The sequence below is a fragment of the Anthonomus grandis genome, chromosome 9 (genome assembly GCF_022605725.1).
Source record: "Anthonomus grandis grandis chromosome 9, icAntGran1.3, whole genome shotgun sequence".
NCBI lineage: Eukaryota > Metazoa > Arthropoda > Insecta > Coleoptera > Curculionidae > Anthonomus > Anthonomus grandis.
This window is the reverse complement of record NC_065554.1, coordinates 10207634-10351812: the sequence shown is the minus strand read 5'-3', so window position 1 is coordinate 10351812 and position 144179 is coordinate 10207634. Positions and strand designations below refer to the sequence as shown.

At 33.3% G+C, this 144179-nt stretch overlaps 2 protein-coding genes across 12 annotated transcripts in view; both read left to right on the top strand.

Annotated features, from left to right (window-relative positions):
• Positions 1–72463, top strand: part of LOC126740499 (diacylglycerol lipase-alpha) — an 85051-nt gene extending 12588 nt beyond the window's left edge. For 2 of the 5 annotated variants that reach the window (XM_050446533.1, XM_050446534.1), the window contains exons 2-18: positions 39664–39973; positions 42079–42290; positions 42734–42835; positions 48606–48780; positions 48860–49079; positions 49128–49323; positions 49382–49620; positions 54608–54821; positions 55299–55528; positions 55581–55810; positions 56068–56197; positions 62117–62218; positions 63466–63744; positions 63795–63980; positions 64038–64282; positions 64334–64532; positions 71858–72463. In XM_050446533.1, coding sequence (XP_050302490.1) covers positions 39879–39973; positions 42079–42290; positions 42734–42835; positions 48606–48780; positions 48860–49079; positions 49128–49323; positions 49382–49620; positions 54608–54821; positions 55299–55528; positions 55581–55810; positions 56068–56197; positions 62117–62218; positions 63466–63744; positions 63795–63980; positions 64038–64282; positions 64334–64532; positions 71858–72409 — 3606 coding nt within the window. In that variant the 5' untranslated portion in view covers positions 39664–39878 and the 3' untranslated portion in view covers positions 72410–72463. Of the gene's footprint in view, positions 1–39663; positions 39974–42078; positions 42291–42733; positions 42836–48605; positions 48781–48859; positions 49080–49127; positions 49324–49381; positions 49621–54607; positions 54822–55298; positions 55529–55580; positions 55811–56067; positions 56587–62116; positions 62219–63465; positions 63745–63794; positions 63981–64037; positions 64283–64333; positions 64533–71857 lie in introns of those variants that run through there. The other 3 variants (XM_050446535.1, XM_050446537.1, XM_050446538.1) reach the window with 3 other exon arrangements.
• Positions 72464–91973: 19510 nt separating this feature from the next.
• Positions 91974–143588, top strand: LOC126740500 (uncharacterized). 7 transcript variants are annotated; one of them, XM_050446544.1, is made up of 8 exons: positions 91974–92239; positions 92957–93095; positions 117542–117680; positions 117739–117909; positions 117963–118216; positions 136805–137407; positions 137466–137850; positions 137920–143587. In XM_050446544.1, exons 2-8 carry the CDS (start codon positions 93091–93093, stop codon positions 138280–138282), a joined length of 1920 nt encoding a protein of 639 aa, XP_050302501.1. In that variant the 5' UTR covers positions 91974–92239; positions 92957–93090; the 3' UTR covers positions 138283–143587. The 7 variants fall into 7 exon arrangements, with proteins under 7 accessions (XP_050302501.1, XP_050302500.1, XP_050302499.1 ...); XM_050446543.1 differs by having other exon boundaries at positions 91974–92278; XM_050446542.1 differs by having other exon boundaries at positions 91974–92278; positions 92844–93095.
• Positions 143589–144179: the final 591 nt, after the last annotated feature.

The window sequence follows — 144179 nt, the reverse complement described above, 5'->3', positions numbered from 1 at the left end:
CACAGACAGAACGAGAGAGCTACATAAAATTGTTTTTAATCTTTACGATAGAATGTGTCGATTGCTGTATAATAATTTAAGTCGATAAGCTTTTTGGATACAACGAGATACGTGCTGGTCAAATCGTATTTGACTATCAAAAGTAAGACCAAGATTTTTTATATTTTCCTTTATTTCTAACGACACTTAAAAAATAAATTGCTTAGCCAAAAATGGCCAAACACGTCAAATTTAAGATTGAGGGGGACATTTATTAACAGAAATTGCGTTCCTCTAATGTCATCCCCTCACCCTCCAGAGCACCTATGTCAATTTTTTTAACTGGGAATAGGAGTCGAGTAATACCTTGAATTAAAGGTAATTTTATTTTCTATATAGAGCTCTATTTTAATGTTTTTTAAATAAACTAAGTATACTATAATAAACTAAATTATTGTTGATTAGTCAATATACTTTATAAATAATCGCTGAAAAAATGAATGAATTTGTTTGTAAATAAAAGATAAAATATTGTTAACTTCCATGACTCACTAAAATTATTATTTTAAACACTACTATTTATCTACCAGAATGACACACAAATAAATACATAATTTTTTAAATAATTTGATAAGCTTATTCATCCAGACTACAACAATATTACTCGCTACAGTAATTGACGGTTGGTATGGGTGACCTGTTTGTCAGTTAACAATCAACTGATTATCAATAGTCAAACCATAACAGAGCTACACAAAATTTAAACAGCAATTATTTTTGTTCTCTCTAAAACACCCTGTTATTGCTAATTCAATAATTGATTGCCCCAATCTACTCCAAAGAATTAGTATTAATCCACTTAATAACATTTCATTGTACCATTTATGCAATGTATAATCTAGTATTAAAAAAGATATATACCACTACTAAATGAATTAAATGTTGATGTCTTCTATGTGTCTATATTATCAGCTAAAAATGGTGTGTTAACTTCTTAGTACTTATATGTTAGTATATGTTAGTATATAAGTAGCTATATGTTCATTATTTGAAGTTTTTTGATGCTTAGGTATCTGTATAGTATATAAGTTTTAAATGCAATCCACGATGTTTAAACTCATAACTCACTTATCTATATCCATTTTAAAGTTACCTACGATTCCTCAGGGGTTACTTCACTGCTACATGACACCGGCTGCGGCAATCGGTCACACTCTGCCGTTGGTGTCTTTATCACCCTTGGTATCTTTTTTGTGTCGAGCGATCGACAAAGATATCTGTCAACTGTTTAAAAACGTAAACCTAATTTCGAGTGTGAATACCACAATTATTTATTTTGAGAGAGAGTTTATTTTAACTGATTGTAAATTATAGGGAAATGCTTATGTCAAGAAAAAAATAAATAAATATGACGCTTGCACGGTAAGATGATGCTTGAATGTTTTTTTTTTCATAGCAACAGTAGGAAGCGGTGCTTGCGTAAAAAATTGCCATATGTTTAAGCGAACCCGCATGTGATAATGGAGGCACATCCTCTGAAAAATATAGTGACCTGGTGTCACGTCCGCCATAGTTTAGTGACCACAGTTCTATGTAGACCATACTTAAGGAGTTAGGTATTATGAAAAGTCAAGAGCTCGCGTGGGCCGGGTTCGCTATCGTCCCTGAAGTGTATCTGGTTTGTAGAGAAGTAACTCAAACTCAAAAAATGCTTTATTGTCAACATAAACGTAGAAGTTGTAGACAAAGCCAATAGACTGTACATTAAAGGAATAAAAACGAGAAACTAATTTAAAATAAAATAAAATTATATAAAACTTTGAAAAATTCTTAAAAGCTCTTCGTTAAAAAATTCACTTGAACGCTTTACTGGTAAGAAATATTTTCGTCCTTATACGTAGGCTTTTTTCAGTCTTAAGTTGTCTTATTTCTAGTGGAAGTTTATTAAACAGCTTTTTACCTCCATATATGATAGAGCTACGGACAAGTTCAAAATGCGGAATGGGTAGCCTCAACAAATAATTTTGTCGCGTATTATAGTGGCTTCCTAAGTGGAGTTCCTGTTTATATTTTCTAAAAACTAAGCAAACTGTTTCCAAAATAAATATACAACACAGGATTAAAATATTATGACAAAAAGCGGGCGACATGAGTCACGAGGCTTGGCCCCACATAGATATCTAATGGTCCTTTTCTGGAGTACAGACACTGAATTAAAAAGTGAATTTAAACATGAACCCCAAAAGCAAATTCCATATCGAAGGTGCACTCGATAATCGCGAAGTATGCAGATCTGGCGATGGAGAAATTAAGACTGGTGACAATAACCCTTAGGGCGTAGCAGCCTGATGAGACTTTTCTACATACATTCACAATATGGTCTTCAAATTTAAGGAACTTGTCTATGGAAAGACCCAAAAACCTACTGAACGGTGGCATGGTGATGGCATTCATTATTCAAACATATATCATTTGTATTACATTTAAAATTAAGGCTATTTGTTTTAGAAACATTAAATGTCAAAAAATTTGCATCACACCAGTCTTTTATTTTTAACAAATCTGCACGTATATTGGCCTCCATTTAAGAAACATCAGAGTCATGCCAGAGGATGGTGGTATCATCGGCAAACAATGTAAATTTGCCAGTTACCTGCAGTTGTGGCAGATCGTTCACATAAATGAGAGAATGTAGAGAACCAAGTACTGATCCTTGCGGAACACCCACATTTATATTAAGTTCCTTAGATATATCACCATTAATTTTGACAGCCTGGACACGATTTGATAAGTAGGAACGAAACCATTCAAGGGCAGTTCCTCTGAAACCATAGAGCTCCAGTTTCATCAGCAGCACTCTGTGACTCACGCAGTCAAATGCCTTGGACAGGTCACAGAATACCGCTGCTGCAACTTCACCAAGATTCAGTCGGTTGTATAGGTGCTCTAGAAAGCTAAAGATAGCATCATTTGTGCTCACAGACTCACGAAAGCCAAACTGCTGAAGACTCAATAGGCCAAACCTTTTTAAAAATGAAACCATCCTCACCGAGCCGTTCCACTATTTTGGCTAAAGTAGGCAATAACGCTAAAGGTCTAAAGTTAGAGGGACAGTCGCGATCGCCACCGTAAAGAGAAATAATCATTGCTCATTTTAAGCACTTTGGGAAAACTCCAGACATAAATGAAAAGTCAATTGACTCGGCCAAGACTTGCAAAGCAACAAGAGGTAAAGCAGAAAATATTCTAAGAGAAAGCCCATCCCAACCTGATGAATTTTATTATTCTTAATATTAACCATTAACTGTATAAGCTCTTCCACACTTGTGGATGGATTCGGCTACTACCACATTGCTGAGATAGGTCCTGGGATCTATTTTTTGTGAGATATTGGCTGCAAGGTTACTAGCAATATTACAGTTTAAGGAATTGAGGACATTGGAATCTAAGGTACTTGGAATAGCCAAGACATTATTTTTGCCCCTTAGCTCATTTAAAATCTTCCAAGACTCTTTTGCTCTATTGGAGGAACTATTTATCCTACTTTGAAAGTAGGTCTACTTAGCCATTTTGATTGAGTTTCTGTAAATCTTGCGGTATCTATTATAGTAATTTAAAAATGTTGCATTGTTCATAGCGTATTTCCTAATGTAAAAAAGAGAGCGCCTATTTTTCCCAGACACTCCCAAACCCTTAGTATACCAAGGTTTTCAATTTCGTTTTCTAATATTGACAACAGGAAAAGCAGTGTTAAAATTGTCTAATACTATTTGATGAAAGCTATGCAGTGGGTTAACAGTAGTCAATACATTATTCCAACTTGACATATTGCAAAGCAAAGAGAATTTGCGGAAATTAGCTCTAGTATAAAGTCTACCGCGTCTAAACTTATTCTCATTAGCTGCACTATTAAGTTTTACTAATCCCACTGTTGCCTCATGGTTTGACAAACCGGCATTGATTGTTGTACACTGATTTTCGTGTTGGTTAAAATTCGTACAGAAGTAATCTATCAGTGAGGGAGAAAATGCTGAGATCCGGGTTGGCTGACCCACGTGCATCTTAAAATTAAATGAGTTTAACAGATTAAAAAGCATTCGATTTGATCCATTGGATTTGTCTAGAAAATTTACATTAAGATCGCCAGTCAGAATCAATATCGCATTAACCGAAATTTCACTTAAGTAAGTACTTCTCTACGGTTCCGTGAGACGCGAGAACTTCCAAATTTTCATTTGATAAGTTGAGATCACGACATATATCATTTAATGCGATTTACTAGCCCCAATTTCTGACTCGCTGTATTTTGAAAACTGCTGACATTTGAAATCGAAGGTGTGATTTCCAGAGAACTGAGTAACTATGCTTTCAGTGTTGGTGGTTCACGTTTCGGGTATTGGAAAGAATGTGGTGCGGTCTTTGTCACTGATGACACCTCGGGATATACAGCTTTGCTATATTTTCATCCTCGCATGGTAGTCGGGCAAAAATAGCAAACAGTCACATGATCGGTAGGATTCCTCTACTTAAATGGGCTACCAAAAGATAAGTGTGACCTTTTCTAAATTCGTTTAAACGTACTAATCACAAAGCGCAGGCAGAGTTTGTAGTACACCTTTTCTTAAATTTTTTGTTTTAAAAACAAAAATGATGGTCATAACCTGCTAAGATGTGTGGGGTCAGCTTTTTTCGGGTACTTTCTTTGACTATACAGGGTGATTCGCAAACCACTGGTACATACTTATGTGGAATATAAGGCATGAAAATTGTAAAAAAACGAAATTTGTCAAAATCGTTTTTACCTTCTACCGACTTTATTTAAAGAGACATTGGAAAACTAAAAATAGTTTTTCATTGCCAATTTTTATGTCCTACAACATGACGCAAAAAAAAAAAATGAGTCCGAAGTTTCGTTTTTTTTCGATCATCATCAACTTTATTTTTTCTTATGGACGCCATATTAGATTTTCTCATTTTTAAAAAGTATTTTTAATTGCCTTGAAAACGAGGTATCGCACTTGCATGCCCGATTACTTCTTCTAGTACTTCCCATAAGAACTCCATGAGTGCAAGAGAGAAAGATATATCATTGGGATTTCCAAATAAATTGATTTTATATTTTTTAAACGAATGAATGAAATGAATGAATGAATTTTAAATTTTTTTAAACGTCATTTTATTAAGCTCCAACGTTACGCAACTTTGCCTGCATTTAACCGACTTCGTAACTCTGACGGTTTCCGAGATCCCAATGGTCCCCCTCGAATTTGGGACACCCTGTACATACTTATGTGGAATATAAGACATGCCTGGAGTATAACGAAATGGATATTTAAATTGACCAATTCGTCTTTATTACCAACATACGGGTGATTTTGGTATTTCGGTAAAAACTTGTTCAGCCTATAGTTGTAAACGGTTTAAGCGATTTTTTTTTAAATTTTGTCTACAAACATCTTTCAGACATCTACAATTTTTAACGTTTAAAAAGTAGCAAAGTTCCAGGGCCGGATTCAGCCAATTCACAAAAGGGGCTCTTTAATTGTGAGATATCCGGCACATCGCAATTAAGTTTTCTTGACTTTTTCCTCAAAACTACATACATTTCTAAAGAAAAATAAGTTACTAGGTTGAGTGGTACACTATAGTTTATCTACAAGAAAATCTTTAGATAGCCCACGCGTCTTTATAGCGTTGTGCATTAAGGCTATACCTAAGCGGTACTAAAGAAAACATCAAAAAAGCTATATGTATACCTACGGCTGCTAAAGAAAACATCATTAATTTTTAACGCCTTACACTAATCAAGTAAGTCTAGGATTTTTGACAGATGTTTTTAAAATGACAATTATGTACCTATTCGTTTTTTGTTTCACATTGCTTATTAAAAGCATGAAGTATTGTTCTCCCTTTACGAAAAGTTTGTAATTGTAAAAATGACGTTATTACGACAAATGTTAAGTATGCAGATATCGTATTTGTCTACAGATTCTGCAATGGTAATGGAAGTGGCGATGTAGAAGAATACAGAAGACGATTTCCGGATCGAAGAATTTCAAATTACCAAACGTTTGCCGTGATTTTTACTATATTGCGGGGGAAGGGTAAGTTTCCCTTAACGGATGCTCATGTTGAAAGAGTATTAACGTGGTTTAAGAAGAGAATATTCTCAACCTTGTAAGAGAAGATCCCATCACTAGCACTAGGCGAATTTTGCTTAATTAGCGGTACCACTTTCTATTTATAAGAGGTACAAAAACTAGAAGAAGGTGACCACTTGCCTAGACTGGCATTTGCTTGCTAGGTGTATAAAAAATCACCGAAGAAATATTTTCAGAACGCTATTTTCTGAAGAAGCCCAATTCAGAAGGGACGGAGTCTTTAATTCAAGAAACTGTCATGTACGGGCAAATGAAAACTCCTATTTGGTATGATTGGTTAATTCTCAGCGAAAGTTTTCGGTGAATGTTTGGTGCGGCCTAATTAATGATCGTTTAATTAGACCACATTTTTTCCCCGAACGACTAACAGCTCTTGTGTATTTAGGCTTTCTTTAAAATATTTTATCGGGTTTCTTAAAAGAAGTAAATTTAAGAGGCCTATACTTTCAATAGCATGAGGCACCTGCGCATTTTTGAATTGAAGCTCGAAATTAGCTTAATCAACAATTTACTGATCGGTGGATTGGACGCGGAGGTTCACATCCTCGGCCAGCTAGGTCGCCAGATTTTAATCCAGCCGACATTTTTTTATGGGGGCATCTAAAACAAAAAGTGTACAGTGTTCCAATCGAAACTAGGGATCAATTAATAAATCGAATAAATTTTTATTGTGACGAGATTAAAGAAAACCCTTAAATGATTTACCGCTCGATTGTAAACCTACAAAAGAATGCACAAAAACGTAGAGAAATTGGTGGTATGCATTTTGAAAATATTTTATAAATTTTAATGCGTTGAAATCCATCACATTGACATGTCTTTTATGAATTAGCTTCATTTGTAGTTTTGTCCTTATCTAGGCTTTAATGCACACATCGCTAAAAAGATGTGCCACTTAACAAAGTGGTATATTTTTCTTCAAAAATGTATGTAGTTTTTAGGGAAAAAATTAAAAAAACTCAATTCTGATGTACAGGGTTTTCAAGGGTCTCAATTTCACAATTAAAGAGTCCCTTTTGTGAATTTGCTAAATACAGCCCTGGAACTTTGCTACTTTCAAAACGTCACGAGGTGTATATGCCCAACAGATGTATGTATACAAATTTTTAAAAAATCGGCTAAACTGTTTAGAAAATACAGGGTGAACAATTTTTTACAAAAATACAAAAATCACCCTATATGTTGGTAATAAAACCGAATTGACCAATATCAATTTCGTTATACCCCAGGCATGTCTTATACTCCAGATAAGTATGTACATTGGGTCTCGAATCACCCTATATACAAACCACAAATAAAACAGAACTTATCTGGTGCGCGCATGCACATTTCACAAAGATGACAGTTGACAATCAAAGTTCGAACTATGCAAACGTTTCGAACTAAACTAAACAAAAATTCATGCATTTCAAAAAAATGACGCGCACTGTTTTCGATATTGCAGGTAATGACTACATTATAGCACAAAAAACTTTTCGGTCATTTTTGGTTTAAGCCCCCTCAAATTAGTCTTAAAAATCTCTTCTTGTTGTACAGGTACATGTACCTGTACGTAGGTACAGTTTTAAAAGTGCATATTTGTAAACTAGTGTAACTAGAAATTAATTACGGACCAAAAATACTAACACATACAGGGTGTTCCATTTAAAATATTGAAGATAAATAAAGACACTTTTTGGTATAAGCTTTAAATCATCATAGATCACAAGCAATTATAATTAAATTTTCAAAAAAAACTCGCTGTTCCATTTCCCGTAAACGTCTAACCTGTTATCGGCCGGGATGTTTAATATACTATACCTGTAACTCGTGTAGGTTATTGCAAAAATTAAATATCACTCTTTTTCATACATTATATTGAGATCTATTTTAGAAAAAAGTAAGTAGGCAATGCAGCTCTTGAATCTATTTATGAATCCAAAATTAACGTTGTCGTTGATTTACCATATTCTTTATTGTATAATCGAAATTTTGAAATAATGTTTCATCTGCAGAATACATTTATTAGTAAAAGTGAAACTCATACAATTCAATTTATAAACATGTTTCTCGGTGAATTATTGTTTTATACAATATTGCAATTTCCTTGTTTACTCTAAAAACACAAATTTGCTGAATTAGAAAAAAGTTTGAAAGAGTCGTGTTTAATGGTTATAATGAAAAATGAATTTAAGGAAAAATCTAGAAAAAGATATTAATAAGCCTGTAAGCCTCTAAATAATTCGGAACTTAATAAAACTTAACTAGTAAGGAACAACTAGGAAAAAATGTGGATTAGTTTTTGGAAGAGGGTAATTTTTTTGGATAAAAATAGGTTTCATTATGAAGAAGACTTAATAAATAAATGAAAACAATATTCGCTAGAGTAAAACATAGAGGAAGATGCTTGCCGTAAAAGATAAATAGTTTGGAATTCTATATAAGCTAGTGGAGCAGGATGTACAGGCCACTTGCAATTTATATGTTATATAAAATAATTAATAATATGGATAATAAATAAGTTTATTTACCAAAGTTACATAATTTGAAAAAAATAATTAAACACTATACGGTAACCAAACAATAATCATACGGAAATAGTACTGCCTTCAACAATCGTCTTAGTAGAAAATAACTTACAACTAGAATTTTATTTATAATGCTTCCAATCAGACATGTCGCAATCATGAATATCCAAAACAGCGATTCTTTTCCTACATAGGTAATTCTAAATTTTTTAGATTAAAATTTAATTTAGATTTCACACATATATTTCTTTTTATTTGGGCAAATAAATATATACACGAGCAGGGTATACCTTAAATTATTTTCTAAATGATTTAGTAGATGTTATCACAAAAAACATATATATATATATATATATATATATATATATATATATATATATATATATATATATAATATATATCAATAGGTGGATAATTATGCTTAAATGTCAAGGCTATTATAATTTTAATATAATTGTCCTAAATTGCTCGAAACTTAACCTACGCAATATTAAAGATAGATTGCATAAGCTGTACTGTTTTATGTTATGTGAAATAAAAAATAAATCGGAATTTTCTCTGATAATATTAGTCTCATATATTAGTCGCTATTAATTACTTGCTGATTGTTTTCCTTATAGTGTCTAAGTGATGGTAATGCTTGGAGTTTCTCATTTATGTAGTTCATGCAGTCACCCTGTATATGTATTTTTTGAAATGAAACGCGGAAGTTCCCATGATAACAAATAAGGGTACGATTAGAACTAAATTGTGGGTAATTATTTAGTTGAAATAAAATAATCCAATATCGTCTATAATATTTAATTTATGACACTTTGTATTTTTTTATGTCTACGCCAATTCTAAAGAAAGACAAGTCGCAATCTCTCAATTTTTTTTTTGTATTCTGAACCTAATATGAGAGAAAAGCATACTAACACTTTAACTGAAAATAAAGTATTGCTTTTACTTGATAGCCACCAGTCGCACATAAGTACACATTGGTTGGATTTCTGTAAAACGAAGAGCATTGTTATCTTGTCATTTCCTTCGCACTGTTCAACAAGTTACAACCTCTGGATCATTCTATCTACGGTCCCTTCAAAAAGGCTTTCAATTCAAGGCGCGTCTCTTGTATGCGAAATAGTCCAGAAAAAACGATGACAATTTAAGACGTACCCAGCATAGCTTTATTATCCCTACCGGTGACCCTCACGCAATCAAATATTATAGCTGGACTTGCTTGCACAGTTGACTTGACTTGTTAGTTTCAATGGCTTCTGCTACGAGGCAATCAGCCAGCACGATTTGGAGATTCGGGAAAACCGCCGGGTATGTACCCTGTTCCGCGAATCGATATTTTCACACTTTTTATTACTGAAATGCACGGTGACGTTTCCCCCACGATGCATCCGGCCTAGCTACCGTCGTGAATAGGTTCAGCTACCACTGGCAGAGGTCAAGGGCAGGAAAGGGTATAGGAAGGGTTCCAAAGGATGGGAAAGGAAAGAATGACCACGTGTTGACTGGGTGCAGGATGACACGGAAGTGTGCTTGCACAGTTATATATGTCCCTTTAATATGTCATGGATAAACCAGCTCCTAATAACACGACACCAAATGTCACTGAAATTGTCCAAGAAGAACCTAGTGAAGATCCTTTACATAGTACGAGAGCTAATATCTTACTAACATCACTATAAGCTCACACACCGTCAGCGTCACCAAGCGCTCACATTGCTCAAGCATCGCCTAGTCTTACGCATACTATGTCAATGTCATCAAGGGCACTAAAGTGACAAAGGCTGTATTTTCGTGTGTGACGTAAGACCAAGCGCTTCGCAGGCTGAATTTTCACCAGAAACTGTTAGACCGTTGCCCAAAGTACTTCCTAGAAAAACCTCATTCAAGAAGAATATGACGCAACAAAGAAAAAACAAATTAAGAAAAAATTGACCGAGTTAAACGACGAATCAAATTCTACTATTAGAGTCCAAGAAAAATAAACAACGCCAGAACAATTAGCAACAGATAATTGTTATTGTCTGCTTTGCTTGGAAGCATATCGTAGTAGTCGGAGAGAAATGTACCCTGGAGAGAAATGGGTGCAGTGTACCCGCCAAGAAAAACTATACGTATGCCACAATTGCCTTTCAGAATTAAGATTTTATGCATCATTATATAGGTAAATAGAATAATATAAATAGAAACATAATAGGATACGCTTTTTATGAATTTCGTAATTTAGAAATTTTCGATAGATGTGGAGAAAAAAATGAAAATGCAGTAAAGTTTTAATCGCCCTCGGTCTATCCTATATATATATTCTGGGAATTCCTTATATTAGTTAATCGGTTTAGTCCTTGAGGCACATTGACTTATTTTTGTTGAAAACATTAAAGAGTAAAATTTTTTTATTGATGTAAATATGGTCGAATTTCATAAGATATATATCTTGCAACTATATAAAGAATATTCCAAATTAGTAGGTCAATCATATATTTTTCACGTCAAAATATATCACTTTATTTCACTAATTATTTTGACACTTGCATTGTTTAAATGTATGAGTTACGGTTGGCATATAAAGGATAAGCAAAATATATTAGTATTTTTTTAGATTCAATGAAGATCAGCAAGAAATAAGTTAATTTGCTCCTGTTACTATAAAGCAGAGTTTTATTATTAAGAAATAAAACTGTTATCATGGTGTTAAATGTTTGACTTTCAAATATTGTTTTCATATTTGTTATGCAAATCATTTCATTTCATTCTCACGTCAGCACTTATTATGATTTTTAATAACTGAATAACCAAATAAATCAATAACAACTTTAACTTTAATCATACCTAGTAGATATGTAGATAATATTGTTTAGGTATTTGCGAGAAAATAGCAAAAAGGCGAAAGAAGAATTTCTATTATTTTATTAATTTAAACTAAGTTCGTACACTGGCTTTAAGGAAAGAAGTTAGGCAACTAACTAAAGATTGGTTCCAACAAGAGTTTTCTCAATTATAAATTGCTATAGATGTGCTATCCTAGATTCGTTTTTTCGAAGAATCACCTTTAATACGTAGCAATGTTTTATCATGTTCGGTTAAATAAACATGAGTTATATGTATATTTACATAATTTTGTTAATGATACCAAGTAATTACTTAAGCTACTAAGTAGCCAGTTTCATCTTTTCTTAAGACAACATTTATCTGAAATAAAAATTCGGAGATCAGACCAATAGGACTACGTCAAATGTGAAAGCCAGACGAATTTTGTTTTCTTACTTGCCTAAACTATTTACGAAATTTGCCTAATGGAAATTCCCAGAGAAACCATTTTCTCTAAGGATTCTATCGTATATTTACATATTTGATTATCTTTTAGGAAGGTTTTGTAAAAATTAAACCTTTTTTTAAAGTAAAATTTCTATCTGAAATAATTTTTTATTTCTGTTCTAAAATTTCACTTCGTTTGTCCAAACTATTTTTTTTATGACCGTCTTGTATGGGGATAAGAACTATTTCGCAAAATTGTATTCGTTTTCTTGTGACGATTGTCTGGTGGTTTTACATAAAATTATGTTGCGACGTCTGTTGGAATGAATCCTGAAAATGGTTTACAAGAGCAAACGATTTTCATATTATTCGTCCTTATAATCTTAAAAATAAAGCGACAAACAGGGTTTGACTTAGGCATAGAGTATAAAAAACTTTTTTAATATGATTCTTTAAAATATCCATTATTACCGAATATATCTAGTCTTATTTTGTCTAATTTTTTTTAAATTTAAGGTCATAATAGTTATATATAGTACTCAAAAAGTACCATTTTTTTATATATGTAAATTATTCAAAATTTAAAAATCTAGGTCAAGAGAAGACTAGATAGATATATATATATATATATATATATATATATATATATATATATATATATATATATATATATATATATATATATATATATATATATATATATATATATATATATATATATATATATATATATATATATATATACTCGTATATTTTGTTCAATTATTTCGTTTAAAATTCTCGTCTTGTTTATAACTTTATATATATATATATATATATATATATATATATTATATATATATATAGTCTATATATATATATATATATATATATATACGAGTATATATATATACTCGTATATTTTGTTCAATTATTTCGTTTAAAATTCTCGTCTTGTTTATAACTTTACAAGTATTAAGTATTAAAATATAAGTGTTACTAAATCTATGTGCTCTTTAAAATAAATTAATAAAACTATAACAAGTACGCTGGTAGAAATATAAGTAACTGGCAAATTTCGTACGAAATGTTAAAATCCATTTAATACTAAAAAAAGAAATCAAAAGAAACCAAACGTACTTTTGGATAATATTATCAAACCACATTTGATTAAGAGGATTTGATTTTTTTCTCAGTTCTACTGTGGAATATTTTGACATGTATTAAAAAATATTAGGAGTATTGCCCTTAGTTAAAATCAAATGTTCTTCTTTTTGGCCTTGTTGTTCTCAGTTTTCAAAGAGTGATAAAATTATCCTGTTGCTTAACTATTTAAAGCATGGCTCTTATTACAGCACTAGCAAAAGTAAATAAACTGACTGAATATGAAAAACGTATTTCAGGATCTGTAAATTAGAGTTCCTAAAAATACTTTTCGGATTACGAAAACTTTAAGCAAAAACCCAAATAAATCCAACTCAAATCTTGTTCTTTACAATACCGAGAATATTTCTTCCAATAAAAAGTCTATATCTAGAAAAGAATGCTCCAAGGTCTATCAAATGTTTACTCATAAACCATTCTAGCATAAACAAACAAAAATCACAGCAAAATAAAATTGATTTAGTTCAGATAGCAATACTATAAAAGGTAGCAATAAAATCAACGAGTTCTTGAACAGACTGGAGGTTTGGACTGGACTTTTCTGAATATAAAAAATAAGCTATTATATTAGGTAGTGCCAAAGACCATTATCGTTTTACATTCAACAGATATTCGACAAAGTTGTAAAAGATATATTATTAAAATATCTAAATAATCAAAATAATTAGCTTTCAATCAGATATAGTTTTCGCAAGACTGAAAGCAGGATATAAAATACTGAAATTGATGTAATATCCAATCTACAACAGCAGTACAGAGTATATTATATAGAGGTATTACGAAGCATATCAGGCCTAAAAAATAGGCCTGATGATGCTGATAGGAGCGAAACACGTGTAGCATTTAAAAAATTATATGGATTTGATGAGACCGTGACTTATATTTATTAATAAATTTTTGTGACGACATCACTGGTGGTGATTCCTTGTCTCCGTGTCATTTACCTTTTTTTTTTAAATACATTATATACATTCATTTAACGTTGAATATCGACTTCATTAAAGAGTACCTTATCATAGTTTATTTAAAAAAATGTTTGATATTTTATTATTGTTTTGTGTCTGTCAAATGAAGTGACAGATTTTTTAGATATTATAAAGAGTTTTTTTGCAATTTCTACACAAGCATTAGGCGTCATGGTATCAGAGATAGTGCAAGCAAACAAACTGCTTATAGTTCCACGGCAGGCTACTTTTAGCGTTTCAATGTTCCAAGCCTGTAACAAATAAATTAAATTTTTTAGTCTTTCAATCAGTTTTTAATTCATTGTCTGCTTAATTACATTGGCTACCCACTAACAAGTCTAATAGAACTACTTTTAATTTTGTTCAACTTGAAATACTAAGGGCCAAATTACGGACCAGCTGGTAAAGTTCCTGTGTGTTATCAAGCGGATAAATTCTATCCTCCCGGTAAACCTACTACAGGTAGGTTTAAGAGGAATTATGAACCAAATTTTAACCTGTTGTTAAGTAACAGAAGACTTACAGTTTGGCAACATCGTAATTGTTCTGGTCGGTACAATAATCTTAAGAAAAAAAGAAAGATTAGGGCTATGAATCTCCGGTCCTGAGAAAATAAATAAAATAATGGAAGTGTTTGGTTTTTAATTTGTAATAATAGTTACAGGTACTTGTATACTTGTTTTGTGCCAAATCCGATATTCTTTCTGTTAGTACTAGTATTAATAGGTATTTGCATTTTCGCTAATTCTAAATATCCCACCAGACATTCGCCAGTGAATCACAATACACAGCTTTTTAGAAACTGTATACTGTGCAGTGAATTTGGTAGAATTTTAATCAATTTTTTTATATTACTTTTTTTAGAGGATGTCTCAACAACCTGATAAAAAAAGAGGTCGACAAACTTTTCTGAAAAAGAATAATAAATTATTTTGCTCTGTAATTTAGTAAGTCAATATGCAGGTACAATTGAATTAAATAAGACTGATGCAACATCTTGGAACGAAAAAAATCAGGACTGGGAAAATTTGACAGCAGAGTTTAATGTAAAAAAACCCTGTGTCAGGGGTGGTTCGAACCCTAAACAATCTTCAAACAAAGTATGAGGGTATAAAAAAAGATCTAAGAAAAAAAGTAGCCAAGAACAAACAGGAAATATTTAAAACTGCTGGCGGTAGTGCAACCATAACACCTCTTGAGGAAATAATTTATAATTTAATAACACTGAGTCTTTAGGGACTGACTTTAAGATATCATGGTGATAGTAAGTGACAGAATATAGTAGTTCAAATTTGACGTTCACCTATATGGGATCTCTTAGATGTATGTTTTCTTTTCATTTCTCAGACACATAACAGTGGCATAGCCAGTAAAAGGGGCAGGTGACGGAAGGGTGTAACCTTACGTCGGGCATTATCATATTAAATAAAGAGAGATTTAACCAGATAAAAAATCACAAAATACTCATACAGATTAAGAACAAAATTTAGAATATTAAACACAAACTTCTTGCAAAACTATGCAAGCTCCAACTTTTTTAAAAATTTGAGGTTATAAATTTTCTGGTAAACCTGGTAAGCCAAACAAGAAGTTCATAATTCAATTTTTAATGTTACCGGCAGGATAACTTTTCCAGACACTTTACCTGCCGGTCCATAATTTGGCTCTAAGAGACTCAAAAACTTGGTTAACCTTGCACCAAAGTGAAATGGAAAGCATACTGTTCGTTACTTCACGAACAACTGACCACACTTCCCGAATTATTAGAATAGGAGCACGCGTAGCAGCACAAATACTTGTATTAGGATCTTCTTCAGAGGCTTATATATCGTGGTGAGGTAATCTTCGATTAGGATACATCTGCTGATAAATCCTTTAGGCTTTAGGAGCATTTCCTCGAGCGGCACCATATGTCATTATCATATCGGCATACTTTTCGTTAGTAAAAAAAATAAGAGCAAACTACAATAAGAAAAGTCTACAACAACGTAATGGATCAATATAACGAAAAATTATAGTTCCAATAGCAGAAATACTTAAACTGCGAATGCGGCAAGCATAGAATTCGCATTCACGTTTTTTTTAAATATACAGGGTGTTTTTTTAAAATATTGCGGTAAAATTCAGGAGCGTGTTCCTTGGACGAAATCAAGCAAAAAAGTTCCTATGTCCGAAGCGTCTTAGATTTTATACTAGCCTGGGTGGAAAAGTTGAAAAAGAAACTTACTTTTTTCGATAAATTTGATACCCCTGTAGATAATTTTTTTTAAATTGGTACTCAGTTTCTACCCATAGCGTTTTTCTTATACACAATTTAATTTTTTATATTAGCCATTGGCATTCATGCGGGCGTTAAACTGAATATTTTTTTAAAAGAAAAGTGTACCCCTTTGGTTTTTCTTGTAATAAAAATATGTTTTGATTCTTTATTTCTTTTAGAGTATATCTGGACTCTTTATAGTTTTTCACCTGATTCACGGTTTTCGCATAAAAAAATTAAAAACCATTATTCTCTCATTTGAAGGAGAATTGTATTCTTCTATTCTATCTATCTGAATACCTATTTACAGCAAATGAGTCACAATTTTGCTGCTTTTTTTAGAGCTAATTTTGAAGTTGATATTTTTTCAAACAATTACTAATTTTGTGAAATAAAAAACGAAAATTTAAATAAATACTATCAGTTACTTGAATACCATAGAATAGAGAGTAGCATTAAAAAAATGGTAATTTTACAGTCATGTATAAAAACTTACGTTGATTTAAAGGCAAGATTTTTAGGTAGTGTTAGATGAAATAATTATATCTCCCTAACCGTGAATCTTAGGATGGAAAGTTTACAAATGACCCCTAAAAATATTTGAAAAAAATTTGACGTTTCATGTGCCGAATACCCTGTATATTAATTGATTGACACCCTGATATTACCTATTAATTATGTATATAAATTTAGATGATGTTTTACAGCAATTCCTATGAAATGTTTTTTATAAGATCTCCCTGAGAGAAAGAGAGGTTAACAGATCAACAGTTAAAACCCGAAAAAGTTTTGGTCAGTAATAACTAGATTGTTAAATTGCGTAAAGATTTATATACCTACCTAATTATTAAATATTTGTTGATCAAGGTTAGATATTTTAAATTATTTTAAGCAAAAAAAATTTAACATTGAAATTATTATATTTTGAGGCTTTTCTCACTAAAAAGACGAAATTGATTACGGGATTTTGCATTTTATCAACCATCATCAATAAGCAATATATGTGATATAGCTTCGCAGATTCGTAATTCCGTAAGATATATATCTGGGGAAGTTTCCGTATTTCGGGATCCGCATATCAATATTAAATCTAGATGGTTATAAATTTGCAAAACTTGACCTTTAAAATATCCAAACTGGCAAATCCAATAATGCCTCAGAGAAACTTCATTTTTATGATTCCATCTCGCAGATTTTTTTAAATAAAATAAATCTTTTTTTAACCTAACGATCTTTTAAAGTTTTATCATTACACATTTCAAAATTATTCTGTTTTCAAATATCTCTATAATTTTATCAAACTACAATAATTAGATCTCCGATGATGTTATGGGCAAACGCACCATACATTTAATTTTTCAAAGAAAAGTCAGGGATTGGAAAAGTCCTTTATAATAAATTTTACATGCTGAAATAATACGATAATCGATGCAAAAAAACATGTATAGGTATAAACACTGTTTCTCTTAATAGAAATTTTTAGATCACTTTTAATCTTCGTTAGTTTCAAGGTGCCTTGAACACTAAAGCAATTTGATTTATGTTCAAATAGTTGTAAAAATCCTTTCCATGCTTAGTTTGTAATTCCAGGTATACAAAAAGGGTCAGGCTCAGTGGCGCACCGAAAAGCAAAGCCCTTTCTACGTCTGTCCATTTTATTAGAGAAATAATTTGATTATAACAGCGCACTTCCTTCCAATTTTGTATTATTCAAATATCCCCTAATCCTGATGTTATTAAAAAATAGATGCTAAAGATCCTGTTGTTTGAAGCTACTGAAGTCGTCCAGTCGGAATCTTATCTGTAGAAAAGGAAGCAAAGTATGACGACTATCTTTCTTACACGACTAGCCTTAAGTTAAAATGAGTTAGACTTAATTTAAAAGGATAGTTTCAGGTTGGTACCACATGCCCTACATCTAAGCCAGCAATTATCCCCTACTTGCTGAAAAAGCAAGATGAAAAGTAACAAATTTTCGAATTAAGGTGTGAAACGGAAACTATTTAGAGAATATTGTTTTTGGTTCATACATTTTATTTCACTCCAGATAAGTTTGCGATAAATTGGTAATAGAAATATGACAGCTTGTCCCAATAAGTAGACTGATTCTGCCTTTATGACTTCATTATGTCTCCTATTTCGGAATTTTTAAATACAATATGTATGTTCCGGATTGAATATTTATCTAATCATCCTTAGGGTTTTATTCTATTAGTATAGTTTATGTGCAGTTCTCTAATATCCTTACTGCTTTTGACTCGTATCGCTAACGTTATGTAAAACATTTTTTCATCGACTAAAATCTTCGTTCAAGTAATTCTGAAAGATCTAGAAAATTTCGGGAAAAAAAATTAATGACAATTATAACCTAATATCAAATTACATTTTCATATAGATTTGCTCTATAGAGTACCCTTTATACATTTGTAAAGGAACTGCAATAAGATCTTAAATAGCATTGAACTTATATAAAATATTTCCATGGATAATTAAAAAGTTATATGTTAAATTTAATTATATTTTTAATTTAATTTTTTAGTGTTTATAGAAACAGAAATGATGGGTTATTTTTGGTTTCTTTTTTTTATGGTTTACGGATTTTGGGCATTAAGCTTTTTAATTAATTTACCAAAAAATTCTTTGAATAATTTATTAAATTTATTAAACTTATAAATTTACTAAAATCATTAAAGGAAATATGCTTATTAGGTTTTTCATATTGTGTATAAACGATCTTAAATATCTTTAGCCATGCAGAGTATATCTATATTGTATATATAAAAGAGTTTGTTCTGACTGACTGACTCATCATCGCAAAGCCCAAACTACAATAGCTAGAAACTTGAAATTTTGCCTACAGGTTCCTTTTATAATGTAGGCACCGGATAAGAACGGATTTTTCGAAATTCCATCGATAAGGGGTAAAAAATGGGAAAATTGTTACCCGTGACCTCGAGAACTAAGGGGGCGTGGCTTCGGAGTTTGAACAGAGACTGTCTGCACCAACGAGTCGCAGGCATCAACTTAAGAAAAAAAAAATTAACTGCAACAATGTTTTTTTATAATGTAGGCTCCGGATACGAACGAACTTTTTGAAATTCCACCGATAAGGGGTGTTAGCGATATGATAAATATCGCATAGCGGCATAAAACTGATTAATAAATACGATTGAAAAAGTGCCTCTGTATTATTTATATTTTGGTAGACATAACAACAAGACGGGTCCATGCGAGACTGATACCCGAGAGGTGACTCGACTCAGTCTTACCGCTTGCTCTGAACCTAACGAATCATTTTTTAAGATTATTTGTGTCTTGGTTTTATAATAATTATATTATATTAATCACATCCCTTGACCTCAAGAAAAACGGCGTAGCAATTGTGGGTTGCATATACTATCAATGAGGCGAGGCTTCAGATTTTGTTTTTGTATTATGGGTTGCATGTACATACAATCATTGAGCCGTGGCTTCGGATTTTATTTTTGTGTATTGTGGATTGCATTTACTATTATTGGAGGCCTTCTTCGACTTTTCTTTTATTTTCATGCGAGCAACGCCGCGGGCATTCAACTAGTTTCATTATAAAACAAATATAATATAAAATATTTCATGCCTACGATATTATCTACGCATAAACTCTTTCATCAGTCTAAGCATACTTCACTTAAGATAAACTTTTAGGTAAATTATAATTTATTATTACGTTATAAAAATAAATTAATTTATGATAATTTATTTATAAAACTAAATTTCTCTTTGTTGGTGGAAATTGTAGCAGAGTGTTCCTAAAACATTTACGTTTAAAGTTTGAAGCTTACTACAAGGTCCAGTGTTTCCTGAACCCGGGCAGTTCAAGCAGTGAGGTGATACGAACAGCATCAAATTTAGTTAAGGACTTTACGAAAGAAGATTTTTTAATAGTAATGTTAAATGGAATTTGTTCTTCATCTGATGTTTTAAAAAATTTAATTCAAAATCATGTTGATACAAACACTTTAGTGATGACAAGCCCTTATACTTATTTAAACCATAATGTTATCTATAATAGTAATAAGGCCCTTTATCGTGCTTTTCATGAGAATAATGTTAATCTGTGTGGGATTTTGGAGTCTAATCACGCCAGTAACTTTGGTTCAGACTTGGCATCATTATTACATGCACATATTTTCAAATATTTTAAAATTAATTTTTCATTGAATAAATTGTCTTTGAATCATCAAATTAATGAGTCTGAACTAGTTACTGATAGTGAATTGGATTCTTTTTTTTTATAGACATGTCCACGAAAGTTGAATCTCATTCATGTTCATATTCTACTAGTAAAATTGAAATTAGCTCTTCGAAAAACTTAAGTATCTTTATTCTTAATATACAATCCCTAAGAAACAAGATGGATGAGCTTCATCTTTTGCTGGACACATGTAATTTTCCTGATATTGTACTTCTGACTGAGCACTGGTTGAGGCCTAGTGAATGTTTTTTAATATCTGATTATCTTCCTATATCAAATTTTTGTCGTCAACAATCTATACATGGAGGAACCATGATCTTGGCTAGGCAAACAATTGAAACGATTTTTTGTAATATTGATAAGTATGATAATCTTCTGTTAGAGAATATTTTTGAATTCTCTCTTTCTTTTTGTAAGCGTTTTAATTTATATATTCTTGTGTTTATAGGCCACCTACAGGAGATATTGCTATGTTTCTGGACAAACTTGATTCTATTTTATCCCAGTTGTCCCTACACTCTAAGGTTATATTGGCTGGTGACTTTAATATCAACTACACTGATGAAACCTTGCCACGTACTTCTCTTTTAAGTATTTTAAATTCTTACGACTTGAAAATGCACGTTCTTTCTCCCACAAGGAATAACTTCTTCATCTGCAACTACAATTGACTATTTCTGTACAAATTTTGATGACGTTTTATGCACAGTACTCTTATCTGGTATTTCCGACCATGAAGCTATTCTTGCTAAAATGCCATATAATACTGTATCATCTTCATCTCATTATATGGGAAGAATTTTCAGCAGGAGAAATTTCAATGCTTTTTCTGCTGCTACAGCTTCTGTAAATTGGAATGCACTTGAAACGGCTTCTGACCCACTTACTTTATTTTTTCAAGTTCTCTGTGATAAGATCAATCAGTGCTTTCCTAAAATGAGGCTTAAAACTAAGAAACGAAAACCATGGGTTACAAGAGGCCTTAGGATTTCTACTAAAAACCTCCGTTTTTTGACTAAATTGTGCAAATATACCACAAATAAAAATATCCTTGTATATCATCAGAAATACCGTAGTCTGTACAGAAAGACAATTAAAGCAGCAAAATCTAATTATTATAGGGATCGCTTAAATATGTCATCAAATAGGCAAAGATAGTGTTGGTCGATTATTAATGATTTTAGACATTGCCATAGAAAAGTATCGGAACCGGAGTTAAGACCTGACATTTTAAACGACTATTATTATGATATACCTAATATCTTGCTTAAGGGCATTCGTAGTAACATTGATCCCTTACACTATCTTCAACAAGTGTCGGTTGAGCATTCATTATTCTTTCATCCTGTCGAACTTACCGAAGTAAAAAATGAAATCAAACGCCTAAAAAACCATAAATCATCTGGAGCTGATGGGATATCTTCGAGGTTGTTACTCTTTTTGCCTGATTCAGTCTTAAATGCTTTAGTTTCTGCCATAAACAATTCTTTACATAATGGCATTTTTCCTTCATGTTTAAAAGAGGCAGTGGTTATCCCTCTTCATAAGGGTGGAGATTTGGATCAGCCTTGTAATTTCCGTCCCATTTCTATTTTGTCTACCCTCTCTAAGATAGTTAAAAAACTTGCAAAAAGCAGAATTTTGTCCTTTTTACATCATAATGGCATTTTGTCTGCAAATCAGTTTGGATTTCAAGCCGGTAAAGGGACTCATGATGCTGTTTTTAGCTTTTTGGAGAGCGTCTATGTGTCCTTGAATTCTGGAGAGTCGTCGGCGGCAGTGTTTTGTGATCTATCCAAAGCATTTGACTGTGTGGATCATGGAATACTGTTATCTAAGCTCGATAAATATGGTTTTAGAGGCGTAGCATTGCGATGGCTTGAGTCTTATCTATCAAATCGTACTCAGAAGGTTTCAGTGTCTGGGCGTTTGTCTGCTTCTAGATCCCTAAAATGCGGCGTTCCCCAGGGTTCAGTGTTGGGACCACTGTTATTTTTACTGTATGTGGATGACTTGAGTTCATTGAAACTGCAGGGCAAGGTGGTTCAGTTTGCTGATGATACCACCATACTATGGAGCCATAAAAATTCTGAATATATTAAGACTTGTATCCTTAAAGACCTTCAGATTTTATTAGGGTGGTGTGCTTCCAACAGGCTCGTGTTTAATGTAAGAAAGACGTCTATTATGGGGTTTAAGTGCGATGTTCAGGGTCTGATGTTTGAAGAAAATTCCCTCTTGCAGAATAAAGAGTGCTGCAAGTTCCTAGGAATTACCATTGATGGTCGCCTTCGGTTTGAAGATCATATTTTACATTTAGCTGGGAAATTATCTTCTGGATGTTTCGCAGTAAGAATGGCAAAACAAGAGCTGGGAGGGGTGGTTGCACGTTCAGTGTACTTTTCACTTATTGAATCTCATATTCGGTATGGCTTGCCTTTTTGGGGTTTAACCAATAAGGGGCTACTTAACATTATCTTTGTTATTTAAAAAAAAAGCAGTTAGATACCTGTGTTCTGCTAAGTTAAGAGATTCTTGCAAACCCCTCTTCATTTTTTCAACTCTTTTTTCACTCTTTATCTTAGAAACAGCTGCTCTTATTCACAAAATTCCCAAACTACCCTCTGACACTGGCCATTTGACTCGTCGTGTAAATGATGTTCCCCTACCTATTCCTACGTCTTCCCTTACCAAAAACTCATTAATTTACATAAGTAAAAAAATTTACAATCATGTTCCTCTGTGTGTTAGACATATATCGGATGTTAAGAAATTTAAAAGAGAATTAAAGTCGCTTTTATTGGCTAAGGCATATTATAACCTGGATGACTTTTTTAATGATAGGTTTTAACCTTGGACATGTTGGAAAGTTTTCTTTTTTTCCTCTTTTCTTCTCTAGTTTTGTCAACAAGTTTACCTTTATTTAGTAATTGATTGTTTTATTTAGTTATCTTTAATTTAAGTATGTTCAAAAAGTTTTGTCTTCTTGTGTTTAATTTTGTTCATTGTTTTGTCAATTTTTGAAATTGTATTTGTGTTTTGTTTTTTTAGCTTGTAGGATGCTTGTACACAAGATTATTCTTACGTAATATAGCACATTTTCTTTCTTTCTTTCTTTCTATTTAATTTAATTTTTTTAATTTATAATTTACATGTTGTTGCATTAAAAAAAACGAATTTTTAGCATTTTCTTATCAAGCGGTAAAATCATGAATTTTAAGCTACACCCAGAATTTCAAGTTTTTACACATCCAAAAATCCAATGTCCCATTTTTGTAGACGTCTAACTAATAATAATCAACCATATCATTTATAATAATTTCCATATTATTTAACAATTCTTAAATGCGAGAAAAGTTGACAATATTTTGATAAAAAATTAACAACCATGAGTTTTAAATAAGCCAAGTCCTACATCTTATGCAGGCTTATTGTTTATAAAAATCCAAGTTAATATCCGAACGATTAACACCTCAAATCTATGTACAGGGTCTTTCCCCATATATTGACCCTCCCCCTACAGGGGTAATGCGAAAAGTTAAAAAAAAAAATTTAATACAAAACATTTGGGGTTTTACTTTAAATTCTTGAATCCGATGTCAATTTTTTTTTTTTTGTTTAGAAACGTCAAATTTTGACAGATAATCAGTTTTTTCTTATGGAACACCCTGTATATGACTTCATAGTTAAAAAGAGCCGAATTTTCTTTTTTCAAATATATAGTTTAACTATGTTTTATTAAACCGTTTCGGAAATATCGGGCTCCAAACTTTAAAAAAATAATATATTGAAGATCTTGGTAAGCGCTGCATTGTTATTGTTTGGCGTTTTTTTTAAGATAAATGAATTGAGTAGAGACAATAAAAACAGAAGATTTATTATTACTAAGGTGATATTTAGCATCTTTTTGTTGACAAGGATACATTATTTTAACAATTGTTAAACTTTAATTTAGACGTAATTAAAACTATAACTGCTCTATATGACCACCACCATTATCAATACAGTTTATATAATCCTGCTTAATTTTGTGTATTGTATTCCTTATAAATTGTCTATGATTTTGATTGATATCATCTATGGCGGTAATAATTTTTCTGCGGAGCTCTTCGACATTTTCAGTTCTCTGTTCGTAAACTTTATTTTGCAGGTAAAGCCTCAGAAATGAATCAAGAGGTGTCAGGTCTGGACTATGTGGTGGCCAACGAATTGGCCCAGTTCGTCCAATCCACAGGTTATATCTTTCATTTAAAAATCTCAAAAGGAGTAACACATTATGCGGTGGGGCACCATCTTGATGCCAAACTATTTGCTCGTATTGCCTTATGGGTAGATCTTCAAGTTTAGCTTCAATTTGATAAGTAAGCATCTCTAGGTATCTCTCTCCCGTCAAGTTGCCGTTATAAAAAATAGGTCTTATGACCTGGCCATTTAAAATTCCACACCATACATGTAGAGATTGCCGCCCTTGAAACTTAATTTCCCTTGTTATTCGGGGGTTTGTTCTTGACCAAAAGCGAACATTTTTTCGATTGTAAATGCCCGCGGTTGTAAAGGTGCACTCGTCGGTCCACAATTTTTTTTTTTAAGTTATTATCTTCTTCTTTTAGCACTAGCATCTCTTGACAAAATTCCACCCGTTTATTTCTTTGCTCTACACTTAAACTTTGAACAGGTAATATTCGATAAGCAAAATATTTATACTTTTTTAAAGTTGAATAAATTTTTTTGGCCGATCGATCAAAGTAAATTCTGGCATCTTCTATGGAATGATTTGGATGTTCTAAAAAGAAATTCAACATTTTTGATGGGCAATTTGAGGGAGACAAAGGCCCGAACATGATAGCGTAGATCTAAATGTATTCAAAAATTAGTAAAAACTTACCTACCTTCGAAATATAGCAAAATATGTAATTCTTCTTCTGGATCGACAAGAACTGTCTGACGTTTTCTTCGTAGAGTTTTCCTGATGCAAAATGCTCGTTCTATATTTTTAATCGTATTTTTGCCGGAATGGCACGTAAAGGAAAGGTTCGACGATATTCCTCTCTGTCGGCATTTGCGTTATTATTATTTTTATAAATTATACGGACGATGTCACATTTTTCTTCATCACTGTACGGCATTTTTTAACATTTATGGGTCAACAAAGAAGAAATGACAATGTCATCTGAATGACTTGTTTTTTAATAAATGTCAAACAATAACAATGCAGCGCCTACCAAGATTTTCAATATATTATTTTTTTAAAGTTTGGAGCCCGATAACCGAACGGTTTAATAAAACATAGTTAAACTATATATATTTGAAATCAGAAAATTCCGCTCTTTTTAACTATGAAGTCATATACAGGGTGTTCCATAAGAAAAAACTGATCATCTGTCAAAATTTGACGCTTTTTAAACGAAAAAAAAAATGTTGACATCGGATTCAAAAATTTGAAGTAAAACCCCAAAAGTTTTGTATTAAATTTTTTTTTTAACTTTTCTCATTACTCCTGTAGGGGGGGGTCATAATATGGGGAAAGACCCTGTATATATTTAATTATTATTTAACGGGCAGAAAGCCCATTACAAAGAATAAATTCAATTAAAATCATAATTGCATGCCTACCCTCAGATGAAGTAAACTTTATATGCTAATACAACTCAAGTTTACAATACAACTTAACAATTGGGTCGTAAGCTTTTATTAGAAATAAAAGACAAATTATGTAATATTAGAAATTTAAAGTCCATCGAAATTTCCAACCATCTTACCATGATAACATTGTACAGACAAAACTTCAACAACGTACCAATCACAGAGAGGTCGTTACATCACAGGATTTATTGTGATATTGCCTATTGTAAATGCAACACAAATACAACAAAAATAGATACTTTATTTTTATTTGATTTGGTAGTAGTCTTTTGGTAGTGGTCCCTGGCTATTAAGAGATTAGAGTAGTTAGCGAAACACGTGTTGAGAGTAAAATAAAGAGTTTTGGTTAGTGGTAAAACTGTTTTGTAATTTGATTTATTAGTGCTCATAAAAAGTTAGGTATTATTTAGGACACAAGATGAAGACAAAGAACATAATTTAGGATACAAATGCTTAATAATTGCATAATAATTTTCCTGAATCTGGCAGGTACATCAAAGAAGTCAACGTTAGAAGAGTAGTTGCTAGTTCGCCAGTTTTGATGTCCTTGCCAGGAACGCGTTAAAGCCGTAGTTGGTTCTATGTGCAGGACTATGAAAGAAAATAGCTTGACGGGTCCGTCTTGATAGTATATGAATGGCAATATTCGCCAATACTTAGTTGCGGGAATTAATTACAAGAATGGAGAATATCATAACAAATCGATATGTGTCTCAGATTTCTTATGGTTTTAAGAGCTGTTAGATGCAAAACCATCGCTACTTGAAAATAGTTAGGTTGATGGAAATTGGTCCACAGATGTTTTCTGTATCCCACATATCTAAGGGATTGTGTTAAACTGGCTCGATGTTCTGGATATGCATATTAAGGGGACTACTAACATGAACCATATTCCAAGGGAGGACGCACAAAGGAACAATAAAGCAGCGAAATGATGTCAGTGCTTTAAAAATCTCTACACCATCTGATAAAGCCTAACACTTGAAGTGCCTTTAAAGTGATTTTAGGTATATGAGGTATAAGACTTTAACGGGTATTAATTGTGACACAGGTGTCTTATGTGTGAACCAGATTCAAAAATTTAATAACAAAGGTCCTAAGTGTAACTCTTGTCGCACACCAGATAGCACAAGAACCTTTCTAGATTAATAACCTTGTATTCGAATTAATCTGAGTTTCACCAATTGACTACGACTCAATCTAAAGCAGCAAGAATCCATCAACACCCATTCTCTCTATTTTATATAGTAACATTCGGTGATTGACCCTAGAGAAGTCTATGTATAAGTCATGGACTTGAAAATCGTCCTTCAGGAAACTGATCAGAAAGTCAAACGTTAGAAGATCTAACTTAGTAAAATAACCAGCAATAAAGCCAAACTGTTCATCAATAAGCGGTGACTGAAAGATAGTCATAACATCGTAGAAAAAACTGTTAAACATCTTAGGAATGGCATTTGGTATGCCAATAGGTCTGTACTTAGTCACTTAGGGGAATGACCCAATTTTTATGTATTGGTCTTATGTAAATGGTTTTCCAGCGGGAAAGAAACACTCCTGTTTGAAGGGATAAGTCGAGTATGAAGAACAGAGGACGTGCTAATAGAAAGCTTGTCTGCTTCAAGAAACTGGAAGGAAGACCATCTGGGCCCGGCCCTTTGCTTGTATCTAATAGTGACAACTTCGTAAAGCTAACAGAAATTGAAATAGATAATGCCGTAAAATACAATTAATAAAAACTAGGTCATTGGGAACTGGACAAGCACTCTAGCTATTTATTTCAGAAAAGTAATCGGCGAATAGATTAGCTATCTCAGTATCAGATGACGTAGTAGTACTTCTATAATAAATTTCATTCGGAATCTAACCTTATTTCAATTCGATCTCACGAACTTTCAAAAATTCATCAAATTGACCTAAGAATCTCAGTAATCTCAACATATTTCTGATTACCTTACCTACCTCTAACATTACCTCTTTAGTGACTTGCACCGTGTTCCTAAGCTGCGAAAGGAAATATAATCTGTATATAAATCAGAGTTGACATATCGCTTGTGTATAAAACTATGAAACCCTATAAAATATATTTATCATATTGTAAAGGGACTTGTTCTAACATAATTTACTTTAAACAAAACCTGACATAAACATTAAGACTGAAAGTCGCTTTAATAACTGTTACTTACAAGTTTAGTGTTTTTTATATAAAATAGTAATTCCACATACAAAAATAAAAGATGATTTTTTTTTACAAATACAACTTATAGCTCAAATTTCTTGATTTTTTAAGATTAAAAAAAATTTTTTTGGCATCGACTATCATGTTTTTTTAAGTAAAAATTCTATAAAATGACTTTTCTTTAAAAAAAATAATTTTATTTTCGACACTTCTTTCCAGAAACGTTTTCTAGATACGCCTATGAATATTGAATTAAAAATGTGAGGAACGAGCCATTCCCGCTTAGGGGTTGTTTTCAAGGGTGCATGATTACATCAATAAAAGATGGTCTTTTCCTGTAAAACTTGAGGGGTCCAAACCTTTTTCACTTATTATATGTGATGTAAGTGATCAATAAAAAAGCTTATTTATATATAGTCAATTGCCTCGTTGATATAAACCTGGGAAAAATTGAGTTGCAAAATATCAACTTTAGTCTGCTATAATATTATTTATAGCAGATTAAAGTTAAATGAATGCCAATGATAAGTAACGAAAATAAATTCACAAGTGTTGCTTTTAATCCATCTTATGCAAATCTAAGTCACAGAGGTAAAATAATATTGCTTATCAAAAATTATCAATGATAATAAATAAAATATTTGCCATATGAGTAAGAATGTAATTTTAACAAACTGCTTATATAAAAAGGCAAACATTTTATACAGGGTGTTTCAGGAGGGATGGTGGATTTTTTGGTATGTTGTTGTATACATTATTCTGAATACAAAAGCTAGTGTAAGTGCATAATAATCTTTTTTTAATACCTTTCAATACAAATAGATGAAAATTCGCTAATATAATATAGTTTAGCGGAATGTTTCGACAATCCCACCGCCAACTTCAATATACTTCTCTGCTCTAGGAATAACTCCGAGTGTGGACCTAAGAGAAATGTCAGTAATCACAAACTACTTCTGAAAACATTGCATCTCCAGTGACTTATACCGTGCTCCTAAGCTGAAAAAGGAAGTATAATCTGTTTATAAAATAGAGTTGACCTATCGCTAGTATATAATTTTTTTTTCTATAATTAAAGATTCAAGTTCATTGAAGGCCAAATAGGAAACTTCTTTGATTAATACCTTTTTAAGGGCACAAAGTTATATATATTTTATCTCATAAAATATATTTATCATATCGTTTAGGGACTTAATAAAATATAATTGATTCCAAACAAAACCTGACATAAACATTCAGAGTCAGATAGCATTATAGTCAATTGAAAATCTCGGTAATAACCGTTGTCCAAGTGGAATGTTTCGACAATCCCACCGCCAACTTCAATATACTTCTCTGCTCTAGGAATAACTCCGAGTGTAGTTCCTTGGAGGGCATCATGAATATCATCTATTGGCATATTGTATTGTAGAAAATTTAAATAGTCAGCTCTTGTAAGACAGAAACGGGTTCAAGCAACGTTCTGTCAATAATTTCGCACCACACATTTACGGAAAATCGATGTTGGAAATTCGATTCATGTGGATTTTTATCAGACCACCGATGTCAATTATAGGTGTTGTTAATACCGCCGCGATTGAAGGTTTATTATTATCAGTGAATAGCATTGATGAAATAAATTGACGGTGAGCATTTACCTAATGACAAAATTCCAGTCTACTAGCGTGTTCACTGCATCCCAGGTGTTGTACCCATTGTATGTACATGAAATGGATGCAAACCTTGCTCATGTAAGGTTTCCCATACCTTTACGTGAGGAAGCCCGATGCGTAGAGCAATTCTCCGTGTACTCGTACCAGGACTACGTTTTACCGACTCAAGGATCTGTTATAATTCATCCAAGTTTTGTTGATTTGCACGTTCGGATTTAAACCTGCTGGGGACACTACCACTACAAGTGTCAGTTTTGCGAAGACACGAGAGAAAATACTCTTGGGGACTTGGTAATCGTTTATTCGGAAATCGTCGACCATATTCTCTACAAGATGCTTGGGCACTTGGGAACTAACTATTATTATTATTATTTTATTAGATAATAGCCAAGAGTTTACATTCTGTATAGCTCTATGAACTAAGTAGGCATTACAATATATTTCAATAAATTTTCAAATGTCTAATTTAAACACTAAACATGTCCATTTTATCCAGACAAATCTTGAAACAGGTTACAGAAGGAGCATTTATGACATCGCACCAGTCGGGACCTGCATATTCAATAATAGGCCGGACAAACGTGGTATACAACTTCATAAAATTGTGAAATGGAATTTTAACAAAAGCTTTTTGTAGCAGATACAACATAGAATTTGCACTTTTCACAATTGAGGCAATATGCTGGGAACAAGAGAGATCCTTATTTACTATTATTCCAAGATCACAAGAAGATTCGACTTTTTTAAGTTCAATGTTATTTATTTGATAGGGTAGCTGGCGATTATTTTTTCCTACATGTAACACCACACACTTGTCCGCGTTAAGAGGAAGTAACCATTCACTGCACCACTTCCAAATAGTGTCTAGATGGGTTTGCAATTGTTGATAAGAAGTTAGGGGAACTGCATATATTTTTGTGTCGTCAGCAAACATTGATACCCAACATTTTAGTTCTAAAGGTAAATCACACGTGTAAGCCACGAACAGGAGAGGGCCGAGGACGAAGCCCTGAGGGACTCCGCTGGATACTGGATAGAATTTTGACATGGTGCCCCTCACCCTCACACTGAACTTTCTGTTTTTTAAAAAGTCGTCAATCCAATTTAACAATTCTCCTCTAACGCCAAGATGTTCTAACTTATGTAACAAACGCGTTGTGGGAACTCTATCAAATGCCTTAGCAAAGTCGAGGTAGATTACATCTGTTGGTTGGTTTTTGTCTAAGGCTGTTATCCTCTGGTTAAGGCATTGAAGCAGGTTAGTAATCGTAGAGCGACTCCTTACAAATCCGTATTGAATATTGGGTATTACATAATTTTCAGTAAAGAATGTTTGCACTTCATCTCGAACAATGGACTTCATAATTTTGCAAACAATCGATACTAGGCTTATCGGCCTATAGTTGCCTGCTGATAACTTGTCGCCTTTTTTAAAAATTGGCGTGACCGATGCGACTTTCCACTGTTCGGGTACAAAGTTTTTAATCATTGAGTATTTCATTACTTTTGCAAGAGGCGCAGCTATCACTTCACTGCATTTTTTTAGAATAGTTGCCTTTAATTTGTCCAAACCTGCAGACGAATCGTTTTTTAATTTTTGAATTTTTTGTTTTTTTCCTCATTTATATTTATTATTGTTATTGAGTTTAAGATACGAGGACAGTGTGGGGTAGATAATACATCTTGTTCAGGCTCTTTAGTGAATGCCTGTTCGATAGTTCTCGCCAACTCTTCCGCGACTTGCATTTCATTTTCACACATGCTGTTGTTGCCCTTTTTTAGTAACGGTATTGAAACCCTTAATGTAGTTGAGGAGCGAATGTATTTAAATAGTTTTTTGGGGTTTTTGTCGCTAAATTGCTAAATTAATTTCAAAATTTTGGCGGGAATTTTTAATTAAGTTTGTAATCGTTTTCGAAAAACTACGATGATTCGTCAGGTCAATGTTATTTCTTTAACGCTTATATTTTGTCCAGAGATGTTTCTTTCGTTTAACCATGTCAAAAAGATTTTTATTTAACCAAGGTTTCTTAGCTTTCTGTCGCATTGGTTTTTCTTGAGAATTCAAAGTAATAGAGTCTCAAACAATATTATAAAAAACTGACCACATTTCAGATGAGGATTCACAGGATATGAACATTTGGTCCCAGTCTAACTTTCCTAGATCATTACAGACATATTCGAAATTTGTCACCAATTATTTATTTTGACCAGTGCTCTGTTTTTCATTGTGGGATTTTGTAGAAAATTGAAGTTCTGCATTAATTATATTATGATCTGATTTTCCAATAGGGTCCTCGATTTTAATATTGCAAACAAGAGATTCTTCGTTTGTTAGTAATAAGTCGAGGGTCGATGGTTCCTGGTTTTGTCTGTATCTGGTTGGTTCAGTGATGAGTTTCGTTATTTTTAAAATTAAACTAGGAAAATTAAAGTCACCGACTATTACTAAATTTTCACATGTCCTTGACAAGTCTTGCATCTTTTCAAAAAGCTTTTTGTTGTTTTCCAAACTGGTATCATTTGCGGGAGGGCGATAGATACATATAAAAGTAAAAGAAATATCTTTATTGCTATTTTTACTATTGGGATGTCTATATTCTCAGAAGAAAATGGTAACTTTTGTGAACAAAAATCAATTAAAATTTGGTTGCTTATATAGGCGCAAACTCCGCCCCCAGGTTTATTTGTTCTATCTGTTCTAAATTAAGTATACCCGGGTAAGTCAACCAAGGAGTCAGGTATTTTATTTGAAAGCCATGTTTCGGTTATAAAAATAGGATTTGGGTTTGTTAGTTGAATTTTGTAGACAAACTCGCTGTATTTAGCCAATAAACTGCCTAGGTTTGTATATAAGATTTTCCATTGGAGAAAAGATGTATCTAATCATTTTTTTGTGTCAACACACACAATTTTTTAATGCTAAGGTTATCTTCACCACTATTATTTTTACGTTCAAGTTCTTCTCGTAATTGGGTTAAATAGTTAACTTGATTATTGAATTAATGCAACTGTCACCCATGACATTTGTTATTCACCGCTTACTTAATCACGTATGATCAATTTCCTTTTGCTATCCTAGACCAACTTCAAATATCTATATCTTAGCATATATTGAGATTAAGATAGCTGTTTATATGAACTTTTTTATTCAGAATTATGGATACACATCTACCATTCCTCCTGAAACACCCTGTATATAAGACACCTAGTTTTAAATTTAAAATTATAGGTGAACACACTTATTTGCAAGGTTGAAATCGCATTAACTTAATTCTAAGGTAAAATTGAAAAAAAAATTATTCAAACGAGGTAACCTAAAAGACGCGTGTTGAATAGGTTAAGTAAGTAGGGGAGAAGGGGGCACAGGGGACCGCTTAAGGAATTAATAGCTATAAATTTTTCCCAATGGCAGCTAAGATTGAGAAAACCTCACTAATTATACTACATCTATTGCTTTACTGATTTAAATGCATAAACTGATATAAACAGTTACAAAACATATAATTAAAAGGATTATTTAATAATTTGCGCTGGTCCTATGTGCCTCTTGGTACCGGGACACAAAGGACCTTCTCCTGGGGCACATGGGACCATGAGCCTTATCGTTTATAATTTAATAAAGAGACATTTTACGATACCAATAATAGTGTTTTCTTAAGTTTTAACAACAACAAAATTATAAAACAAATATTTACATTAAATCATTTATTTATTAACAAACTTTTACGTTAATTTTTAGGAATTTAGGAAATTAATTTATATTTAGGAACAGTTTAAACAGATAAATTCTAGTTCGTCCTCCGATACGCCTGCGCAAGCATCATGCGTCCAGCCACGGCAGTTCTGGCATTAAATCCATCCCTCTCCTGCTTTTGACTCTCCATATTTGCTTGGACAATAAATGCAAAGTTTGCTAGCGTCTTCTTCATCACTCTCGCTGCTTGAAAGCTCTGCAATTTGTTTTTTATCTTTCCTTGTCTTTTTATTTTTTTCCATACTCGTTGAAGACTTTTTAGTTACATTTTCCTCTTCACCTTATTGGTCTTTTGCTTACTTTCAGCTTCTTTTGCAATCAGCTGGTCTTTAAATGGAGAACTAGTCAATTCTTCTGCATGCTGAGCTCGGCTATTTTTTTCTGAGAATTTTTACGGGCATCTGACTTTGGTCTTGGAGACACTTTTATAATGGCATCCTTAAACGAAGTCCTATAACTGCAGCTTGGCTGTGGATTCTTAACCGGATTTTCAGTTTCAGATTGGTTGTCGTTTGTTAGATTTCCAAGAGGTCGAGAATTTTCACAAGGTAATCATATAATGACACACGAGAACCGGGATTATTAGTATGCCATAAATCGCACTGCTTTGCATACTGGTACTTTAAATACCCAAACACAGTGCCGTCAAGTGGCTGTAGACGATGACTCGTATGGGGTGGAAGGGAGACCATTATAATATTATTTTCTTTTGCCTTATTTATTGCAGCCAATGTCCTGTGGCTATTGTGATTATCAAGGATTAATAATGTTTTTTTGTCTGGACTAGGCTTTACGTAGTTTATCAAATGGTCTAAATAATTGACGAAATGATCAGAATCCATCTATCCAGAACCATTGGCATAACCCACTGCACCTGGTAAACATCCCTTAATAAATAATGGATTCATTCGCTGTCGAGGGTAAAGAAAAAATGGCGGAGTGTAGGTTCCTGCAGCTGAAATTTCACAAACGGCTGTGACATTGAATCCACGTTCAGTACTTACTATACAGCCAACTTGTTTTTTCCCTTTTTCAGCCAAAATTTTCCTGGAAACTGGAACCGAATTGACCCCAGTTTCATCTATATTATAGATCTGGTCTGGTTGAAGATTATGGGTATTCAAAACTGCTCTTATAACATTAAAGAATTTTTTTAACTTGAGGCTTATTAAACCCAGCTGCTCGCGCTATGCTAGTAGGCTCGGGTGCTCTAACGGACAGCTGAGGATTCCTTTTTTTAAATCCGGAGAGCCAGTCGACTCCAGCCAATTTTGCGGTCTTGTTAAACGGATGTTTAAGCTTCATAATCTCCGCTAACTCAAAGGCCAATCTACGAGCATCCAAAGGAGTTACACCATAAAAGCGTTTTTCTAAGTCCAAAATATGCGCAACTAATTCTTTTTCTTGCTGCTGAGTAAAAACTTGTTTAAAGTGGTTGTTCCTTGGTGATTTTGAAATTAATTCGTTTTTTTTGCGACGCAAAATACAAGTCTAAGGTATATTAAACCGTTCAGAGGCCTTTAGTACCGAAATTTCATTTTGGTTGATCAGTTGAAATGCTCTTCTCATATCTTCTTCCGTCCATGAAGGTCCGTGCCCCCTTCTCCCCTGTGCCCCCTTCTCCCGTAGTTTCATTTTAACAATGTCGTGGTCCCTTATCTTTAAGTACTAACTAAATGTAAATGTAAAAAAATAAAATATTTATCACTTTAATGTAATGTAAATCTATAGCACCGGACTAAAAATATAAATAGACTCAAGCAAATATGGCATCTACCTTGATCACGACCAGCGGACCAGCACCTTGGCTTACTGATAACCTTTTAGTTTATGATGAGGCTTAGAAACAAGGTCCTGTCACGCTATAAAAAATTTAAAACTGAAGCTTGTTTGAATGAATACAAGTCGCTACTAAATCTTGTTAATATTGCAGTTAGGGCTGAAAAAAGACCGTTCGAATGAAGATCAATTGACTAAATGCAATATTTCTGCCGATCAAATTAGTGTTTTTTTTAATTAGTTCAGTTCCATAGACTTCAATTTATAAATGACAATTATAACAAGAAAATATTTTATGATAACGATTTACTTAATTTTAGTATTTATCATTTGAAGAGGTGGAAAAAATTGGTTATAGTTTAAAATCGTGTTCTGTTGGATGCAATCGTATTTCTTTAAAAATGTTGATGTTTATAGCACCTTAGTATTCAGATGTCTTAATGTATCACATAACTTTTATTATTAACACTTGTCTTACTATAGGTACATTTCCCGACAATTGGAAAACAGTACATATGGTTCCAAATCCAAAATTGTCTAATCCTTCTAAACTAAATGATTTTCCCCCTATTAGTATACCAGCAGCATTACTACTACTACAGCCTTAATCCAAGTAACCGATGACATATTTAGGGATTGGGATAGTAATCTTTACAGAAGCCTCATACTTCTTAATTTTGTCTTGCTGCTTTGCGTTTTTTTTCAAAATTATTTTCTCAATAGAAAGCAAATTGTCTTTTATAATTCACTAAGGTCGAAAACTAAATCAATGACATAGGATGTCCCATTTACACTTGGGATTTATCAAAATTTTTTAGCTATGTTAACTCACATCAATTTGGTGATGATACTCAAGTATATTATTCCTTAAACCCTACTAATTTTGAAATAGCATGTAGGAATATAAACACTGATTTGCAAAGTATAGATGATATTTCCTAAGTACATATGCTATTTCTTGATAAAAGCAAAAGTCAGTTTATTATATTTGAAAAATCCTGAGATATTAATAAATGTTCCATTAAATCCAAAAGTTACTTGTAAAAATTTAGGGGTGTTCATCGATTTAGACTTAAGATTTTCTAATCATGTATCATCGCTTATTCAAAAAAAGTTTTACACATCTAAGATTATTGTATATGCATAGAGACGCAACGACAAGGGGTATCGAGTAATAGCTTGTTTAAAAGGTCTTTCGAAGTCTTTCATTTTGACGTTTGATTTTTTTTTAAATCAGTCGATTCATTTTCGAAAAAAATAGAAAAATCTTTGTTTATATTAATTTATTCAGATAGAAAACAAAAACATGAAAATATCAGTTTTTATTTCAATATGTGTTCAAAATGTTGCCCGTTTTTGGCCAAACAATGATATAGGCGATGTTCAAATTCAAGTTCAGATATCATGGCAGCTGTCGATGATGCGTTGACGAAGTTCATCCAAATTTTCAAGTTGGGGAGTAAACACAATAGTTTTTAAATGACCCCATAGAAAAAAGTCTAACGGCGTTATATCAGGAGATCTAGCAGGCCATTGTATAGGCCCCCTTTGCCCTATCCATTTATCTGGAAACTCGTCGTCTAGCCATTGTCGAACAAGAAGAACATAGTGAGGAGGAGCGCCGTCTGGATGGAAATATATTTCAGCCTCATCAAGTATAGGGTTTCCATCATCATCGATTTGGTTTTCAATGGATTCAGTGATAAGCGGATTGATGGTATTTTCCAACATATCCAAATAAATGTCTCCATTTGAATTTCCGTTAATAAATAATGGCCCAATCATTTTATTTCCTAAAATGCCTGCCCATACATTAATTTTTTGAGGGTACTGGGTATGCCCTTCTACAAATGCATGAGGATTTTCATTGCTCCAATATCTACAGTTATGCTTATTAACAAATCCATTTATATAAAATGTGCATTCATCGCTGAAGCAGATATTCTTTACATGAATAGTATTATCATTAATCGCTTCAGTAATTTTTTTACAAAACTCAACTCGCCTATCGAAATCGACTTTGTGTATATAGATATTCAACTTTAAGATTTTTTTCCAATAGTTAATTTTATTATTAATGGCTTTTCTTAAAAGTTTTTTCAACTTGATAAAAAAATACACAACATATAAAAAATATAAAATATGTATATTTTTATTTATAAATATAATAACATTTCAACCAGCATTAAATTAAAAAAGTAAATATTTGTAATAAAAAAATTGGTAAAACAAAATAAAACATCCCTACTTCTACTTCTAACTAATACTTCTTTCAAATATTCTAGGAACGTTTAAATCAAACCTTTCCATAATGTACTACTTATGTACTAAACTTCATATAGAATGAGTATCCAAGAAACAGCTACATAAATAAAAGTTTTACAGCACTCTTGCAAGTTTTGTAATCATATAAATTGGAAAAAATGCACCCCTGAAACTGCCCTCTGACATTCAAGCATAACGTTACCAAATCTCCCAAAGGGAAATACTCTATACCAAAAGTGCTTTTAACTACATGCGACTTGTTATATTTTTTACTTGTCTGTATGGGGTAATCTATATTTTCTTCAAAATATTAGATCTAATAGATTTAGTTTCATGTTTTGTGTTTTGGTTCCATTTAAAACAAAATAATTGCTTCTTTAGTTCTATTAAATAAATTTAAAAATATTTTATTGCCAATTGTTACGAAACCCTTCATTCTAAGATAATATTTAAGGCAAATTATAATTTTCACACTCTCTTTTAAACTTTCAAATGATTTATTTAAATTTTCATCCTTCACATAATTCAACCCAATAGCAATTTTAAATTTCAATATCTTTGCTTTTTTATTCTCTACTTACTAATAATTTTTTATTGAATAAAAAAAAATAATTTACTGTTTGAACCTTAAGGTCAAGCAATATTAGCTCCTAGTTGAGCAATAACGATTATAGACTCTAATTCTGGCAAGATTATAACCCAGTAACATAACCCATACATTTTCTTTTTACTTCGTAATTTCCTTCTATGTGGACGGCAGAAGGGTTTTTATGCAGACCAAAGCATAAAAGTGGTAAACAACTTACATTTTTGTCAAAATTGAGTTTTTTACATCAATGGATTCATTATGGAATTATGTCACTATTCTTTTCCTTACATATACTATTCTTTTCCATACATTTTTAAATTTCTCTTTATTAATTATTTTCTGACAACAAAGTTTTTTTATATTATTCTCAGAAATCTTATTTATAATCCCTCTTAAAATTTCTTGGTTTTACGATCAAAGAAAAACATAGTAAAACTGACAATCTGATTCTTATTACATAAAAGCGACAAAGCGTTAAAAGAGTTTTTGCTTGTTCTGGCAGACGTTTCTGCTATTTTTAAACATTTAGTGCTTTCGCTGTTCGTTATTTTTAAAAATCGTGTAATCAAGTTTGTTATTGTAGGCGACTTTCCTGCATTTTTGAAACAAAAAAAGATAACAACTAAACGATGACTAAAGTGTCATTTCTTGTAGTGAATATTACTCAATATTCGATGATTTTAAAGTAGCAATATTATTATTTCAAAAAATATACGTATAACATATAAATATATATCCAGGGTGTTACAGAATAAGATGCTGATCCTTAGGGGTGTTAATTCTTAGGTGATTTTAAGAAGAAAAGTTTAAATAAAGTTATGACCTAAGTCTCTTAACGTTTGAGTTACAGGGTGTTAAAATCTTAAGAAAAATTTGTTTCTCCATTATAACTTTATTAGCTTTCGTTAAAATAAAACCTATTTTTATAATCCCCATTCATTCTAGGGCAAATTTGATTTCTTGACTTTTTAGTCCGCCGTGCGATTACCACGGAAAAAATAATTATATTCATGGTCAGTTTATTAGTAAGAAAAATATTTATTACCATAAACATATGTACATTATTTTACCATTACAGTATAATAACTCTAGTTCTAAAAGTCTAGGGGTACTTTAATATTAAATTCTTTAATATTAATTAAAGTCTCCTAAATTTGGTTTTAAGGGAGACAACTTTCAACACTCTGCAAGGATTAACAACAGCCTTTAGGATCAGCTGTAGTACACTGTATATTGATTGTAATATTTTCTATTTCACTTAATGATAAATATAATTCGGTTAATTTTTTTTTCAGTTTCCCTTGTTGTGCAGTCATAAGAAGAACCCATCGCTTAACCCCAGAAGATGAATGGCTCATTTTAAGTTGTAATTTGTAAATTGCATTTGTTAAAAAACTGGCAATATCTCAAAGAAAATCGTTCAAATTAAAAGTTATTATGTATAATAAGAAACATTATTTCTTCGAGAAAGGCTGACAGAGCCAGCACAAATTGCTGATTGTTTGACAAAATGCCTGGCTTAGTTGTATTTAGGAGACGTTGGAGCGTTGGTTCCGATGACTTAGTGGTTCCTGGAGCGTTTTTGTTTACTACACATATTACATGGTAAGTATTATTATATATACAGTGTGCGTCAGCCAAATGGAATAAATTAGCTAATAAATAGACGGAAGCGTGTTGGAAAAAATGCTCGAACACGTCGATTGGTTTTTATAGTTGCGCATTTTTTTTCATAAAAACTTTTTATACAGGGAGTATCAGATAACGGTGGCCAATACCAACTTGCTTAGTTCAAACATAACACCCTGTATGTTAATAAATTTTTAAATTCCTCAGATCATTTTAGACATATTTTGTATACAATATCCTATACCTATCTTTGACTGTTTCGGAAATATTAAGTAAAATTCAAAAAATAACATTTAGAAAATAAAATTATTTATTTACCGAAAATTGTTACAACATATTCAAAAACTTATACATAATACAAATCTAAACAATAATGTCAATGTAGGAGATGTTCAAAATGCTCGCCACGAACGTCTTGGCAACACCCTACCCGTAAATAGAAATTTCTTCTAACGTTACTCAACATCTCAGGTGTGATCGATCTAATTGCCAGGGTTATTCGTCTTCGTAAGTCAGCTAAGTCAGTGGGTTTAGTTTTGTATACAATAGTTTTCACATATCCCCATAAGAAAAAGTCTAATGGCGTCAGATCGGGAGGCCGTGCTGGCCATTCCATCAGAAAAGTTGTTACTTTTATATTGTGATTATGATTTTTCCCAGATAGACTTTTGTACTCCAAATGATAATCCAATTACGCTATTGGCTAATGCTATCATTGATGAGTTGGATAACAATTTAAATGAAATGTCTATAAAGCCTTCAGCTAGTAGCAGAAGAGAAGAAGACCAAAAAGAGATTTAAGGCTCCCTTCTTATTTAAATGACCATGAGCTAGATGTAGATGTAGATGACAACAGTAGTAAGGTATACACATATTAACCACGTTTTGAAGCTGCTTAATTCCATCCAGAAAAGGTCGTCTTATACGTCTTATAGGAGCTCCAGAGTTAACTATAAGCTTGAATAGTTTGGCACATAGAAGGAAGGTGTCACAGTAAACGCTCTTCCGAACTGACCCATATCATTCCACCTAGAGCTATACACGCAAGATCTACTCGACAGGCAGGTGCGACTCATAAATATCGAGTGCATTTGCAGTCGCCTAGAACGCCGCTATATCGGGACTCCTTTTTATGGAGAAGTGCAAGTCTGTGGAATTAACTACCAAAGCACGTGTTTCCCGAACATTATAACTGGCAGAACTTTATGAGGAATATCCACAGACCCCTTCGTAACACTGGTGCTAATCGTGATACTCGGGTACCATAGGGTTTGTCCTTTTGTGCCAGTGTATTCCGTAAAAAAAAAGTTAATCAGGAAATGGTCTTTGGTTTTTTTATTTAATAAATTGGTAGTTTTATATGCGTATATAGGCTTTTAGCTATTTAGGTGCATTAAATTATGTTTTAAAAATGTTAATTTTATTATATATATAATGATCGATAATTTCAGATGAAAATTTGTAACCAATATATAATATAATTGAATTTAATTTAATTAATAATTCAATCTATGTTAGACGGATTATCTTAGAGTAAATCGAAATAAAATGATGATTGCCGTATGTAGAAGGCAAGATTATGTAAAAAAATATATAAGATTATGTATCTATTTAGGAAAACTATTTAAATAAAGCACATTTCAAAATGCTTATAGTGATTATTGAAAAACAATGCAGTAAAATCCATCTCTAATTTAAAAATGATTCTTGATATCCGAAGTGGCATAACTACTTAAGGCAAATCGTAGTTCAAGCTGATTTAAGCAACGAATAAATGAAATATGGCTGAAATACAAACCCAAAATTGAAAAAATAACTATTATTACCCAGTTATTTTATCTGTATTTTAGCATAATTTCTCTAGAGAGTCTCAACTTAACCAAACAAAGTTCACACCGTCTAGTGTGTCTAACATATAAATTAAAGATCCATCTTGTTCAATTCATTCAATTTTTAATGCTTAAGCGAACTTATTATTCTTTATCCCTGGCATAAAAATGGTGAATTTAATATTTGTTATCTGATTGCTACAACAATAACTATTTTTTATTTGGTTCATATTTATAATAATATTTTTTTAGGACAATAATTTTAGCAGTTATCCTGTTCATCCTAAAGTTTGATAAGAGTGTTCACTGCATCCTACTAATATGGAGCCTAGTGGTTGGTTATTTAGCAATTCTGCTAGTTTCTATAGTGATAGAGGTGGCTGTATGCGTGGTTGCATTACGAGGCAGTATTTTGGATACCACACCCAGGAGTTCTATGCAGTATATTTTATATATAAGACTTGGTACGTAACTTAGTTCTAGGGATTACTTATCTATAGTATTCTTACATCAGCAACAAACTCAGTTTTAAAGAAATTTATATTACAGTATCTATGTTACTTGTGTTTTCTTCTGACTTATTCATAGAGTATCAATTTTTATAACTAATGATTCTGCCGTTCAAAGCATAAAAGTGGTTAACTGATATTTTTGTCAAAATTGAGTTTTTATTTTAATTTTCATTTATCAATGGATTCGTTATGGAATTCTATATGTCACTTTACAAAAACAAGTATTGTTTGTTGATAAAATCAATGCAAAGGTTACTATGCATGAGGAAATCAATACAAAATGAAATAGTGGAACTTGCATTTAACTTAAATGCATTTATCCACTTTTATGCTTTGTATGGCATAATTGCTCTATCGTGAAAGATAATAAAATTAAAATATTTTGTATATTTTAGCTGTAATGATAGTTGAAGCTGGTTGGCTAACAGCAGGAGTTCTTTGGATTGTATATTATTATACAGAATGCCCAATCGATAATGCAAAAGAAGTTGTTTTAGGTAAGAATACAAATATTTAAAGTTAGATAGCAGTATATTTTTTTACACTGTAATAAAATGCTGATAATGGTTCACTTAATATTAAAATTTAGAACAAAAACTTTAAAACTTTTTTTTGCAGCGTTTAATGCCATAAATGTAATAATTTATCCAGCTAATAATATGATCCACATAACGTTAAACGTGGAAAATACTCTTGCGAGGAAATATTAAATGAGTTTATACATTTAATCCAATCACTTATCTGGTGTGCTTTAGGAAAGAGGATAAAGAACTCGAAAAGAGAGAGAATAGATAAAGTGTTTTAGTGGTTTACTTATATCGCTATAAGGATTTGCATACATAATGCATGCTATGTTTAAATTTAGACCTACGGGTATGCTATGCATACATTTGCATGAAATAAAATGCTTATGTTGTATGTTCTTTTACGAAATTAAATGGATACAGTTAGTATATGAAGATTGTGATGCAGAAAAATACACTTGAAATAACTAAAAAATAGCTCCATATTTCTTAGATTTTTTTCTAAATTTTTTGTTTTTTTTCTTAGAATTTATCAATGATTTAATATTTTTAGTTTTTTGACGTAACATTACGATAATTAGTAAAATAACCCTATTTTAAATTGATAGTAGCTCTCGAGGTTCATGACCCATTACGATGTGAATTTCGAGGTAGATCCAGGTGGATGGAATGGGCGAGGTATGGTGGTGGAACGGGAGCAGGTGTAGGTACAAAAGGATATAGCTGGCAGAGTAATATTTGAGCTTGCCTGTTTGAATTCAATTTTGGAATTGGTTTAGGTGAGATCTGTCAAAGATGTTACCGAGGTATTTAACTCGGGTACACCAAAGTAGGTTGATGTACTATCTCAGAATGACAAGGAGTGTGAGGTTCTTTTTGTATCTTCTTTATGTTTTTTTGTTGTACTGTAAACTGGACTCTACGACGTGTGAAGACTGTCTACCTCCATGTGTCCATTCAGTCCTGGAATTAATTGAGGTATTCTTGGAGACGTGAGTTGATCTGGTCTTCCATTGCTTTATAGAGAAACTTATAGTGAGTGCTTCCGTTCGAGCGATAACCAGGTTCTACATATAATATAATATATTCAGCAGATAATACATTCATCCGTTATAACATTACAAAATAACAACTGCTTAACCGCTAAGAATACCCAATGCACAATGGTATTTTAAAAATACTGTGCGTGCATTTTCTGTCTATCCAAGTTAATTAATTAAAATAAAAACAATTTTTAAGAAAATAATATATAAACAAAAGTGATTCAAAAAATAAAATAGAATTAAATTAAATTAGGGGAAAAAATAGGAAAAAAATAAACAGTACTATGTATATCATACTAACCAAGTGACGTTATCATTTAATATCTAGTCGTGGATTCTACTTTTAATTTTGTTACAGGGTTTATTTCTGAGTTCTACGGGAAGTTGATTATGGATTTTTGCTGAGGTATATGTTAAGTTTTTTTACATTTAGTTTTTCTGGTTTTTGGGATAGTTATATTCTTATTGAAAGCCTGTCTAGTGTTCTGATTGTGAGATATGAAATGCAAGTAGTGTAGATTCTTACACAGAAGCCTAACCGCTGCTTTCAAGTAAATTTAATTTACTTGCAACAATCTAGCTTCTCTAACTAAAATATCCGAGGAATACAATTTTGGTTTGTTAAACATTACCTTCAGAACATATTTTTGGGTAATCATAAGATGTTTCAGGATGGTCTTACTGGTTCCGCCCCATGCTGTTATGCAATAGTTTATAATTGATTCAACCAGAGCTTAATAAATGGTCGTAAGGGTCTTTTTTTGCATAAATTGTCTTAATTGGCGAAATTTATAAATAAGTTTCCGAACTCGAGTGGAAATATACTCAACATGGTGGTGACACTTTAGATGTTCATCCAAAATAACACCTAAATATTTAACCTTGGTCTGCCTTTTTATTTGCTAGGTGCAAGAACATTCAGTTATGCATGCCACCGTCGTTTTCGTATAATATGATCTCTTTTAATGTGCTAGAAGTTCTTGAATCTACAGAAAAGCATAAAAAGCTTGACTTTTTTGAGTTTAGTGTTAAATAATTTAAACCAAGCCAAGTTTTGGTTTTTTTATTATGGAAAACTCCGCAGTCTTTACATCTTTCCAAGACTTTTCCTTAATCATTATTGCGGCATCATCTGCAAAACACACCATGCCGACATAAGGTTGATAAGGCTCGCGATACGTATTAGAGTGAAATTATTAATGGATTTTAATGAAATTTTTAATGAAAATAGAAAATGATGTTTTAATGAGAATTGAGTTTAGTTTGGAGGTGTCCGTGCTATAGAGGAGGTGTAAGGAGGTTCGAAAGTGTTTTCCTTCTATTGGGGTCCGTAATTATGGTGGAATAATGAATTTTTGGATAGTGTGCAACTTTTGATAAAATTTTGGGGAGTCAGGGAGGATAGTTATAGGTGTTTAAAAATTAAAAATTGACTTTTATGGGTGAAGGAGTACGTTTAGGGGCTTAAAATGGTGGATCCACTACGTTGTAGTAGCCCCTCTACAAATAGGGGTCATTTAGCTAGAGTGAAAAAAAATATTGAAAACTTATCATTTATAACCTTATTATTGAATTAACAACTGCAACAACTCATTAACATATATAGGGAACAATACCGGTCCAAGGACAATTTCCTGTGACACACCATATTCTAACCAACCTATTCGTGACCGTATGTGGCAAACTGTCACATCCATTTATTTTGGTGCTTTATGTTCTTTGGTTAATGTAACTTTCAAACGGGTTGTAAGGGATGCCTCGAATCCCAATATTTTCCAGTTTTTTTAGCAGAATATCATGTGTCACAGTATCGAACGCTTTGCTGAGGTCCAGAAATATTGCCATGCACCTCTCATCACAGTCGAAACACTTTCCTATCTGTTCTGTAATACAATTCACCGCATCTTCTGTACTTTTATTTTGTTTAAATCCAAATTGAAATTGTGACAAAAAATATTTTTTTTCTAAAAACTCGTTATGTCTAAAATTCATGCATTTCTCTATGATTTTTGAAAGATTACTGCTTAAACCTAAGGGTTTATAATTACTAATAATTGTTTTATCTCCCAATTACAGGGCATGTTATGACTCCGGGTTACAGTGGCATGTTTGAAAATTGAGGGAAAAATACCAGTCTCAAATACTAAATTTACAAAATGTAGAATTGGTTTAATAAGGTGTTTATGGTACTTTTTTAAAAATAGTGCAGGTATTTCGTCAGCCCCAGTTGCTCCATTAGTCTTAAGAGTGCTTATTAATTAAATTTTTTAATTTTGCGTTATAGGTTTAAGATACATAGAGTTTCCACTTGGATTATTTTTCGGGTTTAAGCTGGCCTGTCTTGGATTTTTAATTTTACCCGCCATCATTTTTCCAATTGTGCTAAAATAGGAATTAAAAGCATCTGCAATATTATCATCTCCTGCAATTTCACCACCGCAGCTGTTGTCAATTACAGCTGCATATTCGCAGACCGATCTTGTTCTCTCGTTTGCTGCTTCTTTGACCACCTTCCAGACCTGTTTTATATTATGTTTATTTTCCGCGAGTTTGTTAGAGAAATAATAATTTTTTGTAATGTTAATTAATCTTGACAGGTTATTACGATAGTCTTTAAAGGTTTTATTTGTTTCATTAGTCTTAAGTATAGCACTTTTCTTTTTTAATTTGTCTCTCGTTCTAATAGATTTAATTATACCGAGAGTAATCCAGGGTTTTAATTTACGATCTTTATTTTTAATATATGAGTTGCCGCTGGTGTTTTCGAAAATTATTTTAATTGATGTTACAAAATTAGTAGTACATTTTTGTACATTTTTTCTCACGTTTCATTCTCCAAAGCCCTTTCTACTTGATCATAGTCGATATTTTTACTACATATAGATGCTCTTTGTAATCTTATACTAAGTAAAATTGGGTAATGATCTGATAAACCGCTATATATAACTTTGGAGCTCATGTTGGTCCACTCAGCGTTCTTGACAAAGAAATGGTTCAACCAGAAGATATTTGTCCATTTCTTTCCCTCGTCGGTTTATCAATCATGGAGTTAAAACCATTCTGATGCATAATATTTAATTAATTCACCACATTTGTATCATGCAAATTCACAATATTGAAGTTTATGTCTTCTAGAAAAATTTCTAGTTTTTGACTCGTGATTTTTTCAGAATAGAGTGAGTTTACGTCCTGCAAAAAGTCGTGTTTATCTGTTGAGGGTAGTCTATAAATACCAGTTATAACCTACTTATAACCTATAGTCGCTTTTGATTTGCTAATTAGTATTCTTAGAAATTTATTACTACCGACATTAATGATGCTATATTCTTGCAGTAAATCGTTTTGACGTATAGAATAAACCCATCGCTCTGATTTATTTGACTCTCATTGTAAATTATATTGTAACCATTAATGTTAAAGTTTTCTAAAGATTTTATTTTATTTGTTTCTGATATTGTAATTACATCAAAGATCATGTTTCCCGTAGATAAAAATGTTATAGTGCATTTTTTTATCTCGGGTCATAGGGTTTTACGTGTAATATTTTTAACCCCATGTCACAACCTGTTCTATTTAATCAATAGGATTGAAACTTGAAACAAGTGAAGTTTAAGTTAACAGACTTTAAAAAATCCCATTATTTTGCAAAAAAATTTGCGAGAAACCTATTTAAAATACGTTTTTCTGATGAAAAAGTTTGCTTTTTCTGCACCTCGTAACCTTCATTACCTTTACACTTCAAAGCAGGTAGACAAATATCTGGCAGTGACACAAAATAATTTCCTCAAAATAATCTCAAAAATATATTTTCAAAAATCAACAATAAACAAATAAAACCTTTCAAATAAATTGTTCAAAGTGCCGCAACCAAGCGGTGTTGCCATTATTTTGGGTAATACGTAGCTCACGATAACACGATCTGTATATTTATAGTTTAAACTCTTAAGTTCTCTTGCCTTAGTAAATAGAATTCTGACATCCTTTGGTAAATCTTCGTTTATATAAATGCTTCTTATAGGGCCTTCTAGTCCGATGGTTGAAGAGTTTACATCTCTTAACATTCTCCTCTTTTTAATAGCTAGCTCTCCCAGTTTTCAAGATTTAAATGTGACAAGGGTTGTTTTGTTGGTTGATTGACTTGGAATGGTTTTTACCTCCTCGTAGTCGTTTTTTGTGGCATCAACGCCTATTGCAGTTAGCATTTTTTTTACCATTGAGCCTCACTATCATTATATTATTTTCTCTTAGTTTTACATCTTCATGCTTCCTTAACTTCATTTCATTCTCCAATATTGTCACCTTGTTCTTTAACTCTTCATGTTCCTTCCTTATTCTTTTGCTTTGTTTGATTTCTTCTTTGAGAGTATCCTTTAGTCCTTCAATCAATTTATTTCGAAACTCCATAGAGTCCTCTATTGAATTAAGTCTCTTAGTTAATGCATCCAAATTTCCAATTTCGAGGTCGAAAGAGATTGTCAGAATTTTGTAACCTCTATGAAGAAAAAAATGAAGATTATAATTAAAAGTTTGAGGCTATGATGTTTAATTTTTTTTCAGGTGCAAATTAAAAACAGCTTTGTCTTCTTTATTTACTTGACCTTACTTTAAACACAAATATATTGTAAAAACTTTATACAAAAAACAAACTAAACGTTTTTTTTTAAATCGTTTTATTAAAATACATTATTATTTTATTTTAGCAATGGTGGTTTTCAACAGCTGTATTCTATTGTCTGTAGTAATTACTGTATGGTGCTGTTACGATACAGCGGGAAGATCATGGGTGAAAATGAAACAATACCAGCGATCCATGAGGGAATCAGAGTTAAAATTTCAGTATAAAAGGTCAGGAAGTACTAGAAACTGGAGACAAAGGTAAAAAATACAGGAAATATTGAACAAAAAATATGTTTTTTTTTTTAGATCAATACAACTCATGCATAATTTTTTACAGGAAAGTCCTTCGTGCTTACCAAGACAGTTGGCAAAACCGATGTCAGTTTATTTTCTGTTGTTCAGCTCCTTCCGATAGAAACCGCAACTCTTTCGCCGATATCGCCCGGCTTTTATCAGATTTTTTTAGAGATTTAGATGTAGTGCCTTCGGATGTAGTGGTTGGTCTTGTGTTACTGAGAAAATTTCAAAAGATTGAAAGAAAGGCGATCATTGAAGAGGTAATACCAATTTATTAATTTATTACGTCAATAACATCATACTTTCAGCGTAAAAATGACACATATGAGTTCCTTTCTGGGGTCCCGATAACGCCAAGAACCCAATTTCTCTCATTACAAGAAAACGGGCCCGATGCGGAAATGTTCCAAACTGTTATCCATTTCGCTAATTTTGCTGTGAAGGCCTATGGCTGGCCAGTATATGTTATGATGAATAAAATGGGAATTTGTCAAGTTTGTACAGGTCACTAAGAAAACTCCAATAGATATATTAATTTATTCAATATAATTTTCTTTTGTAGGATTAAGTTGTTATTGCTGCCTCCCTTGCCGACGTACTAACAGTGAAAATGTTCAAATTGTAGATGACAACTGTTGCAGATGCAACTATGCTGCATTAGAAAAGCTAACGAAAATTGGAGATATTGAAATAATTTATGCAACATATCATGTGGATGTAGGCGAGACTCCATTTTTCGTTGCGTTAGATTATGATAGGAAGAAAATTGTAATTAGTATTAGAGGGACGTTATCAATGAAGGTATGTTACGAAAGTGATTTAAGCAACAATTTAAAAAATTGCGATACTTTACAAAATATTATTAATTAAATTTTTTTATAAATTTTGTTTATTATTAAAACAAAAAAAAAATAAAATTCAGCATGTTTAATGCAATGGAGAAATGCAAAATATTATTTCAAATAATAAGTACTCTCAAAATCTAATAAAAAAATACATGAAAAAATTGAAACTATGTGGATAACCAGAGGACCCACTTATTGATAATGTGTTGACATTGTCTAGCGTACTTCAAATAAAATGATGGCCCAGATCTGCGCAATAAGATTAAAGTCAGGTGATGTAGTGGTAGATCAGGTGATAAAGATTTACGTCATTTTTTCAAACGTAATTGTAAGATGGTGCATTAACTTGTTGCATAATGAATCAGGAGCCATTCCGCGTAGATATACAATTAAAAGATATGATTGAAGTAGAATTGTCTTACAAATAATTAATTACACTAGGAGATGTACCAAAAATGCTAGCAACCTTCGTCTAATTTACCCCACCTCGAAGTATTCCAATTGCCGTTAAATGTCGCTCTTCTTTCTCAAATGTAATTAAAAATTAACAAAAAATGAACAGTATCAAAAAACACTGTGTTAAGATCTAGGTTTCTTAAAAAATCTATTTTATTTTACTTTGCTTTAGTGTAAACTGTTTGCTTTAATGTAAAAGTCAAGTTTATAGCGTTTAAAAGTTTATACATATTATCTTGCAGAATGTTTTTGTTAGATTTGAACTTTAGATTGTCATTTTCCATTTGATGGTTCATTTGAATTCACCGGCTTTATTTTGCAGTCATATGACCAAGGGTCTCATATAGATCCGTGGTATGGTGGTGATCAACGCCCAAAAACTGGCTAGGCTGCAAAGATTGGGTTGTTTGGGAATTGTGCATCTCTGGCACCTCTAAACAATCTTCTTGGGCTACGGAAACTCCCAGTTTCGATTGAAAGGGAGAACATGGCGGCGCATAAGAGGATGAAGGATAGCGAAGAATGGCGCAAAGTTCACTTAGAAAAATGCTATATGATGGTCGACCTCAGAATATGTAGGAACATTCCAATTCTGACATCCAAATGTACTACAGAGCATGGCAAACTAAGGTTAAAGAAAGACTTTTGAGTGAAAATCCCGATAAGGGAAGAATGGTCAACGAACCAAGTATAAGAGCTAAACGGTTTCCAGATGGGCCATGGATGGAAAGTACCTGGAGCCGGAATGTACGGATGGAAACGAACAGGGGAATCCTTTCCGATAGGGAAACACACCACAGTTTTCCAAGCGGAGGTGTTTGCTATACTTCAAGTAGCAAACAAACGGGAAGCATTGCAAGGTAACGAGGGAATTTGTATCTTAAAAGAACTAGCAGCAAAAAACGAAGTGAGACTAAGGTCGGTCCCAGGACATCAGGATGTTGATCAATGAATGTCTCTTCGTAGCGATGTCTCGATCTCAGTAAAAAACAAATTACCTAGGAAATTAATTGGACCTAGGAAAAAACAAGGAAAAATTGGAAAAGGACAGAAGAATGTAGACAGGCCAAGGAGATGATACCAGATCATGATGCTTTAAAGTAAGGCCACTGCTAATAAAGAGCCCATAGGGGATCAAAGACTTTGTGGGAGTCCTAACTGGACTTAACTGCCTAAACAGGTATCTATACCTTCTTGCTCTAAGAGAAATTTCACTCTTATCTAAATTGCGGTACAGTGGAGGCAACTTCGTACCACATATTAGAAATTTGCGTTAGGTAGAGTCGCCTAAAAAGGAAAATTTTTGAAGCAACGTGACTCTAACGGGAAGATCTTAAAGATCGGGACTGGCATAACGTTCAAGTCTTTATTAAGAGAACGGGCTTGCATTGGGAGTAGAGGCGTAAGGGTGGGTAATTCTGGATTTGGCGAAAAAGGACTTTTTAGGCCTACTTGCCGAGCTTTAGCTCCCTCACCCTTTCTACTACTACTATTACTTTATTTGATTAATTTTTATCCACATGAGTTTTGTCATCTTCAGTAATGTAGCTTCACCCTTCTCCAATCAACATGTGTTCTTAAGTGAATCATGTTTCATTGGGTGTTTCTTAATAAGTAATATGTAAAGAGTATTTTATTCTCTAGTTTTGTCTTAATTTTTCCAGAACTCATCCTTTTCATTATTTTCTCCATATTTTTCATTTGTATTTTTTTAATTAGTACCACAATCATTGTGATATCATTGGACTATCCTGGTAATATCCAAGCAATTCGATTGCTTACATTTTGGTGTCGATCCTATAACGATATCTAAGTAATAAAACGCAGAAGGGTAATATTCTTCGATATTTTATCATTTTATATTTATATATATTTGCGCTTCTAGCGCTTCCAGAACAATAAACTTGATGGTTTACAATTGTGTACTGTTTTGTGTCTAGCAAGTTCATTTTTTACTAAACCCTTTTTGTGTCAACTTAAATATTGGTTACCTGGGTTTTGAGGTTCCATGACTTGGAACAATAAGGGGGGTATCTTGAATTACTGATTTGGAGAACTTGCTTCATTCCTGCATGGTCTTAGTTTTCTTAAGATAAATGCGGAGGTTATTGAGAATTCAACTGCATGCATTTTTTTAAAAATGAAGTTGCTGAAGGTGGTCAAGATATTGTTAATTTATTCGCTAAACATTTTGCATCAACAAAAAATCTAATAGGGAAATTCCAAACTATCATTTTAATTACAGTATAGATTCAAACTATATTAGTTCGTCACTAACAGAGATTTGAGAAGATCTCAAGCTTAAAAACAAAACTTCATCCGGTTCGCATCTTAGAACATTAAAAGGTTAGAATTAGTAAACAACAACTTTTTTTGAGTTTAACATGTGCACAGGGGCAAGGCAGGTATTTTGTTTACAAATCATTTTCTAAGATTAGGATATTATACAATCCGTTTTCTTGAAGAATTATGTGTGCACTTTGAGCAAACCCTTGCATCATCTCTTTAATCCCTCGTTATCATCAGGTTCATTCCAGACTTCTGGAAAGTAAAGCATCAACATCAATCTACAAAAATTATGATAAAGCTAATGCGTGTATAGAGGTTTTAATATACAATCTGCTATACCTAAGCTTTTCGACAAACTTTTTTGCTCTTAGTTTTCTTGGCATTGTAAAACAGTTCTTTCTGACAACCAACATGGGTTTGCTCAAGGCAGATTGACGGTGACTAACTTGTTAACTTATTAATACCAACTGCTACAAGCCTTTGAGGAATCTACACAGGTAGACAGTGTCTATGCGGACTTCTCGAAGGCCTTTGATGAAGTCTGTCAATGTCATTTGGTCAAAAAATTTGAAGCGATGGCATTTAGTTTGTTGTTTGGACGTACACAGTGCGTAAGAATCAATGATTATATCTTTAATAGCATTAAACTTTACTCAGGTGTGCCTCAGGCTTTACATGTTTTGTCATATCAGAGTTCAAGATTTGAGTGATGTCATTGTTTATTCAAAATATTTAGTATTCGCTGAGGACTTTAAATTTTACAGAACTATGGAATCTATACTTGATACAGAATTACCCCAGAAAGATTTAGACAGTGTGAGTTTGTGGTGTAGTCAAAACAGCCTTAATCTTAATGTTGAAAAATGTCAAACAATACATTTTGTCGCTGAATAAAGTTATTCATAAGGAATCAATAATATTCCAGTCACATCAGTCGAAACTCTAAGAGTTCGACAATAATCATTTGTGCCACACATTGAAAACATTGTTAATAAGGGAATGCGTAGCTCGGGCTTTATAACTAGAAATAGTGTATCTGTCACCATACTGCTTTAAATTACTTTATAAATTTCTTTTCCGCTTTTCTCTTTGCTTGAGTATGCATCGGTGATCTATTACTTGTGCTGTGTTGACAGCATTGAGTCTGTGCAGAAAACATTTCTAAGATCTCTAGCGTACAGAGCAAATATTGACATATACAACTATAAGATACCAAGAGAGAATACAATTTAATCAGACAAGAGTTTAATATTGGCACGGTTAAAACTAGGCGACAGATTTTTGAAGTAATAATTTTGTTTAAAATATTGAATAGTTCGTTATATTGTCCCAACTATTTTGCAAAAAAATATCTTTAATACATATCAAAGAAGAGCTAATTCTCCGATGTTTCGGATTTCGTTCCATCATGATAACTATGACTTTTATTCTCCTTTTACAAAAACACTTGGGTATCTGACTAATAATAATATTGATCCATTTTCAAGTAACACAATAAGTCCCTTTAAAATTAAAAAAAAATGCAGACTGATGTTGTTAGTGTATTTTTTTACACCATTTATTTGTAACTGTATTGTTATATTCTTTTTTTTAATGCTTATTATGCCTATCTTACTTTATATATAATTATTTATTTTGTGGTATTTTCTCTTTGTAAAATGACTCTGCCGTATAGATTTAAAAAAATCAAAACTACATTTTTTCAATTTAAGAATTTTTAACAACGTAAAATCCAAGAGTATTCTCAATAGGTCTAAGCTCAAACCTAAGTATTGATGATCCTATCTATAGTTTTCTTTACGAAAAATAAAGGTGTTTCTGCTGGATTCTTTTTTGACTTAACCAAGGAGTTTAACTAGGTCAAGCAGATGCTGATTCTGACTTGGGACTAATTCTCTTTATAATATATAGACATTTCATATGTCAGATTGAACACCAAAAAGAGTAATAATTAGAACCAATTATGAAAATTCTCAAAATATTAATTTTGAGCTCCACCGGCTATTTTCAAAAAAAATGTTGAAAAACAATTTTTACTCCTCATACCGTATATTCTTAGTAGCTCAATCACATGTACTTGTATCAAAAGATCTCAATGGCATCAAAATATTTCCTAATGGTTGTATCACAAATGCTAGTTTTGATTTGAGTGTTAATGCTCCGGATTTTTTTTTCAATGACTTAACATTCTCTTCCAGGATATCTTAACTGACTTAAACGCTGAAAGTGAAACTATTCCTTTACATCCTCCAAGAGAAGACTGGACTGGACATAAGGGTATGGTCCAGGCGGCTCAATATATCTATGAAAAAATCGAAGAGGAACAGCTGTTACAGAAAGCCAGGGCAAGAAATCCGGAAAAGGGGACCAAAGATTTTGATATCACTATTGTTGGACACTCTCTTGGGGCAGGTAAAAGAATAAGCTTATTACATCTTATTATTAGAGGATTTCAACACTTTATATGTTTATGACATTGCTCCTATAAGAGACCAGTATCTCGAATACTTTTTCTGTTTTTTTTTGTACTGTTTACTGTTTTTAATTTCAACTAGCTTGGGCGTTAAAAGAATGATACTATAAGAATTTAAAATTAGACGCCATATATATATATTAAATTTCAAACAGAGATTTGTAGAGTGAATGGTAGCGACCTCTCAGATCATGTGATGCAATTTTCTTAAAACGTTATGTTATATTCTGATTATCGGAACATCGTGCCATCTATTTTCTTTAATATAAAGTTAACCATAATTACGATTTTCAGACAATGATCTGATATAGAGACAATGTTATAATCTTTCATAGGTAATTGATACCATACGTTAAAGTTCTACATAATCAAAATAATTAGCTTACTGACGATGGTTTGTTTTATCGATTTAAAAGGTACTGCGAGCATACTGGGAATACTCCTTCGACAAAACCACTCATCTCTAGAATGCTTTTGCTACTCACCGCCAGGAGGATTACTGTCAGCTCCCGCAGTAGAATATACCAAAGAATTTACAATTTCTGTAGTTGTAGGCAAAGATGTAGTTCCTAGAATAGGTCTTCACCAAATGGAAACACTTAGAACTGACTTAATTAATGCTATTAAAAGAAGCGTGGATCCAAAGGTTAGCTATTTTTAGATACTATTAATTTTTATCTTAAAATATTTGCTTTTAGTGGAAAACAATTACCTGTAGTATAATTTGTTGCGGGTGTTCCGAGCCAACATCGGCTGTAGAAATGTCTAGTCAAAAAACTGAGGTGAGCGAGTATATGCGCACTAAGAAAGATGCCAGATGTACGGGATTGCATCCATCGGATAGTACAATAGCTTTGACCAGTCATCAACCCTTGTATCCTCCAGGTCGAATTATTCATGTAGTTAGGGACCATCCCAAAAAAGGACAGTAAGTAACTATTGGATAATCATGACGATGAAAGCAAACTAAGTTTTTCTAATGTGATAGTAATTTTAGATTAGTGTACTGGTAAAATTATAGGGTGTTCTACTATGAATGGCATATTAGAAGCTTATATAGAAGGGTAATAGTGATGTTTACTATCAGGAATTAAAACTTAATTTGACTTATCTCTTGATTTACTGCCGTAGTGGGAAATCCTAAATAATACTTGCTCCTTATTTATTAAGCTATGTCTTTTTCAGACAATCTTTTTCAAAAAAACCTGTCTACCAAGCCTTATGGGCAAACAATACTGACTTCGATGAGGTCCTAATTTCACCAGTTATGATCCAAGACCATATGCCAGATAAAGTGTTGGAGGCTCTCAACAAGGTACGACCTCGAAATGCACATGACTTGTTACCCGAATGCAGTCAATCCCGTTTTTAATGTGCTTTAATCACCTTATGTTCCCTCCAAAGTTTTTGTACTTAGCTTAGTCAATTAGTTTCTGCACATTTTAATTTATAGTTTTTTATATTTTTTTATTTTATGTGATTGTTATGTTCGTATATATGTAAGAATATTTGCATGACACTGTGACATGATATTTGTGTTTTTGTTTAAGAATTATATAATCTTTGGCTCATCTTTTATTAAAATATAGTGTGCTTCAGTATAAGCTTTAGAAAAATGTTTAAAAATGCATTTTTGGCTATCATTGCGTAAAGTTGACTACAATAAGGATAAATTAATAATAAATAAAATATATAATTTAAAAAGATGTTGTTTTACTCAAACATTTAATATTAAAAATATAAATATTTATATAAAGGGCACGTAGATTATACAAAGAAGTAATTAACAATGATAGAAAAATAAAATGATATGTCAAGAAACAAAAAAATAAAGACAAAAAGAAGAAAGATCGGTTATGTCTATTATGCTTAATGATATGCTACAGATCCATATGAATTGATGAGGTTTTGAAAATGAAATAGATAAAATAAAAGTAGCCTTTAAAGCAAATTTTCTTCACTTTAAAAGGTTTTAGGTCTATTGGATTTAGACTACTCTAAATGACTTAAAAGATTAATCTGTATTATACTTGAACTTAAAAACGATTTATGAGTAAAAGTGCACATGTCACGTCGCCCATCACGTCAAATTTCAACATGTGAATAAAATAGTAAAAGTGGATTCAAATCTCAATAGAAACATAATTAGTATCTCATAGTAATTAATCAGTATTTTCTATATACATAATTATTTACAGCTAGTTTAACTTTTACTTTTTATGATGGTTTCCATGTATTCAAATATGAAAAATCATTGATTTATATACAATCCTATTGCTTTGATAAAGGCTAGCAATTGTGACGGCTTCAGTAATAATATACAGAATACTTTCTTCTAAGACTTCGTAGCTACCAAGATTTAGGGCGCGATTTTCGGCAACCGATACTAGCTGTTCTGGAGTCTCTTCTCTACAGAATCTGCATTCACGTGTCTGTTCTAATTTTAATTTCCTGCGGTATTTTCGAAGGTGACAAACCCTCGTTAAAAAACCTGTGAGAATACGTAGTTTACTTTGAGTTAAACTTACTAGAGCTTTAAATCTTTTTGGGTCGATGGTTCCAAGGTACATTTTGGATTGCATCAACCCCCCGATGATAAGCCCAGAGGCGTTCTAGTTGTTTCTCTATTTTTAAAAACTGAGATCCGAAATACCCTTTCCTACCAAAATATATTCTTTGTTACCCTGCACGCCTGTGTGCCCAGGTATGTCCAGGTAACCCAAAATGTAACTATATTTTTCTTTTCTTATTAAGTTTCCCTAAACAGTCTCTTACCATTTTAGCACGCTATGGCCGCTTGACTGACGGTGAACATTGCGATCTCCTCCTTGAGATAGTGTCTGTCCAGGGTTAATTGAGCGTATCTTATTATAGAGTGTATTTCTGCTTAATGCTGACATGTTTAACCAGTGTTTAATCACTAGCTTCTGTTCTCTTTTTGGTTTTAAAACCATCTGTTGATTTTTTTCGATTTAAGTAACTGGGTGACTTTTCCATTTCTCCAGTCACTCTTGTTATCAATTTTTATAGTGAAATTCCTCACAAAGTGATATTCCCTAGTTATATTATCCTTAGTTAAGATCAAGCAGAGAAATGGATCTTATTTGAGATGTTCAGACTCTCTGATCGATATTCTTGCTGTTCTATCTATGCCTGGCTAATCTAAACATGGCCGTTTTAGCAGCGCTCTGTGCAACCAGATGAAGAGGTTGTAGGTCAACTATAACCTCCAGTGCTGCTGTGGGGCATGTTTTCATAGCTTCTGTGATGCATACGCATGTATGTATGTGATTCTTTTTACTTTGTCATGTACACCACTGCCCACATACTACACCACTGGGGGTAGGTGAGTATGGATTTTACCATTATGGTGTACATCCATCGCAGTATTTTTCCCGCTAGGTTTCTACACATCATACTGACTTTAATAGCTTTATTTACTGAAATTTCTAGTTTGCAATTCAGTGTTATATTCTTCATTCTTCAAATAAATGTACAAGTTGTCCTTCCAGGTAGATATCCCTGGTGGGTTGCATTTTCCTTTTACGAGTGAATGGAACAATAATAGTTTTTGCCCAATTAATGCTCAGCAGTACTAATACTATACCCTTCTTCCGTAATGCTTAGGCTTCCTTGTCTGAGGTCATACAAAGACCTTCGTACTTACTTTTGACTATAATGACGATGTCATTATTTGAAGTAGTTCATCGTCTACTAGACTCCATAGGAATGGTGAAGTTACCCCTCCTTGGGGCATGCCACGAGTAGTTCTGTTGCTTGTTGTCTGTTAACCCATAGTTATCTCAGCAGTACGTATGGCAAGCATTTGACAAATCCCTCGAATTATAGTTTTGTTCAAATGTCTCTTTTTAATGGCATTTTTGACCGCTACAGTTATCAAATGCTCCAGATATATCTAGAAAAGCGCAAATAGTAGTTTCGTTCTCATTCAGGCTTTTTTGATGATTTGTGTTAGTTAATATAGTGCCGTTTCTATAGATCTGCTTGCTTTATAAGTATGTTGACACGAATGTAGAGGTGCTCTCTCCAGAATGTTATTTTTGATGTGGTTGTCTACAATCTTTTCCATTGTTTTTAAAATGACTAATAGGTCTAAAAGATTTAGGGTCAGTCCCATCCTTTTTTCCTATTTTCGGTATGATGGTGACCCTTGCCCTTCGCTAGTTGCATGCGATGTATCTCGATGCCAGACTTGTTCTTGCTATTCTACCTAGATGAGGAAGAATTTTTTTTCTTGTCCGTTTTGTAGGAGAATGGGAAAAATTCCACCCACTCCCGGTGACTTATACGGTTAAAAGGTGTTTATTGCCCATCACTTTATCCTTTTTGCTGTAAAGACCGTTGCATGCAATTTCCGAGTCCTCTTTTTGGGATTATAGGTTTGCACGCACCGTGGAAAGTGTGTTTGAAGTAATAGGATGGCTTGCTTCTCTTCTCCCTTCGTGTAGGTACCATCTGCTTTTTTGAGGTGCCTCCCTGCCCATTCCTGTGTGCAGTCTAGCAGCAGTTAGAGTGTCAGCAATAGAGTAAGCACTTATCGGTGTACACCTGCCTTGCAGTCTCTTTTCGCTATATTGAAAACTTAGCAAGCTTTTGATGAATGAAATTTTGGCAGAAATGTATTTCACAATAGTGCGTCTTTGACGGGTTTTTCACTAGTCATTGGGAAGCTTAAGTCAAAGACCTCATTTATTGCACGTGTAATAGCTTGTGAGTCCTGTTCTAAGTTTTGATGGTATCGTTCCCCATTTTAGCTTAGATGGTTTAAATTATTTTCCATTGGTGTTGTATAGTTCCCTCTCTGTTTTTGTATTTAATGCTATCTAGCTTAAATGAATAAGCCTGTGGTCTGACAAGGATGCTCAGCTGATGCTCTTGATGTGGTCTCTAACACTGGAGCTAACTAAAGTAATATTATACTTCTGGCTTTGATTTAGTTACAAATGTATAATTCCAACATTTAGAACCTCAAGGTCGGTTGTCGTTAGACATTTATGCAGACACTCATATCTAAAGTTTATATTTGTGCTTCCCCATGTGATATGGTGAGCATTTTCGTCGCACTATAGAAGAAGTTGTAGACGTAATCGGCTACAGTATTAAGTCAGTTATTGCACTTCTGCTAGCGGTGTCATTGGCTCATCTCCAGTAAAATATGCTGACGCAATTACTATGGTTTTGTTGGTTTCCTTAATATTGATACTTACGACAATGGGTATTGTCATAAGAGTGCGACAAGTCCCGTCTCATGAATTCTAAAATACACATACACAATTATTTTTTATAAGAATGCAGGCTCTGTCATATGATTATAAATTACTTTCGGTATCATATATTACTTTTGATACTTTACTTGACAAACCCTTGATTTGCCCTCGATTAATCTAAGGTTCTTGAATCAATACTAGTCCTAGATCTTGCTTTGCAAAGATCTGTACAATCACATCGGAGGATGTCCGTTTGTGTTGCAGGTTGATTTGTGCTAGTTTGCCGAATCGGAAGTCTGGCTTTTGGTCTGGCAGGGTTAAGTTCTTCTAGGGTTTTTATGGGCCATCAGGTCCATTCTCTTGCTGGTCTCCACTAGGTCTATTCTTCGAGCAGTTCATTCTGTTACGTTCTGACGACTTTTCGTCAGCGGAAATGGACGGGTTGGGATTGAGATCTAGGTCCATGCTTTCGGTCTCTTGTACTTTAGTCGTCATAGATGTAACCTTATATAAGTGACTGATACGGAGGAGGAAGAGGCTGAACTAGATGGATGGAACAAGCTCCATTCTCTTTTCTTTTACATCCTCTTGTTTTCTGAACGCAGATACGAGGACTTGCGGATGTTGTATACCTTGTCGTGATGCAGGCTTAGTTTCAATCTCAATAGTAAGCATCTAGCCAGGACCTTTTTGTATGGAACTTAATACTTTTTAGGTTTTCATAGATGATTCTGGACTCTGAACCTCTATTAGTTTTAAGAGAGCTATGGTGTCTTGCCCTTTGCTCCTAAGAAAAAGTATGCTGATGTCATCTCCTCTTTTTGGTACCAACGATGGCGCTTTCCATTCCTTCAACTTGGGTGCTATCTGAACCACAATCATTTCCGTATGAAAGTGGAGTGGATATCTGAGACCTTAGTTGAGCTATTGATCATTTGATATAGTTGCTTCCTCCACATAAGTTAGTTTTTCGGAGCATAGAGTTGCCTCAGGGTAGTCCTTAGTCCAGTACTATAATTCTGATGAGCTTTGCCAGATTCATATAGCTGGTGGCTTGACCTGTTATTTTTGCCGAGTTGCTCATTTTCGTTTTCCGGAGATCTTCGCCGGTTCTTGGTTTCTTTTCCCTTTTACCTTGAGGGTTTTTCTTAGGCAACGCGTTAGAAGTTTAAGGAGGGTTTTTTTCCTTTTCGCCAAGGACTTTTTTCTCGCTTCTTTGGGAGATATGCTATCGCGAAGAAAGAGAATGCATTCTCTGAGTCCTCGCCTTAGTGGATCAAATCTTTCGCCAGGTTCACCTAGTTCTGGAGGAGGAAAGGAAATTTTTCTTTTAGATTTTGAAGTGGTTTCAGTTGCCACTTGGCTTAAGGTGGAGAGAGTTGCTTCTAATTTGCTATTTTTAGAGGATTGTCTCCGATCTGTAATTTTTTTTGTTCGCTTCGTGCTCATGTTCATAATGTTCCCACGAGTAGCAAGGCAATAAAAGAATAAGTCCATCTTTGCAGAGCCCCACATACTCAGGTATAAGAGGCTTATACAATGGCCAACTATGTGCTTCCGCAGGTTTCTGCTTCTCATACGATCATTAGCCAAAGGCCTTAATTTGGTACTTCATATTTAATATCGGATCACCGTCGTAAAAAAATTAAACTTTTAAGTAATCCTAAGAAAACTCGTATTTTTGGATAAACCTAACCCATTTAGTACATATAAACTTGTACTTATAAGCAACAAAAAAACAGTCATTCTGTATTATTCCTATAGCCAATGACTGTAAAACTTCTCTAATATTATGTTTACTGGTACTGTCGAATTCTTCAAACTAAAGTCGAAATAATATGAATCTGTATCTGAAGCTCCTTTAGTCTGTATAAGTTTTTCGTAAAAACCTTCCAAAAGTTCATAAGTACTCCCTTTCCCAGCCTAATTATGCTCGTATTGTTGCTTTTTCTATTTTGTTCTTAAATTGCACCATCGTATATTGACAAATGGTGTCTGATTGGCAGTGTATGACAGGTGGAGAGGACTTCGCGGCCTCGACGTCTACTGGATTTACGAAGGCGCGGACATTCGGCTTACGAACTAAGACCTGCGCCGCACGACATAAGGTAAAGTATCCTATATTAACGTGAAAAATCAATGTCTACCTTAAGAAGACTGAAGAAGAGTAGGTGCCATTCCTAATAGCATTTAAACATTTGCCTATTGAATTGGGCACCAGTAAAAGAAGGTATCATGAGTACAGTGGCAGAATGTTTTTTATTCCGTCCTTAACCTTAGTACTTCTTTCTTATCGATCATAGTTTTTAAAAGGATTAATTTAACTTACCTAATTTAACTTAAGTAGACCAATAAAAACATAGTGAATTTCCCTGGGTAGCAGATTCAATGACATTATACTTAAATAACTTCCGATAGTTGAAATATAGTACTGGTATTAAAAATCTGTAAACACAAAATGCTTTTAAGAAGCTCTCTCAATTCTCTTCTAAATTTATAGATATCTTATAATTCTTATCTCGGGAGTATTGGTGGGAAAGCGTTATTGGCATTAGCCGATTTTAAGGATAATTCCACCATCTATATTACTTCCTGTAACTTGTTATAAAAAATGTGCATGTGTTGTTGATTAATAATTACGGCAGTTTGATGTTTAAGTACTGCTTTTGGGATGATCTTCCAACTTTTTTTATCTCTGGTCAATTGATCCAGTGAAATACAAAAAGAGTAAAACAATAGACATTGATTTTCCATATTTGTTAGATAATTTATGGCTTCTGTTGTGTATGCATTTAGTTAGGATATGTAGGTAGGTTATATGAAATGAATATAAAATAAACTGTAGGAAAACATTTAGAGAAACGAGTGTTTACAGAATGGCTGAGTAATGTCGAACATACATTATGTAAGAAGACAGTTGCAGCCAGTTAAAAATATTGAACAATTAAATTTTTTATGAGGAGATATAAGTTATTAATTTTTAATTAGTATTAATTTTTTCCATATATGACAAAAAATGGCATTTGTTCTGAAATAAAATCAGTTTTATTTGAAGACCTAAACCTGCGACTTTTTTTCTCCATGCCTATATAATAAAAAACCTTTTTAAAATTATATTTATTATACCATAGTATTAGTGGGCATATTTATTATACTATTATTTTAAAGACGTTTTCCCTAAGAATATAAAATAAAATGAAAATAATTATGCACATTAGTATTTTAGGACTTAAGAATAATTAAAAAAATTAAGTATACAGAAATACGCAAATATCAGCTGTGACACGTTACGCAAACCCATACTACCAATAGATAACCATGTAAAGAGTGGGTAAGAAGTTAGTTTTTTTTTTAGGTTGTAACGCTGCTAGACGCGAGAAAACGTCAACAATTACGCTTATCAAATCCACCTCTTTCTAATATTTCTAACCAAATCACCCTGCAGGAAACTAGTTTTCCCCCAACCACATACTTCAATGACTCTAATGGTTCTAGTGCCTCCGATTATCGATTTTGCACTACAAAAAGACATGAATCCCCTACAATATTTCAACCAATACCCAGCTTAAGTCGACGCATATCATTTGGTAGTTCGAAATCTCAATTTTCTGAACAACAAATGATCGTAAATAAGGTGACTAAGTGATTACTTGCAATTAGCAAATTTGAAATATATTCTTTTAGCTTGAAGAACCCCGTTCTATATCGAGAAGCATTCTTCTAAACATAATGCCAAAGCTAGAGTTAAACCATGATGAATGGTCTGAGCTGGCTCCGTTAGCCAGTCCAGAAAGTATGTCGGAGATATCCAGTATTAGTTCCAGAACTAGCGTGACAAGCCTTACAGCAGAAATGCTCAAAACTCCAAAGGTGGGTAACTCTTTCTAGCGATTACATATATATAATATAATAATATCCACTTTTAAGGTTATGAGACGTACTCCAAAAATCATAGGAAGTCTTAGCACTTGTGCCGATGACATTAGAAACATAAGAAATTTTGCAACTGCTAAGAAAATTCCTGTACTAAATGTAGCAATTATAACAGACACATCAGCTGAGAATTCATCAAATAGCAATACCAGCTTTGAATCTGCTTTAAGCAAAAACAAAGATTCTATTGAAGAGGTTAAGGCGGAGAATATAGTAGATCGTGACTTTTTTGGATTTTCGTAAGGCATGGATACTTAGTTAGAATCCACAAAAAATTACAAATTTTTTAGGTATTCAGACGGTCGAATATCCAGCGGTAGTGATTTCCATTCAGCAGAAGATATCCTCGATATTGTCCTTTCAGATGCTGGATGTAAAGAGTTCTTTAATTCTGACCCAAATATATTAGAGATGCATAACGAGCTAATGCGAGAGTTTAGCTCGATTACAGATTATAGCGATTCACCTTCAAGAACGATATCAACACAGGTAAGCAATACATATAATTTAAATGGTCAAGGTTAGTTAATTCGATTAATAAATACAGGATGAGAAAGTGTTTCACTTCATAATTTTTGATCATATTTTTGCTATTTATTGTAAAATAAATAGCCAGGACTGGACCCTATCGATCTTATCTTAAACGTAATACAAGCGTGGGATCCATCTAGCACTGATATATACCATATAATGCGATGTTAATTTTGGGATATTAAACTTTTCGCGATGTACTTTTAAGTAACAAAGACTCACGAATTTCCGTAACTGCGATGTAAAAAGTTATATTAATGGCATGAAACAGTAATTCATTATTAGACCGATATGTTGAAGGCATATTGCAACAGTATATTGTGAATATGCAACAATGTAACTCCAACTGGCTTAACCTATTGATAGACTATCTGCGTATCCATTCAATACTCATATTCATTTATTAATCTAAAATATAAAAATTGTTTACATATATCAGGCAATATCAAATATATAGCTGGACAAACTTACAAACCAGATTCATAAAATAATAGTAAAAAAATTTATATATTTGTTAAACACATAATAAAATCTAAATTGAATGAACTTGTCTAATAAATAAAAACAGTCACTTATTAAAATAGATTTTACTTTTGCATAAATTTATTTACAAGTAACCGCTTTATTTCTGCTTGTACATTAAAGAGCTTAATAGCCCAGTATCCAGGTCCATCCCGGCACCTTCTCAGACCCCAGTAGAGTGGAACAACGTTTGTTTTGTTTCTAGTATCATGCTCATGCACATCGTTATGTACTAAATAAATGTTGCTTTTTACTAAAAATGACAAGTTTTCAAAAATATTAGAAGTTGCCATTTTACAAAAGTCTCCCTACAATCATTTCACTAATCCAGACGTCATGCCAAGGATAAGCTTAGTGCATATGCCTGGATGAGGGTAAAATAGACATTGCGTAGAACCTCATGCAATAACATTCTTTGATAGGTCTCTAAAAACATTGGACAATTTCGCACTAACATTTGTTGTCTGAGGTTCCCATTGTAATTTGGTATCTAAGGTTTCCCCAAGAAACCCTGCCTCAGTTCAGTCCCTCTATTAAATCAATGAACGAATTTTCATTTAATACCCGGCTATTTGTACAGAGCCCTCGCCTGTGCAAGTGTGCATCCTTAGGTTCTGAAACTGCCAGTTCCAGTATATTCTCGGATTATGCTATAATTGTATCTTCAGCAAAGAGAGTAAATCAAACGCTATTAGTGCCACAAGGCTCTCACGTTCGTCCAGTTCTCTTCTTGTTGTTTTTCAATTCTGTAGTAATTAGTGTTAAAAGTTTGTAAATGTCTTTTATATGCCGATGATTTAAAACTTTTTTTGCGTTAACAGCATTGATGACTATGTACTTATCCAGGAGGATCTTTTAGGATTAATTACATGGTGTAAAGAAAATTGTTTGTCCTTAAATGTATCAAGTGTAAGATAATGAGATTTTATAGACGTAGGCTTATTAGAGTCAGTCACATGCCTCAATGATTTAGGTGTATTGTTCGATCCTGAGCTGAATTTTAACTTACACATTGACAATATTGTGCTGAAGGGTTGTAAAATGTTGGGGTTTCTACGCAGGACATGTGAACTTATTTACGATACTCAAGCCATCCAGTATCTTTACAACTCTTTAGTCAGACCCTTCATGGAGTACAAGAGTCAACGGCAGTATCAACGGCATAGGATCGAGAGTGCGCAGAATAGGTTTGCTAACTTTTTATTACAACACCAATTTCCATATGGAGACATTCTCTATGTAACAAGAATACAATTAGTTAACCACTTTGAAAAGGCGAAGAAAAGGCAATGCAATGGCAATTTTCCTTTTTAAATTACTAAACAACATCATCGACTCTTCCGAGCTGCTTGCAGAAATCCACATCAGGATACCACCAAGGTCAACCCGAACTCGTAGCCTTTTTTATGAGCGGCCACATCAAACAAATTATGGTTTCAATTGCTTTTTGGATCGGCTTGCTAGAAATTACAAGAAAAATTACACAAACGTCGATTTATTTTTCTCATCAATTGAAACGTTTAAAAGACTTATAAATTCATAGTTATGTCTAGCTTTAAGCTTATTGTTTTTTTTTTTAAGGCTTAGGATACCTATTTGTACCAATTGGAGTGCGTAACTCTATAAAGCATGTTAATGATAAATAAATAAATCAAGTAGAATCTATGGTGTCAACATTCATTTTTTTAAATAGAGCACCCTGTATATTATGACGTTTTACATATATACGCGCAAGTTGGAACAAATTCATTTAAAATTCAGAGGAGAGTTCGAAAAAAAAACACTAAGATACGTTAATTTTTATTTTTTGTCCGATGTTTTGGCGATTTTTTTGATAATGAATTCATGTATACAGGGTGGACCAAATATGAGGTACGACTATCAACTTAATTTATTTTTAATAAAAACACCCATTTTTAATTTTATTTTTTAATTTTGTATAAAATTTTAGGTATATTTTGTATACTATGTCGTATACCTAACCTCAATTTTTATTAAGAAATTTGCGATTAAATTTTTTATAAATAACCATGAATAGTTTATAAGAACAGTTTATAAAAAAAAAACAAAACAAAAAAATTAAAATAAATGTTCAAATTATTGACCATTAACTTCCTGACTGATTTGTTGTATTTCGGCTATAATTCTATTTTTTAATTCTTCTAAACTTTTAGGTTTATCAAAATAAATTTTGGATTTTAGATAACCCCATAAATAAAAATCTAATAGGGTTAAATCTGTCGACCTTGGTGGCTATTCAGTAAAACCAGTTTTTGGAAAAATAGTAATGATAATAAATAATTGGTAAGGTAATCTCGTACTGTTCGCGAATAGTGTGGCGGGGCGCCATCCTGTTGATATCGAATCTGCCGGTATAAATGGGTTTTCACCATTTGGATAAAGTGCAATTAAACTAGGTACTATCTGATTTTGAAGCAACTCTAAATATTTTTCAGAGGTAAGTGCGCCCTCAATAAAATAGGGACCCACAATTGACGTGCCCACAATTCCTGTCGATACGTTTAACTTCTTGGGAAATTGTGTGTGACTTTCCATACTCCAGTGTGGATTTTCTGGTGCTGGAAAATTTTGCCTATTTACAGAACCATTAAAAAAAAACTTGCCCCGTCGGAAAAAACAATCTTAGTTAAGAATTGTGGATTTGCATAACATTTATTCATCATTATTTCGCAAAACTCGGATGTGATCATTTTCAATAAGCTCCTGAATTAAATGAATTTTATATAGCTGCCTTTTATTCCTATGCAAATATTTTAAATCACATGATTTACTAACCGACTGATCTGCAGCAACTTGTCGAGTTGATTTATGTGGATTTTCTTGTAAATCGAGCAAAATATCTAATTGTCTGTTTTCTGGAAGCGTGGGACGGTCCAGGTCATATTTGTCTTTAACATGACCAAAATCTCTAAACTTTTTTTCAATTTTGCTTACTACCGAACGTGTAATAGGCCTTTCCGGGTACTTATTGTTACACAGATCGCAAACTTCGCCCTGTGTTCGAGTCTAGTCGCCAAATCCTACCATCATCAAAATTTCAATTCTTTGTTTTTCAGTTAAACGCGCCATACTTTTAAGATGCACTTGATATTTACGTAGAGTAACACATACTGTTTCCATGCGATTAAATGGTGACAAGGTGTCAAAAATGAAATATACCTGTTAAAAAAATATCAAAAAACATGTTTGAATATGCTCAAATGACCCAAACAGTTGCAAATTTGTTAATAACGTTAGTATTAGGTGTAAGACCTGGTATACAAAATATACTTAAAATTCTATGCAGAATTCAAAAATGGAATAAAAAATAGGCGTTTCTATTTAAAAAATCGAAGTTGATGGTCGTTGCTGATTTTTGGTTCACCCTGTATACATGAAAAACATTAAATTCACTAAACATAAAAATAAATAGATCAAACTATTGAACTTCCCTGGTAAACATACATAATTAACCCTCCATCCAAGCCTTAACCTGCAGTCGCGTCCGCATGCAGCAAGATTTACCGGAGTAAAATAATGACTGGACCAATACCAATATATATTCTTTATCTATGGACTGGACGTTGGTGGTAGCTAAACTTTCCACAGGGTCTCAAATCGAATTTAACACGATGTGACGTCACGCGAAGCACGTCGGCAAATAGATCGGCGAGTAGATCTGTGGTTTTCATGACAACGGGCAGCATCATGCATCACCCGCGGTCTCAAAGTGTTTGCAACCTTTCAGGGTTTAGCAGTGTCTAAGTAGTTTATTTTCATTGGAGACCTCGTGTCATCGTTTCGGTTGGACTTATTATTTTGTGTTAAATGTAGATAATATTATACAGTGCTTTTCTTTGAAGTCCCCCCCCCCCATTTATTTTTTGAACGGGTCAAAAAAAATTTTTGAAACTTGGCATAAGTAAATTGGTCTATAGATACTATTTTTCACTGTAAACTAGGTAGTTGTAAATTCCAAGATGGCGGCTGGGCGACATTTTGAGAAAAAATTTTAAATAGAAAGGGGGGTTGTGTGGTACCTCATTTTAAAGGTCTCAATGAGTACTTTATAACCCTGAAATATTAGACCCACATCTTAACTCGTTTCAAAATGGCGGCCTAATAAAAAAGTTTTTTTTTTTATTTTAACGTTTTACATTTTTATGATTTTTGAATTTATTTTATGAAAATACCGGTAATTTACCGGTTAAGGAAAAATATCTTAAAATTTTTGTTCGAGTTTTTTTAATAGCTATTTGGTTTTTGGAATGTCTAAATAATGTTCAATAACCTTTAACGTGAAATGTGACATACGAGGGCGGTACAGTAAGTCTTTAGAAACCAAAAAGTTAATCTTTAAATCCAAAATTCAAAAATTATAAATTATTTGTATATTTTATATTAAAAACGTTAATAAAATCGCAACAGTGTATTTTTTTGGCTGCTACTTTTAGACAGGTCAAAACGGAGTCCACCGAGTCCATGTAATAAATAATAAAAGTACTCAATAAAACCTTTTAAATGAGGTAACACAAGATTTCTATTTAATGCATTTATTCAAGATGGCGCTTATGTGTTATTTTGACATTTAGAACTGTCGTTTTTATGTCAAAATAAAATAGTGACGCATTTATTTTCGTACACTGATTTTTACCTATTCAAAAATCATAAAAATGTAAAACGTTAAAATAAAAAAAAATACTTTTTTATTAGGCCGCCATTTTGAAACGAGTTAAGATATGAGTCTAATATTTCAGGGTTATAAAGTACTCATTGAGACCTTTAAAATGAGGTACCACACGACCCCCCTTTCTATTTAAAATTTTTTCTCAAGATGTCGCCCAGCCGCCATCTTGGAATTTACAACTACCTAGTTTACAGTGAAAAATAGTATCTATAGACCAATTTACTTATGCCAAGTTTCAAAATTTTTTTTTGACCCGTTCAAAAAATAAATGGGGAGGGGGGACTTTAAAGAAAAGCACTGTATATATGATATTATGAATACTATTAAATATATTTTAAGACGTAAGCCACCGTTCTTTAAAAAAAAAGTTAAAATTAAAAAGGTAAGCCGTCCTACGCCCGATTTATAAATAAAATCAACGGTAGTACCTATATTGAATGTTTGGAAAAAATATACAAGAGAGTAAAGATGGTAAAATAATATCATCTTCAAATAAACTTAGACGTAATTTAAATTTAGCTGATCTTAATTTCCTTTTAGAAGCCCTTCATCATAAAACTCCACAATTCGAAATATTTCTTAATTCTGATTTTTTACTTTTTGTTCTTTAAATACTTTTTTTTTCTACATTTTCGATTTTACCCGGATTGAGGGTTCAAACAGATGAATTATACACGCTGCAAAGCCATATTTTTAAGAGGATACGAATGCTTCAAAAATGTTTTTTTTATGACTTTTGGTCAGGAATTTGGGCGCCGAATCTTCAGCTTTTTTAGCCTCCAGCAGATCATCTACGCCACTTCTTTTTTATCCTTCATCAAGCAAGTAAGTAATATGATTACCTACTTGCACCCCCCAAATTAAAAATCCACGAACCGTGGCTTGGTTGCCACCAAGGTCACGGGATATAACTCCATGAGATTTTTTCTGATACGACTATTTGAAGTCCCAAGTTTATGTAAATAGACCAAGTAATGTTGATGATTTAAAGTAAAGAATTCGACAAGAGATTAAACTAATCGATCCGCAAGTGACTGAAAATTTGCAATTGGAAGTTATTTATCTACTTCAAAAATCCATTGAAGTAAATGGACTACAAATCGAACACCAGTTGCAATAAATATTGTATACATTTTTTAATGTCGTATGTTTCATTAGTCTATTACGTCAAATGTTACAAACCTCTGACCTTAAGCATATGGTATGCTATACATAAAGTATTCAGAATATGTCGTACAGAGTGTTGCATTTAAAAAAATAAGGTTGACGCTATAGTTTCTACTTGAATTACCGTGAATAGAAATTTTTTTTTGCCAAAAACGCGCAAGTGACAATGCTAATCGACGTGTCTGAAACATAAAAGAAGAAAAAATGCCTACATTTTAAATAAATTTGTTCCTTTATATTTTGAATTTGTTATTACATTGAATTTGTTCTTTGTATATTCTTGTGGTCCATATATTTTTATGCAAGATCATCAAAAGTTCGTGATTCTCAAAAAATATATTCTTACCAATTTTTCCGTATAACAGTAATTTATATATTGAAAATAATACATCTCAAGTTTTATCGGGATCACTTAGTCTTCTGATGTACTACGTCTAAAATAAGAGCCACTGCTCTAACTGCGTCGCAGTGGCAGAGTCTCACCACTTTTATAGATGATTGGAGGAAGTAGGTTAAGTTAAGGAGGAAAACTTTTAGGCTTTTCTTTATACCTGAGATTTAATGTTACTATAAGAGGAAGAAATATCCTGACTTAGGAAGGCCTTTTCAGTGATTTGTAAAAGGGAGCTTTTAGGTCTACACACGCCACTCCGCACGCCAGTCTTCTCGTCATTACTACTACTAATCTTCAAAAAGTTTTAAGTTTAAATAAAACGACTTACCAGTATTTATTATAACATAATCTCGATGCAACTTAAGGTCTCTTTGTATTTAATTTTTAATAAAGTCGCAGTTAATACAGACTATATTGAAATAATAGATGTCAGTATGATAGAGTTTTTCTTGTTTTTCTATATTATTAAACTATTTATTATTTATCATAAAGTAATAATTTATTTTTTTCTAGTATTCTTTGCCTGGTCCATCCCAAGACATGGATCCGGACCTAGTAACTAACTTAGCTATCGATTTGGCAGCCAATATTGAACCCGTCCCAATTCAAATGAATCGAAGTAAAGTCACGACCTTAGACCAAGAATGTGCCTACAGAACCCCAGATACCCCTAAAAATGTAACTTTTAATCCTGAAGTAGTCACAGTAGATACCGATAATGAAGTTTATTACAAGCGACCATTTAGGTGGAGATTTTTTAAAGCAGAAAAACATAAAAAGCCAGACCTTTCGATATCGCCAGTTCCTAGCACTAGTTCAGACATTTCCAAGGTGGTTGTTCCGGTGAAAACTATTTTATCCAAAGGGAAGAAACCGTTGGATGTGCGAAATGATGAACCTTGTACCAGTGAGTCTATTTCGCGAAAAGCCCTTCCGATTTTAAATATTTTAAATAGTAGTGCGGGAGAAAGAACTTCGTCGCCAAGTTTTGTGAGGAGAAAGAAATACGTTTATCCGTCAAATGTTGTGGTGATAAGTAAACCCTTGCAGGAGAGTGCCGTCTAGTTCAATTATTAAGAGTTTTAAGAAAATTTTAATTATATGTATAGATATATTAAATTTTGTTGTTTTTTTTTTTAAACCTATACATTCCTAAACTAAATTTTATATTCAATTAGTCAAGGAGGATCAAGAAATACGTTTATTCGTCAATTTTTGTGGTGACAAGAAAATCCCTGTGGGAGAGCGCTATCCAGTATAATTATTTTAAGAAAATTATATGTATAGATGTATTAAATTTGGTTATCTTTTTTTTAAACCTAAATTATAATAAGCAATTAGTTATGGTGCATTTTAGATATTCTCTTTTTAGAGTACTTCATCCTTTTCCAAGAATTTGTTCATCATAGCCCATTTAACTCTATTTTAAATAGTTCTATCGTTATTTTTCTATTCCACTCTCTAAGATCTTTGAATCAAGATGTGCATCGTTGTTTGGATCTCTCTTTTTGTCATTTCTCTTATAGTTATTTTTTTTATAACCACCCGCATCAGCTTCTACTTTTGTTTCGTAGAATGTATCCAGTAGTAGTACCTAGCTAATTTTCATTTTATTTGCAGTGTAAATGAGTTCTGTTTCTGTTTCATTTCGTTTTAGTGTTCACGTATTTATAATATGTTTTGGAACACCATATCTCAAAGCTATTTATTATTATTCGTATATTTATTACTTTTTCTATAGTTTCTATAATTAATTATTCATGCCCCCACAAATTAAACTAAGATCGAGCTCGGATCGAGAAGCGACTTGTCTTACTCCTTGTCTAATTAGTATTCCTTTCCATTTTTAGTAGTCTACTCAACTCCTATTACGTTTTCTGGTGTTAGTGTTAATTGGCAATAATTCTCACATATTAATCTATTTTTGTGTTTTGCTACAAGGCAAGAAGGATTTTAGGAAGACCTTCTAATAGGTATAATAATATGTTTCGAACATTGAAAGACTAGAATTAGTAAACAACAACTTTATCTGAGTTCCAATTGTAGTCAGGGGCAAGAGGGGTGTTTTGTTTACAAACATATTCCCCGATTCTCCGTTGTCAAGTTTACGCATATTTTCAAAAGAGGAAATTTTCCGCTATACAGATCGTGTTTTCGTTCGTTACTTATATTCCTACCGCATAGAGGCGAAATTTTGCAACGTCGCGCGTGTACGATTGCCTGCGATAGAGCACCGCCCCGGCCGGCCCGAGGACGGAGGACGGGATTAGTAAACATCTGACTTTGAATATTACTGACTTTTAATTTTATTTCGCAACTCCTCTAAATTTGTTGGCCTACTAAATTCATGCTTGTAAATGGTCTGCTTAAGGTAACCCCACAGATAAAAGTCATTTGGAGACAAATCTGGAGATCTAGGAGGCCATTTAATATCGCCAGTCCCACTAATAAGGCGGTTAGGAAAAGTATTTGTTAAAAATTCTTTTACCCTAGCCGCGTTATGAGCAGGACAGCCATCTTGCTGAAAATAAACCGATCCCAGGTCTACATCAGGTAGGATTTGAATGGCAGGAAGAACTCGGTTTTGCAGCAACTCAAGGTACTTTTGGGCGTTTTAAGTGCCATCAATAAAAAAAGGCCCTATGACATTGTCGCCCAAAATACCTGCCCAAACATTCAATTTCTGAGGATACTGGGTACAAAACTGAAAACATCTGTGCTCGTTTTCCTGAGACCAATAACGAACAATGGAAGGATTGTGTTTGCCATGTAATGGAAAAGAAGATTCATCAGAAAACAAAATATTTTTTGAAAAATATTCGTTTTCATTTGCCTTTTCTATCAGGATTTCACAAAATTCCATTCTTCGCCACTGGTCTTTAGGAAATATTTCCTGAGTTTTTGAATACTTGAAACATTTGTACCCATATTTTTTCCAGATACGAGCAACAGTTTTATTGCTCATTCCCAGTTCCTCTCCAACACTTCTAGTGGACTGTGAACGAAAGTGGACTGTGACGAATCAAGTTCTAGGGTACTGCAAACCATTTCTTCCCGCCGTTCTATATCCTGGATCACTTCAACACAAATGCCGAATGTAAGCACAAAGCCGTTTGACAAGATGATGTTCTTGACGTTTTGTGTGGTATTTTTTACAATCTTGAAGACAAAAAGATGTCTCAAAATTTGTAACCACATTAAAAACCGTTTTTGCACAAGGAATGGGTCTATTCTCAAATGTCACTGAAAACAAATCTCTACATTGTACTGCCGAGTTGCCTCCATAAAACCATTTAATTAGTTGAACTCTTTCGGAAGGGGTATAAACAGCCATAGTGAAAAAAACACGAAAATAACGCAACGTGCAGTAACACAGCAAAGTGAGGTCTGCTGACTCCCGGTTCAAAAAATAAAAACGAAAAATTCCGTCGCCTGCAAGCCGCAACCAAGCGGTGTTGCCATTATTTTGGGTAATACGTAGCTCACGATAACACGATCTGTATATTAACACATGCAGTAATGTTAATTTAATTTATTCATGTTAGATTTTGGATTAAAAATCAAAAGTATAAATAGATATATCTTATTCTTAGCGCAAAAATAACATCTTTAAAGCAAAAAAAATATTAACATACTTATTCCCAAAACCGCTTCTAAAAAATGTAGAATGGCAATACCGCAAGCCAAAGGTGATCATCTTGTCAAACGGCTTTGTGCTTACATTCGGCATTTGTGAAGTTCTGAAGTTCTAAACCAGAACCTGAAGGAAAAACACTTTCCTTCAGGTTCTGGTTGAAAAAGGAAAAAGGTCTCATTTGAGTGTTCTGTGAATTGTTACGATGGTAAAAATCTGTGCCCCACCATAGGAAAAAGGCAATTCAAGCCGATCTTTTCACAAGTCGACGATTTCCATACTGAAGAATTCCGAACAAAAATGTATTTATCAGAGTTTTTAACAAGACCGAAATTCTGCCCAGTACTAACTTGACATCTCGTGAGCCACTCGACAAGTTTTAAAAGAAGTAGAAAATAGTCGTGTTACACCCTGGAACAAGCTTTTGAGAACAACATTTTATTGGTGGTTAAAGATTTTCTTATCCATATAAACAAATGACTTTTTTATTTGCTCGCCGTGTGGTATAAGCAATCTGAAACTATAAGTGAGCAAAAAAAAAGGATTGTCTCTGATAATTTTGTTTTTATGATTTTTATTATAAAACTTGAAATCTGTAAAATATATAAGAAACAAAGTGTTAAAATTTTATGTTTTACAAAAAGTGGACGGCATGACTCACCATATCCTATTCTAAATAGAAAACAAATTGCTCTTTTTTGAAGTATAAACAGTGAGTCAAACATATATTCAGCAGGTGGCCCCCAAAAACATAGCTCAAGTCAGACACCTAAAGAGCACGCTAAGCACATTTAGCTATGTCAGAGTCTAGAAACGACTTATTTTTGACGAATTAAAACAAAGATTGTTTGCATCACACCTTAATTGTTACCACACAGTAATTTCGAGATCTGTCAAATTCCTCTCATGCCATAAAATGCCGGTGTCACGAACCAAAAAGTTGCCTTTTATCATGTGAAGTGGCAAGTCATTAATATATAACGGGAAGAGTAGTGGTTCCAAGACAGATCCCTGGGAAACTCTTTCCTTTCACTTCCTCTTATGAACAATTATCAAAGTTGACCTTTTGAACACGACCTGATGAATATTCTTGAATATTCTGATGAATGGTTCTGAATCATTCCAAGGATGAGCCTCGAAAGCTATATCTCTTAAGTTTCAACAGCAGTATTTTTATTTACACAATAAAATACTTCGGATATAACACAAAACACCACTGCAGCCACAAAAGAAAATCACCCGAATTAAGACTGGTGTAGATTAGGTCGAGAACACTAAACATAGCATCTCCCATACATTTTCCTTCCAGAAACTCAAACTGGTTAGTACCTAACACATTAAACCTACTCAAAAATTAAACTATTCTTTTCATCACCAATCTCTCGACAATTTTGGACAAGACAGGCAGAAGAGTTGTGTGCCTAAAATAAGATGAATTATTGTGGTCACCACCTTTGGTAAAATAACTATTTATAACATCTGCGAGAGTCTATAACAACGAAAAGCTTAACATATAACATCCTGGAAGATCCAAAAATATCGTTAGACAGCTGATCCCATACTGGGAAGTTTTTTTTAAGGTGTCCCTGACCTCCAAATAATTTGTTGTACTAAAGAAAAATGTATTTTTAACATTTACTTTGTTTATAAATTCTTCAGGATCATACTTGCTTAAAATAGCTCGGGTTAGCTTAGTTACAATATTACAGTATGACTTAAAGCTTCTGCGCTTAATTGAAATTCGGTTGGAAGGGCATTATACTTTCCTCTGAGCTTATCAACAATATGCCAGGATTTCTTAGATCTAATAATACGGGCACTCAAATACAGGGTGTTTCAGAACTATGAGATCAAACTTCTGAAGGTTGTTCAGTGCAACAGAAGAATCCATTTGAGTATAGGAATTCATGTCCGGAAATGCGTCACTACGCCACTACGGCCCTAAGATGCGTTCAAATTTATAAAAAACATTAATTACCTAAATAGGATCTGCTGCATTTATTTTTACCTTTTGTACATGATACCATAACAACATTTGTTTAAAATCAACGCTTATCAATATCAATTCTCAATGTCATGTTTAAAAATTTTATAGCTTACAATTTTTAAACATTTATTGCTAATGAAAAACTTTACCAATCAAGAATTGGCGGATATGCATTTGGCATACGGAGCAACAAACTGCAATGCACGAGCAGCATCGCGGTTCTATCATGAACGTTATCCCGAACGACAGCACCCTGGATACAAAAAGTTTATTGCGGTTCATCGGCGGCTCTCTGAGACAGGCATGTTTAAGACCAAGATGCATGATACTGATGTTGCTGGAACCGTAAGAACGGTCGAATTTGAAGAAGAGGTGCTTCTGGGAGTTGCCGATGAATCATCAAATAGCACACGTGACGTCGCTAAGAATATGAATGCGAGTAACGCTTCTGTCTGGCGGGTACTACACGAGCAACAACTCCATCCTTACCACTTCCAGAAAGTTAAAGGTATGACTGCAGCCGATTATCATCCTAGAGTTCAATTTTGTCGATGGCTTGTGGATCACATCATTGCACAACCAAATTTTTTACGATATGTTTTGTGAAGCCTCTTTCACAAGAGACGGTATTTTTAATAGTAGGAATAGCCATGTTCGGGACGAAGAAAATCCTTATGCAATTTTTCCAAGAAAACATCAGAATTGTTGGTCTGTCAACGTATGGGCAGGCATTGTTGATGATTATTTAATTGGGCCATACCTTCTACCGGAACGGTTAACATGACCTATTTATCTGCGTTTCTTGGAGGAAGTTCTCTCAGAACTCCTTAAAAATGTTCCACTAAACGTTAGACAGCAAATGTGGTTTCAGCATGATGGAGCGCCGGCTCATTTTGCTGTACAAGTACGCGAGTATTTGGCTCAGCGGTTTGGGCACCGTTGGATTATACACGTCTTAGGGCCGTAGTGGCGTAGTGATACATTTCCGAACATGGATTCCTATACTTAAATGGATTCTACTGTTGCACTGAACAACCCCTAGAAGTTTGATCCCATAGTTCTGAAACACCCTGTATAAACTTTTAGATAGTAAAATGGTGTTTCTATAGATTTTTTTATAATTATTAAAATAACTTAGAAATCTTTATTGTTCAATAAAAATTTCCTAATATAATGCAAGCACCTCATATTTTCCCTGATATTTTTTACCACTTTGTATTCTTTTTTTACCTTTTATATTGACTATTGGAAATGAATTATTAAAAATATTTAATATTTTTTTGTGAAATGTTGCTTATATTTTCAGTCTATGATGTTTTGCCAATTAACCCTATCACAATGATGTCCAACCTACCAAATTTTTTCTTGTGTAAGTCTACCAGGTTTATTTTTGAAGGTTTTTGTGATTGCTGACTGGTGAATACTGATGATTTAGTGACTACGGACAAATATGCTAAAATAGCTTCATGGTCAGATAAACCTGCACCTGTACACTGGCAAGTTACGCTTTCACTAGCTAAGCTTGTACATACATAATGAATTAAGGTTGATGAGTGGTCAGTTAAGTGGGTAAGTTGATTGACATGCATGCTCAAATCAAAAGACTGCAACAGAATTAAGATCACCCATGACTATATTACATTACTATTGATAGAAATATTTGACAAAATGGTGTCTCTAAACAAAGAACTACATTTTCAGAACGAGATCTGTAAATTCCCAAAACAAATAAGTCATATTGTTTGCAACAAACTCTTGAAAATTCAAAAAGTTTCTCTTTAAGAAGGAAATCAGACTTGTTAACAGACAAAAAACTGTATTTAGTAAGAAAGTCATCATATAATAATACAACAGTTCCTCCATGCCAAAACTTATTTCGACAAAATTTTGAGACGATCGGGTAATCAGTGAAATAAATAGGCTCATTTGGATTGAACCAATGTGCACATACTCAATAAATAGTTCATCGATTTTATTTTTAACTGACTGTATGCTTAATAATATTATACTAATACCACCTCCTCCTGATCCACATCCAAAAAGTTTTTAGTATTGCAATTGTTAATAGAATTGGAACACCCACTATAAAAATCAATTATATTGAAGAAGCTAATGATATCAGTTTCCAATTTCTGCCTTTCTTTTTCTGATTTACATCAAAATTTATAGGCAGGACTATTGTTTGTGGAGCTAGTTTAAAAATGAGGTATACAACGTGAAAGTCGACACTCGGGAGGCCCTAATTCGATTTATTAGAATTACAGTATTTGTTAATGAAAGACATGAATCACTTAGAAAAGCAACAAGAGCCCTTCGCAGACAAAGTAGAATGGTTTAGAGGTTAATGGTGGTAATTTTGAACAATTAGTGCTATAATTACAATTAGTGCTATATTATAAAGTAGTGCTATAATTAAAACCATGTTAATGTAGGAAATTTTTTTTGTTTGTAATTAGGTTATATTTTGAAAACAAGTGAGAATCACGTAAGAACATATAATAATAATAATAATAATAATAATAATAATAATAATAATAATAATAATAATAATAATAACGTTTATTAATTCCCAATACAGTTACATTGCCGTAAAAGAAATAATAATAATATAATTGTGCGGTATTAAATGGCCTAATTTTCAGCATCCTAACAATTACGTAGGGGCTGTTGAGGCCACGAAGTAAAGTGTTTATTTATTTATTTATTTTATATATATATATATATATATATATATATATATAAGAATATATTTACATAATAAAGAGGAAGAAAGAAAGATAGAACAGTAAGAGAAATCGTAAGAAAAGAAGGCGAAAAGAAGAGATGACACTATAAATGCAGCGCTACGTCACATACTGTATAATTAAATAGGTTACATATTAAACAAACATTTTTTTACAAATTAAATTTCTAAATGAGCGGACTGACAATGTTAAATCACTAATTTTATACTTATTTATTTATCAGCTTGGCAGGATTATAGGAAAAAGATGATTTAATAATTTCCTTATGATGTCTTGGAATGTCAACAAGATATCTTTGTCTTAGGTTTACATGATGTGCTGAAGTTCTTAGTTTAATTTTATTAAAGAGGTAGTGAGGGCTGCGATTTTTTAAAATTGTATAATAAAAAAAAACTGAATGTAGCTCTCTACGTGTTGCCATATCTAACCTTTTTACATCTTTAAGCTTATAAGTAATGCTGTTGCGTCTTCGTATACCAAAAATAAATCTTAGACAGGAGTTTTGAACAACATGAATTCGACGTTTTGTTTCATTATCCAGGCATAGGCCATAAATTGAGTCACAAAAGTTGAAGTGAGATAAGACTAAGGATTCGCATAATGTTTTTTTTGTTGTTTGATTTAAATAATGTCTGTGTGGATAAAGCATTTTTAGGGTTGAATAGGCTATTTAAAGTGATGTGTTCTTCAAATCGTAATTTATGATTTACAATTAGACCCAAGTTTTTTGCACTATCTTTAATTGTTATCTTTTCATTTCCTATTTTTAAGGTCATTAACTATATTCGTTAGGTGAATGTCACTGGCAAACACAATTGCTACGGCTTTGTCTGGATTAAGTTTAAGCTGTATATTTGTCCATTTTTCATATACATACTAAAGATCACTATTTATTTTTAAATTGGCTTCCTCAGTAATTGGGTATCATCAGCATACATATATAATATCTAAAATTATTTTCACGTGTACAATACTCACTTGGAGTTGGGTGCGTTCCTCCTGACTCATCCTGTATTTTAGTACTTTCAGAATCAAAAGAAATATTTAACTAAATTCTTTAATTCAAGCTTTTTCTATTTTTTTCTGTTGTTTTTATTATTATTTTCTTCTATTCTTTCGTTCGATTCTACGTTTTCTGATCATTTGCGTTTTATTTTAACTTAAACCATTCTTTTCAATATAAATGTAGATGTAATTTTCATTTTCTCTAATACCTTTTTGTTTTGACCTTTAACCCATTTTAAATTTTTTCAAGTTGTATTGTTTATATTCCGGCACTCATGTATCATCGTACTCATGAATTTCCACTATTTCTCTATTTTTTTATTTTTATATTGTTAATCTATTTTACATTTTTCTCATGTTTTCATTCTAATTGTTTTAAGGTAAGCTAAAGGTAAAAACTAACTAAATAATTAAGACTGATTAAAATGTCACCAAACGCATCCCTTTTAAAGACTTATGGAGCAATTTAGTGATATTCAAAATTTTCTTCATTGTTTTTGCCGAAAGAGACCAATAATTTCAAGAGAATACTACGATTAAAAGAAGTAAGTATATAAATTCTAGAAAATTTAAAATACAGGGATTTACAATAATATACTTAACCTAAATTGGGGCCAAAATAGGGCCCTCAAACAAGATAAGTTATTTAAAAACTAGACCATATAAAGAACATATTAAGCTAAACGTAAGTAGAGCCCTAAATAGCCCCAACTAATCAACTTTAAGTACAAAATACGAATAAAATAGTACAAAAAATAGAATAATAATTAACGTCAATATTAAACTTTTTTAATTTTTTCCAATTACTTGTAAAAATAAATATTTAATTGTGCTACTGACACTCTGTATTAAAACAATACAAATACCTCGCTCATTACATTTTTTACCGATACCCAAATTAACTAAAATGTAATCCAGTGAACGGAAATCCGGTAAGCTAATTTGCGTGTTTATAGTAGATAGACTTGTGTTTTCGCTATAACGTTTTTTATAAAATCCTGTAAAAAGCATTTTGCCGTGTAATCAAATCGAAGGTTAAATCGTTTAAAGGCGAGGTTTCCAAACATTTTAATAGATAAACGAAAAGGTTTGAATAAATAAAAGAAGTTAAGCCACGCGATGACGCTACAGTTTTACATTGAATTGTTTCACGTGTATTAAGGGATTAAGAAGTTTTTTTTTAATTGTATTCTTATTACTTATAGAAAAAAACTGGTTCAATGGAGACTGCTATAGTTTAAATTATTGGGCGAAGACTAAAGTGTGATAGAAAACCTCATTCTTGTTCGTTTTCAGAATAGTATGGTTAGTGAATAAATATTTTTCAAATAAATATTCCTTATGTGATGATCCTGGGTTCTACGTAGAAAGTTACTTCAGAAATTATACTTTTTTCTCCCTCTAATAAAACAATAATCCCATTATTTCTGACCTGCGATAGTCACTAAAGGGGCACATTCACGTTCAGTTAACCGGCCCGAATACAATTTTTGCCGCACAATTCTATTGAGGTCGATATATGTTTGTTAATAATCAAATATATCGTTTTGTTAAAAATCAAATATATTGCAAGAAGTTTATGGTAAATATCTGTAAATTATTTGACGATCGTCACAAATTGTTAAACATTTTCTGCTCTAAATTGCTAAATACTAAAGTCAATGTATTGCTGAATACCAAGTTGTTAAGCAATATTCGCTAATAAAAAACTGTTATCAATCTGTTTGCCAAATTATTGGCAAACATGGCACAAACGTTTGCTAATATCAATTACAACCGACGTTCCGTTACCAACGTTTGATAAATGATTAGCAAATATATAAACCGATTCCAAGCGGTCTATCGGTGATTACCGTTCCTAAATGGTATTAATCAAACACGTCCAAGCGATTATAGTTATAACCGTGTTGAGATACGTGACGTCACCAATTAGCCCTTTATACGTCATCAATTTGGAACAGTAATTACCCACGTCCGGAGCTGTTTTCTAAAGTCAAATGTCAAAGATATTGAAATAAGTGCGGGAAAAAACAGAAACAAACAAATTATTTCCTTTTTAAAGATGACACAAAATTTATGATAGCTAATAAGTTTTCTTTTTTGATATTTATGTTTAAGAACTAATCACATATAACATTTTTGGTCACGGGCCATACAGAAATGTCCTTTCCTTCTGATGGGCAGTGACTGCATGGCTCCAGTGACTGTGGACTGCAAGGGATTCGTGACGCACATTGCAGGCAGAGAGAAGTGGCAGCATTCCAACAAACCTGCATTGCTAAATAGGGGGACCATCTGGTACACAGATGGCTCCAGAATGAATAACAGAGCTGGATCAGGGCTTTGTGGTGGGATCCCACATACCAGTAGGGCATACTCGCTGGGGGAGCACGCCACTGTCTTCCAGGCCGAAGTATTCGCTGTATTAAAATGCGGACAGAAAATCCTAAGCTGCGGACACCGCAATACAGTCGTATCAATATGCTCGGACAGCAGAGCTGCCATTAAGGCTATCACGGCCGCAAAGGTAAGCTCCAAGCTTGTACTAGAGTGCATAAAAGTCCTGAAGAAATTGGAACAGGTTGGATGCAGGGTCCAGCTCGTCTGGATACCTGGCCACGCAGGCCATGCAGGTAATGAGGAAGCGGACTCTCTTGCCAGACTGGGATACGCGAATGTGCCGATACGGCCGGAACCCATAGTTGGTATCGCCAAATGCGTTGCGGTCGCGTCAATGAAGGGTCTGCTGGACAAGTGGACCCATCGAAGATGGGCTGTGTCCCCTGGTATGAGACAGGCCACAGCGCACATAGGTGGGCCCTCTGTCTGTCTCAGCAAAAATCTACTACGCCTAAAAAGACGCGAAATTCGGCTAGTGACAGGTCTTTTAACCGGTCACTGGCACTTAAGAAGCCATCTCCATACTATCGGTATTGCAACCAACCCGGAATGCCGATGGTGCTGTGAGGACGACGAAACCGTTGACTATGTAGTCGGGGAGTGCCCAGCACTCACGCGCGCCAGGTTCAAATACTTGGGTAACACTTTCAGTGTACCGAGTGACTTTAAGTCCTTCAGACCAGACAGCCTTATCGGTTTCTCTAAGGCCGTTGGGCTCTGGTAAACCCCGGTGGGGCATAACGGGTCCATTAGGAGACCTATATGCACAACTGCCTTGGCAGCCCACTGTTCGACAATTCAATACAATTCAATACATATAACATTACTGGCATCTGGGGTATTATTTACAAACAAACAAAACGATGATAGCGACAGCTGACAAATTACGAAGTTACTTCAACCAAACAAGTCCAAGCGGACACGATTGGTTATGTTATAAAGGGACTGTTCAAGGTCAACAAAGGGCTTAACCGCGGTGAAAACCGATAGATCGCTTGGAATCGGTTATAATATTCGCCAAACTTATCATATACTACGTTTCAGTTACAAGCAAACGTTGGTAAAATATCGCTTTTATAGTCAACGTTTACAACGTTTACGTAAATTGTAAGCGATGTTTTCTTAAGGTAACTGCTGCTAATTTGTTAGTGACGTTTGTTAATAGGAAGTACTCGTCAAATTTATTATAAACGATTTTCGGTTTGACAAACTATTGGCTAGCACGATTCATTGATAATCGACATTAGATTAGGCACCAAAATAATAATATAGGTATCGTTTGTTAAGTTAATGGCAAGCGATGTTCGCTAATAAGCCATATTTGACAAATTAGTCCTAAACCACGTTACGTTATATGCAAAAGTTTGCTAACACATTTATAAGCGGCATCTATTGGTAGCCAATAAAATAACAGTACCTTATTTTGCAAATTTTCTTTTTACGGAAATAATAAACTAATAGCAATAATATAATAAGAAGTTAATATAGCAATAATAATAGCAAGTAAAAGTTAATGTACATTTTCAGTTTGTTTACAGACTGGTAATACAAATAAACTTTAATATTACATTTTGTCTAATGTTCTGGAGCTAATTCAAATAAGGCTTCTATCCATGATTGTATTCGTTGGTCATTTTTAATTTTCTATATCCATCAACTGAATAACTAGATCATCCATTGCTAGTTTCTGCGAGCCTTTATAAGGGTGCACGCTTAGAGCAAGTCACTTAATAAATTTCACTTTTTAAATTTCTTGGTATTACTCTGAAAACTGCAAGCATTTTTTTCATATATTGTTGTATCATTATTATTGTAATTTATGTATCATTGTATCATTATTATTGTAATTTGAGATGGCTTGTGTAAGCTTCATACAGCCAGTTTAATAATTCAGTCTCAGTACGATTTTTCATTGTACCTAAACTTAAGCAAAACTCAGAACATCATACAATTATTCTGTTTGTCTGTCATCCAAGATTGGGACATCATGATATAGATAAATATGGCTGTTTTGTCTACAGATCAAATTTGATGGACGTATATTAAAGTGATGAGTGCAATTACAGAGCGTGCAATAGTCGAAATCCTAACAGTTTTGAGAATCGATTCATACATTCTTAATCCATCATTGATCAAAAAAATTGTAATTTCCTTTATGATACAAAATTGGCTTCCATTAGGTCAAGGTTTTTATCTATAAGGTGAACTGCTAATTCTAATGTGTCAGATTTTGCATTTCCCTAATTTATAATGATGTTTCTTGTGTTAGGTTTCTGGTGAAACATTGATATACTCGAGTTTGCCAAAGAACTATCAAAATAAGAAATAAATATATATAAAACAGATATGGATTTCCAGAATAAAATAATATAGTTTTGAGAAAACAGAACGTCAAGTTTTAAAAAGGTGTCTCAATCAATCAAAGCTATCGATACTAATCCGTTGTCTTTACAAGTTTGTGCATGCCAGGAAGGTAGGATTTCTTCTTCTTTAACTTATAGGTTAGATCTTTATTAAACGCACCAACTCTTTTCAGGTTTTCATTAATGGATATATGTTATGTAACGAGTTATATATGCGAGCAACTTTCTAGAGTTTCTCTTTTATCAGTAAATTTCGTATTCATATTTTCTTTACCAAATAGTATGATTTCTGCAATAAATTATTTAGTTATTTTCATATTGACTTGCAAGTAGGGATTCGATGACCGCAGATTCTTGCTTATTTCCAAGATTCTGATTACAAAGTGCTTCGACCGACTGACTGATAACGAGATTGAGGCTTATAAATCGGCTCCTAAGTTGATTAGAATTGTCTATTCTTTTATACAAGTTGTGCTGTTTCCCTAATTCAGTGACAATTAAAGTTAATTATTGTTATAATAATAATTGTTTTATATACCCAAAAAAATACTGCAATATAAAGCAACATTTAAAATTCCAATTTATCTAATAGAACTTTGATAAAACTAATAGTGTTAAATTTTTTACAAGAAGATTTGACAATGTTGACGAGCGTGCAGATAAGTTATCTTAAATCACAGGTTCGGGTAGCAAGTAGGGTTAATGGGTATACAGGATGCTCCTACTCTTCTCGTCTTATTTCCTCGAATTTTATTTATTGGATTATTTGTAACTTTTAAAGAACGGATGCTCTACTGATGTGAAATTATATAATCATAGTAGTTTCAGAAAATTGACCATATTAATACAAAAATTTCACATTTTAAAAAATCTATATAAATCAGACGTGTAAACAGTAAATTTAGGTTTCCTATAGTGCTTCTTCGGGAGAGTTGAGACAGGATAAAAGGCTAAAAACAATCAAAGTTCTGTCATTTATAATCTGGGACTTATGCAAAAGCCAGTAATATTAGAAACCTGTCATCTTGTCCGTCGCTATGTGTTGCACGAAGATTAACCTTGACTTTGGCCCGATTATTCTTTGAACCCATCCCCTGTAAAGCGAAATAAAAAAATATATAATAATAATAATTAGCCATAAGCTGTTTACTTAACAAAAGCTGGCCAAACTTAATTACAAGTGAGAAAAGACTAAAAAAGTCAACAACATTAGAGGGTAAATACCGATTTTTCATTACTATATCAGGTCCCAAACCTTAGCAAAAACTTTGAAAGAAAACTAAAGCGTATGGTTTTAAAGGTAAAGATGAAGCGCCATGAACGTTCGTTTCGCCCACGACTTCATGAAACAAACATTCAACAAACAAACACACCGAAACAAATTCAAACAAAAAATCTTAAGCAATAGAATAAGCCGATACAGAATCAGATCTAAAAGATGCCAGTAAAACTCTCTCTTGTCTTACAACCAAAAAAAACTTTAACAGAAATATCGCAAGCGAAGTCACAGATATTAATAAAGTTGACGAAATGACTTATCTTTGACGAAATTACTGGTCTAGTATTTGGTCAAAGAGATGATGACAAATGATGGCAATTCATACTGGCTATCAAATATAAAGAATGAGCAGAAGGAAAAACTTCAAATGGAACCTACAAGCATTAACACAATGGATATTTCTAACATCGGCCACTAATACCCTTATAAAAACAAATACCCTTGAAAACTGGGTACCCCTGAAGTTTACAATTTTTGGTGGAAATCATTCACGGTATTTACTGGATCTTCGAGTAGCATTTTCAAGGTGTACTCTTGGTTAGATACTTCAGTTAAGATACCAAAGGTATTTATGCTGGAAATTACATACATGCTACCAAAAACGGGAAATTTATCAGAAGCCAATACTTATAGGTCCATTACAAACTTACGTTCAATACATAGCAAGTGGTAAACTAAGGTTAAAGAAAGGCTTTCGAGTGGAAATCACGATCCTTGTCGGAAGAATGGTCAACGAACCAAATTAAGGAGCTAAGAGATTTTCCGGCCTCGTACACAAATGGGTCATGGTTAGAAAGCCGGGGCCGGAGTTTACAGGATGGCAACGAATATAGGAGAATCCTTTCCGCTAGGGAAATACATCACAGTTTTCCAAGCTGAGGTGTTTGCTATACTTGAAGTAGCAAACAACCGGGAAGCATTGGAAGGTAACGAGGAACTTTGTATATACATCAATAGTCAAGCTGCCTCTAAGGCCATCCAAAAACCCAGGGCTAGCTCAGCGCTAATCCAGAAGTGCAGAGACGCATTGGAAAGACTGGCAGCAGTCAAGGAAGTGAGACTAAGGTGGGTCCCAGGACACCAGGGTGTCGAGTCGAACAAATGAGACAAGGTTCCGCTAGTGTCGCGCTGAGTGTCTCCACCTCAGTAAAAAATTCCCAGGAAATTAATAATTGGGCCTGGGAAAAAACAAGGAAGAATTGGAGAAGGAGGTATTTGTAAGTAATTGGGAAGAATGTAAACAGGCCAAGAAGATGATACCAGATTATGACGGCACCAAAGTAAGGCGACTCCTAACAAAGAGCCGATAAGGGATCAACGACTTACTAGGAATCCTAACTGGGCTAACTGCCTAAACAAGTATCTACACATTCTTGGTATTGCGATAGGTGGAGTCGGCTTTCTAACGATCTCGACTGGGGCAGCGCACAACCCGTTATTAAAAAAACGGGCTTACTCAGTGTAGACCGTGCATTGAGAGTAGAGGGCGAACGCGTGGGTGATTCTGGGGTTGGCGAAAAGGGACTTTTACACCTACTTACCGAGCTCTAGCTCCTTTACTTTTACTACTACTACTACTACCTTCAATTTATAAAATTTTACATCAATTATCCACTCAAATATCAACGACCACTTAAAGACAAACAACATTTTTGCATGGTAGCAGAATGGCTGTAAGCAGCAAGCAAAAAAATGTAAAGAAATGTTACAAAATCGATATAAAAATCATCAACCTGCTCGAACACATCATGCTTGACTGGAGAACCACAACAAAGATGCAAAAATTCGCCACCAAAAAAATTCCAATTAAAAAAATGCATTTTAAGCCCTCCTTAGTTCTGTTTGCTATTAAACCCACTTAGTGAGATGATCAGAGTGAAACTAGTTACTTGATTAATGGAAATGCTAAGCTGACGCATCTGTTTTACGTTGACGACCTAAAATTGTATGCGAGAAATCATCAGCAACTTCAGGGCCTGTTTAAACTTGTCAAAACATTCAGCAAGGCAATGAAAATGTATATAGGCCTAGATAAATGTGCCTAGATGTGATGGTGGGCGTGGCGTACTTAGTTTAGAGGATCTGCAGGAAAAAGACTTGCAAAATATAAGCAAATATTTTAAGTCAAAAAACTTACCGTTCTTTCAAAGCGGCATCGAAAATGATGTAGGAATATTTACGTTGAACTTGTCCCTCGATGAACCTAAATAAGAAAAATATGGATGTATATAAATCTGAAAATGGCAATATAAACCGTTACACGGCCGTTTTTATAACAGTCTACACGGTGAGCATGACGATAAAGCGGCTAGCAATAGTATAATAACCTTTTCCCTGATACTGAGTAAGTAGAAGCTACAACGTGTCGGTTATGTAAGAAAGAGGAAGAATCTATCTAACAGCTACTCTCGGCGTGCTTCAACGTCATACTTGTTAGGATATAACAACATGGGTAAAGCACTTACAGCTGCTCAAAACGTAGGCCTCTTAACCAATGATATAACTTCATACAAGCATGAACCCCAACCCATTCTTGGAAACACCCACATGAAAATTTACGGGGATACCAAAATCATTATAGACCGAACAACAATGCTACAGACCTGATATGATAAAAATGAAGAACCTGCCACGTCATTGATCTCTCAGTACCTTTGTATGATAATATTAACAGGGCATACATAGAAAAGCTCACTAAATATCAGGATCTGTATTACCGTATAGAGGATCAGTGGCGTTTTAAAACCTATAAAATCAGTTAAAAATAACCGTGATTTAAATGTAAATCACAGTATTTTGAGGTCGATGCAAAAGGTGGAAATACTAGAAACCGCGAATATTGTTTGACGCATGATTTTCCCACCTTGACTACTTCAGAACCTTGAGGATATATCCGGTTCCTGAAGTGAATACCAAATTAAACAAACAAACCAAATTGAAAAGACTTAAAATTACCTACATACAATGATGAAAGTTACTAAAAATAAAACAAAAGAATTAGCCTAAAATAATACATGACATATCACGTCACAATCCAAAAAAAAGAAAAATAAACTGTCACAAGGAAGAGGAAAGAGAAGGAGAGAATGGGAATACAACTGCTAATTATTTGTAGGAATAGGCAAAATTGTAATAAAATGTTTTTTAATTTTCGGAATTGAGGTGTAAAAGATGTCAAATGCATCTTTATTAGTATTATATGTTCGGCATATTACATAATTTGGCGAGGCACATCATTTATTTGTTCTTGCTCTTGGTAAAGCAAAGGTGTAATTATGATGAGAGGATAAGCGGGGAACTAGGAAATGTATATTATTCAGAAGAGTAGGGCAGTCAACATAGCCGTTTAGTAGCTTAAACAAGAAGACTTGCGAAAAATAGCTTTGCCCGGTTGAGAGTGATTGCAGACCAAAAACATTCAGCAAATCATCTTCTGTAAATCCCTGGGGTAAGTAAACATCATGAGTTTTGAAATACAAGAGCTTTACAAATCTTCTTCGGACTCTTTCAATTTGTTGAATGTGTGTATTATATTCCGAAGACCAGACAACCGAGGCATACTCTAATTTTGATCTACAAATGAAAAGAATAATGTTTTATTAAGTGTCTCTATTTTTTGAAACTCGCAACTAAGTCTCGTAATGAGACCAAGGGTTTTAATTGTTTCAACAATTATTGTTTCATAGTGCTTCTTAAATGCTTAGTAAGGTTGGAATCAAAGAATACCAAGTCACGGAAAGAGTCGGATCTAGTTAGCGCTGTGTAATTGATTGAGTAGTTAAAGAGAATTGGATTAATTTTTAATGTAAAAGAAAGTACTTGACATTTGTCGATGTTCGTTTTCAGATTGTTTGTATTGCACCACGTAATTAGAGTATCTAGATCTTCTTGAAGGGTAAGACAGTCGTCAGAAAAGTCAATACAGAGGAGAAGCTTGAGGTCATTAGCATATAATAGCTATTTTAGGATTTTTTATAATTTTTTACTTTATTAAACATTTTTTACATTTTTTTTTTAACGTAGAGAGATTTTTTAATGATCTTTTTTTTTGACATTGTATACATTAAATTGTATATTTTATAATAATATTTTTGACTACTTACAATTTTTAAATTGTATTAATCTGTATATATTGTAGATAATCTATTCTATTTATTTATTTATTTATTTTTTAAATTTTGTTTTGTTTTTCTTTTTTTTAATTGTGTTTTGTTTGTATTTTTGTGTCTTTTTTGTTTTGTTTTACAGCTTTGTCTACAAATTGTAACAATTTCTTGACAATAAAGCATTGATTGATTGATTGATAATAATACCATTGAATTAAGTTTTCCACACACATCATCAATAAAGATGTCGAATAATAGAGGACCAAGAACCGACCCCAGAGGAACGCCGAACGTTAAAAGAGTCGCTTAACAAAACGTCATTTACACATTCCAACTGAAATCATCCTAAAAGTCATGATTCCAAAAGCGTAAGAAGATTATTAGGAAAGACTCGAGTTTAGCCAACAAAATGTCATGATCAAATTTATCAAAGGCATTAGATAGGTCAGTATACATTACGTCTAGTTGAGAAGAGGAATCTAAAGTTTCCGCGATCAGTTGAGATGTAATTACGAGATTCGTTGTTGTTAAACTTCCTTTGAGAAAGCCATGTTGATGCGGGGAAATTTTATTTTTTACTTGATGAATGATTCTATTATGAACAAGAATTTCCAAGCATTTAGCGAAGTTGTTAATAATTATTATCGGTCTATAATTGGTGACATCATTGCTTTCAGATTTTTTGTACATAAGACTTACTTTTGAGTGCTTCCAGATCTTAGGAATAGATTGCGTTAACAAAAAAAAATTGAAAAGAAAAAGTAAGTAGCTTGGTTGTTAAAATTGTTACAAATAGGCCTCGGATTCAGCCTTCCAGGAGCATTGAGCAAAAGACTGTCTGCCGAATTCTGTAAGGGCCCTTAAACTTACTCTACTAATTAACCTGTGGTACTCTTAGCAACTTAACTGAAATAATTAAGTAATTTCGATATTTAAAAACCTAATAAATAAATGAGATGCAAAATGTGTAACTGACCATCCTATGGCGCTCGAAATGTGACCTTTAAACCAAACCTAAAATAATTGTTCTATAGACACATAAAAAACGCGATAGATTAAATAGCAATATATAAACAACATAATTCAATTCAGTACAGAAATTGCCATTATTTCGTTCGGTTTCTCCGTTTAATGTAAAATTACAAATAAATTTCTATAAAATATACATTCTTACTTATCTTTATGATACACTACAATGCAAATATTTTCAACAAATTAAATGTGTGCGTTTATTGTGTCATAGTTTGGGAACAATATGCCGGGTCTGATAGCACTCGTTATTGTGGGAGTCACATTATAGTTTATGTTTTTAAGAAAAAAACGTATATTTTATAGTGCTTTAAAGTGCCGTGAATAATCCTAATCTCGGTGTTTGGTGTGAAGTGAAAATTTGTGCTATATTTAGCTAATTAAAATGTTATTAAAAGATTAAATTTTAATTAAGTAATTCTGGTGCCACTTGAAAATAGGTTAAAGATATGCCACATTGATAAATAAATTTGTTATTTATGTTTAAAATAACTTAACATTGTAAAAATTGCATTTTTTGTTGTAATGTAATGGTGCCTGAGCACTTTAATTGGGCTTGAGGTGACCCATATTCGTAGCTATTGCTTTACGAATTTTATATTTACATTTAATGAAAAAATAACCTATTTTAGGAGATGCATTACTCTTTATAAAAAACACCACAAAAGACCCCCACTTACCTAAAAAGGGAAAATGAACAAAATAAAATGTCTGGAAGACCTTTAAGTAACAGCCTTTAACGTCCTCATATAGCCCTAACAATGCAACAACTCCATTGTTTTAATGTATCAACCCTTATAGACTTAAGGTTATTTATGTATTGTCTTGTGTAATAACAAAGACCATTGTTAAATTAAAAAATAATTATACAAATTTTTATCGATCAAAATATTATATTTAATTGGAAAAAATCAGTGGCAGTCTTTCATCAAAACTGTTACGTGACTTTTAGGGGCATCATTAAAATTAAATAATTTGTTCTACAATATTACAAATTAAAAACAAATCCAAAAATAGATAATTAAATAATTAATATTCCATTGGGGTTTGTGATTTTTAAAATAGAATTAGCGGTTCACGACTTTATTAGTGAAATGTGTAACAGGAAATAATTGTTATTGATAGTGCACCAGTGAGCAAGTGAATTGCGGAGGACGAGGCCAATTATTGATATTTGACCCTTGATTTGAAGTTGGAAAATGAGGTAGGTATTTACTTGTAGTTAAATTAGGGTGTTTTTTTATTGGTATTCAGAGTTCAAACAATCCTATGATTGGTAATTCGAAAATAATTATGCAGGCGAATTTAGGCTTACCCAATGTCTTTTTTTTTGAAAAACGTAAGAAGCTTTTTCAAATTTATAAAGCGCGAACAATTTAAACAATTTTAAGTAAGACTAAACTAAATTATAAAGTTTAACGATAATTCCCACTAAAGAAATGGCTATTGTTTTAGTCTGTGTGAGTACAAAAGAAATGAAGTCTAGATTTACTAGCATAAACATTTTTCTTTCTTAATACTCCATCGCAGGAATTATTTCTGTTTCTCCAAATTCAGCAACCCTCGGCCCTTACCAGTACCCTTATACATTTTAAGCCTATCGTGTAGACAATCATCATTCATTCCGTATCGGATTCTCTAATTAAATTTTTGTTCGTTATAACATTATCTCAGTAAAAGATTATATATTCATATAACAAATTGTGTCTCTTAAGATCTTATCTATTTAGTGCAGCAGATTCAGCCAATACTTCCTTGAGTAGAATCGTTTCTCAACATTTTTTGCTAAAAGTTCAAGACAATTTTTTTTCTTTACTTCCTAACCTAAAAATGCAATGCCTGAAATGTAAAGTGGATAAAGCTAATTCAAAACTTCTTACAAACTGCGACAGCTGTATGAGGGCAATCTATAAGAATGTCTACTCTGGCTACACTTTATCTGAAATTAAGGTAGTGGAACTCAAAGGCCAGCGTACTCTGAAATTTCTTTGTGAGGACTGTCAATCTAATTTATTACAAATACTTTCAATTTTAAAAGCTATTAATCAACTAAATGAGGAAGTGAGTAGTTAAAGGAGGAACTCAAAAGGAAACCACCTACACGTGTCTTGAACAAAGTTGACAGGTGATCTAAACATTAATATGCTTAAGATTATTAATCCTTTTAACATCCATGAGCCAGAAACTAAATTGGTACAGAGGGTAATTCAGTTTTACAGGAGGATTTGTTAGCATTCCAGCAGGAGGGTGCTCCAGCTCATTCTTTTCTTCTTGTCCCACATTGGTTGAATGAGATATTCTCGGATAAATGGTTGGCAGACCAATCCAATGGCCTTCAAAACCGCCGGATTTAATACTCTTAGACTTTTTTCCTTGGGGACATATTTAATCCATTATTTATAAAACCCACCTGCTGATATTGCTGATATTAAAATACGAATTACAGCAGAATCTCAATCAATTCCCAGTAAAGTTTTCCGAAATCTTACGCAGGAGTTACTTTTTTACTAGTTTACGAAACTAGGCTTTATTATTATTTAATAGGAAAATGGACACATTTTCAGTAATTCATAGTCCGTAAGTAAACCCCATGTGGTTTATTAAAAAAAATTCTCTTTCGCAGATAAAAAAAATATTTTTGTCAAAGCAAAATAATTAATAAATAGAAAATCAATTATTTAAACTAGATTATTTAAGGCATAACCTTATCTTCTAATCTTTTAAATTACAAGAACACCCAATGCAATAGTTTTTGCATAAATACTATACTGAAAATCAAAATCTCAATGCAGGCATGTTTAATACACAGTACGTACCCCAAAAGACTTATTACGTACTATGGACGTATACATATAAGACGTCCACTTTACGCAGGATTCTATGTCATATGTACGTACTTTTAGGATATTTTACGTTGTGTATTGGACATAACATGACGTATCTAGGATGTTTGCATGACTTCTTTTTTGTGGGGTAAAATGTATTTGGGAGAAAAAATAACTTATTTATAAAAACTTCAGATATATTGATTATAAAAAAATATATAAGAATATAAAAAAAAATTTATATGTCTAAAAAACGAAACAGAAAATTAACGTTTAAGAAAATACAAAAAAAAACATTTGTTCTTCTCAACTATTGTGAAATATAGTCTTCAATTTTCTTTGTGCTTCCGTCCCTACTTGTAGTGCTGCACCTTAAAATTATATTTTAAAATAAGCAAATTATCAAACAAGTAATTCATTACTACTAAAATAAATAAATATGCTCTTACTTATCATGAATTGGGCTAGATTGTAGTAGATCCTTCCTATCACTGAGTGAACAGTACAACTAAATTTAAATATAGTAAGGAAATGTTTATAATAAGCCGAATTTTGAAAAATCCTAAATTCACAGGGGTGTACACTTTTTATCACAAAAGGAGAAATCACGCCATCACGCCAATATTGCCAAGACAACTGACAGCAGGGCATTCGTTCTCGCATCTGTCATTTATCTTAAACATTGCCAACAGTGTCAACTCCCTCATGTTGCCAATTACTTATTTGATAGTCAGTGGGGGCAACAAAAACACTGGGTTGCTTTTGCGACCGATCTTGATAATTTTGATATATTATTATGACAAATATTCTATTATCTATAGGGGAGGCCGGGGTTAGTTAAAACAATTTTCAGATATATTTTTTGTCTAAAAAAACTGAAAAGGCAGAAAAAATAATCAAAATGCATAAAATTGTAAAACCCTCTTTTATTAGAACACGCCTCTCGTTTATAAAAATCATTTTTTTTTCTACAAAATAACGAAAAACTAAACTTAGGCACGCTGTTACAACTTGCCCTAAGTCGGGGTCAGTTGAAACTAGACTGGGGTTATTTGCAACAGTAGGTTTTATTAACCTATATTATTTTCTATAGATATTAAAAACTAAAAAAGGAACTGATAGGAATATAATACTTAAAAACATACAAAAGGACAAGACTAAATACGTTCTGCAGTTAGTCTGCAATCTACATATCATCATCGGAGTCGCAATTCTGACATACGAAAAATGGCGTTTTGTTAGTACACTCCTCATGGGCCCAATAATGGCACTGAGTGCACTGCACCCATTTTTCTTTTGGGCGAGAGTTATTAAAAGACTCGCCACAAATTAGGCAAAATGTTTCAGCTTCCTCCTCCTCTGAGCTGCAGGGTGCCTTCGATTTTCGAGAAGGGTGGAATTCTGTAGTAGTCTCTGATTTCGATATGTTCCTCTTTACCTTTTTTTTTTATTCTTTTATTTTGAATCTTTTGCTCATATATAAGTTCAAGCTCTTGCTTATTTGGTGTGTCGGTCCAAATGGCGGATTTGCCGCGCTTTCTGCCTTTTCTTGTACCAGTGCGTTCTGCAGCCTGTTGAGTGGGTCGTAAATCTTCTGGCGTAAACCGATGCTTCTGAATACTAGTGGATGGACCAGGTTGTTCTATAACTTGCGGTTGTACAACTTCTAACTCATCGTTGTTTGGAGTCTTCTCAGGAGTCTTTTCAAGGGTAACAAGAAGTGGAGGCAAGTGAGTCTGTGCTTCCCCATTTTCTTTTACCTCATGGGCAATTACCACTGGTAATTGCCCATGAGGGTTCTAACTGGTTTGTTGGTCACTAACTGCAGAAGGCAGAAACTCATCCTCACTAAAGATATGCCGATTAAAAGGGTATATTCCCGATACTTTAAATCCAGCTTGGATGTTGCTCGGTGTTGACGCTAATGGTAATGCTTCTTTTGCAATCGCAGGAATGTTATATATCGTTATTGTTTTGCCTGGATTATCTCGCATCCAGGCATCACTGGCAGCATTGACATATTCTTTTAAAGACCTGTAGACAGAGCGGTCTAGTGGCTGTAATTTGTGGGAACAATGCGGGGGCAAACTAACCACTATTATCGCATTTTCTTTACAAAAATTAATACCGTTTAAGGATAAATGGGATTCATGATTATCCAATAGCAGCAAGACAGGTTTTTCCTTTGTGGCTCTAGTGTGTTTTCCAAAATGTTTTAATAAAATAACAAACTCAGTTTCTGTTATTCAGCCGGAAGAAATGGCTGCTCCAATACATCCAGGCGGTCCATTATTACAAAATACTTCCTGTAGTTTTTTCTAGGGAACAAAAACATTGGAGGAATTGAGTTTCCATTTGCGTTAACTGCAAAGCAAAATGTGACCAGAGTCCCTCTTTCGGCTGGCGTCATAATTCCTCCTTGTTTCGTCCCACGTTTCGCAATTACCCTGTCCGGCTTTTGTACGGTCGTCATGCCCATTTCATCCACATTATATAGTATATCTTGGGGCTTAAATGTATAGCGGTCCAAAACTTCCTGCAAAAGGTCAAAAAACTTTGCGACATTGTGTTTATTAAAGCTCGTTGCACGACTAAGGCTTGTTGCTTCAGGACACCTTAGAGATAATGTGGGATGACGTTTAAGGAAAGCCGACAGTCAATCTGTTGACGCCATATGATTATCTTTCCAATATGTTCTTACTTCTATATTATTGTGAACGGCATATTCATAGGCCAACCTGCGAATTTCGCGGGTTGATAGGCCAAAGTATAATTTCGACTGTTCGATTAAATAAGATGCCAACTCTTCCATGTCGTCAGGCAAAACCTGACGGGGTCGTTTGTATCCAACATGAAGCGGTATATCTAAACCTAAAAAAAATCAGCCGTGAAGACAAGACCAAAGAAAATAATCACTGGACAACACAACAAAACATTAAATTAAATATTCTTATTCTATAGGTAATGATTTACCTTCTTCATCCGCCTGCTGTTTTCTTTTGCAAAAACGTCGTAAGGTTGACTAATTAATGTTAAAATCAGCAGCCGCTGTTCTGAAAGATTTTCTGTTGTTTATAACCTCATGGGCAGCCTGTTCAAAAACATCCACAGGCGTCTTCCCCCTTTCAGTTTTTCGCTTGTAAGTTCGCATTTTATACCTTAAGAAAACACATAAATTATTGTGGGGAACATGCCAAAAACAGAGCTTCGGACAGTGTTAGTCTGCGACCCAATAGAGCTACAAATTTATACGCGCGCTATAAATATCGATAATATCTCTCATGTGTATTATTCGTTCTCTCTATGTTTTATATATATAACGAACATAACGAACAAAATCGTTTGGGGGTAAGTTGAAACAAGTGTCAACTTACCCCCACAGGACTATTTCAACTAGCCCCACAATACGGCATTTTATTATATTTTTCTAAAACTAAACCGGAAAAATCATGCATTTGAGAGTAGAATATCATAAAACGTACCTTCGTTCACTATTTATCGAAAAATATGATTAATGCTTAAGGTTTTTACACTGTTACTCGACTAGCTTAAAAACATAAAATTTGTGCTTGCTCTCACAGTTGGTAGCCGTTGTTTTCTGTGACTGATCTACGGATACACTCGAAGGTAGAGGGTCACAAGGCGAGCTAAATCGATATTTTTCGATACTCCCGCCATCTACCGTTTTCGCGTGAAAGCGGATGTTTCAACTTGCCCCTGTGTCAACTAACCCCGGTCTCCCCTACCTTTTAGATGTTTTTAAAATCCTATACCTAATTACTTTTCGACCTGATCAACATGTAAATTAACAACATTTATAGGGTGTTTTAGTCCTTTGGAAAGAGTGAATCTCGATTTGACAGTTGTATAATTTATACCAAATTTGTTGACTTTCTCTGTCAAAGTAAAAAAACATGCAATTAGTTTTTTTTCTGTTTACCTAAGTGAAATTAAAAATATTGAAAATAAAACTTAGAAGCATTAAAAAATACGTATATTTGAAAAAAAATCTTTCCTGGCTTTTAGTATTGTGTGTTAACCAAAATGAATATGTTTTTTTTAGTCCTGTATAATTCATAGGAGCTAAGACATTTTGTAACTATTTATATGTACACGTATGCACGTTCGCGAGACGTAACTAATGTATGTACAAACTACGTATCTAAAAGTACGTTATTTCTATAACAATGGACGTATGGACATAAATATGACATATAAATTACGTACCCAGTATATACGATGTTATTTGGGAAAGTAGGATACAACTAAAAAGACAAGAACGCTTTTTAAAACAATATGAGACTTGACCCTTCAGTCAGGCTAAATCTACCCCTCCTAAAGGGCTGAAACAAGAAGGCTAGAAATATTAAATTTAAGTGTCGGCCTTACAAGGAAAATCGACGTGTCCTTTTCATATTTTAAACTGAAAGAAAGGTATTAAGTGTGGGAAGTTTTTAAAATTGCACCCTGTATATAGTAAGTCTTCTTATTATACATTAAATCTTCAATATCTTATCTACAAATTTATGCCAAACAGAAATACTACCTAAAGTACTCCCTCTACCCGCAGGTCGGAAGTTTTGACTACTTTACAAATTCGCTTATCGTTGACGCTTAACCTGAATTGACTTATATTCACGAAGACATATTTTAGGTGATGCAGTATGCTGATCTATATATTTATATATATCTGATGAAAAGTTATTTTGACGCAGTAACTAGTTGGTTCCAAAACTTATCTATATAAGTTTTTGTTAAATAATGCGCCTTTAAATGTTATTGTTAATCTTGGTCATTCTTGAATCTAGCTTTTCTTTTATTTTGCCCATTACCTTCATATCCGAGAGCGGTGGATTAGTAATAGCTTGCTCTAGTTGAAATTCAGGACGAAATGGCATTTTTTATCAGTTCTAAAGCTGACGAAATTTTACATTTCAAATCTGAGTAAGCACCTATTATACATTTATAGTCAAATCTATACGCTCGGCCTAAATAATGTATTATCGTGTTGAATCTTATTTCTCTAAAATTAGGAGATCATTCTGAAACCCGTTTGTGTTGCCACAGCAAATCTTCTTGCAGCGTAAAAAAGTTTGAATTAGAAAATCTCTTTGCTCTGGATCATAATTCTGAAATTCGTATTTGCCTCGTCAGTATTCACTAGTATAGAGTTTAGCTTTATTGACTTAAAATAATCTTTGGTTTTTGATTATAGTAAATAAATAAATAAATAATGTCTTTATTATACCAAAATGTACAAAGGCCGAGTCTAGCCTAGGGCTAATCAACTTAACCTCTAATTACATGAACAAAAATATATACCAAATTACATAGACAGTAGTTATCGAAAGAAGATATTAGAAAACCCGTGAAATCCATGAAATCTATCTTAAGTTGAAAAATAAGCAATGACATAAAACTAAAAAAGAAGAAAAAAAATTACACATTTTCTCTTTAAATTATAAGAAGATCATCTGTAACGTGATAAAATGCGACCTTGATTTTACTTTAAAACCAGCTATAGTACTACATTTTAAACTGTTTATTAAATAATTAAAAAAAATATTTATAATATTCAAACTTTTCAAGATTTATGCTTATTGGCCTCATTGAGTCGATGCAATAATTTGTGCTCTCAGTTCTAATAACTAAATTGCAGACAAATCTTAAATCAAAAAATGGAAAACTGGAGATCAGAAATTAATAAAGTTAAAAAAAAACTTTTGTAAATAATCCATTTCCAAGCTATAAGAAACCCCAAAACTGGCACATGCGTACCTTTCCAAAACAAGTTCCCCACTTATCATCCATCCCCCAGCTGAAATATGCGGATATCTAATACTAAATTTCCCCTACAAAACTGCAGTGAAATTGCCATCTTAAGCATCGATGGGGCGAAATAGACGTCTGATCAATATTAAAACAAAGTCGAGCAAATTATGTCCCTGTCGGCGTCAAGTACACCAAGGTAATGGTTTTTTGTTATTTATTGTTGTTTTAGGTTATGTAAAAGTCAGATAAGAGTTGTTTTGCTGGGTGTTTAAACGAGGGGGTATATTATGTTATGCAAATTTAATTGGGCCATTACTTGTCGGAATGCACTTTGGGGTAAATTATTTATTACCACGGGGATTACATAATATTTCAGGATTCCACGTAACTGTAGGTTAAGGGGTGAAGGTTAGTTTTTCATTTCCCTTTAAAAAGCGGTTTTATATAAGAGTGGTGTATTAGATCTTAAGAAGTGAAGTTAAAAAAGTTAATATGAGGTAACTTTTATATGTATGGTTAATTTTAATTATAATACAACTGCGTACAATGCTTTTATCACTTTATTTATTATTTTTTATCCCTATTTGTAAAATTATTTTTTTTAAGTACCTCTCTAATGATTCCATGCCAGAATAGTCGCTTTTTTACCATTTGTTATTACTCAGTTGGTTAGATTTTAACAACAAGATAATTTCAAAAATTTGACAACATATCATTGAAAAATATTAAAATTTTTACGTATATTAAATTTAGATTTAAGGTAAAAAATAAATACCTACAATTAGGTAATTAATAAACAGCTTTTAAACGATGCAATATTTTCATTTTTGTAGTACCTGTTATATTTTTTTGAGTTTTTTATAACATTCTTGCAAAGGGTGTTTCAATAAGACCGCAAGAGTTAATTCAGTGTTGAATAAAATAAGGTTTTCTGTAGCAAAGTATTGAAATATTTATTGATTTAGAAAATATACATTAAGGAATTATACTATAATCCTACGTAAACTCGAGTTTTACGTAGGATCTAACTATTGTAATAAAACTAATTTTGGATTTTATTACTTTATTGGAATATGTCTAATTATAAATATAATTTTTTGTATGATATAATATAATACCATTTCACCCTTAATTTAATTTCCACACGAAACACAATAACAAAAAATATAAAACACTTTATCGAATCGAATATTTTCTTTCTACCACTTTAAAACACGTCTAATTTATCTTCCGTTTTCTTGTGTGAATATCAAGAACTGATTAGCGAACGCCTGCCGTTGTTTTAATTTATACTCCGTGAACTCTACGTGTTCGAACGGGAAAAATCAACCAAAATATGCAAGTCTGGACCAATTATTACAGCTCGACAAGTTTTCACGTTTATAGACTTGGCAAATTACGAATACTGCATATTATTCGAATTTGGTTTAAAAAAAATGCAATTCTTTAATTAATTTTTTTTTTAAATATCAACAAAAAATTAAAATAAGCGTTTAAATGTTAATAAATGATTTTATTTATTATCGCTCGATCTGTATAGTTGTTTATTGTTTTTAATCTTGCAATAGTTTTTTGAACAATTTCTACTCAACCGATTCGTACAAAACTTTCCGCACATATTTTAGCAAGTTTCCGTGAAAATATTATATTATCATATTTTATGTTTAACCCTTGGTTTAACCTCACAGTATCAACCCCTGAGCGAGGGTGCGAGCTGCCTTCAATTTTTTAAATTAGAAGGAGATCAAGTGATACCTCGTTTTAAAGGTCTTTCTATCCTGAATTTAATGTTGTCGTCGTAGAGTAGAGGTAATTCTAGTTAAGTGAAAAACTAACAACCAAAAAATAGAAAATATAGGTAAAAATATTTTTGAGATATACCTCTGAAACATTTAACAATTAAAAATAAAAATGTGGGGGGCAAAATTAAATGAATTGTTAATTTTTAAAGAGGTTAGAATCCTTAGAAAGTCTCATAATGTGTCCTAATAATTATTTTTACGTTTTTAGTGCACTAGATTTTATTTAAAGTAGTAGTTTAACTTCACCCTGTGCATTATTATTGTTAGATAATGAGTGAATCGAACTATATTATATGAATATTAATTTAAAAACCCAAGATTTTAGAAGTGAAGCGTACTATAGCGCACCGCCAAAGAAAATCCGAGAAAGCGGCCGGTTTGAAGGTTTCTGAAAAACTTCCTTTAAGGAGAAGAGATTTTTTATTTTTATGTTTTTATTTTAAGGTTTTAAGTAGTAGAGTTTTCTGCGTCGAAAAGAGTACGTGGTTTTCAACGGGTTAACATCCCTGCGAACTGTGATGATACAAATTTACAAATTTACCTTTACATACGCGTAATTTACATATTAACGGCCAGTTCTTTTCGAATGCTTCTAGCAATCTATAATTTGTCTTTGTTTGAACCAGAATTAAATTTATTACAGTTCATTTAAAATGTGTTTGTAGTAGTGTTTTATTTGGGTATTTTTAATAAATGTATGAAAATACAAACTGTGTTATTTGCCCGAGGTTTATTATAACGCTGCTGCAGACTGGTCCTTCAAAGGAAAAAACACAATTTGGAACAATTATATTTTTTTTTGGATTTTAATTTTTTTTACGCCCCTTTCGGGTGTTTTCACGCCCGTTTACGGGGGTCCTGCTTTTGCGTAATAAAATTTATGTTATTTTGTGTTATTACATGTAGGAATCTAAAAACAATACTTTTGAGTTGTCGCTCCCTTTTTCTGCATTCACGATATAATAACTTGTTACCTGCAGAATATACTATAAAACACGTCAAATTTGTATTTTAGACATATTGACATTTCTATGTTATTCATTATATCTCTTATTTAAGCCTGATGTTTTCAGGAAGAAGGTTGTTCGTTTTAAATTAAACAGCTTAGGACCAAAATAGATGAGATGGCGTTGCGGTGTTTTAGTCTGAAGAGGAACTCCTACAGTTCCTACTGACCTGTTTCATATTTAATGAGCTTATGCAAGAAATTATTTCAATTCAGTCAGCTTATAAATTATGCATTATGCATGTTATAAATTAAAGACAAATTGGAGATTTTTAATGTTCTGCTTAATGTTTATCAAATTTAAAGTTGTTAACGTATCTTCAATTGATATTTGTATACTTATTGAAATAATAAACGCATAATCTTGTTTTGTTATATTTGAAATTTATACGTCTTTCGTTGTTACAAAAAATTAATAATCAATTTCAATATATAAAGGAACACCAAATAATAGTTTTATAGTATTACGAAAACTATTTACAAAACACAAAATTCATGATTTAGAATATTTTAAGTTTCTTGATAATTTTTTTCAGATATAAATATGATTGTATCGTCTGCAAATAAATTTACAAATCCTACCTTTAATGTTATATTTAAATTACACAGGGTGGCCATTTGAAAACGAAACAGAGCCTATTTTGGGTCCCTCAGAACATTTGCGAAAAAATCCTCAGACCCGTCAATTTTTGATTCAAGGGGGAACCATTTTTTTGCTAGTTTCGCCCCCCTGAGGGCAAAGCCCTAGCGGGGGTGACAAGGGCCCCCAAAATTTTAAATGGAACGGGGGGTCGAGTGATACCTTATTTTGAAGGTATTTTTATGTGGATTATAATCCTAAAGTTTTAAATCGTTACTATTTGCCTAGTCGATACAGGGGCTAATAAAAGTTACAAAAACGTGTCAAAATTTTTTATGAAAAAAAATGCTTGTAAATTTAGCAGTTAAATAAATACAAAAAATTTTGTTCTCCTACATTGTGAACCGTACTTTCTGTTGTTTTTTTTTTTAATACCCGTAGGTATCTATGCCAATGCTGCAAGGGAACTCTTGGTTATTGTTGAGACTGTTATTATAGCAACATTTTGAAGTTTAATAGTGGTTGTCAATTACTGCTGTCAGATCATAGTGTGTCAAACAAATAGGTCTTTAAAGTTAGTTAGTTACAACATTGAGTGTGATGATGGTTTATTCACTTGCTGAAAGAGTTGAAATAATTTCTCCTTTCTTTGCGAACAATGAAAATGCTAATAGAACTGCCCAGCTCTTTAACACACTACAACACCCTAATCGACAGGTCCATCGCAAGTACATTTTGGAATTGGTTCAAAAATTTAGGGAAACTGGGTCTGTGGCTAATAAAAAGCGCGAAATGGATAATCCGGTGGTGAATGAAGCTTCAGAAGTAGCTATTTTAGGCTATATTGTGTAAGATCCTACACTAAGCACAAGGAAGTTATCAACCGTGTCTGGTATTAAGAGAAGCAGCATTCAGAAGATATTAAAAAAACGAGTTTCATCCGTACAAGATGCATCTCGTATAAGAACTAAACGAAGACAATTTTGATAGGCGAGTACAATTTTGTGAAACTATATCTGAACAAGCCGCCAATGATCCACACTTTCTATTTAATGTATGTTTTTTTGACGAATGCTCCTTTTTCCTAAACGGTACTGTGAATCTGTCGCTATTGGGCTGATTCAAATCCCAGAATATTTCGTGAGGTGCATACACAACATCCTGTAAAATTAAATGTTTGGGCTGGCATTTTTGGAAAACATATCGTAGGCCCCTTTTTTTACCTGGCAATTTAACAGGAGAGATGTACCTGGAGTTATTAGAAAATACAATTCATCCAGCATTAGTGGAGATACTAGAAAATAACAACGAGTACTTGGAAAATCGTCTAGTATTTCAGCAAGATGGGGCGCCCCCCCTATGCTGCAAGGGTTCGTCAATATTTGGATCAAACGTTTCCAGGACAATGGATTGGAAGAAGAGGAGCTATTGAATGGCCTCCTGGTTCCCCGGACTTAAGCCCATTAGATTTTTTTTATGGGGCCATTTAAAAACTAAAATTTATGCTAGTCAGCCAACATCGCTAGACCATTTGCGACAAAGAATAATTGATGAATGTCAAATCACCCCAGAAATTTTGCAAAATGTACGGGAAAGATTTGAACAAAACCTGTATTATTGTATGGAAGTCGAAGGCCAACATTTTGAACATTTACTTGATTGATTTTATCTTTAAGCCATTTATTTAAAATTATACTTTTTAAAATTTTTTTGTAACTTTTATTAGCCCCTGTATCGACTAGGCAAATAGTAACGATTTAAAACTTTAGGGTTATAATCCACATAAAAATACCTTCAAAATAAGGTCGATACCTTCAAAATAAGGAGATAATCCCTCGATCCCCCGTTCCATTTAAAATTTTGGGGGGCCTTGTCACCCCCGGTAGGGCTTTGCCCTCAGAGGGGCGAAACTAGCAAAAAAATGTTTCCCCCTTGAATCAAAAATTGACGGGTCCGAGGATTTTTTCGCAAATGTTCTGAGGGATCCAAAATAGGCTCTGTTTCGTTTTCAAATGGCCACCCTGTATATGCAAACAATAGTAAAAGCCTCATAACACTTAAATACGCTATGATCTATTTCTGTTCTTTGAAATTCACAATTAATTTCTTTCAAAAGAAATTGTAACATAATTATATCTGGAATAAAAAAAATATTTATTTATGAAACTGTCAATTCATTCACTCTTAAAGGATTAACTTTTATACTAGACATTTTTTAAAACTTATATGCTATAGTTGATGTTTTATAAATTAACATTTATTTAATGGTTTAAATTTTCTAAAAAAATTAATATTAAATTTAACAAACTAAAAAATAAAACATTGATGAGTTTTCTAAATAATGGTCACCAGAGGCTCAATATGTATTTTTCCAATTTACTTATTACTTCATAAACAAAAAAAGCCAAAACATAATTTCAGTTTTCCTCAAATAAAAATTTTTAAATAATAGTTGCCAGTTATCTTATTTTTTATTAGACTTTAAATTGAAGCAAACAAGCTGTGCATAATATTATTTTTAAATTTTAATAAAAATGAATCTTTATTAAAAACAATTAAATTTATTATAAACAGAATGTACTACCACTATTGTTCTAATATTATCTCATTGGTAGTATTTTCTTATCAAAAAATTGCGTAATATATAAGGTCAAATACGAAACTAAAAAAAAAATAAAAATAGACATGACCAAACGGCGGCATTCCAAAGGCCAACTAACTTCACTTAATTTAAACACGGATTATACAACAATTAGCAAAATAAAAGAGATTAAGATAATCGGTGATACACAAATAATTTGAGTTATTACCCAAAAGGATTATTAAAACTAGATAAGAGCGTAAAAATAAATGAATCACGAGTTGGGACATATCTGCTAAAGGCAACTACACCTTTTAGTATAATCTTAGACAACTATCGAATAAGATCAATAATTTTCCAATAGAAAAATTAGCTCTCAGTGTATCGCATTCTCACTTCTAAGGCACCATGAATGACGAACTCAATGAACATGACGAAGAGTAAGTAGTAACGCCTGTTATTTGGTAGGTTGGTTACACATGGTCGCTAGCATGGAACACAGAATGGAAAGGCGAAAACGCTTTTCGCACTTTCGTAGTACTGAAACTTTGTTGTAAAAGTGAACAGTTTTCATTCGTTTTCTGTATGCGTGTGAAAATTTATGTGAAAAGTGGTGAAAATGCGCTCTGAGTTTATAGTTGTCACGTAGGTATTTTAAATAATTTTACGGCTCTCGTTATACTATAAACTCGGAAGTCAAGCCAATTTAAAAGCATATAATTGCAAATTAGTTTTTTTTTACTAGAAAAATACATTTAATGATTGTGTGACCTTACTGTGTTACCACCAGTGAAAAATTGTTTTAACAAAAATATTGTGAAACGAGAAATTATTAATATGTAGATTCTAAAAATATAAAAAATGTATGAAATATGTAGGGTGTATTTAAAAGTCGCATCAATTTTAAAAGAATCATCTCGTATACTAAATAATAATTAAATCACGTCAAGGTTAAAAAAGTATCATACATGTTTGTTCATTAAAACATTTAGACACACACATCAACGGTGAGTTTCTAAAAAAGTTTTCTACAGAGTGTTAAAAGTTATAGTTCAAACTCCAGAAGGTGGTACAGGAAACCATTTCTGATAAATAGGTTCGTTTCGCATGAGGTCTGAACTTCTCACCGTTCTCGAGATAATTTTTTTAATATATTCAGAAAATCTGACAGGTTAATTCCTTTCTTCAAAAACTGGCCATAATTTAGACTTAGAAGGACTGTATCTTAAGATTACAATACAAAAATTGACTCTTTTTATCAAAACATCTAAATGTGATGCTAGTTAAAATCAGATTTTTTTTTTGTGAAACATCCTATTTCTTCTGTTTTTAACGCAATTTTTATTTCTAACATAAAATATACGGATAGGGTTTAATAAAAAAAATACTGGTTCAATAAAAATAACATGCTTTTTATAAGACAAAAAATTAAAATAAAATTAAAGAAAAATATTTACAATAAATGCAGCATCGAAAAAACATTATTTACAGATTTTTCAATCCCGCCAGATTATTTCTTATTTTCTTACAACACATTATACATTTATTTTCGCAATTTCCGACAAATTTTTTCATTTAGAAAAAAATTAAGAGGGTTTAGATCTGGAGACCTCAGTGGCCAAGTACTTGGCAAGTAAAATGTGGTGAAACAGCAACGTGAAATATATTATCTGAACTGTTTATGTAAGCCGTAACTGATTGTTCTGGCTCAACTTTTGATTTAGGTGTTTTATTATGCTACTCTTGCTTTGAGGAGCCGAGGGTGTGGGATGGGTTTTTTTTTTGAATTAAGATGTTACCTTCTTTCAGCTTTGTGTATTAAGTGAACAAATTTTTGTAGGTCCCTTTGCCCTTCGTCTTGTTAGAAATCTTTTTATTTTTACATATTTTAGGTCTTTTAATTTAGTTTCAAATTTAGAATGTTCTTTTTTGATAAATTGTAGAACTGTGTCTATTTCTAGATCTTTGTGTATGTCTATGTTCCTCATGAACCATGGGGCGTTTACAATTAATCTTAGTGCTTTGTTTTAGAATACTTGTAATTTTTTATTGTTGTTTTATTTGTTTCATAATAGGTGGTTGACCCATATAATAATTTTGGTCTAATAACCAGTTTGTAGATGAGCAGTTTGTTTTTTAATGAAAGCTTGCTCTTCTTCCCAATGTAGGGATATATATGGGATAGCGATGCTATAATCCGGTTACATTGTTTAACTTGTTGCCTGGCATGAAATGAGAAGTTATTTTTTTTGTCGAAGTAAATGCCTAGATATTTAACTTCTGATTTCCAGGGGATTATGTCGTTGTTAATGACTAAGTTTTGAAGATTTTGCTATCTCTATTTCTTTTTTTGGTGACTATTATGGCCTCGGTTTTTTCGCTGTTTATTTTATTTTCCGTTTTTAAGTCTATAATAGCAACCTGTCAAGGTAAGTTTGCAGGTTTACGATCAATTGCTCGCTATGTTTTGACGTCGCGTAGATGCAGGTGTCATCGGCGAAGAGCGCTAGTTTTGAGTAGTGTGCATTTTTTGGGATATCTGCGTGATACACGTTGTATAAAACTGGGGAGAGAAGGGGTCCTTGAGGTACCCCTGCTCTTGAATTTTTTTATATTTTTGTATTTCGTTATTTATTTTAACCGTGAATTTCCTGTTTTTTAAGAAGCTTTGTATTATTTTGGTGTATCTGGCAGATAAGCCCAATTTGTGCATTTTGTGGTCATGCCATTCTTTATCGAAAGCTTTTTCGATGTCACGCTTGTTTATTGTTAAAAGCATCAATTAGCATTTGTTGGATTGTTGCTAATTGATGTTCTGTCGAGAGACGTTTTCTGAACCCGCATTGTTCGCCTGGTATGACCTCTTTTTGATCTGATTCTTCGTATAACCTTGTTAGTACTATTTGTTCGAACACTTTTCGGATTGTTGGGAGTAGACTAACTGGTCTTCAATTTTGTGCTCTCTGTAGATTGTTGCCTTTTTCCATGTATCTAGGAAGTAGCACAGAGATATACAGCTATTATATATTATTGATAGATCTAATAATATATTGTCCGGAATGGTTTTAAGCATTTTGTTTGTTATGCTTTCATGACCTGGTGCTTTTTTGTTTTTTTGGTATTTCATTGTGTCTTTTATTTCATTTATTCTGATTTTTTTAAGGCTTGGCGTTGTGTTTAGTAGTGTATTTTTAATTTGATTTAATGAGTTTCTTATTTAATTTATTGTATTTATGTCATCCGGAAATTGATTTAGGTTGAATTGTTCCTCTACTGAGTTGTTGAATATTTCTACTTTTTCTTTATCTGAATATACTAGAGAATTTTCCTTGTAGATAGGTGGGAATAACGTTTTTGTTTTTACTCTCAATACCTTTGAGACGTGCCAAAATTTCTTATTATTATACTTATCTTCATCTTCGATTTCGTGTAAGAAATTTTCCCATTGTTCATTTCTGTATTTAAATGTTTCGTCTTGAATTCTTTTATTTAAATTGTTTGCTATAATTTTTATGCCTGGGTCCGTAGTATTTTTAGCTTGCTTTTTAATCTATTTCTTGTTCTTATAAGATTTTTGATTCGCCTTGGGAAGACTAGGTATTGGGATTTGGGAATAGGAATTTGTGTGGTGGATTTATTAAAGGCTTTTAGGATGTCGTTGGATATTTTTTCGATCGCTGTTTCGATTTCGTAACTGCTGTTCCCAGTTTGTTACTTTTTTAGTGCAGACTGTGTTTTCCAAAAAATATCTGAGACTGTAATTATGATAGGTGAGAGGTGGAGTAACCAAGGGAATCTATATTTTCAACTGGTATGTTGTTATATCTAACATGTCTGAGATAGCATAGTGTAAATGAGTAGGTTCTTCAGGTGCTATTACTTCTATTGGGTGTTCTGTTGCGTATTTTTCAAGAGTAGTTCCTGCCCAATTATCATTTTTACATCCCCAGGATCTGCTTTTTGCATTCCAGTATCCTATAGCAATTACTGAAATGTCGTATTGAAATATTTGGTCTATATGTTCTGATTTTAGAATTTGTTTTAGTGGTTTGTATATTGAGAGGATTATTATTTCTTTGCTGCTAGTGAAGACTTTTATAGCTGTGTTTTCTATTATTGGGTCGGTGTTAAGTGATTGGATGAGTTGGTGTTGTATATTTTTTTAAATAATTATTGCTGTGCCTCCACCTATTCTATCTGGTCTATCTTGACTAGAGCAATGTCTATGTTTTGATCGTTTATAAACTCTGTAAACTCATTCCTCTTGGGAATATAGAGAATTTGCGTTCGAAGAAATGATTTTTAGGGATTCCTCTGGATCATCAGCCATTTAACCAAGCAACAATTTAAGCGCTTTATTATTTAACTTTTCTGAGATTTTGGCAGCTAGAGCATCGATTCTTTTGTCGATCTCGTCGGGGCTCATCAACAGCAGTCGCAGTGCTGCTGGAGTGTTATTGTTATTATTTTTTAAGTTTTTGTTTGTAGTTATTTCTGGACTGTTTTTTTGAGGGACAGCACTACTGCTGCTAGTTGGTTTGCCCCGACTTTGGCCCCAATTCTGGTCACCCAGAATTGATGCAAAAGATTTCTTTTATGTTGCTTGTTGCTTTTGCTGTATTAGGAAATTTAGATTTTTAGGGCACTTGCTGAAAGTTGCCAAATGGCTCCGTGATGTGAAATATGTGGCTTAATTAAGTAAAATCACATATTTCTGATCGATTAGCAAAATATTTAAATTATATTTATTAGCCAAATAAACTACGTTTGTATAAACAGAATAAATGAAAACTAGAGATAGCTTCGACATTTCCTGCGAAATAAGAAAAATAATCCGCAGCCTAATGTATTTTTTTGGCAATTCTTGCCCAATTTTTTAAGTCTTCTTATGTGACTAACTTAAAAAGATGTTTGTCGAAATCAGGAGTATATTCTTTGAAGTCTTAAATTTATATAGATTTCTTAGATCCTTACTTTTATAGGTCCTTCTTTATGAAAAAAATATTGAAGAAAAGAACCAATCAACAACCCTGCAACTTATATTTAAATACTTGTAACAAAAACATGTTTTATTTTTTGAAAATGTAATAAATTTTTCTATCACGAATTAATTCTAAGGATTATTTCCTTATTTTTGGGATGCAATGCATAAACTCGTATTAAAAAAATTATAAAATATACATGTTATTCCGTCATCCTTTCCCCATCCCAGCACGGACATGTCCACAACAAAACATGTCTGGTGCATCAGAGTGTTACCATGATGATATGGCCCAGTAACGGCTATATCAGACAAAATCATAAAACGGTTTAATTTTATTTACATTCCATTGAAACAGAAAACAAAAAAGTAAATAAAAAAAGTACAATCGAACAAGACTCAAATAGAATTTCTATTACTAGTAAATACAAAAAAAAATAAGGCATATCATTTTAAACAAACTTAAAATACATATCTGCAATATACCATTAGAAATAAATAACGATTTTTCTGCCTACCTTGACTGACAACAGGCCGGTAGAGTGTCGCATTATAAGTTTTGTTCCCTGAAACGTGTGAAAAAAAACAAAATATATAACGTTTTTTGAACTAACAAAAACAGAACCAAAGAAAGTGTGTAAGATACATAATGATTTCTAAAGTTTCTTTTGTTGTTTCTGATCCTATTACTTTTTGGAAAACTGAATATTTATTACTTTTTGGAAAACTGAATATTTTATTACCATGTTTCAAATGATTTTATTGGATCCTGTATGCATTTTTCAATTATAGCTCCCAATGCACGAGTTTCTTCCTGTGTATTTCTTTTACCTACATGCCGGGTGGTGCGTCGCCGAGCGGAACATAGGAAAACCCATGTAAATTTTAAGGGGGTCGATTATTGGCTTTCCTCTACATTTTATACAAAAATTTAGTCAACTTTTTGAAGAGACCAATCAGGCAAACCCTCGTGCAAAGTTTCAAAACAGACAGTCGATATTTGAAAACAAGTATGAATTATTCAATCGACGAAAAAATAACCATAATTAAGTGGCATTATGCGGGAAACAAATATTATTCGTATAAATTCGAAAAACATCAAGAGCTGCAGGAAGGAGATGAAGAGCGAAGATTGGCATTTTGTTTTGAAATTATGGAAAGAGCAAATAATGATAGGAATTTTTAAGAAATATTTGTTTTACCGATTAATCTATATTTACCCTTAACAATGAACCAAATGTTCAGAATTGCCGGTATTGGAGCCAAGAAAATGAACATCGCTTTGTTCATACTCGGACACAATATCCCTAAAAAACAAATGTATTTGTGGGAATTATCGGACACCATATCATTGGACCCTTTTTTATGGACTATAACCTAACAGCTAAAAGCTATTTAGACTTATTTCAAAATCAAATTGGACCCGCCTTGGAAGAAGTTGTTCAGGAAGATCAAATGATCTGGTACCAAATGGATGGTTGCCCGGCCCATAATGCCTATATGGTTAGAGAGTGCTTGGAAAATGCTTTTAACGGCAATATTATTGGTCTACGGTACCGGATACTTTGGCCAGCCAGGTCACCTGATCTTTCACCGAATGACTTCGTTTTGTGGGGTCATTTATAAAAGAGTAAAAGTTGAGAATCTAAACCAGTTACAAAAGGTTTAATGGTTGAAATAGGATAGATAGGCTTGATGGGAAAATAAATTGAAAATATTTCAGATACAATTATTTTTTTAATAATCCAGATTTTTTTTTGCTTTGTTTGCTTTTTGTTTGCCAGATTGGTCTCTCCAAAAAGTTATCTTAATTTTTTTCTGTAAAATGTACAGGGAAGCCAATAATTGACCCCCTTAAAATTTACATAGGATTTCCTATGTTCCGCTCGGCGACGCACCACCCGGTATATCATAGAACGCATTCCAGTCTCGCAGTAACAAAAAAAAACAGTTTGATTCCAAATCGATGTATTTTGTTTTGCTACGTATCTCTCAATAACCGTTGACACAGTCTGTCCAAAAACAGGAGTACCTACTGTATCAGACATTTTGTGTTCAATATTCCTTAATATTCAGTTTCTACGCACGTTACAACTAGTGAAAAATAAGTAAAGTTCTGGAGCTTAAACGTTTTTTTCTCTAGTTTTCACCACTTTAAGGTGCAACTTTCTGAACCGCATATCGATTTGTCTCGATGACAATGACTTTCTTAATATTTTTAGGTAAAAGTTCAAAAAACATTTTTAACTTCAGACATTCATCTTCTGGAGAATCGCCTGTGGAGTTGGGAACAAGCTCGCTTCATCTATCAATTATCCTTGACCTCATCCTCATTTTCATCGTAGCTTATAATGTATTATACTGATTATTGTATTTCAATTGATGATTATTATGTTATTTTCTTCTCATCCGCAATCAGCCTACAATAACTCAGACATCATGATCTATTTATGATTCTGCATCTATTTTGACATAGAATCTACCCCGTACTAAAAAATCAATAGGTCAAAGATGTTACACCTATATATAGGAAGAAAAACCTACTTTACTTACCACCATCTGATCTTAAAAATAAGATAAATCAAGGAAACATTAGTAAGCTAATATCTAACTGGCTAATTACAAATAACATAATTATAGTACCATAGTAAAGTAAATTATATTTTTTTTTATTTATTGAATTTGTCCAAGATGTCTTTTTAATGTCTTATGTTTTTATTTTTACTTAAAAATCTTTGTACTTGTTCGTAATCTTTAACTTTGTTTTTTTGTAATTTTAGTATTAATACCACCATTTTAAGTGTCTAATTTAATGTTAATTAAATTTTTAACAGGAAGAGAGATTACAGTTTTGAAAGTAGGAGACTTAAGGCTGATAAGCGAAAAGTAGTTTTTCCAGTCAAGCCTAGGCAAATTTCATACTGCTTGTTTAAAAAAAAAAGAATATTAGAATTGTTCCAATATTTAGTAAAAAAACATAGATTTTAGCTTGAATGAAACAACTTTTATTTAGCCCAATAATAATTTTAATTGTTACTTTGGACGAGAATGTCGACATTTGTATACCCATTATGATTAAAATTGACTACACTCTTTTTAGTAGTAATTGAAAATTACTACGAAATTTAAGTTTACTAGCTGATATATATCATTTAGGAGTGCCTTAATCAGCGTCAATTATCGAAATCACAATCTTTAGATGACAAAATATTTATTAAGTGATTCATTAAATGGCAATTCCATTTAATTTCGTAATATGCTGCGTAATAAAACCATGCATCACCTAACTAAACAGTATATGAAAAAAAAAATGCAAATCTGTTTGTGAAGTGATAAACAACTAATTTTTTGTTAAAAATTCGCATTTTTTCTCAACAATATCAGTAATGTGTTGCGTCTCCATTTGAGACGAGGTGAACCAGATCATAAAACGTGTAAAGCATCACGAATTACCTTAGAAAAAGTAGAGTTCTGTTGACTACACTGATCCGACTCAATCCCTACTCCATTGGTAAGAGCTATTCCTTAATCAATAGTAACATCCAGAGATCGTCCTTCAACTCTACTTCGACGACATTACATCGACCTCAGACAAAAACAAGATTTATCTGAAAACACGTTCCCATTTCATTTTCTATTCTAGCTTGTCGATTAAATTTTTTATACGTTGGTATCTTTTCCCTTGTTTTTATGTGGTTTGGGATTATATTATATAACTTTGGTATTAAAGAAGTTAATATTTTAGTTGTGATTAGAACGTTATTTGTGATGCTACTTGCAATTCTTGACTCACTTGAGTTAACTGTGATAAAATGAATTTTACTGGAATTACAGGTAAGGGTGTCGACCTGCTGTTTGATTTGACAAAATCTGTCTATCTTTCATATCCTCCTATTCTCTGCCTCATTCTATAAATTACGTTCAATAGACAGTACATATATTATACAGCGTTTATCAGCAAAATAGAATAAATTCCATAATAAATAGATAGCGACATTTTCTTCAGAGTATTTAAGACACATTTCATGTACAAAGTCCTATAACAATTTTCAACTGTTTCCGAGATATTAAGTGTTTGCCGATTTATTGCAAGAAATAACAATAAAATACTGTTTATCTCTTAAATTAAAAAAAAAAACACATTAATTTATAGGAGATATTCAATATGCTCGCCACGAACATCCTGGCAACATCCTAATCTTAAATAGAAATCTCTTCTAACCTTACTCAACATCACAGAGGTGACGAAACTAATTGTAACCGTTATTCGTCTTTTTTAGTCAGCTAAGTCGAAAAGCTTAGTTTTGTAGATAATATTTTTAACGTATCCCCATAAAAAGAAGTCTAATGATGTCAGATCAGGGGATCGTGCTAACCATTCTATCGTTCCTCGTCTCCCTATCCACCGATTAGGAAATATTCGGCTAAGGTAAGGTGAACATTGATTTGGTAATGGCTGAAACCCTATGATAGAACTTGTGAGTTTGTTGGATCAGCCTATAACTTTGTCAAAGTTGGCACGATATTATTTTAGAGCAGTGGTTAATAATTAGCACCATCAAATTGTCATCGATGAACAAATGACCTATGATATGATCTCAAATTCCTCTCTCTCAGTTCCTGCCCAAATATTGACCTTTTCAGGGCATTGGGTATGTTCCCTCATCCAATGAGAGAGATTTTCTTTAGATCAATAGCGGCAATTTTGTCGATTTAGCATGACCATGAAGTGTAAAGGTGCACTCATCAGAAAACAAAACATGCTCTGATTGGGTCTCTTTGTTATCTACCTTTGCCATGATTGTTTCACAAAAATCCATTCCTATCAAAATTACTGACTTGGTATAAATTAATAGGAATGCTTTTTTCTTTTAATGTTCAAATAATCGATGAATGGCTAACATCGATCATTGGCTATTCGACCATAAGTATGACGTGAATTTTGCTCAAACTCAAGCATAATATCCTCTTTGGTATCATTGCTTATTGCACTCGCAGCTGCGTTTTTAATGTACCTTACATGTTCTCGCCAAACTGTTTTTCTATTTCACTAATCGTCCCGTGGGCTATAGAACAAAAATTGGGAAACTTTCCATGGAATAGACGAGCAACTTGAATTTGTATCCGTGTATTATCTCCATAGCCAGTCATCTGGAGAATTATTATTTTATACTTTTCTGTTAAATGGACCATTCTTCTGATAAGCAATTGACGAAATTCAAACGACTCAGTATCATTGAAAACTATTGCTGACAGACAGTAATTTCCAAGACCAAGCATCTTAAACTAAAGTGAAGAACATATATATTTTTTTAATCTCATATCAGTAAGAAGGTATGTTGAAGTAATTTATGTTTACTTTCGCATTATCAAAACTCAAATGACTAATAAGTATTGAGTGTGTTGTAACCAATTTTTGCAATAAATCGGAAAACACTTAATATCTCCGAAACAGTTGAAAATTGGAATGGGACATCGTACATGAGATATATCGAAAATATTCTAAGAATTCAGAAATTGAGTAATATCCAGGGTGTCACGTTTAAAATAAGAAAGTTGATAATGACCACTGCTACGTAACACATGCTGTATAATTTTTTTTGTCGAAAAAAATAGGCAAGTAAAAATACCTAGCGTTTTTTCGAGCATAACCATATTTATTTATTATGAAATTTATTCCATTTGGCTGATACATACTGTATATATGATAGTAGAGGTACTTGAAATTTCGCAGTTTTTAATTGCTACCTTTTCACTTATTTCTACTACTTGTGTTTATCTGAAAAATAATTTTTCATTAATTAATACTAAAATCCTATCATTTCAGATTCGCGTTTTTAACAGTTACAAATGTGACAAACTGTATAAAATGCTTCCGCAAAATCAGTAAAAATGTAAATGAACTTCAAATGACGCTTTTTAATTAATGACATCAGATTTTGTAATAATTTTAATGGTTTAAAAAAAAATTAAAGATTTCTGGGAAATATCCTTTTTTATGCATTTATTGATTAAAAAATGTATTGAAATCTGGAGAGAGTACTTTTGTTTAATTTTTTTATTTAATTAAATCACACCTAATATATATACATATTTCTTTTAGGCGAAAGCCAACTTTTCCAGACTCCTTAACTGATCTTCACCGATTCAGAAAAACCGCCCATGGTCACGATGGATCTAGTCGAATCATTATGGTTCGGAAAACTGATCAGCGGACGTTTGCCTCCTTGAACGATGGCGAAGTGAGTTCGTTAACACTAGATTATACATTTTATTTTATTATAATATATATATTTTAAGGAACCTACTTTAAATACCGTAACCAGAGAGACAGTAGAAACATTCCGAGGGCAGAGATCCGAATGCAAGGTAACAACCGAGAAGAAGGATTTTGGAGAAAAATGTCCGCCAGAGATTGTGGAAGCTTTAGCAGAAAAAGCCAGTCAAACGCCAAAGAAAACTCCCGTTAGAGTACGTTTTGCACATTATCTTTTAAATTATTTCTTATTTTTATGGCATTGCAGAAATCTTCAAATCCAAAAAGCGATTTTCAACTCGAATGCCTACGAGCCCACAATGCATATCGAAAATCTCATGGGGTTCCGCCTTTGAAACTCGACAAGGAAATTTGTAAATTTAGTCAGCAATGGGCTGATCATTTAGTAAGACGAGGTGCCTTAGTACATAGCAATAATCGAGACTACGGAGAAAATATTTTTATGATGCAGTCATCAAATCCCAACTTTACTGTGTCTGGGAATGAAGCTGTTGACAGTTGGTAAGTAGAAGCAGTAGTAGGTCAAAAACAGGCAACATTTATTTATTCGAAAAGGCATTTATGGCATAATTTACCATATAAACTTGTATTTTGGAAAATCATTTATTATGTGATACTAGCCTCTTAAGGGAATGCCACGGGTGTAATGATGGCTCACATTTTCGTTATATATATATATTTCGTTATATATATAGACCAGAAAATTTTTGCCGTTGGCCCAATTGTTCTTTTGAAAGTTTTAAAGTTCATGCGGTACATCCAAATTTAAGTTTTTCCTCTTTTTTTTGTATATGGAACTTCAAAAAATCGACTGCCTTGATAAGAATTTAATCCTAAAAATCGAACTGAAATACGAAGGATTTCCAATAGGGTAGGCGCGCCTAATAGTATGCACTTAATATTCTTTTCTACATAAAACTACAATAAAGAAAAATAAATAAAAAAAATAGTGAGCAACCAAACATATATTCTATTAGCCAACAAAAAAACAGAGTTTAAAGAAAATTATTTCTACATTAAAAATAACACAACCCTTTTTTAAAAAAAATACAAATTCGTACTTTTAGCGCCACATATGCCAAAGAGTACGCAAAGGTTGGGCTAAGAGTACGCAACATCACAATGTTTAAGAAATGTTTAATTGCATAGGTCGCAATGGAATTGCTTTTGTCCCGTGTAGCTTGTGCAAATTTCATACCACCATGTATGTTGCGCACCTGACCCAATCGCCTTCACCGTAAGAATTGCTATAGTTCTCTTCACATCCAGGACAGACAGCATCTTCTTGATTGCTGTTGATGCTGATGCTCAAAGCTTTCGAAGGCATTTTCTTCTTCTTCTGCTTAGTGCTGTCAGTAAGTTTCCTTTTAATGCTGCTCGTCTTGTTTTGGGAGGTGGATTCTTGCAGTGAGTCTTTATAAGGTGTAGATGATAATATTTCCGACCTAAAAAATGTGAAAATATCTTTATTACATACTAAAAGTAGGAGAGCTTTTATTATTATTGTTGTTGCTGTTATAATAACCTTTTGGAGCGAACACTTCTAATTTGCTCGTGTTTTGCCTTTGGTCAAGGTATGATCCATTTTGGAGTGACTCCAGATGTCCCAGGTACGGCAAGATCACATTTTTTAGGGAAAGAAAACAGTTTAGACTTTACATTTTCGATATCTTCGCTGCCTTGAATAGATTCTGAATTTGGCATCGGGTTATTTAAACAACTGCTATCAGTATTCTTGGTTGGTGTTTTGAGACTAGCATCGTGTATTTCTGTCGAAGTAGCAGGCTCTTTACGTATCCTATCTATCAAAACTGAAATAGGCAAATTGTCATCATCGTCGGAGTCGGAGTCGTGGTTGTTTAACACTTGAACATTATCTTCATTTTCATGTCGCCTATCGTTTGTTGGTTCAATGTGTAAGGCTCGATCAGTTTACTCTGAAGATGCAAAATCCTCCTCTGTAAACACATCTGGGTTATAAGGATACAATCCTGTTGCACTAAATGCCTTTTCACAAATCTGAATTGTTGCAACCTTGGAATAAGCTGCATGAAATAGTCTAGACATTTGTTTCAGAGTCACTGGTCTACTAGGGTTTTGAATCATCCATTTGTCGCTTTCATTCGAGAATGCAGTTTTCAATGGACCAAAAAAGCATTTATCGAGGGGCTGCATTTTGTGGCTCCGATGGGGCGACAACGATAAAAGATCTATACAGTTATTTCGACAAAAATTAACTGCTTCAAGGGTACAATGTGATATGTGGTTGTCAAGAATCAAAACAACAGGATCATCCTCTGATGATTTTACGTAGTCTTGAAAATGTCTAAGGCACCTTATAAAAAGCTCCGAATTCATATAACCACTTTCTGTCACTAATTGTAAAGTTCCAGGTGGACATCCATAAAAAAGTTCATCACATATATATATCATATAAAAAAGTATATCACATTACATATATCCATATATATCGATCACATATATCCATAAAAAAGTATATCACATTATACGTTTGCGTGGGAAGATAAGAGCAGGGGGTACCCAAACTCCTAAAGCTCCCATACAACACACAGCTGTTACTAACTGTCCTCATTCTGCTGCAACCACTTTTGAAACTGTTTTCTTGCCCCTGGGGGCAAAAACTTTGGGCATTCTGTTAGAGACCGTCAACATCCCGGTTTCATCCATATTAAAAATGCGGTGAGCTGGTGCTTTTGTTTTTTCATAGCATTGTCTTAAATTTTCAAAAAATCTGTTGCACTCAATCTTATTAAAGCCAATCGCTCTAGCCAAACTTCCTTTTTCGGGAGCTCTACGAGACAGCAAGTTTCGTTTAGCAAAATCTTTAACCCAGTGATTACCCGCCATTTTTTTCTCTGGATTGAATCTGTGCCTTATTTAGCTTAGCTTGGCGTACTGGAATGCAAGCGACTTCAAGTCTTTCATGCGCAACGCATAGAATCGGTTATCCAGATCTTTAATATGATTTGCTAATTCTTTTTCCTGATCGAGAGTAAAAACTGAGTTAAAACGCCTCAAAGATTGTGGAATAGTCCCTAATCTCAATCGCTTCCGTAAAGAGCACTCAAGGCAGCAAGGCAGCAGCAACTTGAACGCTTGTTTTTTCCCCGGTCTATTCTAAGTCGCGCCTCGTCTAGCAATTCTTGTGTAAATTTCAGCGTACGATTTGTTTTCCTCTTATATTTTCCCATTATCACCTTGTTATCCTGAAATTTATATCCAGAAATTAATTAAAGGTGCCTATCGTTACTAAGCAATTAAAATAAATAACTGTGGCAAAGAGTACGCGCTTAAATTTTGCGTACTCTTAGCTCCCCTTTCTAGCATTCGGAAATATTGTAAAAAATGTGTTATGCAACCGACAAAACAAGGATGTTTTTAGATGAGTCTATAGGCTAATGAACGTTGAATTTAACTGCTAATATGCATTTCCTAACAAATGTTTCCACACGATATGATTCCTTAAGTATATTCACTTAAATATTACATCAAAATAGCATATTCTATATTACTTACGACTATTCGTTTATCAATAATCCCACTAAAACTTAAATTCACTGGACAACACCTTGACATAAACAACCACAAATGGCCATATTGGATTCGACCCGCGGTGTTGCCATATGGCTCATCCGAGGTCTGCGTACTCTTAGGGAATGCGTACTTTTAGGCGCGCCTACCCTACTGTTGGTAAAGGCATCCTATCCAAATTCGTGATTAAGGTGACTCACTTAAATATGATTTTCCAATCAAGATGTTCAAATTCCTAAACTGTTTTCAGCTCTTAAGCCAGCAATCAATACTTCCTCAAAATAGTCGTAATAATATACAGTGCTTTCATTTCAAAACGAACCACCCTTAACAACTTCTAAATAAAAAAAAATTGAAATACATGTCAATTTAGATATATCAAAGTGAGGTTAGCTGCAGGTGAGGAGGTGATGACAGAACTTTGTCAAATATAATATTTTAACGTCCCCCTGTATATTAAAATTGATGTTTTTTTTTAAATTCTTTAACAAGTTATTAAGGGTGGTTTGCTTTGAAATAAGAGTACTGTATAAATTGTTATCTTGGAGAAGATTAAGTTGCGAATACACTTTCTCTACTCAACATGCTCTTACAGCAGCAAGATTCTTTCGACTCACTCACATTTCTTCCTTCGTCACTGCAAAGTGTTTTAATTATACAGAGTAATTTCCTTTTACTGCAAACTTATTAGAAGATTTATGTTTATCAAACTTATCAGATAACAAGAGCCGGATTTGGACAAAAGTCTGGTTAATTTTAATAACCTTCGATTCTGTTTTAACCTTAAGATCACTCAAGTTTAGTTCCTGGTTGAGCAACAACGTCTATTTTCTAAATCCCTGAGGATGAAAATTGTTATTTTGACATCCAGGGCATAACAACACAGTAATTATATTTGTTAGTTGAAGGAGACTGGGTGCGTTTAATTTTCCTCAGTTATTTTATTAATTTTCCTTTAATCGCCAACAAGATTTTTATGAGTTTTGAGTCGGTAATGACGACAAATCGATTTTTTTAAGGGTTAAATTTATGAAAATTATACTCGTTTATACCTAGATAGAAATTATTTAAGAATTTCAATGAAAAACAACATAATTGAACTGAGAATAAAATTAAAACTTTCTAGTGCACTAATATTACATAGCTCTCCTTTACAAATCGAACAGTCCGTCATATTTTTCGAGTTTTCGAAATCTTCTAATAGTTCTTCACATTTTTTTATCATAGTGCAGCCTCTCCACTCTGTCGTTTTCCAGCAAAAATCTTTGCACTTGCTATAAAACAACTATAAGGGCTGTTTGAATCTGTCGGACGTGGTGTGCCAGGCTTTGGCCATTTTGGAGGACACCATCCAATACAAAATGAAAAAACTGACTTGGAGTTTTTAGAATTGTTATGTGAAGCTAGTTTTTTTGAAGTAGTTGAGCATTTTTCTTTTTCCATTGGATCTGAACATTTGTTTACGCACTGATAGCAATTATCGGCAGAGTTTACTCGAACTAAATAATTTATCAGTAAAAGAAGAATGGTAAAATTCATTGAGATAAATATTGACATAAAATATGTATTCGAAAACAACCTTGTTTTTATGACAGCTTTTAAATGAGTGACAATGATTTTCAAAAGCTTTCATTTAATTTATTACATTCTAATTTTATATGCTAAGTTAATTTGATGTGTGAAATTAAGCTCAGTTTTTATATTTTAATATTGCTGACGTTTCGCTCTCTGGCTCTGAGGCGTGAGGAGATGACGTCAGAGAAAGGCAATTTCTATCAATACATCTCTCTCTCAATATTAAATTTGATGTGTTCGGCTATTTTGGCTGAACAATTTAATTTTCAAGATTTTCAGGGTGGACTGTTTTGTCTCGGATGCCCTGTATATCATATATTTATATGTATAACTTTTTAACGGGAATTTTGAAGTTCTTGTGAACTGATAATTCCAAAAGTGCTGGGTGCGTGCACTTTACATTTTCTGTATGTACTTTTTGGCTTATATGTATTAGAGCCAGACATTTTTGAATTTTGAAAATCACTATACTTTTTATAAAATCATTTTCTTCATAAGAGCATCTTATATCTACAATTTTTGAACTAACTAAAAAACATAGCGCGGTAGCGCTGATACATGTATATCGCTATAAGCCTTTCACAACTTTTCTTGTAATTTTATTGTAAGGATATTGGTGCTAAAGATACGCCAATAATCAAGTACAAAAGAGTATTTTTGGTTTGTCAGCGGAATTTCACCCAATCACATGTAAAATTAATATTTTATATACAGGGTGTTTCAGAACTATGGGATCAAACTTCTAGGGGTTGTTCAGTGCAACAGTAGAATCCATTTGAGTATAGGAACCCATGTCCGGAAATGTGTCACTACGCCACTACGGCTCTAAGACGCGTTTAAATTTAGAAAAAATATTAATTACCTAAATAGGATCTGATGCATTTATTTTTACCTTTTGTATATGATACCATCACAACAATTGTTCAAAATGTCTTCCTCCAACCTCAATACACCGATTTAAACGCCGCACACGATTTCGGCGGACTACACTAAAAATTTGATCCTTGTTTTGAATGATTTCAAATGCTGCTATTCGTCCAATTAAGTCTAGCTCTGATTCTACTGGAGTTTCGTAGACTAAAGACTTTACATGTCCCCACAAGAAAAAATCGAGCGACGTTAAATCGGGTGACCTAGGAGGCCAAGAAACTGCTCCGTCTCTGGCAATCCAACGGTGCCCAAACTGCTGAGCCAAATACTCGCGTACTTGTACAGCAAAGTGAGCCGGCGCTCCATCATGCTGAAACCACATTTGCTGTCTAACGTTTAGTGGAACATTTTCAAGGAGTTCTGGGAGAACTTCCTCAAAGAAATGCAGATAAATAGGTCCTGTTAACCGTTCCGGTAGAAGGTATGGCCCAATTAAATAATCATCAACAATGCCTGCCCATACGTTGATAGACCAACGATTCTGATGTTCTCTTGGAAAAATTGCATAAGGATTTTCTTCGTCCCAAACATGGCTAGTCCTACTATTAAAATTACCGTCTCTTGTGAAAGAGGCTTCATCGATCCACAAAACATATCGTAAAAAATTTGGTTGTGCAATGATGTGATCCAGAAGCTATCGACAAAATTGAACTCTAGGATGATAATCGGCTGCAGTCATACCATGAACTTTCTGGAAGTGGTAAGGATGGAATTGTTGCTCGTGTAGTACCCGCCAGATAGAAGCGTTACTCGTATTCATATTCTTAGCGACGCCACATGTGCTATTTGATGGTTAATCGACAACTCGCTGAAGCACCTCTTCTTCAAATTCGACCGTTCTTACGATTCGAGCAACACCAGTATCATGCATCTTGGTCTTAAACATGCCTGTCTCAGCGAGCCGCCGATGAACCGCAATAAACTTTTTGTATCAAGGATGCTGTCGTTCGGGATAACGTTCATGATACAACCGCGATGCTGTTCGTGCATTGCAGTTTGTTGCTCCGTATGCCAAATGCATATCCGCCAATTCTTGATTGGTAAAGTTTTCCATTAGCAATAAATGTTTAAAAATTGTATCATGTACAAAAGATAAAAATAAATGCAGCAGATCCTATTTAGGTAATTAATGTTTTTTATAAATTCTAACGCGTCTTAGGGCCGTAGTGGCGTAGTGACGCATTTACAGACATGGGTTTCTATACTCAAATGGATTCTTCTGTTGCACTGAATAACCCCCAGAAGTTTGATCCCATAGTTCTGAAACACCCTGTATAAGCTAGGGTAACCAGCCTAGAGAATACTCGTCACAATATTCATGAAAAATACGGAGATGAACCTGAAAACTATAGTAAACTTAATTTATCTGGCTGGTTATCTTTTATCTAGCTTTTCTTATAAACACTAATCTCTTCTCTCTCTCATATTGCCAACAAAAGACAGAAATCTATGCCAACTTTTGTTTATTCTACTATATTCTAGTTTTTCCTATATTATACTCTAATACTATATTTCCCATTGTTTTTTTGCAGTCTGAGTTTAAAGTCAAGCATTAAGAGGAGTTCTGTGGATTTGAAGAAACCATAGTAATATTACTATGGTTTCTTCCGGGAAAGATCTTGGACAACAATTTTATATCGTTTTTAAATTTGTTTGAGAAAATATTAACGGGAAGGGTGTCGGAATAGATAGTGTCGCGGCTTTTTTTTAAGGCATTTGATAAATAAAGTTCTTCCTACACTCTTTACTAAGTTAAAGAATTTTTGTATATACGTAAGTATGATTTATTAAATGTATTTGAATTTATTGAATGAAATTACTGCGATGATATTTAACGGAACGAACTCAGATAGTCTGTCAAACATCGTCGTTAAATTAAACTAACGTTACGTTCGGAATACAACTTAAAGATCATGAATTACTCTAACTCAGATGGAAAAGTTTCAAATCGATATGTATCTCAAATCTCCATAGAATCCCCACTACTGTTACGTACCGGAGCATCTCCTATTTTAATACGGGTTGTTAATGTTAAGTACAAGAATAATGATTATTTCATTTAACTTCGCATGAAATGCCTGCTTATATTTCGACTTATCCGTATCCTATTAACTATTTTAATCGTTATTTAATTTAGGTTGATTGCTTTAAAATAAAGTCTTAACCTCTAATAAATGTATTTCGTCTATTATTTGCATACTTTTAGCTTACAATTTGTCAAATGAATTTTGCCACATATTAGCATATCTCTACAAACAACAATTACAGCGCCTATATTTAGAATAAAAGTACGATATTGTTAACATAAACACAACGGAAACATTGTACCTACTTGCTTATTTACAATAACTTAAAGATTACATCCGTTTTATGTGTAATAGTATCATAAAATTAAAAATTATTTCACGTCTTTATGTCAGACCTAATTATCCGAGTGTTTTGTTTGTTGGGGATTAATACTAACTTTGTTATTTTAAAAAAGATACCTTAATATTATACGAGTCTTGCATTTTACGCTTTGATTAAAATATTTCCTATTTACACATTTTTAATCCCTTTTACGATATTTTGATTTTCTATTTGCTGAAATCGCTCTTGTATTTGACATTATGTGGTACTTAAGCGAAGTAGCTTTAGTAACTTATAATAATGATATTCTTTATACTCAGAGATCTGTCAAGAATCTTAAGAAAACTTATAGCCCTGTCAGTGGTTCCAAATGATGGAATCCATACATCATCAGTCGTTTTTCGCCAGTGAACCCTCAGTTTCCTAGATTGCCTTTCAGGATCTTATCCATGTCCACGAGTATGAGCTCCAGTTAGAATTTCCTTTGAGAAATTCGGATTCGGTTCTGCAAGTAAACTCTTCATTCAATTCAGATAAGAATGAGAAAAGCTCAAGCTCTTTAGAACTACTCCAAGAGTAAAACCAAGATGATCCATTAGCATTTCCAAGTTTTTTGACCTCTAATAATTCTTGGCCAGATATCCACTAGGATCCTTACGTAAACTTCTAGTTCATGTCAGTACCACCAATAGACACAATTAATTTTGACAATTAAATCGAGAGTGAACACTGCGTTTTCCTAAATTATTTTTTTTTTATATCACATCCATGCCAATGAATATCAGCCTTTAAGAAGTTTAAATGTTCTGTAAGAAAATTCTTGATTTGAATCAGAGAAGGATAAGATGAGCTCAAACTATTTAAACTTATTCCATGATGTAAAACTAAGATATCTTATTGCCATTTCATAGATCTTTGGCCTGTGATAACTCTGGGTGAGGCTCCAGAAATTTATTCAAATCCTTATGTAAACTTCTGGTTCATGTTAGTACCTCCGAATTTATTTACGCTTTACAGCTCTCACGGACATAAGATCCGTGAGACAAGAACACTTTATTGGTTTTTTCTTAACTCCCTATGACCTCTGGGAGCCTTTAGTAAAATTCAAATGATCCATCATGAGTGACATAGAAAATGGCATAAAACCTGTAGCAGATGGTTTTAATTTTTTTACTAGAAAACTTTGCATCGTACAAAAAAAGGCAGGAAATCAACTTTGCTTCAAATTGAATGAGGATTTGAAAAATAATTTTTGTTTTTAGAAAAAACAGTGACGTATCGTTTTTACTCAAGAATATTCAATTAAAAATCACATACTGACACTCCTAATAATAAAATTAAAAAATCTCTTAGGTCAAAAAGTGTCTTTTGTTACTCCAACGGCGTGCACTAAATTTCATAATTATATTAATAAAAGTAATTATATGCAGGGTATACAGGGTGTTTCAGAACTATGGGATCAAACTTCTGGGAGTTGTTCAGTGCAACATAAGAATCCATTTGAGTATAGGAACCCATGTCCGGAAATGCGTCACTACGCCACTACGGCCCTAAGACGCGTTAAAATGTATAAAAAACATTAATTACCTAAATAGGATCTGCTGCATTTATTTTTACCTTTTGTACATGATACCATAACAACAATTGTTTAAAATCAACGCTTATCAATGGCAATTCTTAATGACATGTTTAAACATTTTATAGCTTACAATTTTTAAACATTTATTGCTAATGGAAAACTTTACCAATCAAGAATTGGCGGATATGCATTTGGCATACGGAGCAACAAACTGCAATGCACGAGCAGCATCGCGGATGTATCATGAACGTTATCCCGTACGACAGCATCCTGGATACAAAAAGTTTATTACGGTTCATCGGCGGCTCGCTGAGACAGGCATGTTTAAGACGGTCGAATTTGAAGAAGAGGTGCTTCAGCGAGTTGCCGATGAACCATCAAATAGCACACGTGACGTCGCTAAGAATATGAATACGAGTAACGCTTCTGTCTGGCGGGTACTACACGAGCAACAACTCCATCCTTACCACTTCCAGAAAGTTCAAGGTATGACTGCAGCCGATTATCATCCTAGAGTTCAATTTTGTCGATGGCTTCTAAATCACATCCAAATTTTGCACAACCAAATTTTTTGTGATATGTTTTGTGGACCGATGAAGCGTCGTTCACAAGAGACGGTATTTTTAATAGTAGGAATAGCCATGTTTGGGATGAGGAAAATCCTTATGCAATTTTTCCAACAAAACATTAGAATCGTTGGTCTGTCAACGTATGGGCAGGCATTGTTGATGATTATTTAATTGGGCCATACCGTCGACCGGAACGGTTAACAGGACCTATTTATCTGCGTTTCTTGGAGGAAGTTCTCCCAGAACTCCTTAAAAATGTTCCACTAAACGTTAGACAGCAAATGTGGTTTCAGCATGATGGAGCGCCGGCTCACTTTGCTGTACAAGTACGCGAGTATTTGGCTCAGCGGTTTGGGCACCGTTGGATTGCCAGAGGTGGAGCAGTTTCTTGGCCTCCTAGGTCACCCGATTTAACGTCGCTCGATTTTTTCTTGTGGGGACATGTAAAGCCTTTAGTCTACGAGACTCCAGTAGGATCAGAGCTAGACTTAATTGGACGAATAACAGCAGCATTTGAAATCAAATTTTTAGTGTAGTCCGCCGAAATTATGTGCAGCGTTTAAATCGGTGTATTGAGGTTGGAGGAAGACATTTTGAACAATTGTTGTGATGGTATCATATACAAAAGGTAAAAATAAATGCATCAGATCCTATTAGGTAATTAATATTTTTTTAAAATTTAAACGCGTCTTAGGACCGTGGTGGCGTAGTGACACATTTCCGGACATGGGTTCCTATACTCAAATTGTTCTACTGTTGCATTGAACAATCCCTAGAAGTTTGATCCCATAGTTTTGAAACACCCTGTACAATTTAAAATAATAATGTTGGTGTCCATTCCTATCAAACAAAACACTCTACATGTAATAAAATAAAACTTTGCTTAAACTTATTTTTTTTAAACATCCTATAGATTCTAAGAAAAGGTACAGGTCTCTTATAAAATTCTTACCCAGTGCATAGGGACATACTGTCAATCTCCAATAATTCATGCCGCCCATTATTTCAGTAAACCTTTCCTAGTTTAAGTATTCTTGAAACCTGCACTCTTGAAAGTTTTGGATAGAAATCCGAGATATTTAGGAACTACAAGACCTTATATTTTCCCCATTTTTAAGTATACACTTATCAAATGTATTATGAGAGTGTTGACATCTTTAACAGCTTTCTGCAGTAATGACTCAATATATTGTAACGAAATTCGGGAACACACTTTTATTGTCAACGTCAAAAACACTAACCTAACTCGCTTTGACTGTCGTTTAATTGTTTCCAAGGTAAAAACTGACTAAACAATTAAAACTGAATGATTTGTCACGAAGCCATTTTTAAAACCCGAAGTCATTTTTAAAACCCGATGGAACAGTTTCGAAATATTTAGAATTATCTTCATTGTTTTTGCCCAAAGAGACCAATAATTTTAGGAGAATACTGACAGTCAAAGCAAGCAAGTATACAAATTCTAGAAAATTAGAACTACAGGGCTTTACAATAATATAACCTAAATTGGGGCCAAAATGGGGCTCTCAAACAAGATGAACTACCTAAAAACTAAACACTATAGATGAAAATAATAAACCAAACGTAAGTAGAACCCTAAAGAAACCCTACGAATCAAGTTTAACTACACAATACTAATAAAATTGTACAAAAACTAGCAGAATAATTAACGTATTTACATTTTCATAATACTGCTCCCCTCTCAAGTTTGATCGTCCCGATCAAACATGGGACCACCTGAGTCATGATAGGGCGCTAGCCGGACGATGTTTACAATTTTCATCTTCGCTGTCGGATGTCGCTGGATACGGTACACCACGTCGTTGATTCTGGTGACCACATTGAATGGACCTTCCCAATCCTTCTGGAGCTTTGGTGACTTGCCCTTCGTCCTCCGTGGATTGTATAACCAGACTTTATCCCCAGGATTAAAACCGGTAGAATTTGCCTTTCCTATGTTCTATTGTAAAGTCATACTCTTGTAATCGTTGAAGCCACCTTGCTATTTGTCCTTCGGGGTTTTTAAACTGAAACAGCCATTTCAACGAAGCATGGTCGGTTCTAAGGATAAATCGTTGACCATACAAATATTTATGGAAATGTTCAATAGCTTTTACTGCTGACAATAGCTCTCGTCTAGTGACACAATAGTTTCTTTCTAGTTTTGATAATGTTTTACTGAAATAAGCTATTACTTGCTCGCCATCTTCATATTTTTGTGATAGAACGGCCCCAATTCCAACATTACTCGCATCGGTATCCAAAATAAAAGTTTGTCCAGGAATCGGATATGTTAAAATTGGAGATGTGCATAGTGCTCTCTTTAACTGTTGAAATGCTTCTTCACAGTCTGTTGACCAACTAAATACCACTTTGTCCTCCGTGAGCTTATGTAGAGGCTTTGCAAGATTAGCGAAATTTCTTACAAATCTTCTGTAATAGGTACAAAGGCCCAGAAAGCTTCTTAACTGGTGTTTGTCAGTGGGTCGTGGCCATTTTTCGATCGCCTCTACTTTATCTGGATCAGTCTTGACACCTTTTTCTGATATTACATGGCCAAGGTATCGAACTTCTTTTTGAAATAAGCAACATTTTTTAGGACTTAGCTTCAGGTTGGCCTCTCGCAGTTTAACAAATACCTTTTGAATATTCTTCAAATGATCTTCAAATGTTTTCCCCAGTATGATAACGTCATCCAGATAAACTAAACATGATTCCCAAGTCATTCCACGTAAAACTGTGTCCATAAGTCTCTCAAAGGTAGCTGGAGCATTGCAGAGTCCAAAGGGCATTACTGTAAACTGCCAAAGTCCTGTTCCAGTCGAGAATGCGGTCTTTTCCTTATCTTCTGGGTGCATCTTTACCTGCCAGTATCCACTCTTTAGATCGAGTGTTGAGAACCATTGTGAACCTGATAGCGTGTCCAGGGTGTCGTCAATTCTTGGTAGGGGATAACTGTCTTTCTTGGTAATATCATTCAGTCGCCGATAGTCTACACAAAATCTAGTGGATCCATCCTTTTTCTTCACTAGCACAACTGGAGATGTCCAAGGACTCTGAAAAGGCTCTATCACTCCTTGTGTCCTCATTTCTTGAAGCATTGAGGAAACTTCTCCTTGTTTAGCTATCGGAATTCTTCGAGGTGCTTGTTTAATCGGAGTATTGTCTCCAGTGTTAATTCGATGCTGCACCAAATCAGTTCTTCCCAGGTCTTTATCGTGCAAGGAAAACACATCTTGATTTTCTTCAAGAAGACGTCGCAATTTACTACACTGGTCCATGGTTAAATTGGCAGATGATTCTTCAAATAGGTTTTGTAAACATACAGGAAAAGGTCTGTTTAAATAACGACTTCTATCAGCATTTTTCATGACTGCCACTACTTCAGAGCATACGCCAATGTTCTCTCCTTGTTTCAGGTGTTGATCATATCCTTTTAAATTTACCATTCGAACCAAAATAGTAGATTTCTTCTGCGTAGTTAACGTCTTGGCTGGAAAAATTCCTTGACCATATAGTTTGCATTTTTCCATGGGCTCAATCAAAGCAGTTTCTCCCTCTTTTCCTCCAGTTGTAGCATAAACCACCACCTCTGAATTTCCTGGTATAGTAACATCCTTGAATAACTTAACGACTCTGGTATTTACTTTATCTTCATATAGGTGGTGCATAAAAATCTCTTCATTTCTCGTCGTCAATATCCGGTTATATACATCCATTTTAAACTGCTGAGCATTCATAACATCTAATCCTAATATGACATCATCCATGATTTCTGCCACTAGTACTGGCTGTTGGAATGTTGTTAAGCCAATGGTGACTGTAGCTTCGTGCAATCCAAGAATCGGGATCCTTTTTCCATTTGCAGACTCCAGAATTAAATTGGGTGGTGCTGAGAGCCTACAGTGTGCTACGATGTTCGGCTTCACGATAGTATGACTTGATCCTGTATCCACTACCATCTCACATTCACGGCCGCATATTTTTCCCGGTACTACCAAGCTCTCTCCAGGATGTGGCAGCCGGTTTAGTCTTATACGTGGGGCTTGGTAGCACCCAGCCAGCTTGCGCCCCATAAAGCTGACTAGTTGAAGTTTTCCTGGTTCCTTGGATCTCTTAAAGGCTTAGGGCATTGACGTTTAAGGTGCCCCTCCTCATTGCAATTCCAGCATTGCAATGGTCTTTTAGGTTTCCTCGCTAATAATGATTCAAGCTTCTTTAGGCGGTCTTCGAGATCACTTTCCGAAGTTCTGATTTGTCTTATTCGTGTCTGCCTTCTAGTTGCTTGAAAAGCTGCCTCATACTCTAGTCCATGGGCCAAAGCTTCTGATATACTTTTATGATGAGCCATCCTTAGAGCGTGGTTAGTATCTGGATCTCGAACTCCGTCAATAAAACAATTTATAGAAATTTGTTCTCGGAACTCTGTTGGGGCTGAAGGGTAAGCCAGATTTACTAATCGAGCAACATCAGCCTCAAACTGTTGGAGTCCTTCCTCGGGTTGTTGTCTTCTAGATTTCAATTGAGCCTGGTACACTTGTTGTAGATGGGCTTCACCGTACGTCGAAATTGAGCTGATCCTCAGATGGCACCATTCTTAATATTTCTGTAGCTTCTCCTCTAAGGCTTAGCTTAAGATTGATTGCCTTTTCTTCGTTATCCCAGCGATTTCCCCTAGCAGCGGCCTCAAATTGATTCAAATAGGTACTCCAAGCTTCTTTGCCGTCGAATTTTGGTGGCTTTACTTTCATCATTGTTTGCATTCCAGGATCGGGATGAAGAGGAGTCCGTTTTACTTTCATCTCTAGTTCTTGGATCTTTTTTTGTACTTGCCCCAATTCTTCTTCTACTGTTGCTTCAAAGTTAGTCATTAATTGTTTCTGATTCTTCTCCAGATCTTCTTTAAGTTGTAAAACTTGTTCCTCTTGTTTTCTGTCTCGTTCCTCCTGCTCCTTTTTAAGATTATTTTTTAAATTAAGTAAGTCATCTTTCATGGTTCGAATCAGGTCTTCATTTTCTTTCTTTAGGTCATCTTTCATGGTCCTTATCAGGTCTTCATTTTCCTTCTTCAGGTCAGATTTAATTGTCTTTAGTAAATCTTCCTGTTTCTTGTCTCGCTCTTCTTGTTTGCGGTCTCGTTCTTCTTGTTCTTCCTTCAGTTTACGGTCTCGTTCTTCTTGTTTGCGGTCTCGTTCTTCTTGTTCTTCCTTCTGTTTACGGTCTCGTTGTTCTTGTTCTTCCTTCTGTTTACGGTCTCGTTCTTCTTGTTCTACTTTTTGCTCGTCAAACTTCCTTAATAGCAGCTCCATCAATTTCTCGGTCTCCATCTTGGCCTGACTTCTTGTTAAAGGCATCCACTAAAATGAGCTTCCAAATATCCTTTACTTCTGACATCACTTGTAACGAAATTCGGGAACACACTTTTATTGTCAACGTCAAAAAACACTAACCTAACTCGCTTTGACTGTCGTTTAATTGTTTCCAAGGTAAAAACTGACTAAACAATTAAAACTGAATGATTTGTCACGAAGCGCGTCCTTTTTAAAACCCGATGGAACAGTTTCGAAATATTTAGAATTATCTTCATTGTTTTTGCCCAAAGAGACCAATAATTTTAGGAGAATACTGACAGTCAAAGCAAGCAAGTATACAAATTCTAGAAAATTAGAACTACAGGGCTTTACAATAATATAACCTAAATTGGGGCCAAAATGGGGCTCTCAAACAAGATGAACTACCTAAAAACTAAACACTATAGATGAAAATAATAAACCAAACGTAAGTATAACCCTAAAGAAACCCTACGAATCAAGTTTAACTACACAATACTAATAAAATTGTACAAAAACTAGCAGAATAATTAACGTATTTACATTTTCATAATAATATATTAAAATATATAAAAGATTGTTAAAAGACTGAGGACGGAGCTACTGCTTTTTAAAGACCTTGGACTATTCGAAAGATATTTTGTCCTTTTATGATTTTTGATAGGACGCTTTGTTTTGAAGAAGAATTTTAATCATCCAATTTCGGTCAATGCCTTGTCAATGCCAAAATTAAAAAAAAAAATTAGACATGTATTTTCTATGTTTAATACTTAAAGTCTTGTTAGTGGAGTCGTCCATCATGGTCAAATGGCTATACGAACGCTGAGATTGTTGTCATGTATTACATTTATGGACTTGCTGATGGCAATTCATTAGAAGCTAGTCGGTTGTACTGTGAAGGATTTCCTAATCGTAATGTGCCTAATAGAAAAACCTTTCAAAGTATACATCAACGACTTCGTGAAACACGAGCATTGAAGCGAAGTGGAGAACCAGGAAGGCTAATGACAGTAAGAACGGTAGAACTAGAAGAGAATGTGATGGCCATCATGGTAGAAGAAGATCCAGATACCTCTACTCGAAAAATTGCAAATACTTTAAATGTAAGTAACGGGATAATTTAGAAGTTTTTTGGAGAATATTTGTTGTACCCATGCCAACAACGCACTTCTTCCTGCAGATTTTCTTCCATCTATTGCATTCTGTCTCTTTTGCACACATTGGTTTAAATCCCTCAACTACTGACTCCTATTCTTTTTACCTACGAAGCCAGTTTCTCAAGAAATGCAACAAGGAATTTTCACAATAACTATATTTGGGCAGAGAGAGAGAGAGAGAGAGAGAGAGAGAGAGAGAGAGAGAGAGAGAGAGAGAGAGAGAGAGAGAGAGAGAGAGAGAGAGAGAGAGATATTTATTATAGACGCACCGGTAACTTAGACCTGTTGGCGTCTATCAGAATTTTTAATAGTTATGTAAATAAGCAAATGAAAACATCTATAAAAGGTCTATGTACAATGCTTGTATATATAAATGATCTGAATAATAAAAAATGTGTCTTTAATGTGTTTTCAAATCTTTGATAATTAATTCATTGTATTTAGGGCTAAGTAAGATTTTGATGTTGTTAGACAAGTTATATTTAAGCCTAGAGTCTTTATATTTAATACAATCAATTAGTATATGCTGGACTGACAGAGGTAGATTGCATGTTTCACACATTGGTTGGTTACCTTTTTGTACTAGATATTTGTGGGTGATTTTTGTGTGGCCTATAAGTCTGGTTATTACTACTCTGTCTTTTCTTGTGAGGTTTGATATTTTATTTCCCAAGAAAAATTTGTCTTTGATTCTATATAGTTTATTGTTGTTGTCTTGAAGGTTCCGATTAAGTTGTATTAGATTTTTAATAATATTAAGGGAGAAATTATTTATATCTTTTGTATAAAGATGTTTATCTATGGAAGTTGCATTAAGTTGCTCTTTAGCGAGTAAGTCGGCTTTTTCATTTCCCTTTATTCCAATGTGACTGGGGACCCAGGTGAACATGATATTATATTTACGCAAATATGCGTTTTCTAATTGGTGTTTAATTTCAAGAGCAAGCGGTTGTTTTGGGAGATTCAATACATTGTAATGCATCCAGGGCATTGGGCAGAAGAAAATCCACATGAGGTTCTTGAATATCGCTATTATTGCGGTTCTCGTTAAACGTTTGTCTGGGAATTATAAGTGCCTTCCTAATTGGACCAGTATTTCTGCCAGAAAGACTTACCGGCGAGTTATACTGCAACTTTTTGGAACAAACGCTACCTCAGTTTCTGGAGGATGTACCATGGGCTACAAGAAATGCAATGTGGTTTATGCACGATGGTGCACAGCGCATTTTAGCATTTTGGCTCGACAGTTTTTAACAACAACATACGGAGATCGCTGGATTGGTCGAGGTGGACCTTACGTATGGCCTGCTCGATCTCCGGACTTAAACCCCCTGCATTATTTCCTATGGAGACACCTAAAGTTATTAGTTTATACTACTTTAAAATTTAAGAAATCGGATAATTGCTGGATGTATTGCAATCAAAAACAATGTTGGTGTTTTTGAAAGAGTTCGAGAGTCGATGACGAGACGATTGTACTCTTGCGTCCCAGCGAAGGGTAGTAATTTTGAACAGTTGTTGTAGATTAAGAAACATTACATGTAATTTTTGGCAAAAAATAATTATTATCATCATAAGTCTTTCTTATCTTCAAAACAAAGCGTCTTACCAAAAATCATAAAAGGACAAAATATCCTGAAATAGTTTAAGAAATAACTTCTTAAATCTTTGCCGCATGCTTAGTAAGCACCTTAATTGATTTGATAATAAAACAACATGATTTTTTTTCTTCTGGGTATCAAACCTTTTAGTACTGAAATAAATATTTCATCATAAATTTTATTTTAATTCATTTCACTTTAAATTATTGTTAGAAATATCTACGTTTTATACGTTACAATAACAACTGCTGAGATTTACATTTTACCGAATTCAAGCCGATAAAAAAACTAAAAATATGTTATTACCAGTTTCAACTAAATTATGTAAAACAAGTTAAACAGTTTCGGTTCATCGGCCTCTTTACTTATATTACTGCCTATAACTACGTATAATGCAAGATATTTGACATTATAAAATAAAATACAAAAGAATCTTTAATTAAATAGGTATGATGAAATCAAGTTTCACAAATTTGGAGAGGAACCAAAGAGCCTGAGCTCCGGCCATTTTACTCAAGTAATCTGGAAGGATTCCACACAACTTGGAGTGGCATTTGCTAAGCACAAAGATACAGTTATCGTGGTGGCCAATTACTATCCGCCCGGAAATATTATCGGTAGTTTTTCTAAAAATGTTCCACCTCCTGAAGAACTTTTACCAAGCCATAATAACAATAACACCATAGAACTTTCAGGTATAAAATTCAAAGTTTATTTTTCTTTTAATTATTGTTTTGTATATTTTATAGCCCCATTAAGTAAATTATCAATTACATCAAGAAGCTCCAGCAAAGATCTTCGATCAGTAACTGAAGGAAGTTTCAATGAAGTTTTCCTAGAGGCCCATAATAATTATCGCAAAATGCATGGAGTTGCGCCATTACAACTGGATAAAAGTCTCTGTAGGTATGCGGAGGAATGGGCTAAGCATCTTGCTTCAAAGAACATCTTGGAACATCGTCCAGAGAGTAATTATGGAGAAAATATTTATTGCTTATATACTTCGGATCCAAGTTTTAAGATTAATGGAAATACTCCAGTGGACACATGGTAAATAAATTTAAATCATAACTTTACAACTATCTACTACATGAAATTATCATTTAAGGTATGAGGAAATAAAAAACCATCCTTTTGGTCGCGAGCCAAGTAACTTAAAATCTGGCCACTTTAGCCAAGTTATTTGGAAATCAAGTGAAACTTTAGGAGTAGGAGTAGCCAAATCAACACAAGGTAGTATATATGTTGTAGCCAACTACTTTCCCGCCGGAAACTTTATTGGACACTATGTGGAAAACTGTCCACCGGTCAAGCCTAAATTCTATAAAAACATATCTGATAGGCCTGAGGTAGATGATTCGACTGATGGTTTAGGAGAGAACAGGAAGACTGATGTGGAAGATTTGGCAGACGAGTTTGCCCGGGAAGCGCTAAAGGTTCACAACGAATATAGGAGAAAGCATGGAGTTCCAGATATAAAACTTAGCAGAGAGGTAAGATAATACAACTTAGGTTATACACAAGCAGTTTTATTGATTACGATACTATTTAATTTTTTTTAGATCTGTAGTTTTGCCCAAGATTGGGCGGAAACATGTGCACGCACAGCTAGTCTACAACATAGAGCAAACAATCCATATGGAGAAAATATATTTTCCATGTATTCGTCTGACTATAGCCACGTTCCGACAGCTCGTGATGCAGTAAAAGAATGGTATGATGAAATAAAGAAATACACGTTTGGAGTTGAAAGGGTTCCTCAGGGTAGCCTGCATTTTACCCAAGTTATCTGGAAAGCATCTACTACCTTGGGAGTAGGAATCGCAAAAAACAAAAAAGGTCAAACATATGTGGTTTGCAACTATCATCCAAAAGGCAATTTTATCGGTCAATTTTCTGAAAATGTACCCAAACCCAGACCTTGACGACTCACAAGGAAACCGAAACGTCACGTTACATTTTCACTTCTGCCAAGTTCCACACTTTAAGAAGCCTTACTTATGCTAATCTAATTAATACTGAAAGACTTATCCGAATTTAAACATTCCGTTCTTGATTATATAGAAGATGCTGTGGTGTTTTTAATATCTGTAGGCTTAGGATAACATTTACTTTTAAAGTTTTATTGAACTTCATTGCTCATTTATTATAAAAAAGCACCAACATTTACATTACGCACACATTCATAAATATGCTGATGGGTTTTTTAAAAATTATGCAGGTTATGCTAGCATGTTAGGTTTCATTTTGATTTCTTAAAGGGCTTTTCAATTTTTTTTTTAAGACATTTTAATTAGATAATTTTTTTTATTACCGCTCGAAGTTGAGTTCACTGAAAGCTGGCTGTTCATAGTTCACAAGTTAAGGTAATGTAGAAATTTAAAAGATTTAAAATAATTTAATTCGTGTAGTTTCAATGGTTTTGTTTCTATCAGCTTATCGATTTTAACGATTTGTTTATATTTTTTAATTGATGACTTCGAACACAAGTTATCCATAGAGCCAAATGCCAGATCCAGGTCAATTTTTTTAGATCTGTTCAAATTAAAGATTAATATTATAATGTAGATACAATTAATAATAAATTTAAAACTAAAGGGAGTAATTAACAATTTAAAAAAATTAAGTCTTAAAAAATATATATTAATCACATGAAATAAAGAGTAATATGTAAAAATATCTTTGTTTGATGGCATATTCAAGATTTTATAGAATATTAAAAAAGGACCGGTATTTTTATATAGGATCATTTACATAAAGAACAAATCAGCATGTTCTTAGAAGTAAGAAAACTGATTTAGTATCACACGAAATTACAAAAACATGAACTTCTCACTTGTCTAATATCCAATACTGAAAAAAGGAATCAGCCTAAAAGAGAATCTATCAGAGGTAACTTCCTCGTATTTTTTTTGGGTTAGACTAGATGTTACCTCAATCAAACACTTCGGGAGATTCTTTGCAGATTGAGATATTTTGAGTGGTTCGAAAAGCAGCAATAATACACCCGAATCAACTTTGAGTACCGAATGAGAATATTACTATATTAGAAGCTTCGATAAGACCTTCACATTAAATACACATAAAATATACAGGACGATTACCAGAGACATGCGGCCATTTTCTATCGATAATTGAAGACCCTAGACTTTGCGCACGCGCCTCTACGTCACCCTGACATCTTGTCACATTTTTGTTTGCGCCTTGTGGCGTTTTAAATAATGTAGCAACACAACACCACCCTTCTTAGATAATCATCGAGCGACTCGACCTGTGCAAGAAGATTTAAATAATGCTCACCGATAATTGATAATTTTGAATTTACAAGTTCCCTCTCGATTACAAAGTTATGTAACAATATCTAATCAAGAGTGAACAATAAATGGGTACCTAAAGTAAACATCTATAAATGTCTATAAGCTTATTAATAGAAAAACAGAGCTTTAAATTTTGGTGGTCGGCTATTTATTGAAAAAAATAGGTGGTGATTCATCAGAATCACTTAAAATATCATTACAATCCAAAAAATGTACATTTTTGGGGCACATACGTGACAGATGTCCCCGCTTTTTACATTTGTTATAGGTATAGGACTTATACTTACAATATTTAAGGTTATGATTTATGTTACCGCAAGCATTGCACGTGTCTGATGCCTTAGGTGTTGGTTTGGCTCTGTTCCCCTCTGCGGCTGAGCGACCTTTACCCCTATTGTAGAGAATGTTTGGAACTGGATTTCACTGATTTCACTCAAATTGTATCAGAGTAACATTAGAAGCCTGCCTGAAAGGTTGCAGCCAGTAGTGGAGAGGTAGGGCAACTGGACAAACTACTAGACATTTTATGCCATATCCAGTTTGATTTTTTTTTCATATTTTTTTAAATCGATACTTCAAAGCACAGATGTGCTATGTCCAGGCGTCTGGCCCCTTCCATGCTCTTTTAGTGCCCTCGCCTGACGTTCCTTTTCTCTTCGTAGGGTATCTCGTAATCTCATTCACCTGCCTTTGTGTTCAACGACATCCCTCTTAGCTTCCTCCTTCTGCCACCTAAAATAGTGTCTCCATGGGCCGTGGCGAAGACCGGTGGCAAACTTCTCTCTGAGGATTCTTGTTAGGCTGTTCACAAAGTCAATACTTAGACTTTTCCCTCTGGCATACCATTCGGCAATTGATTCGTCCTCCTTCTGTATGGAGTTATAGAATTTGTGTCTTTATCTTTAGATATTCAATTGTGGGGAAAACGGTTGGGATAGGTGCTTGATCAAATCTGAAAATCTTTTTGATTTAGGAAAATCAGGGTGACAAAGGTTACGGAGTAATTTGTAGCATTCTACCCCAATAACGCTTAGTAACGTGGTGACTTTAATCTTCTCATCGTCGATTAAATTAGCAACAGAATACTGCTTCAGTTGTTCATTAGAAATAGTCCAGTCCTGATAATCAGGGTTAAATTCCTTGGGCGTTCCTGCCATTATTACTAGAGAAAAATAGATTACTTGACGATTTAAGAATGTGAGCCCTCTTTGTCCTTCTAGGTTATGTCGACAACGTGTTGGAAAAGTATGGGAAAATTGCAAGGAAAATTGTTTCGTGCCTAATATAGGAAATAAACAATAGGATGCCTTCTTATACTATATTTACATCCTTCCCACTTGCCGAGCCTCGTGCTTCTGGTAGCCTAGCACCCCTTCGATCTAACGTCCTTTATCCTCGTCGCCATTTGTGATGTTCTGAGTGGTTCGGGAAGCAGCAATAATACACCGGAATCAACTTTGAGTACCATTTAATAAGAATATTGCTATACCAGAAGTTTCGATAAGACTTTTACATTTAAAAATACATAAAATATACAGGACGATTACCAGCGACATTCAGCCATTTTCTATCGATAATTAAAGACCCTCATCTTTGCGCACACGCCTCTATGTCACCCTGACATCTTACTACATTTCCGTTTCCACCTTGTAGTGGGCATTTTAAATAATGTAGCAACACAACACAGGTAAGGAGGTACTTTTTCTCCTTAATCTACTATGTACATATTATCTTAATAGTTAATCTATCAGATAACTACCTCATCTGTTACATCTATGTAAATGATCTGAAATTCATGTTCCAGATATTTTAACTATTCATATGAACAAATTCTTATGATTAAATATAATTTTATTAGTAAACAACTGGATCTAATTAGAAAGTTTAGAAAGTAATAAAAGTAGGAATAAGAATAGTCTAAAAAGAAGTCTATAAAGGAAATCTGAAGATTAATGATTTTTTACGTACCGAAAATAATCGCATAGGCATGACATAAGCCACACAGATTAAAATCTGTGAGGATTAAATTCGGAATACATAAATAGGAATAAATAAAAAAAACCCTGGATTTCCTGCAGAAGTCTTTAATATAAAAGATAACCATTTGAAAATAAAAGTCAAAACCGGATCTTACGAAAACTCCTTCTTATCGATCTTACGAAGTCTCTTGAATATAACTCCTATAGTAACAATAACGAAAAAGATTTATCAAAATAAACGTTTGTTTAAACAAAGTGGATACCAAATTGATAATAGATACTAGGTTTACAGAGAAGCAATGGCTTAAACTATTAAATTATCGTAGTACAGAAATGTGAGTTAGCACATAATTATGAATGTTTTTTTATATTTGTAGGTGACTAGGCATTTTGCCTAATAAAGCCTATGAGAATAAAAGCTATCTATCTCTCAAAATGACAAAGTAAAAAATATTAAGTATATTTCAAATACACTCACAGTAATATTCTACCAGTCTAAAAAGAAGTCTAGCAAAGGCAACTCCTATGTTGATACAATATTAACAATAATACCAAATAATTTTGTGAGTGTAGTACAACTAAGAACACTAGGGTAATATTGAACAAACCAGAAATGAATTTAATTTTTAGTTTTTTTTTCAATTTTTGAAAAATGCCTGGACAGAGAAAAGAAACTAGACCTAGAGTATTGTTTGATTGATTAGGATAAAGCGTACATTGCAGTCCTTACTATTAGTTGTTGAATGTATAGACTTATACAAAATTTCGCTTTTGTATATTTCTATACATAAACCTGCGTTGATCGCATTAACTTTTACAAGAGACAAGCTTAAAAAAATGGTTTAAACTAGCATTAATAAAATCTTATATAAAGATTTTTGAAGAGCTGTGATGTTCTAGTAGCGTTTGAAAAACTAAAATTAGACTATCTGGTCTGCTGATTACATTAAAAATATGACTATTTTTACTTAAATATATACAAGAGCAAATCTGTTTATTTTATAAAGATATAAAAGAAAAAATGTTAGTTCTTAATAAGAATGTTAGGAAGCTCAATTTATCCTGGATATCAAGGTAGGGGATAACCCTGCATTAAAATATCCTAGTCTCGTGGCAAGATCTAGAGCCTTAAAGAAGAGGGATGTAAAATTGTATAAACGGTGTGATTCTGATAGAATTATTACTTATAATATATTAATAAACTATATTGAATATGAAATTTTAGTAAGCCAAAGAATCAAATAAGGGTGATAAAATCAGATTCTCTATTGCATTTTTGTGAACATATAAGCGTTAATAAACGTAAAAGGGAATAATACTTATTCAAATTGAACTCGCGGACTGCGTTTATAACAGAACTAAAAATTGAACAGTTTTCATCAGCCAGAGTTCTTATATTATAAAGCGTAGTTTTTCTTTTTAAGGATTTATTCTTACATCTATTTATCATTTGCAGGACAAATGAGACATAGTACATTTGGCTAGCCTAACCTGCTAATTTTTAACATAAAATATTTCCATAACACATATCAAATTTATTACATTCCGCCCACTACATCAGTTATCACTAATTTAATATAACTGAAAACCAATGGTAGATAACCTAAGAGCCATTTTTTAGAAACGGCCTTGTAAATTTAATTACATAATATGTTTTTTACACGCAGTATTTTTGAAAAAAAAAGTCTTCCTTAACATACCTGTAAAATAAATATTAATATCTATTTGATTATGATATATGTAGGACAATATATATATTGAATAAATAAATATAATATACTTTTACTAACAATTATAATTTAAAATATCAGATCATATGATTTACATGGAAGCCAAAGATAATATTCATAAAAGCTAAAAGCGTCTTATGTTTTTTAATTTTGAGATAATTTGATGAAAATTTTCTACAATTTTCATTAAAAGATTTTAGTTATTATGTCTGTAATTCCTTTTGAAATCAATGTAATTTTAAAAAAAAATCAATCATTTTTTCAAATTTATCATTATTCTTATATTATTACTAGTAATTTAGTATTTTTTACGCAATAATTATTTGAATAAATAATCTCTATTAGTGCTTACAAGCAATATTTTCAGATACATTTCAAAGAATAAATTAAAAATACTGACAGGTTTGGTTTGATAATAAATAAAAAGTAAAAACATGTAACCAAAACGCCATTAAAAATAAACAAAAGGTAGACTATTGCAAAATTAAATATAAAAAGACAATACTGAAAAATATTTCCTATGTTGTATTTTTACCAAAGATATACCAAAAAATTAACAACCTTTTAAAAATTATTTCTTTTTCACATTATCTAATTCTGTCTTGTGCCAAATTATCTTTTATTAAGCAAAATTAATAAAAAACAATTAAATATTTCCAATTATCCAGATTTACTTTCAACTAACAAATTATTATGAACTAGTATATTCTAGTTTAATTATAGTATTATATTTAGGGTAATCATATAAAATAAGGTAGTAGCAATCATTTTGTACCTTCTCAATATTAGTCTTATT

Coding starts and splice junctions, on each gene's coding strand:
- LOC126740500 (XM_050446539.1), top strand. CDS start 106,866: ATGAATGACGAACTCAATGAACATGACGAAGA. Junction 106,898..117,541: donor CTCAATGAACATGACGAAGA/GTAAGTAGTAAC, acceptor TATTTCTTTTAG/GCGAAAGCCAACTTTTCCAG. Junction 117,681..117,738: donor CCTCCTTGAACGATGGCGAA/GTGAGTTCGTTA, acceptor ATATATTTTAAG/GAACCTACTTTAAATACCGT.